This window comes from Microcaecilia unicolor, chromosome 13 (genome assembly GCF_901765095.1).
Source record: "Microcaecilia unicolor chromosome 13, aMicUni1.1, whole genome shotgun sequence".
NCBI classification, from domain to species: domain Eukaryota; kingdom Metazoa; phylum Chordata; class Amphibia; order Gymnophiona; family Siphonopidae; genus Microcaecilia; species Microcaecilia unicolor.
In genome coordinates, this window is record NC_044043.1 from 45439983 (window position 1) to 45584161 (window position 144179).

Below are 144179 nucleotides of genomic sequence, written 5' to 3' on the forward strand. Positions count from 1 at the left end.
GACCCCAGCTGCCTGGAGTCTAGAATTTGGTGAAAATCCTCCAGAGTGACATGAAAAGACATTCTTGTAGTTTATCAAACCATAACATAAGGGCACAAGACAATCGCCTTCTGTGATGTTATCAAATCACGAGACATTGCTGATATCAAAATCATGTGAATAGGCGTCTGCTATGGCAAGAGATAACCTACCTCTCTACCTATCAGCCTATCTACTATTATTGACCTACTTCTTCACCTCATCGGATCATCACCAGAACACTTCCAAACTACAGATCTCCAGCAACAGCCAAAGGTCAAATTTGAGCACTGCCTGTGACAACATGGTTTTATTATTCCAGAGTGCTAAACAGTTATTTTATAAATGTCTTTATCCTACCACACCTAATGGTGATTACTGGTACAACTCTCATACGTCTGCCTCATAAACTACTGCAGCACTTACAGTGGTCCATGAATCATTGCCTGCACCTACCCACATTGCTGACTGCTTCCCTGACTGACTCATGCCTCTGCGACTGTGGGTCCCAACTGATTCCAGCAGCAAATATTGAACATCCTTCTGCAATACTCTCTAGCCCTAGGTGCCCATTACAAAGATGCTCAGGATTTTTCTAAACTGGATCCTTGCAGTCCACATACAGCTCATTTATCCATATCTGCAGTTCGCTAGTTTACCAATACAAGTTAATGTTATTTAACTATTTACAGTGAGAGATACACTGGTGGCAGGTCAGCAGTCTGGCATGACCTGTCAGAAAGTATTGGCTCAGTACTCGAATAGCAGAATATAAAGTTGATATACCTGCCACTTTAAAACATATGTTGGCATACGTCTTCAAAAGCAATCTCTTCTAGTTCTTCATAGAACTCCGTGTCCTCTGTAATCTTCCATTTCACCATTTCTGTAATTGATCCAGTCCCTATCTCTTAAATGATAAGCTTTTGGGGCTATGGCTCTTCCTTACATGTATGACTAGTAGTAGACATTCACTGTATCCCTTATCAACACACCCAAATGTCCTGTAATTGCTAAATACTTATTAGTTGTAAACATGTCAGTCAGCTGCAGAACTGCCAATTCTTTGTTCCTTTCTATATCAAGTTTTTCTTGAGAGTTATTTTATTTTTGGAAGGGGGTTGTATTCACAGTTAGTCTTTGAGATACATATAAATGTTTTCTTCAAAGTCATGTTTCCATTAAAAGAGTCCATGTTAGCCATAGATTTTTTTTAATAACCAAAATCTCCCTTATAATAGCAAGGGTTTTATTCCAGCACAGGACATTTGCTAAAATCTCTGAAAGAGATTCCCTGTATTCTTTGACTGGGGCTAAGGCAAGGGGTATTGGCTTGCAAACGGAGACATTGCAAAGAGACCATAACTTAGCACATTTTATTTCACCTTTCACTACAGCTATCTTTTTTTTTCCAGAACAAGTCTAATGCTTGATTTACTAGGACTCTGATAAAGGGAGATTTTATATTAAAACTAAGCAAAAGTTCACCTTTATCCTGTTTCATTCCTCTAGGTTGATTAATATGATGACTAGACATTTTAATGGTGTATGTATTAGGTCCAACAATTGATTTTATTAATGGCACTAAAAATTTAGCAGGATAATACGTAGGAGAATCCAATTAAATGAAGCGGAACAGAAAGCAGTCACTAAGGGCCTCTTTTACCAAACTGTGTTAGCGATTCCCATGTGGCAGTGCTACTTGAATGGGCTTTGTCGGCATTGCCGCACTGGGACTGCTAGTGTGGTTTGGTAAAAGAGGTCCTAAGAAAAGACCAAAACCTGAGTGCTTAGGCACATTTCAAAAGGCTTGGTGTTTACCCAACTAGTCTTAAATGTTCTCATATATCATGTGCTCTGCTCACTTTCAGAAAGTTCCTTTCTCTCTGACTTCCAGATCCATTCTTTGTGAAGAAGATGGAAAAAATTAATGCACAGTCTAGAGGAGTGAAACTATAATGGGGTTAGTTTTCAAAGGTTTCAGGCTCCTTTGGGGCTCTTTTACTTTGATGCACTAACAAATGGGAGTTGCACATTTTAATGCAGGATTTTCCCGCACACTTAGGAGCCCTTTTACTAAGTGGCAGTAAGTCCATCACAGGCTTACCACATGCCAATCTGGAGCTACCGCTGGCCCAGTGTGGGTGCTGGTGGCAGTTCCACCCCCAGTGCATGGCATTTCTGGCACAAGTGGAAATATTTTTAAAATATTTCTACAGAGGGTTACTCGTTGGTAATCGTGCAGCATCATATGCTACCTGGTTACCGCCAGGTTAGTGTGGGATCCCTTGTTGCCACCTCAGTAGGTGTAAGTAAGTGCTCCCCACATGGCCATGTGATAAGAGCAATCTCACCGCATGGCCATGTCTTTTTTCAGCCTTTTTACCCACTGCGATAAAAAGGGCCTCAGTGCGCATCAAAAACAGCTCCTGCTGCTAGTTCAGGGCCCTTTTTACTGCAGCTTAGTAAAAGGACCCTAAGTCCTTTCTAGCATGTCCCTGAAATAGGGCTTTTTTTTTCCAGGTCCTGCACTAATTTGGGAGCATTTACCGCCTCCTATAGAGGAGGCACTAAATCTACCATGTCAAGTCAATGTTATCCAGTTAGCACATGCTAATGTGAATGTGCTAGCTATATAATGTTTCCACACCCATTCCCTGCTCATGACACACCCTCTCCCAAAAAATATTTTTAAAAATAGTGTGCAATTAGCACGCACTGACAGGCAAATTATTGCAAAATGCTTTAATGCATTTTTCACTAAGCCTGTTTTCCCATATTAAGCACGTATTAGTACTTAATGTGGTTTAGCAAAAGGGCCTCTTTGAGAGTAAGGATCCTAGATTGGCCTATTTGAAAATGTACTAGGGCTGAGTACTTAATTTTATGTTCAAAATCTCAATAAACTCCTAAATTTAAGAGCCTAAAAAGTGAATGACAACAGGGTCAGGTTTAGGGAGGGGGAGAAAGTTACAAACTTAGCACTGATTTTCAGTACTAGGTAACTAGAGGGTCCTTTTACTAAGCTGCCTTAGGTGCTAATCCTGCTTATAATCGAAAGAGAAAAATACCTATGTTGCGACCCAAATCGGGAGATAGGCGTCTTTCTTTCGTGGGCGCCCAAATCGGTATAATCGAAAGCCGATTTTGGGCGTTTCCAACTGCAATCCGTCGTGGAAACGGGTAAAGTTAACGGGGCGTGTCGGAGGCGTGGTGAAGGTGGAACTGGGGCGTGGTTATCGGCCATGGAGAGATGGGCGTCTTTAGCTGATAATTGAAAAAAGAGGCGTTTTTACCGCGATTTGGGGTCACTTTTTGTGGACCCTTTTTTTCACGAACAAGTCCCAAAAAAGTGCCCCAACTGACCAGATGACCACTGGAGGGAATCGGGGATGACCTCCCCGGACTCCCCCAGTGGTCACTAACCCCCTCCCACCAAAAAAACCCCACTTTACAAACTTTTTTCCAGCCTCTATGCCAACCTCAAATGCCGTACCCACCTCCATAACAGCAGAATGTGTTCTGTGACAGCCTTTCCCTGGTTCTGATGTGGCTCTCGGGTGAGTGTGACACCTTTTCTGTTATGCGCACTGCAGAGTCACATCAGCAATGCATTGTGGTGGGTGTAGGGTATTGGGCTTCGTGATTCCAGTAGCTTTTGGCAAATGCACACGATGTTGGTAGTTGGTAGGCTCTACTCCCACGGTGCTTTTCCCCCTGCTTACTGGGTCAGAGTGTGCCCTGTTTTGTTTCCGGTAGTCCATGAGGTAGTGGCCATTTTTGTAAGCCAGTTTTAGATCCCTTTCATGTGTTAGCCACGTTACAGAACTTAGTTCTTACCTTGAATGTGGCTGTAAGAGGGCATTGTACAGCATTCTGCCAGCTCTGACCTACTGCTCATCTCAGTACCAAGGAGACTCTTTGCCAGTGGGGCACAACCTCTGATCTGCAGTTAACTGTGAGTAAGCTTGCTTATTCCAATAAAGGACGTTTTCGGAGAGATTAGTCTTCAGGTGTCAACTGGTGTGCCAATGTTATATAGCAGCAACAAGTCCTAGAGGCCTGCGTATATGCAGGTCCCTGGAGCACTTTTAGTGGGTACCGCAGTGCACTTCAGCCAGGCAGGGCCGGTCTTAGCAAGTGCGGGGCCCTATGCAGACCAATTTGATGGGGCCCCACCCTAGCCCTGCCCCCACCCTAACTCCGCCCCCACCCTAACTCCGCCCCCACCCTAGCTCCAGGGCCCGCCACCCCTCCCTCCGAGCTCCAAGGCCCCCAGCTCCAGGGCTTGTCGATCCTGCAGTCAGTGCCAACTGAAAGCCATGTCTTTTTCACAAACACAGATACACCCCTAATCCACTATAGAATAAGTAATCATAAACTTTCTATTTAGACAAAAAAATAAAATGAAACCCCAAGATGCCAGACTCTGCATACAATGCAACACCACAGAAACAGAAAATGTCCCCTAGTACTGTGCGAGAAAATCCGCCAAAAAAGCGGAGAACTCAAACACCCCACGATAAAAAACAGAGTCACAGAAAAAGTGGGAGAGCGACCAAGGAAGCCAGAGACTGGAGGATGTGGGAACAATGAATAATTTTATTAAGAAATTTGGAGACTCGACACAACGTTGTGTTTCGGCCGTCAGGCCTGCATCAGGAGTCTATAAAAACATACATTTATATGAAAAAAAGGAAAACAATAAATAATAATGCATAAAATATATATATATATAACTGAAATGAATAATAAAATACAAGCATAAAAACATACTGTATATAAAATAGTAATATAATGGATTGCAGAAACCATGCTTAGAGATGCAAAAAATAGAGCAAATAATAACAAGTAAATATTAAACAAACATATGTATATGTTAAAAAACAGATAAATTAAAAGGTTTAGACATATTAACATAAAAAACATAAAAAACTTTGATGCCATTATATATGACACATAATACATGACTTACATATTTAGAACTATTCAATATAGAATATATAATGTAATGTCACTTAAGTGGACTGGAAAAAATGGCAAATTTAGATATCAGAGGTTGTAGGATGAATGAAATGCAAATAAAACGAAATTATCATTTAAAACAAATTTGCTTATACTGAACTACGTGGCAAAAAACTTTATGAAATCCCTAGTACTGTGCAAAATATAAAGACAGCAGATGTAAATTTGAAAAAAAACTAACAAATACCAATCACCACTTTACAAATTAACAAATAGAAATAAAACAAATATAGAAAATAAAATACCATTTTATTGAACTAATATATTTAACTTTCAGAGGCCAAAACATCCTTCCTCAGGTCAATACAGTATAGTACTGTTACAGTATCCTATCCTGACCTGAGGAAGGGGGTTTTGTTCTCCGAAAGTTAGCCAAAATGTATTAAAATTAGTCCAATAAAAAGATTACCTTGTTTGCATGTTCTATTATAAACATTTATTAACATATCTACAATACTACTTTATCCTAAAGCAAAAAAATTTAAATATATATTTTATTTACAGTTTGTTGCCTCTGGTTTCTGCTTTCCTCATCTTCTTTTCACTGTCTTCCTTCCATCCAGCATCTGTCTTCGGTCTCTCTCTGCCATCCAGTGTCTGCCCTCTCTGCTGTCCCCTCCATCCAATGTCTGCCCTCTCTTCCTGCTCCTTTCATCCACATCTGCCCTCTATCTCTGCCCCTTCCATCCACCATGTGCCCCTGTCTGCCCTCTCTCTCTCTCCCCCATCCATTCACTGTCTGCCCTTTCTATCCCTTCCATCCACTGTCTGCCCTTTCTCTCTGCTCCTTCAATCCACCATTTTCCCTCCCTCCCCATCCATCCAGGGTTTGCCCTCCCTCTTGCTCCCCCATCCAGGATCTGCCCCTCTCTCCGCCCCTTTTTTTCAGCCCCCAGTTCCAGCCCCACTATCCCACCAGTCCCCCATTTCAGCCCCAGCCCTTTTCTCCCACCAGTCCCGAGCTTCAGCCCCCCAGCCACTTCTCCCTGTCCCCTTTTCAGCCCCCAGTCCCCAGTTTCAGCCCCTGCCCCTTTTCAGTCTCCAGCCTCTTATCCCACCTAACCTCCTTTTCAGCCCCCAGTTCCAGCCCCCTTCATCCACATGCCTTGTATTAGGGCCCCCCTTTTCAGAACCATTCTCCCACCTGACCCACGCATACCCCATTTTCCCACCACCCCAGGCATGGCCCCCATTTTTCCATATTGCCCCTTCTCAGACCCAGTCCCCTTCTCCCATCCAAGAACCCCAGTCTCCTCCCCACCCGTCCCCTTCAACCATCCAAGAACCCCCTCTCCACCTCAGTCCCCTTCTCCCATCCAAGAACCCCAGTCTCCTCCCCACCTGTCCCCTTCTCCCATCTGAGAACCCCCTCCCGTCTCTCCCATCCAAAAACCCCAGTCCCCTCCCCACCCGTCCCCTTCAAGCATCCAAGAACCCCCTCCCCTTCTCCCATCCTCGAACCCCAGTCCGCTCCCCACCCGTCCCCTTCTCCCATTCGAGAACCCCCTCCCCAGTCTCTCCCATCCAAGAACCCCAGTCCCCTCCCCACCCGTCCCCTTCAAGCATCCAAGAACCCCCTCTCCACCTCAGTCCCCTTCTCCCATCCAAGAACCCCAGTCTCCTCCCCACCCGTCCCCTTCTCCCATCTGAGAACCCCCTCCCCTGTCTCTCCCATCCAAAAACCCCAGTCCCCTCCCCACCCGTCCCCTTCAAGCATCCAAGAACCCCTCCCCACCCCCTTCTGCTTCTCCCATCCATGAACCCCCTCCCCACCTCAGTCTCCTTCCCATTTGAGAACCCCCTCCCCCCCACCTGAGAGCCCCACACCCTTCTCCCATCTGAGTCCCTCCCCACCTACCAGCTCCATTCTCCTGCCGCCCAGGCCCACCACCCTCACTGCCTTAAAAAAAAAACAATTTGAAGCGCTGGAGTAACAGGCTGCAGCGCCTCGCGTCTGCCCTGCTACTAAAAATCTCTTCGACGACGTCATTGGGCCTTCCCACATTGAGTCCCGCCCGCCCTCGCAGTAATTGGAAGTTACCTCAGAGGAGGGCGGGACTCAATGTGGGAAGGCCCAATGACGTCGTCGAAGAGATTTTTAGTAGAAGGGCAGACGCCAGGCGCTGCTGCCTGTTACTCCAGCGCTTCAAATTGGGTTTTTAAAGACAGGACGAGCAGCGCCAGGAGCGGACTCGGAGCACCCCCCTCCCCGCTGACATCTGGGGCGGACCGCCCCCACCACGTCGCCGTCGCGCGTTGTTCAACTTCAAAGTTCGGAGGGAGGGAGAGCGGTGGTCGGGGCGGGGCGACCTGAGGCGCGCTGCGCGGGGCCCCCCTGAGCGCGAGGCCCTATGCGGCCGCCTCGGTCGCCTCGCCTTAAGACCGGCCCTGCAGCCAGGTGGACCCAGGCCCATTCCCCCCTACCTGTAACACTTGTGCTGGTAAATGGGAGGTCTCCAAAACCCACTGTACCCACATGTAGGTGCCCCCTTCAACCCTAAGAGCTATGGTAGTGTTGTACATTTGTGGGTAGTGGGTTTTGGGGGAGGGGGGTTCAGTGCTCAGCACCCGTGGTAAGGGAGCTATGCATGTGGGAGCATTGTCTGAAGTCCACCACACTGACCTCTAGGGTGCCCAGTTGGTGTCCTGGCATGTCAAGGGGGCGAGTGTACTACGAATCCTGGCCCCTCCCAGGACCAAATGGCTCGGATTAGGATGTTTTTGAGCTGGGCGATTTTAGTTTCCATTATCGCAAAAAACAAACAAACTCCCAGCTGAAAAACGTCCATTTTTTTGAAAATACGGTCTGTCCTGCCTCTTCACGTACCCGTTTTCGGACATAGACACCCATGGAGATAGGCGTTCGCGTTCGATTATGCCCCTCTATGTGTACCTAATGCAGCAAAAAAATGTCCACAAGAGACTAAGTGCGTGCTATTTACTTTTTATATCTTTGGGAGGGGGTATGTCAAAGACAGAGAATGGGTGTGGATGCATTAACCAGCTAGCACACTGACATTACCGCCGTGCTAACTGGTTAGCATATCCATAACACAGGAGCCCTTAGTGCCTCCTAAATAAGAGATGGTAAGTGTTTCCGTGGTAATTTTTTGAAATGGCTGTGAGTTAATGCTAATGTTAGTGCACAGACAGAAATAAAACACATAATAAGCATTTTTTGATGGCCATGCTAGAAATGGGCTTAGGATGTGGGAAAGTCCTACGTAAGGATGCGCTAAGTTCATTTCTTAGCACAGGTTAGTAAAAGGGCACCTAAATCTAGGCAAATAAATAGCATTTCTAAATGTATAATAACTTTTAGGTGAATTTTCTCTTGAAAGCTTCTCCTTCTGACTGAAAGCAGGGGACAAATTTGGTTAGGTTCCTAAATTTAGGGACTCAGCATTTTTTTTTTTATATTAGCCTCTGTGTCTCCTGAAAGAGCCTCACTAAATTAAAATCTGAGGCCATTCAAATTTATAAACAAGTATTCTTGCAACTCTTGAAGATCAGATTTCAGATCAGACTGTGTTCCAATGTTCCCAAGTAAAAATGAGTCTCTGTGATCCCAGGTGGATGGAAATAGTGTGAATGTCTCTATACTAGCAGTAAGGTTAACATGTTGTGGTATATATTTACTATGGATTGTATCAACTTCTGGCAAAGATGATTAGTATAAATTTGTATTTTTTTCTGCTTTTCCTTGAAGGTGTTCAGATGTCTTCTCTCTGCACTAGCTCATGCAGCTGATATTCTTTTGTCTGAAAAATTATCATCAACATTATTACTGAGGTGGAAGGATGGGGGGAGGAGGAAGTTATGCCATAAAACATATCCTATAATTTCTTGCTTGTTTTTCTCACTGAGGGCCTCTTTTACTAAGCCGTGCTGCTAACGTTTTTAGCGCATGTTAATTTTTAGTGCGTGCTAAAAATGCTGGAGCACCTTAGTAAAAAAAGGGCCCCAATCCAACTCATCTAATATAATAATTCGCACCGTAGCAGCGTGGCAGTGAAGCCGTGTAGTGTTCGTAATCGCCCCACCCATGAAACATGCGGCGCCAGCTCCCATTTCCAGCCACTGCTGCTTCTCCTGTTGAGCCTACTGTCAAAAAACCTTTGGCTCTCCCCTACTCCTTCCTGGATGCTTAAATAACACATAAATATAATAGTAGAGAGTGTATTGGGAGTCACTCTACGATCTTATGTGAGGTAGAGTCTCATATATCTGAACACGGCTCCTTGTCACTTCACTCTCACAGTGAATCTGCGCTCGTGCACATTAATTTAATCATTGACTCATTACCTCCTCCTTCCTATGCTGCAATCTCTTAAAATCTTCTTTATTTAAACTTCACAATGTATAGGTATAATGTCATAATCCATAGACACTTATCTTATCAAACTGGTGTGCTCATCTTATCTAACTGGTGTGCCCATATACCCCAACAGGTGCCTGTTTTGCAAAGCTTCGTCAAGGGGGAACTTCCACACCGTTTGATTGTTTGTATGTCTCTTCACTGCCTCATGAGTCAATGATTAAATTAATGTGCACGAGCGCAGATTCACCATGAGAGTGAAGTGACAAGGAGCCGTGTTCAGATATATGAGACTGTACCTCACATAAGATCGTAGAGTGACTCCCAATACACTCTCTCCTGTTGAGCAGCAGCGGCCGCTACAGAAACAAAAAGAGCTAATTTAAACAACCAAAAATGTTTTTAAAAAGCAAGCGCGAAAACGAAGGAAAGCAGAATCTAGAGACTGGGAGCAACACAATGAGAAAAAGTAAATGGCCATACAACAAAGGTAAAGAAAATAATTTTATTTTTAATTTAGGGTCAAGTAATATGGTACCTGTGTTAATAACGTTTCAGAGACCAATACTTCCTTAGGTCAGGAGAGGATACCATAACAGCATTATACTGACCTGAGGCAGGAGGTTTTGGCCTCTGAAAGCTTATTGAAAAGGGTAGGCTATTAAATAAATTATTTTCTGAAACCTGATGCACTGAAAAGCTGCACTTTATCCCTGTGTGACAAATGCATCTGATTAGTGTGACTAAATTTTGCTGGGGGAGGGGGGTAGAGAGAAAATTTTGTGCCCACCCACTTTGGGTTCAGGCCTACCCAAAATTGGCAGTCTGGCTACGCCACTGCCTGGAACTCAAAGGGGAGGGGGGAGGGGGGCCTGGAACTGGGAGGGCACACAGAGAGAGAGGTAGGGAGGGTGGCCTGGAACTGAGAGGGGAGAGAGATGGAGGGAAGGGGGCCCTGGATATGGGTGGATGGAGGAGAGGCCAGGGGAGAATGCTGAGTTGATGCACATGTAGGGGAGGAGGACAAGGGACAAAGGAGAGTTACTGCACCAGGATGGATGGAGGGGGCAGGGGAGAGATGCTGCACATGGATGGATGAAGGGGGCAGGGCACAGATGACGTTTGCTGCATATGGATGAATGCAGGGGAGAGAGCATAATTGGTGCACACAGGACACACACTACACTCGCTCACTCACACAGACAGACAGACACACACATTCTGTCTCTCTCTTAATCACACACTCTCTCTCTGACACACACTCTTTCTCTCTCACACATACTCACTCTCTGACACATACTCATTCACTCTCTCACACATACTCACTCACTTTCTCTCACACATACTCTCTCCTAAACAGTTCCCTTAAAAACATAATTGCCATTAGAGGACAACCTTGCTTGCGCCCTTTTCATTTCTTTCAGAAACGGGCTTTTTTCACTAGTACAAAATAAGATAGCAATCCCCTAAGTCTGCTATAGAATGCTAGACTTAGTGCCTTTGCAGACTTTCGTTTCGTTAGTGGCTGCTTTATCTTCCACCTGATTCACTTGCTTCTAGTCTGGATTCTCTGACATATTTTCCTGGTAAATTTGTAGTGTCATTAATGAAACCAGTTTTTGGGCTTAATTCATGCCTTTGGATGCCAAATAAAGGGTTATGTTCTGAAGTATCCTATCATCATCATATAAGACATCAAGGGCTCTCTTTTGCCCTACTCTACAAATCCCATGTTTGGTCAGCACTCTGGACAAGTGCAGAAGAAACAGAAACAAGAGCATGGTGGCACTCATTTCTATTGAGGTTTTTTTGGAGGAGGAGAACTAATGGAAAAGATTATGCCATTCATATAAGGAAGAACAGCATACTATGCTAACTGCATTGGCAAAGTTTATCCACAAACAGATTATCCAGGATTACCTTAGTGATCCTTCCAAGATCAATCTTCTTCTCCTATTTGTATACTCGTTCCCAGCTCACATAGTCCAGTCATCACAATGAAAGTCCTCAGCCAGTGACCATACACTAAAACTCCTTCAAGAACACTTCTATTATGAGCCTTAATTCCTGCCTTGGGTGTTGCTGTTGTTCACTGTCTAGGGCTTCTCCATCCACACCATCTGGCATATTCTTGATTGTCAATCCTATAAATGCTAGTCTTGTATGTTAAAGTTGTAAAATGTTTTTAACAAAATTGACCCTCAATTCACATATATAGTCACAAAACTACCAACCCTGTGGATGATATAGGTGATGCCAAACAGCTCTCTCAAACAATTTACATGAAAAAAAGGGGTAAGCCTCAGAGGTCCATGGTAATACAGCACCCTAGCGGACCGGTCTGTGGAACACTCCTTTGGTGCTCAATAAAAGCTCTCTCAGGGCCATCCACACTAGACCTCAATCTATCATTGGCAAAAAACCTTTCACCAACCTTTACCAATCATTAATCATTTATTCAATCAAAAAAATTTTATGTTTCTTTTTTCTCCGAGGACAAGGAGGCTGGACATCATCACGCATGGGTCGTCGTCCGCGACGGCCCAGGAGCTCCGGAATTTAAAGAAAAGAGTTTAAAAGTTTTAGAAGCAGCGCGACAGGCGCGGGGACAACACACCGTGCATGCGCGAGTGACTTCCCGCCCACGACGCCCTTGCGCTTCCCTCAGTCTCTTTTTTTCCGCTTCGTGAAGAGGGTTTCTTTTTTGAGTGCTCCTCGTGTTTGTGGCCCAGAAGACGTTTTTTCGTCGCGTTTACGCACTCCGTTGTCCCTTTTTTGTCTTCTCATTGTTTTACTAAAAAAAAAAAAAGTAGGAAAATCCTTATTTTCGTAGGTTTTTTTTGAGTTTTCTAAGTTTCCTTTCTCTTCCGATCGCGACCGCTTTTAGGCCACCCAGTCGCGTTGACATTTCCTGTTTTGTGCCTTTTCGGTGGCACCATCGAGTCGTTTGATTTTTCGACCGCTATTTTTCCTCCCATGTCATCGAGGACTCCCAGCGGCTTCAAATGCTGTTCCCGCTGCAACCGGACCATCTCGTCGACCAACCCTCATGCTTGGTGTCTCCAGTGCCTTGGGCCCGACCATTTACCAGCTTCTTGTAAGCTTTGTAAGCAGATGAATAAAAGGACCCAGGTGGCTCGAGAGGCTCAGCGCGAGAAGCTTTTTCCAGATCGGTCCGGTCCTTCGACATCGGCATCGACATCGGTACCAAGGTCGACGGCATCGACATTGGCGTCTAGGGAAGCGGCATCGAGAGGTCAGGTAATGGCTGCCGAGAGACCTGTTGTTATCTGTCCACTGTACTCCAACCCCGCTCGTGAGCCCTTGAGCCCAGACCCCCCTCCCCTCCCCCAACAGTAAGGAAGTCAAGGGGAGCCCAGGGTAGACTGAACCACAGTAGCAATAGCCCGCCTTCAGTGTACTCACCAAGGACACCAGCTTCGAGGAGAGGAACAGGCTTCCTCACAGGTAGAGGACACAGGAACCAGCCAGCGGCAACCGGTACTCCCCACGGAACAGCAGGCACAGAAAAACTGGGGCAGCTAACCGTCTTCACCTGCACTTAGCTAACGTTCAGTAAGAGTTGAGCCCTTACCTGCAGTTAGCCGGCAGGGCTTAGGGACTCCTGAACCAGCAGCAGCACTAGGAGAAGCTGAACCCCACTGAGAATCAGATCTGGGCAGGCAGTACCCAGAACTAAACCAAGAAATACAAGCCAGAGGCAAGCCACTGGCTACAGCACACAAACACACTCAGAACCAGAGACCAAAGGGTTAACACACACCAGCTACAGGAAAGGGGAGGGGCCACAGCAGGGAAGGGAAGAGAAAATACCCAGGAAGACAAATGCTCCTCTGAAACCCACAACTACACTCAGCTGCACTCAGCTGCTCCTTCGGGGGAGGGGGGGGGGGGAACAACCAGAGAAGGGAAATGAAGAGGAACTAAACCCAGCGCAGACACACAGCAAGGGAACACAGAACAAAGAGAGAAAGGGCAACACAGAATACCCCTCCTCCACAGCACAAGCTCTCAAACACAGATATCTAACAGGCTAAAGACAAGCACATAGCACAAATGCCAAAGCACCGTACCCTGGGCTAGCAGGTAACAAATAGACCCTGGATACTGACGTCAGCACTGCAAACATCAGCTACACCTCGAGCTGACCAATGTCAGGTAAGTCCCTCCCAGCTATTCTAGCAGAGACATTCCCACTCCTCCCCAGCCTGCTAGCAGAAACATAACACCTGTTACAGCTGGGAGCAGCAAAGCATCGAGTGGGTCTCCACCCGTCTTGAGGCTACTGCTATGCAGGCCCCCCCAGGACCGCCCTGAGTCAGACCCGGCCCCGAGGAGGCGTGAGGATTCCACATCCTCCTCATCGGTACCAAGGAGTGTCGATGACAGGCGTCGGGTGAAGGCTAAGAAGCATTTCCATCGATCTCCTTCCCGTCACGGTACTGAGAGCTCTGGGGAGCCGAGGGATGCGGCACCCGAGAAGCGTCGGTGCCGAGAGGACCACTCACCCTCCATTCAGGAGGTGCCGATGCGTCGGTCGTCTGGCAGCCAGGTACCGGCTCTTGAACCTCATCTGATTCTGCCATCGACTCCCGTACCGGCCCCACAGCTTGTTCCGATGGCAGCCCTCGATGATTGCCTCCGGGCCATGCTTCCAGGCCTTCTGGAAGGGATGATGTGTCCTTCTGCCTCGGTACCGCAGGTGCTTGCGCCTATGGTACCTACTGCTGAGACAGCGTCTGGCCCATCTCCTGCGCGGAGGTCCCCGCCCTCGGTACCACTTGCGGTGCCTGAGCCGGTTGCCACCCGGGTGGACTCTCCCTCGACGTCGGTGGAGCAAGCTTCACCGGAATCCAGGCAAGGGTCCACTTCTCAACGCCCTTCAAGAGGACATTGATCCTCGAGGTCGAGGCAGAAATGGGTTCAGGCTGCTCTTCAAGAGCTATTGTCCGATACCGAACAGGAGCACTCATGGGGTGAGGAGGAGGACCCCAGATATTTTTCGGAGGAAGATTCTCAGGGGCTTCCATCTGATCCCACTCCGCCTATTGAGGTTAGACAATCTCCACCTGAGTGTCTCTCCTTTTCATCTTTTGTGCGGGAAATGTCTAGGGACATTCCTTTTGCTATGGAGGCTGTGGATGAGCCCAGGGCTGAGATGTTCGAGGTCCTGGTTATCCTTCTCCGCCAAAAGAGGTTGCAACAGCCCCCTTGCACAATACACTCCAGGAAGTGATGTTGCGAAATTGGTCTTGCCCTCTATCTAATTCAGTTGTCAACAAGAAGTCCGAATCCCAGTACAGAGTCCACGGTGAGCCTGTGTTGGTGAAGGCCCAACTTCCTCACGATTCCATGGTGGTGGACTCTGCTCTCAGAAGATCCAAGAGTACTAGGGACTATGCCTCGGCACCCCCGGGCAGAGAGTCTAGGACCTTGGATTCTTTTGGGAGGCGTACGTATCAGGCCGGAATGCTCACAACCAAGATTCAAACATACCAGCTGTACACCAGCATCCACTTACGGAACTCGATAAAGCAACTGTCCAGTTTGGTTGAAACTCTCCCTCCTGAGCTTGCCGAACCTTTTCACTAGGTGGTCAGGCAGCATAAGGCGTGTCGCAAATTCCTGGCCAGGGGAGCTTTTGATTCTTTTGATGCTGCATCCCGGGTGGCTGCTCAAGGTACCGTGATGCGCAGACTCTCCTGGCTGTGTGTCTCGGACCTGGATCAGAAGACCCAGCACTGAATGGCGCATGTTCCTTGCTGGGGGGACAATCTTTTTGGAGAGAAGGTTGAGGATATGGTTGATTCCCTCAAGAAGCACCATGATGCTATGGACTCTCTCGCCCGCCGGCCACCTTCTGCTACTACCTCCTCTTCTAGGAGGTTTTTTGGAGGGAGGAGGAGTGCTCCCTATTCCTCTAATAGGCGTAGGTACACTCCTGCTTCCAGACAGCCTGTTCAGGCTCACCCCCAGCAGACCCGCTCTCGTCAGCGGCGTGCGCCTCATGCCCCTGCGGCTCCCAAGCAAAAGCAAAGGACAAGCTTTTGACTGGCTCCAGAGCAGCATAGCCGACATCAAAGTGTCTGTACCGGACGATCTTCCTGTAGGAGGGAGGCTTATATTTTTTCACCAAAGGTGGCATCTAATAACCTCCGACAGGTGGGTTCTTCAAATAGTCCGATCCGGATACGCTCTCAATCTGGAATCAAAGCCTCCAAATTGTCCTCCGGAAGCTCAATCTTTCAATTCCCGGCACAAGCAGGTACTTGCAGAGGAACTCTCCACCCTTCTCAGCGCCAATGCGGTCGAGCCTGTTCCACCCGGGCAAGAAGGGCTGGGATTCTGTTCCAGGTACTTCCTTGTGGAAAAGAAAACAGAGGGGATGTGTCCCATCCTAGACCTAAGGGCCCTGAACAAATATCTGGTCCGAGAAAAGTTCAGGATGCTTTCCCTGGGCACCCTTCTTCCCATGATTCAGGAAAATGATTGGCTATGCTCTCTGGACTTAAAGGACGCCTACACTCACATTTCGGTGCTTCCAGATCACAGGCAGTACCTTCGATTTCATCTGGGAACTGTCACATCTGTGGCCGTGACCCCTCTCAGACTCACCTTATTTCCTGTGGTCAGCTTCTGAGCTGGCTTCTGTCTGTTCTTTGTGAGTTAGTTCTGTCTCTGTCTCTGTGTGCTGGCTGTATTAGATTGTCGGTGTGCTGTCACCCGTTCCAGATTTCAGCTCAGTCCAGTCCGGATCTTCCAGGCTGCCCGACCCTTAGTTGCCTGGTGATTGTTGTACCTGAGTCTCAGCTGCCTGCTGGGCTTATTAGCCATTTGGAACCTCTCTGCCTTTGCCTTTGCATTGCATCTAAGGCCCTGGTATGTTGGTGCTTGCTGCACTTCTGCTAGTCCGGTCGTTGCCCGAGATTCTTGCCTGTTTCTAGTTAGTCTGTGTTTAGTTTAGGTTTGCATGCTTTCCTTGCCTGGTTTCTTGTTTGTAAGTCTGTGTGTAGTTTCTGTTTGTTTGTGTTCTGGCTTTGGGCTGCTTGCAGCTCTTAGTTCTGTGTCTTGTTAGTCAGTGTTTGTTCCCTGTTTAGTGGCTGTTCTGCAGCTTTCTGTTCTGCCCTTTAGCTTTCCCTTCCTTGCCCAGTCTCCTGCCTTGCTGCCCATGTTCTTCCCTTTCCCCTCTGACCCTCAGTCCCTGTGCTGCCTTGCTGTTATCCAGTCCTGCCCTGTCCAGCAAGTCCTGCCGGCCACCTGAAGCCCAGAGCTCAACTCTGGGTGAAAAGTGGCCAAGTGCAGGTGAAGCCTGACTGCTTGCCTGAGATTTGCCCTGTCTCTAGCGTGGGGTGGTTTTGCCTGCCACTGCTGCTCCTCGGCAGTGGCCCAAGGGCTCACAAACCAGTTTCCAGCTTTGAGAACATGACAGAATGCAAAGGCCATGAGCTCGGCAGGATCACCCTATCTGCTTGGCCTCCGGCCTAGAACTTCTGCCCTTGTTTCCCTGGTGAAGTTTGGTTCTGGCTCTATTATTGTTCCTGATCATTTCATGACTCTGGAGGAATATCATGGGAAACTTTTGGCTGATCCACTCATGAAGAAACTGCCTGAAGCTTCAGCAGAGAGGAAGCGTATCAGGCAGCTTGGGCTTGAGGAAAATCCTGTTTCGGCCATTGATCCTAGGACCCCGCTTTGGAAATATCACCACCTGCTTCTCTTCGACCCCGCTCTGCGGGAGACTCGGGAAGCTGCCATTGAAAGAAAGTGTCTTGCAAATCCCGAGGTCCACGCGTACAATCAGTCCATCCTGAGGGACGCTCTCAGCCGAATTGCTCCAGAGTTCAAGCCAAGTTCCAGCCCTGGCCAAGCCGCGGAGCCCAGGCTAAGTTCCAATTCCAGCCAAGTTCTGATTCCTGTCCGAGAAGCGCTTCTAACCGGCCCTCCAATCCCAGGTCAAGTGGTGCTCCCACTTAAGCCTCTGATTCCAGTCCAAGCAAAGCTTTTGACCGAGCCTTCAATTCCAGTCCAAGTAGCGCTACCACACAAGCCTCTGATTCTAGCCCGAGCAAAGCTTCTGACTGCGTCTCCAGTTCCAGTCCAGGAAGCACTTCCACTTGAGCCCCTGAGTCCAGTCCAAGTGACGCTTCTGACCGAGCCTCCGAGGCCAGTTTGAGTGGCCCTGCTAACCAGGCCGCTGCTGAGTTCTAGTGCCAGCTAAGATGATGCTGAGTCCACTCCGAGTTTGAAGTCCAGCCAAGATGATGCTGAGTCCACTCCGAGTTTGAGTTCCAGCCAAGATGATGCTGAGTCCACTCCGAGTTTGAGTCCCAGCCAAGAGGAAGCTGAGTCCACTCTGAGTTTGAGTTCCAGCCAAGATGATGCTGAGTCCATGCTGAGTTCCAGTTCCAGCCAAGCTGCTGCGTCCACGCTGAGGTCCAGTTCCAGCCAAGCTGCTGAGTCCAAGTCAAGTTTTAGTTCCAGCCAAGTTTCTCAGTCCCAGCCAAGGTCAAGTTCCAGTCCAGCTAACCATGGTCCTGTGTTGAAGCTCCTCCGTAGGTTTCACCATTGTTACCCATGGAAACCTAAAAGCTCCCGTGGGGACACGGGAGCCTTGAGGGGGAGGTACTGTCACGTCTGTGGCCGTGACCCCTCTCAGACTCACCTTATTTCCTGTGGTCAGCTTCTGAGCTGGCTTCTGTCTGTTCTTTGTGAGTTAGTTCTGTCTCTGTCTCTGTGTGCTGGCTGTATTAGATTGTCGGTGTGCTGTCACCCGTTCCAGATTTCAGCTCAGTCCAGTCCAGATCTTCCAGGCTGCCCGACCCTTAGTTGCCTGGTGATTGTTGCACCTGAGTCTCAGCTGCCTGCTGGGCTTATTAGCCATTTGGAACCTCTCTGCCTTTGCCTTTGCATTGCGTCTAAGGCCCCGGTATGTTGGTACTTGCTGCACATCTGCTAATCCGGTCATTGCCTGAGATTCTTGCCTGTTTCTAGTTAGTCTGTGTTTAGTTTAGGTTTGCTTGCTTTCCTTGCCTGGTTTCTTGTTTGTAAGTCTGTGTGTAGTTTCTGTTTGTTTGTGTTCTGGCTTTGGGGCTGCTTGCAGCTCTTAGTTCTGTGTCTTGTTAGTCAGTGTTTGTTCCCTGTTTAGTGGCTGTTCTGCAGCTTTCTGTTCTGCCCTTTAGCTTTCCCTTCCTTGCCCAGTCTCCTGCCTTGCTGCCCATGTTCCTCCCTTTCCCCTCTGAACCTCAGTCCCTGTGCTGCCTTGCTGTTATCCAGTCCTGCCCTGTCCAGCAATTCCTGCCAGCCACCTGAAGCCCAGAGCTCAACTCTGGGTGAAAAGTGGCCAAGTGCAGGTGAAGCCTGACTGCTTGCCTGAGATTTGCCCTGTCTCTAGCGTGGGGTGGTTTTGCCTGCCACTGCCACTCCTCGGCAGTGGCCCAAGGGCTCACAACCCAGTTCCTGCTGTGAAAACGTGACAGGAACTCAGCATTTTCAGTACTGCGTGCTGCCCTTTGGTCTCGCCTCTGCACCCAGAGTCTTCACAAAGTGCTTGGCAGTGGTCACAGCATCACTACGTAGACTGGGAGTACATGTGTTCCCTTATCTCGACAATTGGGTGGAGAAGAGCACCTCGGAGGCAGGGGCTCTACGATCAATGCAGATTACTATTCAATTGCTCGAACTACTGGGGTTTGTCATCAACTATCCCAAGTCCCACCTGATTCCCCTGCAGAAATTGGTATTCATAGGAGCTCTGTTGAACACACAGACGTCTCGAGCTTATCTTCCCCAGGCACGGGCGGACAACCTTCTGGCCCTCGTGTCCTCAGCTCGAGCATCCCAACAGATCACAGCTCGGCAGATGTTGAGACTTCTGTGCCACATGGCCTCCACAGTTCATGTGACTCCCATGGCACGTCTACAAATGAGATCAGCTCAGTGGACCCTAGCTTCCCAGTGGTGTCAAGCTACGGGGGATCTAGAGGATGTCATCCATCTTTCCACCGAATTTTGCAATTCCCTTCACTGGTGGACCTTTCGCTCCAATCTGACCTTGGGACACCAATTCCAAATTCCTCAGCCCCAAAAAGTGCTGACGACGGATGCATCCCTTCTGGGGTGGGGAGCTCATGTAGATGGACTCCACGCTCAAAGAGTTTGGTCCTTCCAGGAAACGCATCTTCAGATCAACCTCTTGGAATTGCGAGCGATCTAGAATGCTCTAAAGACTTTCAGAGATCGGCTGTCCAACCAAATTATCCTAATTCAAACAGACAATCAGGTTGCTATGTGTTACACCAACAAGCAGGGGGGCACCAGATCTCGCCCTCTGTGTCAGGAAGCCGTCAGGATGTGGCTTTGGGCAACTCAGCATGGTATGCTTCTCCAGGCCACATATCTGGCAGGCGTAAACAACGGCCTGGCCGACAGGTTGAGCAGGATCATGCAACCTCACAAGTGGTCTCTGAACATGGACGTTGTCCGCAAGATTTTCAGAGCATGGGGCACCCCCTCAGTTGATCTTTTTGCCACTCAGTACAATCACAAAGTTCCTCAATTCTGTTCCAGGCCCACGGCAGGCTAGCGTCAGATGCCTTTCTCCTTCATTGGGGGACGGGTCTCCTGTATGCGTATCCTCCCATTCCTTTAGTGGGGAAGACTCTGCTGAAACTCAGGCAAGACCGCGGAACCATGATTCTGATAGCGCCTTTTGGCCTTGTCAGATTTGGTTCCCTCTTCTTCTGGACTTGTCCTCCGAAGAACCGTGAAGATTGGACTGTTTTCCGACCCTCATCACTCAGAACGAGGGGTCGCTTCTACATCCCAACCTCCAGTCTCTGGCTCTCACGGCCTGGATGTTGAGAGCTTAGAAGTTGCCTCTTTAGGCCTTTCAGAGGGTGTCTCCCAAGTCTTGCTTGCTTCCAGGAAAGATTCCACGAAAAGGAGTTATGGTTTTAAATGGAGGAGGTTTGCCGTCTGGTGTGACAGCAAGGCCCTAGACCCTTTCTCTTGTCCTACACGGACCCTGCTTGACTACCTTCTACACTTGTCGGAGTCTGGTCTTAAGACTAACTCAGTAAGAGTTCACCTTAGTTCAATCAGTGCTTATCATCACCGTGTAGAAGGTCAGCCTATCTCTGGACAGCCTTTAGTTGTTCGCTTCATGAGAGGTTTGCTTTTGTCAAAGCCCCCTGTCAAACCTCCACCAGTGTCATGGGATCTCAACGTCGTTCTCGCCCAGCTGATGAAACCTCCTTTTGAACCACTGAATTCCTGCCATCTGAAGTACTTGACCTGGAAGGTCATTTTCTTGGTGGCTGTTACTTCAGCTCATAGATTCAGTGAGCTCCAAGCCCTGGTAATTCATGCTCCCTACATTAAATTTTATCATAACAGGGTAGTTCTCCGCACTCATCCTAAGTTCCTGCCGAAGGTGGTGTCGGAGTTCCATCTGAACTAGTCAATTGTCTTGCCAACATTTTTTCCCCGTCCGCATACCCGCCCTGGTGTCTCTTTGTAACATACTTCGTATTGTATCTGTGATACTTTGTACCATACTCTGTAAGCCGCACTGAACCTGCTATCGAGCGGGAAAGAGCGGGGTATAAATGCTACAAATAAATAAATAAAAATAAATAAAAGGACCCCTGCGTTTCCTAGAGAATGCTTTAGTTTACCTTATTATTACCCGCATTAAACCTCTTAGGTATATGCGATTTATATGACCCGTAATATAATGTGTTCCAGTATTCAAGGTGAGAAAAAACAAAATAGTAAAATGCAAATTAATAGCATTCCACAAATCAATCCAGAGACTTGTGGGTTGTGTCTCTCTACCACCAGGTGGAGATAGAGAGGTTTGCTATAAGTGGACCTGTGCAGCCAAGTATACCTCAGTATTCTCTCTACCTAGCAGGTGGAGGGACATCTCTGTGCAGCTCTGGTTTGATCTGGCTACTGGTGTCCTTTGGGCCTAGTTTAGCACTGTCAGGGGTTGAGTTGCTGTGTGTAGCTTCTGGTGTACACAGTAGTGTGCTGGAGCAGGCTCGCACCGGCTCGCAAGAGCCGTTTGTTAACTTTTCTTCCGACTTGCGAGCCGGTTGTTAAAACCCGCGACTGGCTCTCCTCCCTCCCCCCTCCCTCCCTCCGGATCCATCCCTCACCGACCTGTCCTTCGAATTCTTCGGGGCAGGCAGTCTTGCCTGCCCGCTGCCAGCGCTAACTCTCCCCCGCTGCCGGTTCGTGCTTTAAAAATGGCCGCCAAGATTTCCAGAGGCGGCCTCGCGAGACTTCTGCTGAAGTCTTGGAGGCCACCCTTGTAAGTCTCGGCGGCCATTTTGAAGCGCGAACCGACAGGGGAGAGTCAGCGCTGGCAGCGGACAGGCAAGACTGCCTGCCCCGAAGAATTCGAAGGACAGGTCGGTGAGGGACGGATCCGGAGGGAGGGAGGAGAAGTCGCCGCTGAACAACTTGGGAGGTGTGGCAGGGGAGAGAAAGGAGTCACTGGGCATGGGTGGATGGAGGGGAGAGAAGGGTCGCTGGGTATGGGTGCATGCAGGGCAGGGGAAAGGAGGGTCACTGCTGGACATGGGGGGATGGAGGGCAGGGGAAAGGAGGGTCACTGGGTATGGGTGCATGCAGGGCAGGGGAGATGAGGGTCGCTGAGTATGGATGGATGGATGGAGGGCAGGGGGAGAGAAGGGTTGCTGGACATGGGTGGATGGAGGGCAGGGGAGAGGAGGGGACAGAGAAGAAATGCTGGACATGGATGGAGGGGAAGGAAGAGTGAGGAAGGAGATGAGATGAGGGAAAAGGAAGAGAGGAGGAAAAACTGCATGGATGAAGAAAATAGGCAGAAGCTGAGGACCAGAAATGAAGAAGGAAGGAGGAAAGGAAAGAAATAAATGGAAAGGAAGCCCTGGAAACGGAGTTAAGAGGACAGATAGCAGCAGAATCGGATACTGGGCCAGCATGATCAGAAAAACAGTCACCAGACAACAAAGGTAGAAAAAAATCATTTTATTTTCATTATAGTGTTTGGAATATGTTCACTTTGAGAATCAGGTGCTCAACATTAAAAGTTTATATTTATTTACTTATTTATGGCATTTTATCGCACATTAAACATGAATTAGATTGGAACCTGGGATCATTTAATTTTTTTTTCCTGGAGTAATACATTTCCACCCCCCCCCCCCCCAGGCTCTCTCCCTGGCTATAGCCAGCTCTGCAATTTGTGGGGGGTGCAGAGGGGGACCAGGGGGGGGGGGGCGCAGAGGGGGACCTGGGAGAGAGCCTGTTGTTAAACATTTACCAGCACACCATTGTGAAGGGGTAATGTTATAAAAAATTCCTTTCATGTGAAGGGCAAAATGCACCTATTTGCGGCCTATTTTATAAAGACACATGAGAGCATAAGCGTTGCCATACTGGGACAGACCGTAGGTCCATCAAGCCCAGTATCCTATTTCCAACAGTGGCCAATCCAGGTTACAAGTACCTGGCAAGATGCCAGAACAATAAAACATAGGCACCTATGTGTCTTCATAATATGCAAACATAAACTCTGCAGCAATCTTATTTACTTTGAAGCCACAGACATTATGCCTCTTTGGGAGCAGTCATAAATGTTACAGAGTAACATTTAAACATGGCAGTCAGTGTTGATGTCAAATGCTGACTGTCACATTTACATTTATACTTAGATATTCAGCTGATATTGGTATTCAAATATCTGTTCTAACATGTCTGAATAGTTATCAAGATACTAGCACTGAGTATCAGTGACACCTGAATAACTTCTGGTTCCACCTTGGCTCTACCTTTGGACTGCTCTGTTATTATCTGGATAGTACGCAGATGTTTGATGAAATATTTTCTGCAGCATTAGCCAGATAATACGACTGAGAATCACAGGCTGGCCCCAGTCAAGGGGTAATTCTGTACAGGTCACCTAAAGTTAGGTACCTGAAATGTGTGCGCTAGGCACATATTCTATAACAGTAATTAAGTGCTCAGTTGCCATCACAGAATACTAGCCTAAGTCTGCAGCTATGGGTATAACATTAGTACTTATGCTAACTCCATGGCAGGCATAAATGTGCTCACCTAAATTAGTGTGTAATTCACAGCATTTTAAAAGCTTTTTGTGTTAAGTGCTTGGCATGCCCCTGCCCTGCCCATGCTCCTCCCACATCCACACCCCTCTCACAGTTACACACTATAGAACTTAGGCACTAATGTGAGAGAATAGTGCCTAAGTGTAGTCATGTAGGGCTAATTAGTGCCAGTTAGCTCCAATAATCACAATTATTTAGGGGGTTTGGGAGTCTTTTCTGGAGGGGGTGAACTCTATAACCAGGAGGAATGTTGAGGTGGGATGTATTTTGGGTATGATTCATAAAAAAAAACCCAGTTCCTTTAAGACGGTTCGCAGGAGTATCAAGCCTTGTGTTAGTGTCTCAGTACTCCCTGGGAGGCAAAATAAAGCCAATTCAAAGCTGGCATAATTTTTCCATGAATAACATAGTCAGTGATAGTCAACACTAGCTGCATTATTTGCTTTGCATATTAATGAAACACTTTCAATGCACGTATTGTGGTTTCTCCGAGGACAAGCAGGCTGCTTGTTCTCACATGTGCGTCGACGTCCGCGTTGGCCCGGGAATCGGACGGCTATTTTGCAAGCAAAATATTAAAAAAACCTTTTCAGTGTCTTCTGGTGTGCAAGCAGCACGCACTGTGCATGCATGGCCGTCTTCCCGCTCCTTGCAGGCCTGGGAAAGAGTTTTCTGACTACTTTTTTGTCTTTTTGTTCTTTTCTTATTTGTAGTAGAATTTATAGTTAGAAAAAAAAAAATAACTCCCGTAGTTTTCTTTACTTTTTTGCCCCTTTTTAAGTTTCCTTTGTTTTTCGACATGGTCGGGTTGCTCCCTTTTTCCCGTGCCCTTTTTTCTTTTAACAGGCACGATTGCGTCTTTTGATTTCGTCAAAGCCGTTTTTTCTTCCATGTCATCGAAGACACCCAGCGGCTTCAAACGTTGTACTCAGTGCAATTGGACTATCTCAGGTACCAATACCCTTGCTTGGTGTATCCCAGTGCCTTGGGCCCGACAACAGCCCAGCCATTTGTAGTCTGTGTCTTTGCATGAAGAAATGGACCCAAGCATCTTGAGAAGCCCAACTTGAGACGCTTTTTGGGGCTCAGTCCAGTCCTTCGACATCGGTACCGAGGTCGGCGGCATCGATATCGAGGGACGCATCGACATTGGGAGCTAAGGTAATGGCTGCGGAACGACCAACTCGTGCTGGGAGCAGTGAGGCATCGAGTGGGTCTCCACCTGTCTCGAGGCCTCTTATTATGCCCCACGACTTCCTCATCGGTACCGAGGAGTCTCGATGACAGGCGTTGAGCGAAGGCGAAGAAGCACCGTCATCGTTCTCCTTTGACACATGGTGCCAGGAGCTCCAGGGCGTCGAGGGATTCGGCACCCGAGAAGCATCAGCGCCGAGAGGATCACTTGACCAGCTCAAAAAGCATAATGATGCTATGGATTCTCTCTCCCGCCGGGCATCTGCTACTACCTCCTCATCTAGGAGGTTTTTTGGAGGGGAGTGCTCCCTATTACTATGCTAGGTGTAGGTACACTCCTGCTTCTCGGCAGCCTGTCCAGGCTCAGTCCCAGCGCACTCGTTCTCATCAACAGCTTGCGCCTAAGGCCTTTGCAGCTCCCCAGCAAAAGCAAGGGACGGGCTTTTGATTGGCTCCAGTTCAGCGTAGCCTCAGAAAAAGTGTCCATGCCGGACGACTTGCCGGTCGGGGGGAGGTTGATATTTTTTCACCAAAGATGGTCTCTCATAACCTCCGATTGGTGGGTTCTTCAAATAGTCCGGTCAGGATACACCCTCAGTCTGGAATCCAAACCTCCAAATTGTCCACCGGGAGCTCATTCTTACAGTTCCTAGCACAAACAGGTACTTGCAGAGGAACTCTCCACCCTTCTACAGGCCCAAGCGGTCGAACCCGTTCCACCAGGGGAAGAAGGGCTGGGATTCTATTCCAGATAATTCCTTGTGCAAAAGAAAACAGGGGGGGATACGTCTCATCGTAGAACTAAGGGCCCTGAACAAATTTCTAGTCTGAGAAAAGTTCAGGATGGTTTCCCTGGGCACCCTTCTTCCCATGATTCAGGAAAACGATTGGCTATGCTCTCTGAACTTAAAGGATGCTTACACCCACATCTCGATACTCCCAGCTCACAGGAAGTATCTTCGATTTCAGCTAGGAACACAACACTGTCAGTACCGTGTACTGCCTGTTGGCCTGGCGTCTGCGCCCAGATTGTTTACCAAATGCCTAGCTGTAGTCGCAGCGTCGCTATGTAGACTAGGAGTGCATGTGTTTCCTTATCTCGACGATTGGCTGGTGAAGAGCACCTCGGAAGAGTGTGCTCTGGAGTCCATGCGAATGACTATTCGGGTGCTAGAGCTACTGGAGTTTGTCATAAATTATCCCAAGTCCCATCTCACCCCAGTCCAAAAATTGGAATTCATTGGAGCCCTGTTGAACACTCAGACAGCTCGAGCTTACCTTCCCGAGGCAAGGGCGGACAACCTTCTGTCCCTGGTGTCCATGGTTCAAGCGTCCCAGCAGGTCATGGCTCGGCAGAGGTTGAGACTTCTGGGGCACATGGCCTCTACAGTTCATGTAACTCCCATGGCACGTCTACATATGAGATCAGCTCAATGGACCCTAGCTTCCCAGTGGTTTCAAGCTGCGGGAGATCTAGAAGATGTAGTTCACCAGCTTTCGGAACACACTGGACCTAGGCTTCACCTACGCTTAGCCACCGTTCCCCAAGGGTTGAGCCCTCAGGTTCGGGCAGCCGGCAGGGCTTACAGGAAAAGCGAAACTGGAACTAGCAAGCAGGAACAACAGGAATCAGGATACAGAATTGCCCCCAGGCACCAAGGCGAAAGCAAGGCAGACAGGCAGGGAATGTCCGGGTTCCGGCAATAGTCAGGTCTGGCCACAGGCAGAGAATATCCGGGTTCAGGCAGTAGTTGGGTCAGGCAGCAAGTATCGGGGTTCAGACAGTAGTCGGGTCAGGCAGCAGGCAGCAAGTATCGGGGTCCAGGCAGTAGTCGGGTCAGGCAGCAGGCAGCAAGTATCAGGTTTCAGGCAGTAGTCGGGTCAGGCAGCAGGCAGCAAGTATCGGGGTTCAGGCAGTAGTCGGGTCAGGCAGCAGGCAGCAAGACTATGGCTGGAGCTCCAGTAGCAAGGAGTACTGGCAGCGGACAGGACTAGGGTTGAAGTTCCAGAAGCAAAGGAAAACACACACGGGAAAACCAGAAAGCTAAAAACAAGAAAACTAGTAAAGCTGTACACAAGCTAACAAGAAAGCTATGCCCAAGCTAACTAGTCACAAGCTAGAAACACACACTGAACTGGACAAGGTAGCAGTGCACAGAGCACTCTAACTTACCAGGGACCTTAGACGATGCAAAGGCAAAGGCTGCAGTCTCTTAAGTGATTAATAAAGCCCTTCAACACCTGAGGAGCAGCTGCAGCTATCAGTAAGCAACTACGGAGGCTGTCCAGACACAAACAAGAGAGACAAGTCCGGCAGCCTGGAAGAACCAGACCGGACTGGGCTAAAGTCTGGAACGGGTAGGAACAGCAAGACAAACTATGGCAGCCACTGGCTCTGGCCACCAGCGGGTGAGAGGAGCACAAACCAAGGAGCAGGCAGAGCGCACACAGAACATAGAGAGACTTAGAATACCTAGGTGCAGCACAGAGGAGCCAACAGAGCCAGGCTGGAGACAGAGGTAGAGCTAACTCAGGCAGCATCCCCAGTTGCAGTAGAGTGGAGTAATTAGAGCCATGCTGGAAGTAGCCAGCACACAGAAGGAAAACTACTCCAGAAAGGATAGGCAGAAACCAGCTTAGAAGCTGACCCCCAGAAATAAGGTAAGTCTGGGGGTGGTCACAGCCACAGACGTGACAGGTGGGGAGCTCATGTAGATGGGCTCTACACTAAGGGACCCTGGTCCTTTCAGGAAAAAGGTCTGCAGATCAACCTCCTGGAATTGCAAGCGATCTGGAACACTCTAAAGGCTTTCAGAGATCGGCTGTCCAACCGAGTAATCTTAATTCAGACAGACAATCAGGTTGCCATGTACTACATCAACAAGCAGGGGGGCACCGGATCTCGCCCTCTGTGTCAGGAAGCCGTTCAGATGTGGCTTTGGGCACGCCGTCACGGCATGTTTCTCCAAGCCACTTATCTGGCAGGTGTAAACAACAGTCTGGCCAACAGACTGAGCAGGATAATGCAACCTCACGAGTGGTCTCTAAACATGGGCGTAGTCCGCAAGATCTTCCGAGTGTGGGGCACCCCCTCGGTGGATCTTTTTGCCACTCAGATCAATCACAAGGTCCCTCAATTCTGTTCCAGGCTTCAGGCCCATGACAGACTAGCATCAGATGCCTTTCTCCTGCATTGGGGGACAGGCCTTCTGTATGCGTATCCTCCCTTACCTCTAGTAGGGAAGACTTTGCTGAAACTCAAGCAAGACTGCGGAACCATGATCCTGATAGCACCTTTCTGACCGCGTCAGATTTGGTTTCCTCTTCTTCTGGAGTTGTCCTCCGAAGAACCGTGGAGATTGGATTATTTTCCAGCCCTCATCACGCAGAACGAGGGGTTGCTTCTTCATCCCAACCTCCAGTTTTTAGCTCTCACGGCCTGGATGTTGAGAGCTTAGAATTCGCCTCCTTGGGTCTTTCAGAGGGTGTCTCCCGAGTCTTGCTTGCTTCCAGGAAAGATTCCACAAAGAGGTGTTACTCTTTTAAATGGAAGAGGTTTGCCATCTGGTGTGACAGCAAGGCCCTAGATCCTCTTTCTTGTCTTACACAGACCCTGCTTTAATACGTTCTACACTTGTCAGAGAGTCAAGACCAACTCCATAAGAGTTCACCATAGTGCGATTAGTGCTTATCATCGCCATGTAGAAGGTAAGCCTATCTCTGGACAGCCTTTAGTTCACTTCATAAGAGGTTTGCTTTTGTTAAAGCCCCCTATCAAACCTCCACCAGTGTTACGGGATCTCAACGTCGTTCTCACCCAGCTGATGAAAGCTCCTTTTGAGCCACTGAATTCCTGCCATCTGAAGTACTTGAACTGGAAGGTCGTTTTTTTGGTGGCAGTTACTTCAGCTCATAGAGTCAGTGAGCTTCAGGCCTTGGTACTGCATGCACCTTATATTAAGTTTCATCACAACAGAGAAGTCCTCCCCACGCACCCTAATGTCTTGCCAACATTTTCCCCCGTCCTCATACCCGCCCTGGCGAAAGCAGTTTGCACACGTTGGATTGCAAGAGAGCATTGGCCTTTTATGTGAAGCGGCAAAGCCCTTTAGACAGTCCGCCCAGTTGTTTGTTTTTTTTTTATCCCAACAGGAGGGGAAGCACCATCGGACAACGCACAATCTCCAATTGTCTAGCAGATTGCATATCCTTCACTTACGCCCAAGCTGGGCTGACTCTGGAGGGCCATGTCATGGCTCACAATGTTAGAGCTATGGCTGCGTCAATGGCTCACTTAAAGTCAGCCTCCATTGAGGAGATTTGCAAGGCTGCAACGTGGTCATCAGTCCACACATTCACATCTCACTACTGCCTTCAGGAGGATACCTAACGCGACAGTCGGTTTGGGCAGTCAGTACTGCAGAATCTGTTTGGGGTTTAGAATCCAACTCCACCCCCCTAGACCCATTTTTGTTCTGTTCCAGGCTGCATTCTCAGTTAGTTGTTTATGGTTTCAGGTTAATCTCTGTTATGTCCTCACCGTTGTGAGGCCCAATTTACCAATGTTCATTGTTTTGAGTGAGCCTGGTTGTTAGAGATACCCCACAAGTGAGAACAAGCAGCCTGCTTGTCCTCGAAGAAAGCGAAGATACATACCTGTAGCAGGTATTCTCCAAGGACAGCACGCTGATTGTTCTCACAAACCCGCCCTCCTCCCCTTTGGAGTTGTTGTTTATTTGCTTTTTGATTAAACTGAGCGGGAACGCTCACACGATGGACGGGAAGATGGCCACGCATACGCAGTGCATGCTGCTCGCACGCCAGAAGACTCTGGAAAGGTTTTTTAATATTTTGCTTGCAAAATAGCCGTCTGATTCCCGGAGAACAATCAGCCTGCTGTCCTCGGAGAATACCTGCTACAGGTATGTATCTTCGCTAAACTGACATGTATTAAGGGCAAATACAGGATTTTGCATTTTAACACAGGTTATATGTAAAAAAATTCCATGTTAAACCTGTAAGGCACTATAGTAACTATCCTACAAAGCATGCTATTGTCAGCAATAAAAACAAGATCTGTAAATAAATGATACACACTAAAACCACAATTTCTTCATGGTTGCCACCTATTATCCAATCATAACAAACATGGTGGTGATGCCTATCTATAACATTCAGTCAGCTTTTCCAATCAGACACCAGAGTTTGAAATCACATAGCTACGTCATAACCCATTAGAAAAATTCCCCCCAAAATACTTCATCCAATCACTGTGTAGTCACATGACATGTTCTTATCCAATTAGAAAAATTCTTTTAAAAAATATTTCATCCATTCATTTCCAGTTGTAAACTAAACCCTATACTGTTTAGTCCATTTTTTTATTTAAAAAAAATCCAGCTCTTATAATCAAAACTTTCCATATTTCATCCATCTATTAGTCCAATTCTCTTCACACCAGTTTATATAATTTTATGACAGACCACTCTTCCAATCATATATATAACAGATCCACTCCTGCTGCAGCCAAAATCATCTCATTATTTCCACACATCCTCAGAGCTCATTTACTTTCATCTCAACTTACTTTACCTGTATGTAATATGTAAATTGATTTGGTTGTACTACAGAAAGGTTATATATCAAGGATTTCATAAATATAAACCTACAAACTTCTTATCCACTCAGAAAAAATGTGTCCATTCAATTGCTGCATTTAAACCTACAGGTTCCAAACTGTTAAGATGAAATACCCACCATTATTTCAACTATAAGAGTTTTTTTATTCAATCTCTCCCTCTCACCAATGCAGGAATATGATTGATTACTCTACAGCACACACTATTGAAATCATGTTTTTGCTTCATACACTACACAACTAAAGGTGCTACAGTCTGTTGATGTTTTAAAGTACTGCAGTGTTCAGGCATCCTTAACCACTACATCATGTTTGTTTGTTCAATGTAATACAATATTAACTTTGAAGCACAGCTGGTAAAAAGATGTTAAATCATATTAAGTTCATCAAATGGATTTTCAAATTCTGCAGTCTGCAGAGTAATACCACATGTTGAATATTGTCCACATTTATGTTGACCTGTTAATAATTTACCAGTCAATACACCCTACCAAGGAGGAGAGGAAAACAGTGACGATGATAGAAAATATAACCCAGTGAATTTCTTTATGGTTTCTGTAGGTTTTTAAAAAATATTTTCCTCTTTCTGTGAAGCCTAACTGATGAACAAATAGGAGAAAATATTTTTTTCACTCAGCACATAGTTAATATTTTGAATTCATTGTTGTAAGATGTGGTAAGAGCAGTTAGCATAACTGAGTTTAAAATAGGTTTGGATAAATTCCTGAAAGAAAAGTCAATACACTGTTAAAAAGGTAGACCTGGAGAAAGTCACTGCCTATCCCTGCTTGTTAGTAGCATGGAATTTTGAGGATCTTGCTAGCAGAGGCATAGCCAGACATCCAATTTTGGGTGGGCCTGGGACCAAGTTGGTGGACAGAAGAACCCTGCCCCACAGGTGATACAGTCTCTCCCTCTTCTGCCCTCCCGCAGGCGATCTGGTCTCACACACACCCCCTCCCCCATACCTTTTAAACAGCAGATCTTTGTCAGCAGAAAGCAGAAATTGATACACTTCTCTTGCCAGCCCTATAGCCTTCCCTCTGACATACTCCACCTATGCAGAAACAAGAAGTTGCATCAGACGAAGGTTGTGGGGCTGGCGCAGGCAGTGTGTATCAATTGCTGCTCGCTGGCAGTGAAGATCTGCTGTTTAAAAGGTACACGGGAGGGAGAGGTGTTGAGAGATTTCAGCTGGTGGGGTTTGAGGATCCCAACCAACCACATCATAGGTGTGCTGCTAAGGCGTAGGTCTCAGCCCAAGGTGGGTGGGCTTCGGCCCACCCATGGCTATACCTCTGCTTGATGACCTGGATTGGCCACTGTTGGAAGCAGGATACTAGACTTAGTCTCCCCAATATTGAAAACTATTTAACCTGCCAGGAACAACACCTGGCCAGTTAAATGGTACATAGATGGCTATCCAGCGATATTCAGCAGAGGATATTTATTTATTTATTAGGATTTATTTACCACCTTTTTGAAGGAGTTCACTCAAGGCGGTGTACAGTAAGAATAGATCAAACATGAGCAATAGGCAATTACAGCAGTAAAAATATTTGAAAACAATACAAAGTATGGCATGGTATACTAGCAATGTCAACACAATACGTAATAGAACATTATAATTGGTAGTGAAGGGTAAGGCAAAGTTGTAACATATAGATGAGTAAGAAAGTAGGAAGAACTGGAAAGTAAGGTGACTGATTTGAAGAAAGTTGCACATGGAGGAGTGGATAAACATGTCCTGCTGCAGTATGTGCAGCCTGAGTCACTCCTTGTGTGTGTGAATGAGACTAACAAGTTAGTTACTTCTTCCATTAAAGGCTTGGTTAAAAAGCCAAGCTTTCACCTGCTTCTTGAAGTAGAGATGGTCTTGTGAAGTGGAGCCTTTCAGGCAATGCATTCCAGAGTGTGGGGGCTACTCCAGAGAAGGCTCGCTTGCGGGTATCACATTGTGTAATGTCTTTTGGAGAGGGTGTAGTTAGTGAAAGTCCTTGGGAGGGCCTTAGTGTCCTTGGCAGTGTGTGGAGGATCATCCTATTCTTTAGATACTCAGGGCCATTTCCTTTCAAGGCCTTGAAGATCAGACATAGAGTTTTAAATTTAGCCCTGTATTGTACTGGTAGCCAATGAAGTTCTTGCAAAAATGGTGTGATGTGGTCACATCGCTTGCAACCTTCTATGAGTCTTGCTTCTGCATTCTGAATCAACTGGAGCTGGTGCAAGATAACCAGCTATCTCCCGCTGAATATTGCCAGTTGCAGCTAGCTGGTTATATCACCTGATAAAACCGGCTATCTGACGATTTTTAAAGGGGAAAGGGAAATGGGACTTGATATACTGCCTTTCTGAGGTTTTTGCAACTACATTCAAAGCAGTTTACATATATTCAGGTACTTATTTTGTACCAGCGGCAATGGAGGGTTAAGTGACTTGCCCAGAGTCACAAGGAGCTGCAGTGGGACTTGAACTCAGTTCCCCAGGATCAAAGTTTAACAGCCATATTTGGCCACATGAAAACAGATATCTTCGGCCAGTTTAAAGATAACCATCTAGCGCTGATTATCAACATAGCCAGTTATCTTTAAACTGGCCAAAAATAAAATGGATACTCAATGCTGGTCACCAGAAATGGCCCTGCATTAAATATCCAGGCTTAGCGCTGACTGTGGGAGTTAGCTGGTCCTAGTATTGGCCCTGATGAACTTTGGTCTGACCCAGTATGGGAAATCTTATATTCTTATATGTATTAATGTATTAATGCATGCTAATGCAGATAAACATGTGTTAACATATTAATGCATTTTAGTAGCAGGCTCCATTGATAACAAGGTGCTTGCATTAAATAAGGTGTGTTAAATTACATTAACAGTCATCAATACACATTAGTAAATCACACCTTTAGATAGTAAGCCATCTCGAGCAGGGACCTATCAATGTACCTGAATTTTTCACTTGCCTAGAGCTCAGGTTGTATTATAAGTTAGGGTTAACATTTAAAAAGGACAGAAAGGGAGCATGAGGCTCCACCTCAGGAAATCAATTTAAAGAGTAAGGTGTAGCAAGTTAGAAAACATGGAGCTGGGAATTGGTGGTGTGAGGGGTGGGGCAGGAATAAGCAAGGTGGAGTAGGGTTGGGGCAGGGAGTGTGCACTTAAAATCTCCATCTTAAAAGTTGCTCCTCTTTGGCAGCTCTGGTAACCTGGATCTATATGCTAACCGTACTAATGTCTACAAAAACCAGGGTATAATAAGGAGAGATCTTAGTTCATTGTAACCGTACTAATGTGACACCCAACAAAGAGGGGCATTTCAACCTGGCTAAATATCAAGTACCTTTAACTGATTATAAAGTAGGTAGGGATTTAGGAAAAAATAACGTGAACAGCATATGTTACATCAATCACAGTTCTGGAGAGCTGCAGTTCCCTTAAAACCAAGCACTTAAAACTTTTTTTTTCTGACACAGCAACCCAAGATTATCAAAGTGTTGAAGGCACCTTCTTCTAAATACCAAGGCTCCAAAAGCAGTTCTAAACTCTTAACTTGACCACAGAGAAAACAGAAAGGGCTGGAAATGGTCACTCATCTTGTAACTGGCTGTGAAGTTCTGATAGCAGAAAATCTGTACAGAAGGGCACAACAAGGTGGCATGTCTCATCCATTGGAAACTTTTGTAAACATTACAACATCGCTGTGCCAGGAAAATATTTTGGTTTATGACCCTAACAGAATCATGGAGAATCAGCAGCATAGCCAGGAATTTTTAACAGGGGATGTGTCTCCCTCCTCCCTCCCCTGCTCCCCCCATACCTTAAAATCACTCCCAGTCTTCACCCGGGCAGCACCAGTGACAGAGGCACCAATAGGCTGCCTATGGCCTGCACCAGGGCCTTCTTTCTGAACCGTACTACCCTTCAGAAAACAGGAAGTTGCGCCAGAAGGGGCGGGGTGGGGCGGTTCAGAGAGAAAGCCCCGGTGCAGGCCGCAGGCAGCCTATGAGTGCTACTGCCCAGGCAAAGATTGGAGATGATTTTAAGGCATGGGGTAGCAGGGGAAGGGATGGAATTGTGAGACCTTTGTGGGGCTGGGAAGGGAAGGGAGAGGTGCCAGATTGTGCAAGGAGGGCAGGAGGGAAATGCAGAGCACCATTAATAGTAATCGACTGACACTCTGACTGGGGGTGTGTGTATGCAACATATGCACCTTGAATGGCTATATTATTATGGAGAATGAAGAGGTTATGATCATCTGGGACATCCCCATTCCAATAGATAAAAAGTTAAATGCCAGGAAAATGGTGAAAGAAAGAACCATCAGAACAGCATTTGATTATAGAGGTGTCAGTTCCAAGTGACTACTCGATGAATCAGGTAGAGCAGACACATCAAGCGCTCCTGCCCTACCCAGTGCATCACAGCCAGCAAGAGAAGCCAATGGACAGGGCACAATTTAGGTGCCACACCTCCCTTGCACCCTGTGAGGCTGCAGTGCTGCACATACCTCGCTATGGCTATGTCTTGTGGTAGTAACACTAGGGATCACCCTTCCATTCGAGGAGTGCCCCACGATCTAGCTATCATAACCTCTGCTGTACTTCTGTCATGCCCATTACCCGCCCTTACCAGTGTTATGCAACCAACACAGGTTTTTTACGATGCTGGCTGGTTTTAAGATGTGGTAGCCATTTTCAAGAGTCCACTCTACATTAACATTCACCATGTAGGAAAATCTGAGCAAGCTGCTTAAGACAGCTTAGTCAAAGGGCCCCAATGAAAGGAGTCTGAACAAACATAATAAAAAGATATAAATGCAGAAACCTTTACAGAAATACATCATTATCTATTTCTTTTGCAGTTCACAGGATTTGTTTTGTTTTAGGGTTTTTTTTTTAACAACATTCTTTTCTTTACCTCTAAAATCTAACACTAAAAACATTTCAGGCAACATGCAGTGAACAAGGATGTTAGAAAAGAAAAAAGATACACAAGGGCAACAGGAATAAACATGTTATTATTTAAAAAAATAATTCATATATTTTTAAAGGCAAAGAAAATTAACCCATGTAAATAATATTTCTGCATGAATATCCTCCAGATTAAGCCAAAGTTCTGCATATACTAAAATAATTAGTGGAGTCATCTTATAATAATGAATCTATTTCAAAAAAGGCCTGTAACATCTATTGTGTTTTTTTAATATCTCAGAAATAATTACTAATCAAAGCTTCCTGTGGTGGGGCCAGTTGGAAATGGATGTATGTCCTCAACACCAAGATTTTCCTGTAAGCTGAAGGAGTGGGAAGATGCAGGGACACCTAATTTCCACCTTGTGATCCACTCCATCTGGCGAAAAAGATTGCCCAGCAGTCAAAAATCAAAGTCGCGCTGTCCTGGGGAGAGCCGGAACGGTGACAGGCTCCAGCATGCCAGGAGAGCAGGCATGAAGGCAAGTGAAAATTTGGTCTCTACTAGGTGTGGAAAGTCAGTGTTATTTTTTCTAAGTTCTTTTAGCAAATGTGCAGCAGGTTTTTTTCTTTGGTTCTCTTTTATCTTTATCACTGATTTTGGTACCCGGGTAGGGGGTTCTCCTAGCTTATTAACCTTAAAAAAATCCCTTTTCCTCTTTCTTATTATTCCTTGCTAGTTTTAACCTGAGTAATTGTTCTATCCTATACCTGGCCTCCAAGACAGGATTCAAATTTGCACAAGTCTTGTTTTTAACACACTTAAAGGATTATTCTGAAAGTGTTTGTGCAAGAATGAGAAAAATTATTTGAATGCTGTGTTCAGCTAGTGCATTCAGAACACTCCCTCAGAATATATGTTTGGACATGAATACATCTGACAAAAAGATTGTCACTTGTGTTAAAGCTATAGCTCCTAGTAGCTGAATATGTGTTCTGGCGGAACATTAGTGATGTGCATTTTCATTTTGTTATAGCTTTCATGATTTCTTTTAGGCTGCATTAAATACTACACACCAATATAAAATAGTACAGCCAGGGATGGAGGAGTAGCCTAACAGTTAGAGCAGCAGGCTGAGAGCCAGGGAAGCCCGGTTCAAGGTTCACTGCAGTTCCTTGTGCTCTTGAGCAAGTTACTTGTAGATTTGCCACACACCGAGTCCCCCTTTTACTGCAGTGGGTAAAAGGCTTAAAAAAAAAAAAAAAGGACATTACCATGCTATAAATTAAACACTTGCCATGCGGACATTTCCTGGGGGAGGAGCCCTTACCACCACCTATTTAGGAGGCAGCCCAAGTACCACCAGGTAAGCCCCTGTCATTAAAAATAGGAAAATATTTTTTAAGCGCTGGAAATGGAGCAGGAGAGGGCAGGAACTACTGCCGGGCTCCTGCACATGGCAAGCCCATGGTAAGCTTGCCGTGCCTTTGTAAAAGGGCCCCTTAACTTCCCATTGCCTCATGTACAAAATGAGGGTCCCTTTTACTAAGCTGCGTAGGCACCTATGTGCACCCAACGTGCACCAATTTGGAACTACCACCCAGCTACCGCGTGGCCTGGGTGGTAATTTCATTTTTTACGCACACCAGAAAATTTCCAGCGTGCGGCGCTAACCACACACTGACGATTACCACCCGGTTAATGCATGAGACCTTACCGCTAAGTCAACGGATGGCAGTAAGGTCTCAGGCCCAAACTGGACGTGCGCCAATTTTCAATTAGCCACACATCCACTTTCAGATTTTAAAAAAGGCCTTTTTTGCAGGTGTGCTGAAAAATGAACCTGCGCGCATCCAATACATGCATCGACACCAGCACAGGACACTTTTCGGCTCACTTTAGTAAAAGGACCCCTTAGAGGCCCTTTTACTAATATGCATTAAAATCTGTGCTTAATAGGTTTTAATGTGGGACTTTCTCGCATGCTAAGCCCAGAATTAACACAGCATTTTAAAATATTTTATTATAGGTCATGCGCTAATGTTGTTAGTGTGCAACACCTGCACTTGCTATCTCCATTTTAGGAGGTGCTAGGTGCTACCACATAAACTCTGCATTACCAATTAGTACGCGCTAACATAACACAGGAACACCCAGGGCCGCCGAGAACTGAGCCGGGCCCGGGGCAGGGCCACCACTTCGGGGCAGAATTGTCATCGCTGCTGCCACCCCCCCCCCCCCAAATCGTCATCGCCACCGCCGCTCGCCCGAAGTACCTTGGCTGGTCCCGCTAGCTGCAGGCAGTGCGGCTCCTTCCTCTGCCCAGCATTGCCTGCCCCTGCAGCTGCTTTCCTTAGGTCACACATGCTCAGTCTCAAAACTGAACATGCGCGGCCTGAGGGCCCAGCAGCTGCTAGGCAGGCAATGCAAGGGGAGCCCGGCTTTGGAGTTTTCTCACTCCTGCTCAAGTTGGGATGTGATCACCCGGATCCCGTCAGGAGCAGGAGAGAGAGAGAGAGAGAGACCCCTGCGCCAGGCCCCCTCTGGAGATCGTGGCCTGAGGAATTTGCCCCCCTGCCTCCCCTTGGCGGTTATGGGAATACCCACTCTCTGCCCATGACACACTCCTTCCAAAAATATTTTTAAAAATCAATGAGCTGGTTAGCGTGCACAGACAGGCAAAATATCTAAAAATATTTTAACACGTTTCTGCAGTAGCCTGTTCTCATGTGCTAACTGTCCATTAAGGGCTTAATGCCCTTTAATAAAAGCACCCCTTAGATAGTGAGCCCTCCAGGGACATTAAAATGGCTCTGTATCTGAGTGTATCCCACTTTGATAGCTTTTGGGATTGCAGGTGGTATATCTGAAATAAAATAATAATACATGATATTTGATTTGATTTATTCATTTGATATACCACGTTACACCATAAGCACCAAGGTGGTTTACAATACTACAAATTACATCAAACATAGGTTAAACCTAACTAATTACAAAAAAGTTAACAGTACAGAATTTTTCCAATTTATCATAGCACTTAGAGCCCTGTTTACTAAGCTGTGCTATAGGTGCGCTAGCATTTCTAGCGCACGCTAAAAATTAGCACACACTAACGCTAGAGACATCCATAGGAATATATGGGTGTCTCTAGCATTTAGCGTGCACTAATTTTAGCTTGTGCTAAAAACACCAGTACATCTTATTAAACAAGAACCTTAGTTTAATGTTCCCTCTTTTATGTTAGTGTACACTATTTCATGCATGCTACACAAAATACTGTGCACTTTTAAAATTACAAAATGAAAATAGAACAACAACTGAGTTGTATAAGAAAGGCAAGCTATCTTTCTCTGGCTTGTATCTGCTACATATAGAGGGTGCATACCCTATTTTTAGGGACTGCTATCTCAGGAGTTCCTCTCCAGTTAGGAGCTAAATATCAGCACTTATCCAATTAAATGCTGACTCTGCCCCAACTGTGCTCTGGACCACCCACACCCAGGGGATATTCTAGGTAAATACCACTGAATATTCCCTTGAGGCCCGGTCAGTATGAGTTAACCAGATAAGAGCATCTTTTAACCAGTTATCTCACTTTGAATATTGACCTCATGATTTTTAAAATTCATTTTAAGGAGCCTAGCACATCCTGCAACTACGCAGTGCTGCTATGAAACAAAGCTGAAAAGTAAGAACATTTGGCACTGGAGTTTGATAAAATGACCACACAGTCAGTCTCATGAAGCACATCTTCTGTTTAGGCCATTGGTTCTCAACCCAGTCCTCAGGACACACCTAGCCATAATGAATATATATGAGATAGGTTGCATAGAATGAAGGTAATGCATTCAGATTGTGTAAATCCTGAAAACCTTACTAGCTAGTTGTGTCCCAAGGGCTGAGTTGAGAACTCCTCAGTTTAGGCAGTAATCACATCTGCAGTGGAAACAGTATCATAGCCATGTAAAGGATTGCAACTACTTCATCTAAACTCTCCCCACTGCCTCTGCATGGATCATTTCTTGGTTTCATTATGGCTAAAGTGCTGTATATTTCCACACAGAGCATTTGACTTTCATCCTTGGTCAGATCATCCCTTCCCCAGGCCAGCCACAGCTAAAACTTCTGCAGAGGTATATCAAATTCCTAGAGCAGTGGTTCTCAACCCAGTCCTTGAGACACACCCAGCTAGTCAAGTTTTCAGGGTATCCAAAATAAATATGCATGAGATACATTTGCATACAATGGTAGCAGTGCATGCAAATTTATGCTATGCATATTCATTGTGGATATCCTGACAACCTAACTGGCTGGGTGTGTCCCAAAGACTGATTGAGAACCTCTGCTCTAGAGTGAGGGGAAAGGAACATGAATCTGAGTAGTTCCTGTGTGGTGACAGTCTACTGCAGGAATCCCCAAACTCAGTTCTCAAGGACTGCAATCTCATTGAGTTTTCAGGATTTCCACAATGAATACCAATGAGATCTATCTGCATGTTCTGCCTCCACTGTAAGCATATATATCTCATGTGTATTTATGGTGTAAATCCTGACAACACAACTAGGTGGGTGTGCCTTCAGAACAGAGCTAGGAAACTGGTCTATACAGAAAACAGTTCTATAGAAAGCAGCATCCCATGTTCTCAGTCACCAGAAACCAGTGCAGGGCTTGGCCATGAACTGTGGGAGAACCTGGAGAATACTGGAAGCTAGGTCACGTGTAATGACTCACCCTGACGAAAAGTCAGAATCAATAGTATTCCACCTACAGGAGAGATTTTGGAAACAAACGGTGCAGAAGGAGCACCTACCCCTATGGTATTCCGTTCAGTGAAGCCTCAGTGAGCCTGGATTATAAAATCAGCAGACTGACAATCTAATGAATCCACAGAGACCCTTCTTAATTCTTATGCCCTTAGCAGGGACATAGTATTCCAGTGGATATGGCAAGCTTTTGTGAGTGTATTCCTGTTTCTGCCTTGTATACTTGCCCTTCTGCTGCCTGTAGAATATCTTTTCTCTTGTCTAGATTTGCATTTTATTTTAATCTGTCACTGGACTGAGAATTAGTTTGTTTAAAATAAGATTGCCTATACCTAGTAAATTGGACAGACCAATGTAGTAGAATAACTGGCTCCATCCTTGTAACTCAAAATGATTTCTCTGCATGCAAATTGACTCTTTCAGCATTTGGGGTGGAAATGTTGAGTCGGTATAGTAGTGTCAAATAAGGTCACAATATAAATGCATTTGTAAATTCCCCTGAAATAAATGAGGAAGAAAACATATCTATATTAGATAAAATGTATCCTACTGGAAGAATTATCTGCAAGAATCAAGGGGAAAGACGATAAAGTCATCCATCACTAACAGGGAACACACTTTGCAGAAAGGAAACTAGAGCACATTTCATAAGGAAAAAAAATGTTAAATAAGAAGAATTTCTAAATAAGCTAGCTATTGGGATTGATAGAACAAAAATTCTCTCATACTTCTAGGTTTCAAGAAATAATTTTTTAAATGGAAGATTTTAAGAAAGATTTTATTTAGTATCAAAATAAATGCATTTTTCAAGTCTACTTGCTTGTGTGCAGAGCCAGCTAGAGAATCAATAACATGAACAACCAGCAAAATTGAACTTTTGCATTTGTAACAGAAATAGCAATAGCAGAATGTTAATTCCTTTCGTTTTAACAGCACTCAGAGGGGTAGGGCCCTTTCTCTTCAGTAGGAAAAAATTTCACACAGATATCAGCATACATTGAAATTTAGGGTCCCAAGCAGCGATTTTGGAGAGCCCCACCACTGCACACAGGTTATTCAACAGCCAGTAATGGAATATTTCAACAGGTTCTGTTCACATAAGTATGTGTCTCTGTTTCTGGGCTTAACTAACATGAAAAAAACCGATTCTCCACTATTAAATAAAGAGGGCTGGTCCATGCAGCAGACTTTAAGCATGTTGTATGGAAGTACAGATAAAGTTATATTCTGTCTTTTAAAAATAAATGCTAAAACTTGGTTTAGAATAGCAGAATAAAAATGGATGTAAATAAATTGTGAGTTTACCAAACAAACAGTTAAATGATCAAACTCCTCAAAAGCTTTATGCAGAGCAGGAAGGTGCCTGGAAAGGCTACCTCAACCTCTGTTCTCTCTGGGGGAAAACAAATAGTTGTGTGAGGAAGGTTTTTGGGAAATTCCTGCTGAGGACATCTGTGTCAGCAAACTCTAATCAAGTCCAGCACGCAGAGCTGGACCAATTTGTGCTCAAGGATTCAGACAGAAATATGAAATACCCATTGGGATAACTAGCTACCCATAGAGGGAAGGATGAGTTGCCTGGCAAGATCACAAATCTGAGTGACAGTTTCATCCAGTTTTCACCAAGAGGCCTTTTTAAAAGGCTGTGATACTGAGAGATCTCCTGGAACTCATAGGTCTACTCAAGTAATAAATGTTTTTTTTTTTTCAGCTACTTCATGAGAACTTTTTTAAAAAATTTCATGTTGTTGGAAATGATGAGGTTGTCAAGGCTGCAGACAACTGGTCAAAATTAATTTCACAAAGAGGTCTTTCTAGCTTACCATCAATTATTTGAATCAGAGTCTGTCTTGAGAGCTACTTCTATCTTTCTTTCTCCCATCCTCCACAACCTATGATTTAATCCAAAGATTAAGGGGGAAGTTATCAACATGGGCTACCGATAAGATGGGTTAGTTTACTACAAGTCGTGCTATTTTAGCACAGGTCCCATTTTATGCAATGAGACCCTATGCTAAAATAGCACAACTTGTGATAAAATAACCCATCTGAACCATAGCCCATGTTGATAACTAGGAGTAGCAGTGGACTTTGATCCTGGGGAACTGAGTTCGATTCCCACTGCAGCTCCTTGTGACTCTGGGCAAGTCACTTAACCCTCCATTGCCCCTGGTACAAAATAAGTACCTGAATATATGTAAACCACTTTGAATGTAGTTGCAAAAACCTCAGAAAGGCGGTATATCAAGTCCCATTTCCAACCCTCCCTCCCCCTCAAATTGGTAGAGTATCATTTGATGATGAACAGAAAACTGCCAAAGACCAGACCATCAAAGACCACCCCAAACTCTCTATGCAAGCTCTTCAGGGGTAACTTCAGTGCCTGTGAGTACACTTATTACTATGCTTCTGCTGACTCTGCCTTCCCTTGAGAGGGAGTGATGTTCCATCCCATCTTGAGAGGGAGTGATGTTCCATCCCAGACAACCACATAAATAGGAGCAAGGCTCCAAATCAGACACCATCAGTTCTCCTGATGACACGATCAGCTTGCGAAACACAGCTTGTGTTGAGAAGAATGAGAACAGGACAAGAATTAAGTGAATGGAGGATTGAATGAAAGTTTTTACTCACGCTATCACGAGCACGATTGCACGTTTACCAGTTACTCCAGAGGCATAACTGTATCTTCATTTCCACTAGCACAAAGCAAGACCAGCCCTAAGATAAGTGCATGATCGAATGAGTTGTTATTTAGGAGGAGTGATTTTGACACTCAGTTACAATATTGAAAATAAGGAAGACACATAATCGTGAAAGCATAAGGAGGTAGGCAGGGCTAGTGTGCAGTGATGTTGATTACAACATATTGCTAAGAGCATTTTATGCCGTAGTAATATGGTATTATTGAGCACTATTACATTATGAATATATTAATAATAGATTAGAATACATAGTAGAGAGAAGTTCACCTTAAGAGCATAATAAAAAAAGACATAAAAAGAAAATACAAAGTAGACGGTTTCTTCTAGTTTCGATACGTAAGTAAAAGAGAAACCAGAACGATTGGCTACCCCAGAGACAGAAAACAGTTACAATTTAATGCCAAGAAGTGTAGAGTGAAGCACTTGAGATGCAGAAACAGAAAAGAGAGATACCGGATAGGAGGGGAAAGATTAGTAAGCTCGACTCAGGAGAGAGACCTTGGGGTCTTGGTGTCTGAGGATCTAAAAGTGAAGAAACAATGCGACAAGGTGACGGCCGTGGCCAGAAGGATGCTAGGCTGTGTAGAGAGGGGTATAACCAGCAGGAGAAAGTAGGTGTTGATGCCCCTCTACAAGTCATTGGTGAGGCCCCACTTGTAGTATTGTGTTCAGTTTTGGAGGCCATATCTTGCTAAAGATATAAAAAGACTGGAAGCAGGTCAAAGAAAAGCTACAAAAATGGTATGGGATTTGCGTTGCAAACCGCACGAGGAGAGACTTGCTGACCTGAACATGTATACCTTGGAGGAAAGGAGAAACAGGGGTAACATGATACAGACATTCAGATATTTGAAAGGTGTTAATCCGCAAACAAACCTTTTCCAGAGAAGGGAAGGCAGTAGAACTAGAGGACATGAATGGAGGTCGAAGGGGGGCAGGCTCAGAAGTAATGTCAGGAAGTATTTTTTCACAGAGAGGATGGTGGACATAGGCGCCCGGTATAAGAGGCTTGGACAGGCTAAGCCTCCCCTGCTGTGCTCTGAGGTGTTTAAATTGTTGATTTACCTCCATCCTCACAGCAGGAGCTGCAGTGAAAGCCCTCTAGCCTTGTCCAGTTGTAGAAATTGGTTTATGGTTTGTTTACCTTACTGCTGGGAGAGCGGGGGAGGGGGGTGTTGGCTGGAGGTGTCCTGGGTTGCCAGGGAGATATTTAACGAGGATGACTTCCTGACCAGCACTGAGGACAGATAGCAGCAGAATCATACTGGGCCAGCATGATCAGAAAAACTCACCAGACAACAAAGATAGAAAAGATCATTTTATTTTCATTATTGTGTTTGGAATATGTCCACTTTGAGAATCAGGTGTTCAACATTAAAAGTTTATATTTATTTACTTATTTATGGCATTTTATCCCACATTAAACATGAATTAGGGTGTTTTGTGGCTCTACATGAGAATTGTGATGATATGATCCCTTGTTTCATATTGTTGACGGTCTGCATTTTCCGTATGGGTGGTATATTGGTGTATTAGGTTCTGCCCAGTGTAATATTTATGGTACAGTAAGGTTCTGAGTGTGTTTTTGCACAAAGTTGTGCATAGTGTTTTGCAGTTGAGCGATTGTGCTTAGAATATGCTTTGAGCAACCACTTTATTCTTTGACATATGATACATATCTAATATCTAAATTTAATAAAAGGTATTAATTGTGATTATTTTATTTTTATTTATTTATTTTTTCTGTGTATTAGACAATTATGTATATAAGCTCTGCCCCTGGCTCCACCCCTAACCCCGCCCCCTTTAGCCTCTCCAAACAGTTGGGCCACCGACCGCCTATGGTGGTGGAGATGAAAATGGTAATAGAATTCCAACATGCGTGGGATAAACACAAAGGAATCCTGTTTAGAAGGAATGGAGCCACGGAATCTTAGCAGAGATTAGATGACAATGCCGGTAATTGGGAAGCAAAACCAGTGCTGGGCAGACTTCTACGCCCTGATTGTGACTGAATAGATATGGATGGGCTGGAGTGTAAATTTTAAGGGGCTTCAATGTTAGCTTCAGAACTTAGTGCAAGAACAGTGCTGGGCAGACTTCTATGGTCTGTGCCCTGAGAATGGCAAGGAGAAATCAAACTCGGGTATAAAGTATCACATACCATGTAAAATGGGTTTATCTTGTTGGGCAGACTGGATGGACTGTACAGGTCTTTATCAGCCGTCATTTACTATGTTATGTTATTATCAGGCTTATTTTCGAAACTGATCGCCGGCCATTTCCCGACATAAATCAGGAGATGGCCGGCGATCTCTCAAAAGCGGTGAAATCTGTATAATCGAAAGCGGCTTTTTTGACAGCATCGCCGCTTTCCCGTCGCCTCGCCGGTGAAAGTTCAAGGAGGCGTGTCGGCGGTGTAGCGAAGGCGGGACATGGGCGGGCATGGGAGTGGCTACCAGATGGCTGGCTTTCGCGGATAATGGGGAAAAAAAGCATCGTTAAGCAGTATTTCGCCGGGTTTACTTGGTCCTTTTATTTTCACGACCAAGCCTCAAAAAGGTGCCCCAACTGACCAGATAACCACCGGAGGGAATGGGGGATGACCTCCCCGTACTCCCCCAGTGGTCATCAACCCCCTCCCACACTAAAAAAATGCAAATCAAAACCTTTTTTTTACCAGCCTGTATGCCAGCCTCAAATGTCATACCCAGCTCCCTGACAGCAGTATGCAGGTCCCTGGAGCAGTTTTTAATGGGTGCAGTGCACTTCAGGCAGGCAGACCCAGGTCCATCCTCCCCCCTACCTGTTACACTTGTGGTGGTAAATGTTAAGCTCTCCAAACCCCCCCCCCCCCAATACCCACTCTACCCACATGTAGTTGCCCCCTTCACCCATAAGGGCTATGGTAATGGTGTAGAGTTGTGGGGAGTGGGTTTGGGGGGGGGATTTGGGGGGCTTAGCACCCAAGGTAAGGGAGCTATGCACCTGGGAGCTTTTTTGGTATTTAAAAATTTTTTTTAGAAATGCCCCCTAGGGTGCCCGGTTGGTGTCCTGGCATGTGAGGGGGACCAGTGCACTACAAATGCTGGCTCCTCCCATGACCAAATGCCTTGGATTTCGCCGGGTTTGAGATGGCCGGCATTTTTTCCATTATCGCTGAAAAACAAAATCGGCGATCTCAAACCCGGCAAACTCTGGCATTTGGCTGGGCTAAACCGTATTATCGAAAAAAAGATGGCCGGCCATCTTTTTCGATACTACGGTTCCGGCCAGCTGTTGCGCCGCCGCCAAAATACATCACCGGTGATCTATTTCGCCGGCAACGTTCGATTATGCCCCTCTATGTATCAGAGCAAAGTGGATCTTAGAAGTGCCACAGAAGGTTTGTGGAATTGTACGATTTCATGCACTGTATTACATTCAAGAATCAAACACCACAATATGTTTGTTAACATAATATAGCACTGAAGTTTATTTATCCTCAAAAGTGCCCAAGGCATAGTTCAAGTATCAAATTAAAATGCAGAATCATAATGAATACGTTCCCCTAATTGTGTTTTGCATTCAGAATAGCTTCTTTAAGCTCAGACTGAGAAAATGTGTCTTAACAGATGAAGATGCTTGACTAGAAGCAATAAGCCAAATATAAGTTTTCATTCAGAGTAATGCAATTTGTGAAAAGGAATGACTTTCCAGGTCATTTGGATGGAAATGAAACAATAGGAACTTCTGCCGCCCAGCTGGTGCCATGGTATGATCCTATAGATGTCCAGATAAATACTGCATCATAGCTACAAAACTGGAAAACAGAATGATGAGGCACAAATCAAAGAGTGTAAATTTTAACTCAATTAGTCTTATACAATAGGGGAAGGGATAGTGAAAGGTGGTTCTAACCAAAGTACAATGATCCATGGAATGTCTTTTGCTGCTTCTTAAAGATATTTCCTTAAGGTTACTCTTTGATTGCCAGGGTTTCTCCCCCAGATATGATGGCTTGCCCCTGACTGCTCACCTTCTGGAATTAAATTGTTTCCATATCTTTCAGTACAAAAACAGCATACAGGGAAGGGGCGTGTCAAGATGGCGGATCAGGCTTGATGGCTGCCAGAGCATATCTGCATCCTTTTGCTTATTCCTTGAAGATTTTGCTGTTTTCTTTTGATTATGCCACACACAAAAAGAAAGGGCGTTGTAAAAAGCTTACTGCCGACAGCTTTAGGAACAACGCAATTGCAGACAACACTGGACCGGTATGCCACGAGTACACCGCAGTTAATGGGCTTGAGCTTACCCGTAGTGGGAGAAGGTGAAGGAGCATCAAACCCACAGGGAACGAAAACAACTTTGTCCTCGCCGGACGAGAATCCACCACCATGTCCCGCTGTCGCTTGGGAGTGTTCGGAGGTCCAGGAGCTCTCGGAATCCGTTGCTCCAGACTCTATGTTCGGCGGCGACACCTCCAGGACCGCGGGAAGTAACAACAAAGGGGAAAAAGTTTCCCCCATGGCGCCTACACTGGAATCTATTTGGGCCGCAATTCAAACTCTGACCTCTACAGTCACTCAGGCTGCTCAGGAGACGTCGCTAATCGTGAGTAAATTGGATTTATTAACAACGGCTTTAGGCACGCTGAGACAAGAAACTGTGCAAAATAAAATGCAGGTTCAACAAGAAATAACTGCTTTGACTACCAAAACGGACCTATTAATTAAGGATAAAATGATAACTCACCGAAAAATAGAACAGTTCGAGAACTACAATAGGCGTTTCAACCTTCGGATTCTCAATTTCCCTCACTCATCAGAAATAAATGCTATAGATTTGTTCAAAAAATATCTGACTGAAAACCTATCTGTCTCACCTACTCTAATACCTCCTATAAACAAAATATTTTATTTACCAATTTCTAAAAAGAGAGAAGATGGGAATGCAGGTTTACAAGATTTATCAGTGTTTCTGGAACACTCTAATGATGGGATATTTGAAAGGCGAACTCTTCTTGTTTCATTAGTGTTTGAACAAGACTTAAATATGCTTAAAAAATTATATTTCAAAAATCTTGCTAAACCATTTTATGGTGAAATACTTTGGATATTTCCAGATGTCGTGAAGGTTACTCAGGAGAGATGACAAGCCTTCTTGGCACTGAGAGACAAAGTTAAAGCTCTAGGTGGAAAATTTCTATTGGCATATCCTTGTAAATGCCAAATACGATATCTTGATAATAAGTATGTTTTTCTTCAACCAGAACATTTGCGATCTTTTATAGATTAAAAAAAATTGAACAAATAGATCCAGTGTGAAGTTTAGACCATGTAATTCACAGTAGCAAACCAGACATTTCAGAGAAGGAGCTTGTCCAGCGTACCACAGAGGTAGGAAGTTCATCTTTCCACAGCTAAGTCTGGTTTGCTACCAGTTCATTTTTTCAGAAGATTGTTACGTCTTCCAGAAATTATTTAAGCAACAACATACAGGGACTCCTGAGGCAGGCCTGAGCGGCTGAAACGAGTCCACATTTTAAGAATTAAACTTATGCTGTGAACTTTGTAGAGTCCAGTAGAAGCTTTTTGCCATCATCTTTTCTGTCTCCTTTGCTGTGACTTTTTCCTGTGGCTGGCGGGGCAGCCACCCTTATAAGCAAAAGCCCTAAGCAGGCACTGTATATGAACTTAGCAATTATATGATGTGAACCAGGAGAAGAAGGACCCCGCGACAATAGAGTTTTGCGTTTGTTAACTATTATGATTTCAATTAATTAAAAACAAAGTTATATTTATTTGTTACATTTGTATCCCACATTTTGCCACCTATTTGCAGTCTCAATGTGGCTTACATAGTACCGAAAAGGCATTCGCCAAGTTTGGTAGAGAAACAAATACAAGGTGATATTGTGGTCGGATAAAGGTACTTGTGTTTCTGGTACAATGGGGGTTGAGGAGGGGTAAGGTTAAATAGAGGGGCATAATCGAACCGCGCCGGCCATCTATATGGTCGGCGCCGCAAAGAGCAGTCCCAAACCGTATTATCAAAAAAGATGTCTGGTGCTCAACATTAAAAGTTTATATTTATTTACTTATTTATGGCATTTTATCCCACATTAAACATGAATTAGGGTGTTTTGTGGCTCTACATGAGAATTGTGATATTATGATCTGACGTCGGTGCCGGGCAAGATGGTGGAGGCTATTATTAAGAATAAAATTGCAGATCATATACAAAAACATGGACTGATGAGACAAAGTCAGCACGGATTTAGTGAAGGGAAGTCTTGCCTCACCAATCTAATGCATTTTTTTGAGGGGGTAAGCAAACATGTGGACAATGGGGAGCCGGTTGATATTGTATATCTGGATTTTCAGAAGGCGTTTGACAAAGTGCCGCACGAAAGACTCCTGAAGAAATTGCAGAGTCATGGAATCGGAGGTAGGGTATTATTATGGATTAAGAACTGGTTGAAAGATAGGAAGCAGAGAGTAGGATTGCGTGGCCAGTATTCTCAGTGGAGGAGGGTAGTTAGTGGGGTCCCGCAGGGGTCTGTGCTGGGTCCGTTGCTTTTTAATGTATTTATAAATGACCTAGAGATGGGAATAACTAGTGAGGTAATTAAATTCGCCGATGACACAAAATTATTCAGGGTCGTCAAGTCGCAGGAGGAATGTGAACGATTACAGGAGGACCTTGCGAGACTGGGAGAATGGGCGTGCAAGTGGCAGATGAAGTTCAATGTTGACAAGTGCAAAGTGATGCATGTGGGTAAGAGGAACCCGAATTATAGCTACGTCTTGCAAGGTTCCGCGTTAGGAGTTACGGATCAAGAAAGGGATCTGGGTGTCGTCGTCGATGATACGCTGAAACCTTCTGCTCAGTGTGCTGCTGCGGCTAGGAAAGCAAATAGAATGTTGGGTGTTATTAGGAAGGGTATGGAGTCCAGGTGTGCGGATGTTATAATGCCGTTGTATCGCTCCATGGTGCGACCGCACCTGGAGTATTGTGTTCAGTACTGGTCTCCGTATCTCAAAAAAGATATAGTAGAATTGGAAAAGGTACAGCGAAGGGCGACGAAAATGATAGTGGGGATGGGACGACTTTCCTATGAAGAGAGGCTGAGAAGGCTAGGGCTTTTCAGCTTGGAGAAGAGACGGCTGAGGGGAGATATGATAGAAGTGTATAAAATAATGAGTGGAATGGATCGGGTGGATGTGAAGCGACTGTTCACGCTATCCAAAAATACTAGGACTAGAGGGCATGAGTTGAAGCTACAGTGTGGTAAATTTAAAACGAATCGGAGAAAATTTTTCTTCACCCAACGTGTAATTAGACTCTGGAATTCGTTGCCGGAGAACGTGGTACGGGCGGTTAGCTTGACGGAGTTTAAAAAGGGGTTAGATAGATTCCTAAAGGACAAGTCCATAGACCGCTATTAAATGGACTTGGAAAAATTCCGCATTTTTAGGTATAACTTGTCTGGAATGTTTTTACGTTTGGGGAGCGTGCCAGGTGCCCTTGACTTGGATTGGCCACTGTCGGTGACAGGATGCTGGGCTAGATGGACCTTTGGTCTTTCCCAGTATGGCACTACTTATGTACTTATGTACTTATGTACTTATGATCCCTTGTTTCATATTGTTGACGGTCTGCATTTTCCGTATTAGGTTCTGCCTAGTGTAATATTTATGGTACAGTAAGGTTCTGAGTGTGTTTTTGCACAAAGTTGTGCATAGTGTTTTGCAGTTGAGCGATTGTGGTTAGTATATGCTTTGAGCAACCACTTTATTCTTTGACATATGATACATAGCTAATATTTAAATTTAATAAAAGGTATTAATTGTGCCTTTTATTTTTATTTATTTATTTTTTCTGTTTGTTATCAGACAATTATGGATTTAAGCTCCACCCCTGGCCCCACCCCTAACCCCGCCCCTTTAGCCTCCCCAAACAGTTGGGCCGCCGACCGCCTATGCAAGCCATCAATCAGCTTGAAATTCCTGTACTAATATAAAGCTTTGGAATTCTAGACTAGCCACTTCAAGAATTTGAAACGCATGCTGTATGAACAAGAAAACTCCTCCATGCCCACACGCTTATTTATAAGAATTGGTAGTATTACAAAACTGTTCATTCCCAGAGCCAAAGGAGGAATGGGCCTCACAAATTATACCTATAGAGCTACTATCATAGGCCTCCAGGCTTACTTAACAGCATCAGAGTGAAGACTATTTCCTGCTGTGCACTGCCAGCACGGTCCAGGCAGCCAATCCCTCTAAGCCTGTCAGCTGTGCGATCCTCAGTCATGGTAAGACCATGACATTAAGGGGGTCTTTTAATAAAGATTAGCTCAAGTTATCTGCAGCAGCCCCATAACCTTGTTTTTTTTGTTTAGAAAGAAGAGAGCCTCAAACAGAACAAGTCCTGTTCAAACTATGCAAATTAACTTGTATGTAAATGAGTTCCCATGTGTCCTCCAATGGTTTCTCTTTAATTTCTTTTAACCCAAAGAAATCATGTCCAACTTATTCCCCAAAGTCTTGCATCTTCCCAGTTCAAAAGTCAGAATGGACCATATAGAGGGGCATTTTCGAACGGCGCCGGCCATCTCCATGGCCGGCCATCTCCAGGGCCAGCACCGCAAGTGGGCGGGGCCAGCCGTATTTTCAGAATGAGATGGGCGTCCATCTTTCGTTTTGAAAATACGGTTGGGGGCGCCCAAATCTCAACATTTAGTTCAATGCTGAGATTGCCGGCTGAAGAGATGGGCGCCCGTGGTTTTCAGCCATAATGGAAACCGAGGGCATCCATCTAAAAAACAAACAACTCCAAGGCATTTGGTCGTGGGAGGGGCCAGGATTCATAGTGCACTGGTCCCCCCCACATGCCAGGACACCAACCGGGCACCCTAGGGGGCACTTCTACAAATTAACAAAAAAAATAAAAATTGTTCCCAGGTGCATAGCTCCCTTATCTTGTGTGCTGAGCCCCCCAAAACCCCACTCCCCACAGCTATATACCACTACCATAGCCCTAAGGGCTGAAGGGGGGCACCTACATGTGGGTACAGTGGGTTTCTGGTGGGTTTTGAAGGGCTCCCATTTTCCACCACAAGTGTAACAGGTAGGGGGGGATGGGCCTGGATCTGCCTGCCTGAGGTGTACTGCACCCACTAAAACTGCTCCAGGGACCTGCATACTGCTACGATGGACTGGAGAATGACATTTGAGGGTGACATAGAGGCTGGCAAAAAAAGTTCTTAAAGTTGTTTTTTTTAGGGTGGGAGGGGGTTAGTGACCACTGGGGGAGTCAGGGAAGGTCATCCCTGATTCCCTCTGGTGGTCATCTGGGCAGTTTGGGCACTTTTTTGTGACTTGGGCCTAAAAAAAAAGGGACCAAAAAAAGCAGACCAAATTCTCGCCAGGGACGCCCATTTTTTTCCATTATCCGCCAAAGCCGGCTAGCTCTTAACCACGCCCCGGCACGCCCCTGTCCCGCCATCGCTACCGTTATGACACGCCCCCGGGAACTGCGGCCGTTCCGGCGACGGAAAGCAGTTGGGAACGTCCAAAATCGGCTTTCGATTATGCCGATTCTGGTGCCCCTGAGAGAAGGGTGCCCATCTCCCGATTTGTGTCGAAAGATGGGCGCCGTTCTCTTTCGAAAATGAGCTGGATAGCGTAACAGTCTTTGAATATACATATCCCAATTTCTTTTCCTCTTCCAGATATTGACTGACTAGCTTTAAACCAGCATTTCCACAGCTGGCTAGCTCAGTTTGTCACAGCCCCTCCCATGGTAATGGTAATGGTACTTATATTCTGCCAACTCCCATATACAGGTTCAAAGCAGATAACATAAGATCCAAATACAATCTTGAGTCCAACTCCTTATGAAGTGGTCTGCCAGTACTCCAGGACCTCCATTTCTTCCCCTCATCACAATCTCCAGGTGTTTCCAGTTCCAAGGATTCAGGTTCAGCGACCAGATTATCCTTAGGGTCTGGCGATAGAACAGCCCCACCCCACCTTGTTGTGGGAAGCAGTTTTATATGGCTCCAATGAAACTGAGGCTCTTCCTCCTTCTCCCTTAGGGCGCTTGGTTCCCTTTTAAATGCAGGGAGTGGTCTAGGTAATTCAGGTACCTGTTGCCTAGGTAATACTTTGGAACCTTACCCTCCCTAATTCTGAATGTTCTTTCATTTTATGCTGGGGTTTTTTTAAATCTGTTGGGGTGTTTTCCTTATTTCTACTCTTGCTTCCCCATTACAGCTGACATCATGAACATAAAATGTATGTTATATGAATGTGCTTTCCATGCTACCTATTATGATATATCATTTCTCATATTTCTAATAAAATTGTTCTTATTTCTGATTAGCGAGTGTATTTTGCACATTTCTTTAAAAGTGTACTTACAAGTTCTTCATTTACAATTGTAAATGAATTGAGAACATAAGAACATAAGCGTTGCCATACTGGGGCAGACCGAAGGTCCATCAAGTCCAGAATCCTGTTTCCAACAGTGGCCAATCCAGGTCACAAGTACCTAGCAAGATCCTAGAATAGTAAAACAGATTTTATGCTGTTATCCTACAAATAAGCAGTGGGTTTTCTCAAGTCCATCTTAATAATGGTTCTCCGAGGACAAGCAGGCTGGAGATCACCACGCATGGGTCGTCGTCCGCGACGGCCCAGGAGCTCCGGAAATTAACAAAAAAGTTCTAGAAACAGTGCGACGGGCGACGGGACAACGCACCGCACATGCACGAGTGATTTCCCGCCCACGATGCCCACGCGCTTCCCTCAGTTTCCTCTTTTCCACTTCGCAAAGAGGGGTTGTTTTTCTGCCGCTTCTCGCGTTGTTCTGGCCCGGGAGACGTTTTAGCGTCGCGTTTATGTGCTCCGGTTCTTCTTTTCGCCCTTTTGTTTCTTATTTTCTACTTAGTCTAATAAAAAAAAAAATCCTTATTTTCATAGTTTTTTCGATTTTGGTAAGTTTCCTTTCTCCTATCGGTTGCGGTCGCCTTTAGGCCGCCCGGTTGCGTACCTTCCTTTGTTTGTGCCTTTTCATCGGCACCATCGAGCCGTTTGATTTTTTGTCCGCTATTTTCCCCCCCATGTCATCGAGGACTGCCAGCGGCTTCAAACGCTGTTCCCGCTCCAACCGGACCATCTCGTCGACCAATCCTCACACTTGGTGTCTCCAGTGCCTCGGGCCCGACCATTTACCTGCTTCGTGTAAACTTTGTAAATTAATGAAAAAGTGGACCCAGGTGTCTCGAGAGGCTCAGCGTGAGAAACTTTTTCCAGATCGGTCTGGACCTTCGACGTCGGCATCGACATCGGTACCGAGGTCGTCGGCATTGACATCGGTACCGAGGTCGATGGCATCGACATCGGCGTCGAGGGAAGCGGCATCGAGAGTCCAGGTAATGGCTGCTGAGAGACTTGTTACCGCTGGGAGCAGCGAGGCATCGAGTGGGTCTCCACCCATCTCGAGGCCTACTGCTATGCAGGCCCCCCAGGACAGCTCTGAGTCGGACCCGGCCCCGAAGAGGCGTGAGGGTTCCACGTCCTCTTCATCGGTACCGAGGAGTGTCGATGACGGGCGTCGGGCGAAGGCTAGGAAGTGTCGCCATCGATCTCCTTCCCATCACGGTACCGAGAGCTCCGGGGAGCCGAGGGAGTCGGCACCCGGAAAGCGTCAGCAGCGGGAGGACCGCTCACCCTCCATTCAGGAGGTGCCGACGTGTCGGTCGTCTGGCAGCCAGGTACCGGTTCTCGAACCTCATCTGATTCTGGCACCGACTCCTGCACCGGCCCCACAGCTTGTTCCAATGGCAGCCCTTGATGAGTGTCTCCGAGCCATGCTTCCAGGTCTTTTAGAAGGGATAATCCATCCTTCTGCCTTGGTACCGCAGGTATTTGCGTCTGTGGTACCTACTGCTGAGACAGCGTCTGGCCCATCTCCTGTGTAGAGGTCTCCGCCCTCGGTACTGCTTGCGGTGCCTGAGCCGGCTGCCACCCGGGTGGACTCTCCCTCGACATCGGTGGAGGAAGCTTCGCCGGAGTCCAGGCAGGGGTCCACTTCTCGATGCCCTTCACGAGGACATCGCTTCTCCAGGTCGAGGCAGGATCGGGTTCGGGCTGTTCTTCGAGAGCTATTGTCCGATACCGAGCAGGAGCACTCATGGAGTGAGGAGGAAGACCCCAGATATTTTTCGGAGGAAGATTCTCAGGGGCTTCCGTCTGATCCCACTCCACCTATTGAGGTTAGGCAATCTCCACCTGAGTGTCTCTCCTTTTCATCTTTTGTGCGGGAAATGTCTATGGACATTCCTTTTCCCATGGAGGCTGTGGATGAGCCCTGGGCCGAGATGTTCGAGGTCCTGGATTATCCTTCTCCACCAAAAGAGGTTGCAATGGCCCCCCTGCACAATACACTCAGGGAAGTGATGTTGCGGAATTGGTCTGGCCCTCTTTCTAATTCAGTTGTCAACAAAAAGTCCGAGTCCCAGTACAGAGTCCATGGTGAGCCTGTGATGGTGAAGGCCCAACTTCCTCACGATTCCATGGTGGTTGACTCTGCTCTCAGAAGATCCAAGAGTACTAGGGACTATGCTTCAGCGCCCCCGGGCAGAGAGTCTAGGACCTTGGATTCTTTTGGGAGGCCTACGTATCAGTCCGGAATGCTCACAGCCAAGATTCAAACATACCAGCTGTACACCAGCATCCACTTACGGAACTCAATAAAGCAACTGTCCAGTTTGGTTGAAGCTCTTCCTCCTGAGCTTGCCGAGCCTTTTCACCAGGTGGTCAGGCAGCAGAAGGCGTGTCGCAAATTCCTGGCCAGGGGAGCTTTTGATTCTTTTGACGCTGCATCCCGGGCGGCTGCTCAAGGTATAGTGATGCGCAGACTCTCCTGGCTGCGTGTCTCGGACCTGGATCAGAAGACCCAGCACCGTATGGCGGACGTTCCTTGCCGGGGGGACAATCTTTTTGGAGAGAAAGTTGAGGATATGGTTGATTCCCTCAAAAAGCATCATGATGCTATGGACTCTCTCACCCGCCAGACGCCTTCTGCTACTACCTCCTCCTTTAGGAGGCTTTTTGGAGGGAGGAGGAGTGCTCCCTATTCCTCTGGCAGGCGTAGGGACACTCCTGCTTCCAGACAGCCTGTTCAGGCTCGCCCCCAGCAACCCTGCTCTCATCAGCGGCGTGTGCCTCAGGCCCCTGCGGCTCCCCAGCAAAAGCAAGGGACGGGCTTTTGACTGGCTCCAGAGAAGCATAGCCGACATCAAAGTATCGGTACTGGACGATCTTCCTGTCGGAGGGAGGCTTATATTTTTTCACCAAAGGTGGCCTCTGATAACCTCCAACAGGTGGGTTCTTCAAATAGTCCAGTCCGGATACGCTCTCAATCTGGAATCAATACCTCCAAATTGTCCACCGGGAGCTCAATCCTTCAGTTCCCACCACAAGCAGGTACTTCCAGAGGAACTCTCCATCCTTCTCAGGGCTGGGATTCTGTTCCAGGTACTTCCTTGTGGAAAAGAAAACAGGGGGGATGCGTCCCATCCTAGACCTAAGGGGCCTGAACAAATTCCTGGTCCGAGAAAAGTTCAGGATGCTTTCTCTAGGCACCCTTCTCCCCATGATTCAGGAAAACGACTGGCTATGCTCTCTGGACTTGAAGGACGCCTACACTCACATCTCGGTGCTTCCAGCTCACAAGCAGTACCTCAGATTTCACTTGGGGACTCAGCATTTTCAGTACTGCGTACTGCCCTTTGGTCTCGCATCTGTGCCCAGGGTATTCACAAAATGCTTGGCAGTTGTCGCAGCATCGCTACGCAGACTGGGAGTGCATGTGTTCCCTTACCTTGTCGATTGGCTGGTAAAGAACACCTCGGAGGCAGGAGCTCTGCAATCCATACGGTTCACTATCCAACTGCTGGAACTTCTGGGGTTTGTCATCAATTATCCCAAGTCCCATCTGGTTCCCGTTCAGAAATTGGAGTTTATAGGAGCTCTGTTGAACACACAGACGTCTCAAGCCTATCTACCCCAGGCGAGGGCAGACAACCTTCTGTCCCTAGTGTCCTTGACTCGAGCGTCGCAACAGATCACAGCTCTGCAGATGTTGAGACTTCTCGGCCATATGGCCTCCACAGTTCATGTGACTCCCATGGCACGACTACACATGAGATCAGCTCAGTGGACCCTAGCTTCCCAGTGGTGTCAGGCTACGGGGAATCTAGAGGATGTCATCCATCTTTCCACCGAATTTTGCAATTCCCTTCACTGGTGGACCATTCACTCCAATCTGGTCTTGGGACACCAATTCCAAATTCCTCAGCCACAAAAGGTGCTGACAACGGATTCATCCCTTCTAGGGTGGGGGGATCATGTCGATGGGCTCCACACTCAAGGAGTTTGGTCCTTCCAGGCATCTTCAGATCAACCTCTTGGAATTACGAGCGATCTGGAATGCACTGAAGACTTTCAAAGATCGGCTGTCCAATCAAATTATCCTAATTCAGACAGACAATCAGGTTGCCATGTATTACACGAACAAGTAGGGGGGCACCGGATCTCGCCCTCAGTGTCAGGAAGCCGTCAGGATGTGGCTTTGGGCTCGCCAGCACGGCATGCTTCTCCAGGCTACATATCTGGCAGGCGTAAACAACAGTCTGGCTGACAGGTTGAGCAGGATAATGCAACCTCACGAGTGGTCTTTGAAAATGGACGTTGTCCTCAAGATCTTCCGAGAGTGGGGCACCCCCTCGGTGGATCTTTTTGCCACTCAGTACAATCACAAGGTTCCTCAATTCTGTTCCAGGCTTCAGGCCCACGACGGGCTGGCGTCAGATGCCTTTCTCCTTCACTGGGGGAGGGATCTCATGTACGCGTATCCTCCCATTCCTTTAGTAGGGAAATATCTGCTGAAACTCAAACAAGACCGCGGAACCATGATTCTGATAGCACCTTTCTGGCCCCGTCAGATATGGTTCCCTCTTCTTCTGGACTTGTCGTCAGAAGAACCGTGGAGATTGGACTGTTTTCCGACCCTCATCACTCAGAACCAGGGGTCGCTTCTACATCCCAACCTCCAGTCTCTGGCTCTCACGGCCTAGATGTTGAGAGCTTAGAAGTTGCCTCTTTAGGCCTCTCAGAGGGTGTCTCCCGAGTCTTGCTTGCTTCCAGGAAAGATTCCACGAAAAGGAGTTATGGTTTTAAATGGAGGAGGTTTCCCGTCTGGTGTGACAACAAGGCCCTAGATCCTTTCTCTTGTCCTACACGGACCCTGCTTGAATACCTTCTACACTTATCAAAGTCTGGTCTTAAGACTAACTCAGTAAGAGTTCACCTGAGTGCAATCAGTGCTTATCATTTATTTATTTATTTATTTATTTATTGCATTTGTATCCCACATTTTCCCAGCTCTTTGCAGGCTCAATGTGGCTTACAATACATCATGAATAGTGGAAATAAGAAGAGAATAGACGTTTAGTATTACAGAAGGATTTGGGGTTACATGATAATGAAAAACATGATAGTAATATAACAAGAGAACATTTTAAGACAGTTTTGGATACATGTGGGGGAGTTCACATGTGTTAATCTTTGTGGTATGTCCTGTTAAAGAGATGGGTCTTCAGTAGTTTGCGAAAGTTGGTTAGATCATAGATCGTTTTTAGGTTGCGCGGCAGCGCATTCCAGATTTGTGTGCTCATATATGAAAAGGTTGATGCGTGCATTAGTTTGTATTTTAGACCTTTACAGTTGGGGAAATGAAGATTAAGGAATGTGCGAGATGATTTTTTAGCATTCCTGGGTGGTAAGTCTATCAAGTCTGACATGTAGGCTTGGGCTTCGACGTGAATGATTTTGTGAACTAGGGTACATATTTTGAACATGATGCGTTCTTTGATGCGTTCTTTGAGTGGGAGCCAGTGTAACTTTTCTCGTAGGGGTTTAGCACCATGTAGAAGGTCAGCCTATCTCTGGAGAGCCTTTAGTTGTTCGTTTTATGAGAGGTTTGCTTTTGTCAAAGCCCCCTGTCAAACCTCCACCAGTGTCTTGGGATCTCAATGTTGTTCTCACCCAGCTGATGAAACCTCCTTTTGAGCCACTGAAATCCTGCCATCTGAAGTACTTGACCTGGAAGGTCATTTTCTTGGTGGCTGTTACTTCAGCTCGTAGAGTCAGTGAGCGCCAAGCCCTAGTAATTCATGCTTCCTACATTAAATTTCATCATAACAGGGTAGTTCTCTGCACTCATCCTACGTTCCTGCTGAAGGTGGTGTCGGAGTTCCATCTGAACCAGTCAATTGTCTTGCCAACATTTTTTCCCTGACCTCATACCCGCCCTGGTGAGGACAAGTTGCATACCTTGGAATGTAAGAGAGCATTGGCCTTTTACATGGAGTGGACGAAGCCCTACAGACAGTCCGCCCAGTTGTTTGTTTCATTTGATCCCAACAGGATGGGGGTTGCCATCGGAAAACGCACAATATAAGTACATAAGTACATAAGTAATGCCATACTGGGAAAAGACCAAGGGTCCATCGAGCCCAGCATCCTGTCCACGACAGCGGCCAATCCAGGCCAAGGGCACCTGGCAAGCTTCCCAACGTACAAACATTCTATACATGTTATTCCCGGAATTGTGGATTTTTCCTAAGTCCATTTAGTAGCGGTTTATGGACTTGTCCTTTAGGAAACCGTCCAACCGCTTTTTAAACTCTGCTAAGCTAACCGCCTTCACAACTTTCTCCGGCAACGAATTCCAGAGTTTAATTATACGTTGGGTGAAGAAAAATTTTCTCCGATTTGTTTTAAATTTACTACACTGTAGTTTCATCGCATGCCCCCTAGTCCTAGTATTTTTGGAAAGCGTGACCAGACGCTTCACATCCACCTGTTCCACTCCACTCATTATTTTATATACCTCTATCATGTCTCCCCTCAGCTGTCTCTTCTCCAAGCTGAATAGCCCTATCCTCCTTAATCTTTCTTCATAGGGAAGTCGTCCCATCCCCGCTATCATTTTAGTCGCCCTTCGCTGCACCTTTTCCAATTCTACTATATCTTTCTTGAGATGCGGCGACCAGAATTGAACACAATACTCAAGGTGCGGTCGCACCATGGAGCGATACAACGGCATTATAACATCCTCAAACCTGTTTTCCATACCTTTTCTAATAATATCCAACATTCTATTCGCTTTCCTAGCCGCAGCAGCACACTGAGCAGAAGGTTTCAGTGTATTATCGACGACGACACCCAGATCCCTTTCTTGGTCCGTAACTCCTAACGTGGAACCTTGCATGACGTAGCTATAATTCGGGTTCTTTTTTCCCACATGCATCACCTTGCATTTGCTCACATTAAACGTCATCTGCCATTTAGCCGCCCAGTCTCCCAGTCTCGTAAGGTCCTCTTGTAATTTTTCACAATCCTGTCGCGATTTAACAACTTTGAATAACTTTGTGTCCAATTGTCTAGCAGATTGCATTTCCTTCAATTATGCCCAAGCTGGGCTGACCTTGGAGGGCCATGTCACGGCTCATAATGTTAGAGCCATGGCTGTGTCAGTGGCTCACTTAAAGTCAGCTTCCACTGAAGAGATTTGCAAGGCTGTGACATGGTCATCAGTCCACACATTCACATCTCATTACTGCCTTCAGCAAAATACCCGACGCGACAGTCGGTTTGGGCAGTCAGTGTTACAGAATCTGTTTGGGGTTTAGAATCCAACTCCACCCTCCTAGGCCCATTTCTGTTCTGTTCCAGGCTGCACTCTCACTTAGTTGTGTTTGTTTTCAGGTCAATCTCAGTTATGTCCTCGCCGTTGCGAGGCCCAATTGACCACTGTTCATTGTTTTGAGTGAGCCTGGGTGCTAGGGATACCCCATGCGTGGTGATCTACAGCCTGCTTGTCCTCGGAGAAAATGAAGATACTTACCTGTAGCAGGTATTCTCCGAGGACAGCAGGCTGGATATCACCACAACCCGCCCTCCTCCCCTTAGGAGTTGTTCTGTTCTAGTTTGCTTGTTATATAACTGAGGGAAGCGCGCAGGCGTCGCGGGCGGGAAGTCACTCGCACATGCGCGGTGTGTTGTCCCCGCCCCCGTCGCGCTGTTTCTAGAACTTTTTTGTTAATTTCCGGAGCTCCTGGGCTGTTGCGGACGACGACCCATGCGTGGTGATGTCCAGCCTGCTGTCCTCGGAGAATACCTGCTACAGGTAAGTATCTTCATTTTTATAGACTTTTCTTTTAGGAACCTATCCAAACCTTTTTAAACCCTGCTAAACTAACTGCTTTTACAACAATCTCTGGCAATGAATTCCAGAGTTTAATTACACATTGAATAAAGAAATATTTTCTCGGGAGGAAGTGATGTCACAGACCCACATAGCAGCTTGAAAACGGAGCTCCCAAGCCACTGCCAAGAATTAGCTTAATTAACAGCTTTCCTCAACGCTATATCACGCGGGACACATTCTCACCGCAAGGGAGTCATAGACCTGGACTTGCAAGTTACTAATTACACTCAAGAGGCATCACAGTGTGACAATTTATAGAATTTGGTCCATAGTGTGCACAGATGGCAAAACTAGCACAATATCCCATATTAGGTCATTTTTGCTATGTTAGGTGTGCGTTAGTGCTTAGCACAATTTAGTAAAAAGGCTCCTATGAGATCTATTTACTAAGCTGCATTATGTCAATAGCATATGTTAAACAATTAATATATGACAGAACTCTCCTACATACATTAATTATGCTGAAGATGCATAACACAGCTTGCATTAAACTTTGCAAGCTGCATTATTCATTAAAAGGTAACAACACCTCCAGGATACCTGAAAAACTGCCGGGCTAGGTGTGTTCCAAGGACTGGGTTAGTGAATAGGCCTCTACGGAGATAGTGCAAGGCTGTTAGACACCAGAGCCAATCCTTCAGTCTTGCACCCTCCCCCTCCCCCCGAACTAATAATCAAGCTCCTTCCTGAGATTTTGATAATTAAACTTAATAATGATTATCCCAATCACATTTTTATGAATAAATGTATGTATTATTAGTACAAAGTAGTCAACATATTGTCTTAATAAAACATTGACTTCATTTTTGTTTTCTATAAAGGTTTTCTGTGCAGTCATCTGAAAGACTTAGTTTTATTTAATTATTGTTATTATTACCTCCTCCTCCTATTTTTAAATTGATTCTGTAAATAGAACTAAATGCTAAGCAATGCCTGTATCCTCCCAAGTCTCTGTTTCTCTGTGATTTATTGGCAAGACAGGGAAAATAATAAATAAAACAGATTGAAGGGCTATGCTGAGAGTCCATCATAATTATGCTAAGCAGCAACAGTCGCTCTCATCAGCCAATCTGCCGCTGACCACAGCATGCCCCCACACTCATCTGCCCACATAATGGCATCAACGGCGATTACTCCTGCAACTTAGCATATAATTGCCTACATGAAAGCATGAATCTATGTGTTCAAATGCCTAGCAAGTATTTATAGCATGATGGGGGAACCTGATCTGCTCATCAATGTAGAGCATCTTCCTTCCTCCCAGCTTGCCTTTTGGTTCTGTGCGCCCCTTCTTTCCATCTTACGACTGAGCTTTGATTTTCTTTTTTTATGTCTTTTTATCTAAAAATAGTTTAATTCCCATGTTTTTATGCATATGTGAAATAAAAACTGAAAAGGAAATGTAAGGCAATTGTTAAAGCAAATGGAGAGAGTAGTGAGGTAGGGAGGATTAAAACAAGTAATGTCTAAGGAAGAGTGAGTTACTGCAAATGGGGAAATGAGAATAATCAAACAGTCAAACAACAGCAATTTTCACCTCAACAATACATATATCAAAATGTGAGCAATAAATAGTTAATAAATGGAGGGAAAAGACCGCAGAGAAGCATCTGTAGTGCTATTAACAATTATTAATGTGACTGTTATTTTATATCAATAGTCAATAAACCTTTAATATGCTTCATGTCTATATTGAATAACTAATTAAGGGGGTCTTTTACTAAGCCACGGTAGCGTTTTTAGCTCACGGTAGAAATCAGCTGGCGGTAAACGCTGAGATGCCCCTTATATTCCGTGGCTTAGTAAAAGACCTCCTTAATGGAAAAATTCTTAAAGTGAAAATCTTCTCTCTTTATGCAAAATCCATGATGAACATCAGAATTCAAATACTGCAAAAATCCTTGTCACAACAGAATGCAGAGGCTGTTATAAAAAGAAGCTGGAAACTACAGGCCGGTAAGCCTCACTTCGGTTATTGGAAAAGTAATGAAAGCAATGCTGAAGGAAAGGGTAGTGAATTTCCTGGAAGCCAATAAGTTGCAAGATCCGAGACAACATGGTTTTATCAAAGGTAAATTGTGCCAAACGAATCTCATTGAATTCTTTGACTGGGTGACCAGAGAATTGAATCAAGAATGTGCTATAGACGTAATCTACTTAGATTTCAGCAAAGCTTTTGACACGGTTCCCCACAGGAGGCTCTTGAATAAACTTGATGGGTGAAGATAGGACCCGAAGTGGTGAACTGGTTGACGGACAGACGCCAGAGGGTGGTGGTGAATGGAATTCGTTCGGATGAGGGAAAGGTGAGTAGTGGAGTGCCTCAGGGATCGGTGCTGGGGCCGATTCTGTTCAATATATTTGTGAGTGACATTGCCGAAGCAGTGGCGTAGCCACAGGTGGGCCTGGGTGGGCCGGGGCCCACCCACTTAAGGCTCAGGCCCACCCAACAGTAGCACATGTTTAGTAGTAGCTGTGGGGATCCCAAGCTCTGCCAGCTGAAGACTTCCCCCTGATGGTAATGAAAATGCTGCTCTCCACGATACTGGCACCTGCGCATGCTCAGTTTTTAGCGCATGCCTGCTGCAGACTACCAAGGTGGAGAGAAGCATTTTCCCACCAGCTGAGATATTTTTTGGGTGGTGGTTGGGGGGGGGGGGGAGAACAATTGGTGCCCACCCATTTCTTCCCTAGGCCCACCCAAAATCTGTTGTCTGGCTATGCCCCTGTAAGGGTTAGAAGGTAAAGTTTGCCTTTTTGCAGATGATACTAAGATTTGTAACAGAGTGGACATCTGGGAGGGAGTGGAAAACATGAAAAAGGATCTGCAGAAGCTAGAAGAATGGTCTAAGGTTTGGCAATTAAAATTCAATGCGAAGAAATGCAAAGTGATGCACTTAGGGAATAGAAATCCACGGGAGACGTATGTGTTAGGTGGTGAGAGTCTGATAGGTACGGACGGGGAGAGGGATCTTGGGGTGATAGTATCTGAGGATCTGAAGGCGACGAAACAGTGTGACAAGGCGGTGGCTGTAGCTAGAAGGTTGCTAGGCTGTATAGAGAAAGGTGTGACCAGCAGAAGAAAAGAGGTTTTAATGCCCCTGTATAAGTCGTTGGTGAGGCCCCACCTGGAGTATTGTGTTCAGTTTTGGAGGCCGTATCTTGCTAAGGATGTAAAAAGAATTGAAGCGGTGCAAAGAAAAGCTACTTGAATGGTATGGGATTTGCGTTACAAGACGTATGAGGAGAGACTTGCTGGCCTGAACATGTATACCCTGGAGGAAAGGAGATACGGGGTGATATGATACAGACGTTCAAATATTTGAAAGGTATTAATCCGCAAACGAACCTTTTCCGGAGATGGGAAGGCGGTAGAACTAGAGGACATGAAATGAGATTGAAGGGGGACAGACTCAAGAAAAATGTCAGTAAGTATTTTTTCACAGAGAGAGTGGTGAATACTTGGAATGCCCTCTTGTGAGAGGTGGTGGAGATGAAAACGGTAACGGAATTCAAACATGCATGGGATAAACATAAAGGAATCCTGCTCAGAAGGAATGGATCCTCAGAAGCTTAGCCGAGATTGGGTGGCAGAGCCGGTGGTGGGAGGCGGGGCTGGTGGTTGGGAGGCAGGGCTAGTGCTGGGCAGACTTCTACTGTCTGTGCCCTGAAAATGGCAGTTACAAATCAAGGTAAGGTATACACAAAAAGTAGTACATATGAGTTTATCTTGTTGGGCAGACTGGATGAACCGTGCAGGTCTTTTTCTGCCATCATGTACTATGTTACTCATGTTACTATGTACAAGCAAGTGCAATGGAGCAGCCATTTTGCAAATTTAAGTATGCACATGCCACATTGTGAGCGAGTGGATGGTATAGGGAAGAATACTCCCTCACTATTGATACACTTCAGCCACCTTGCAGTAGGTGGCGCTAGTCTGCCAAGGCAGAGACTGAGCCTGTCAGAGGGGCTCAAGCCAGGAGGGCGTTAAATTCCCTGAGCCAAAACAGTTCAGGGGGCTCCCATATAGCAGTTTCCACCAGGTAGGTGAGAAGCTGCCCTGGAGTGAGAGTCTCCACAGTTACAGAGTTCTGACAAGCTGGAAGCTTGATTGACATGTAGTGTGTACCTGATTAGAGGAAGCATAATGTGTGGAACAGAACAGTACACTGAGTGAGAGAAAATATGTGGCAAACTAGAAGGCTTCCTTAATTAAGCACAGTGATTATAGTTGAGTATAGCTGTCAGAGAGCTGGTCAGCAGCAGAGAGCACCCTTCCCTTCAAAAGTGAAAGAAAGATTATTGCTGTTGCTGGAGCAGTCAGGGAAAGCTGGTCCAGACTCTAGGAGCAGTCACAAGAAGTGGCTGGCAGAGAGCCTACTGGGGTAGCCGAAAAATCCACAGGAGGAAAGAAGATAACAGAGTCTCCAAAAGGGAGCAATTTAAGTGACCTGCCAGCAGTGGCGTAGCTAGGGTAGTTGACACTCGGGGCCGGTCATTTTTTAACACCCCCCTCCAAAATCCAGTACTAGGCATACAGAGAATACAAATACTCAGGATCTCTACAGCAATTCTACCATACCATAAGCAGTAATTTCTACGAGTCACATAAGGAAAAGGAAAGCATCTTAAACACTACAGTGAGCACTAGAACATGTATTAATACAGCTACAATACTACTTTATCCTAAAGCAAAAAAATAAAAAATATATATTTTATTTACAGTTTGTTGTCTCTGGTTTCTGTTTTCCTCATCTTCTTTTCACTGTCTTCTTTCCATCCAGCATCTGTCTTCACTCTCTACCTGCCATCCAGTGTCTGCCTTCTCCCTGCCATCTAATGTCTGCCCTCTCTCCCTTCCCCTTCCATCCACTGTCTGCCCTCTCTCTCTCCCTTCCATCCAGCATCCAGGGTCTGCCCTCCCCCCTCTCTCTGCCCCCTCTTTTCAGCCCCCAGTTCCATCCCCAATATCCCACCTGCCCCCAGTTCCAGCCCACTTCTCCCACCTGCCCCCCTTTTCAGCCCCCCAGTTCCAGCCACACTATCCCACCAGTCCCCAGTTTCAGCTCCAGCCCTTTTCTCCCACTAGTGCAGAGCTTCAGCCCCAGCCACTTTCTCCCTGTCCCCTTTTCAGCCCCTAGTCCCCATAGTTTCAGCCCTTGCCCCCTTTCAACCCCCAGTTCCAGTACTAGCCCCCTTATCCCACCTACCCTCTTTTTCAGCCCCCAGTTTGTTCCCTTCATCCACCTGCCTTGCATTAGCCCCTCTTTTCAGCCCCAGCCCATTCTCTCATTTGCCCCCCCCTTTTCAGCCCCAGACCCACCTGCCCCTGGCATGGCCCCATTCTCCCTCCTACCCCCTTCTCAGACCCTAGTTCCAGCTCCAGCCCCTTTCTTCCATCTGAGCACCCCCCCCCCCCCAGGCATGGCCCCATTCTCCCTCCTGCCCCCTTCTCAGACCCTAGTTCCAGCTCCAGCCCCTTTCTTCCATCTGACCCCCCCCCCCCCAGGCATGGCCCCATTCTCCCTCCTGCCCCCTTCTCAGACCCTAGTTCCAGCTCCAGCCCCTTTCTTCCATCTGAGCCCCCCCCCCAGGCATGGCCCCATTCTCCCTCCTGCCCCCTTCTCAGACCCTAGTTCCAGCTCCAGCCCCCTTCTGAGCCCCCCCCCCCCAGTCCCCACCTGCCTACTGTAAGCTCCCTCCTCTCTTCCACTCAGTCCCCCGCATTGTAAAAACCTCGAAATCGGCAGTGCAGTGCGTGCCTCGCGTCTGCCTGCCTGTGATTGCGAAAGAAGCAGAGAGATCGCCTCATCGACATCGTCAGGCCTTCCTTCACTGTGTCCCGCCCTCTGATGTAACTTTCTATTTCCGCGAGGGCAGGGCACAGTGAGGGAAGGCTCGACATCGACGAGGCACTCTGCTTCTTTCGCAATCTCAGGCAGGCAGACGCGAGGCACGCACTGCACTGCCGATTTCGAGGTTTTTACAATGCTGGGGCAAGTGGCAGAGAGGAGAGAGCTTACTGTAGGCGGAACTGGTGGCAGCGGTCTTTGGGTAGGGAGCAGTGGGAGGGATGGAGCACCCCAACTCCTGCTGACACCCGGGGCGGACCGCCCCCACCGCCCCGCCCTTGCTAAGCCACTGCCTGCCAGAAGTCAAAGTGCTTCAGAAGGCTAAGTGCCCTGACAAAGGCAGGAAGCCAGGAGCCAGACAAGTGGCTGGGCAGCAAGTGAAAATGATGCCTGAGCAAGGGAGTAAATTATAATCCAATCCTAGAAGCCCCAAGAAGGGAAAGGAGGCCTGTGACGCACAACAGGTAGAGGTTAAGTGCCTGTCTCATGTGTAGCCGAAGAGATGGAAGAAAGTTAACCACTGTAGTCTAGAGGTGACTGAAGACCTGGATTAGTTGTCTGCCATGGTGTCTCAACCAAGGGAAGAGACAGAACCCTTAGAAGACCACCCTGTAAAGATTCAGGACCCACCTAAAGATTTAGTTGGTGAGTTGGAAGAGGCCAACCACTATATTAACATGCTGGCAGATGAGTTGCAGCAAGCTGCTGAGTATGTGTGTCAAGTATGGAAGGAAAAGATGTCCCTGGTTAAAAACCAGTTACAAGGCCAAAGAGAAAAAGGAATGAAGATCAGACCGGGCTGCAGGACCTGGCAAAAGAGAAAGAGGAGCTGATGGGAGCTCTCATACAGCAAATTGAAAAGTATGGGGAGGAAATGTGGAGTATCCGCACTGCTGTAGAAATGGCACAGAAAGATTTACAGAAAACCATTGAACAGCAGGCAGAGCAGATAAGGCAACTGAGTGCCCAGTCCCTAGGAAAGGACCCTGCAGAGACAGGAATACAAGCAAGGCTGGAAGAGCTCCAGGCCTTGGAAATCTCCTTAAGCTACAGAGAGGATCAGTTGGAGAGAGAGTGGTCACAGAACCAGAATGCATGGTTGAGAGCCTAGTTGAAGTCTAAGACCCAGGAAGTCCTGTCTCTATACTGTGACAGAGAACAAGAGGTCACAGAGTTGAGAAACTGTCTGAAGCAGGTTACCCAGCTACAAGAACAGGTAGCTGGGTAACTAAGATGCTGAAGAAGCAGGCACAGAGGCTGCTTCTTGAAGTGGGAAAGGCAAAGAATCTCACCCGGGTTGCAGAGGAGCAACAGGAGAATGCCTTGGCTGAACTTAGCTAGTCACATGAGCGGTGCCAGTGGCTGCAACTTCAGATGTTAGAGCTACACTGTAAAGAAGCCCAGCTCAAACGAGAATGTCATATGCTGACAGAGGAGAAAGCCAGTTGTGCAAGAGTAAAGGAGGAAGTAAGCTGCAGGTTGCAGGAACTTCACAGACAGCTGGAGATGAGTGTCCCAGCTGACCAGTTTACAGAAATGGGGAAGGCACTGACTAATGTGGTATCCGAGAAAGATAAGCTACTGGAAGCCAAGGATGGAGAGCTGATACAGTAGCAAAAAGCAGTCCAGGAGTTGAAGGGCCAAATTCACCTGTTAACAGTCCAGACCGAGGACTATCAGGCCAAATCAGAGGCTGCAGAAGTTGAATTAGAGCAACTGCAGCATGAGTTGGCAGTACTCTCAGCTGCAGGGACAGCTGGCTAATCTTCAGCAGAGGAGCCGGGAGAAGCAAGAGATACGAGTGCTGGAAGACAGGATCTTTGACCTCCAGGGTTAAGTACAGGAGATGTGCCCCCAGGAAGAGGAGTACTGTAAGAGAAAGATAGCAGCCCAAGATGTAGGTATGTGGCTGTGGGAAGAGAATGTACTGTTGTTCCAGGAGTTGACAGGGTTACAGTGCTACGTCATCACTGAGTGTGTCAAAGGAACACCAAGAAAAGGTGTCGGTGTTGAATGAAAGAGTGCAAACATTGCAAGGGCAGCTGGCCTGGAGACAAACCCAGCTAGCCCAGATGAAAGTCTCCAAGAGGGAGATCAAGGAAGCTGGTTAGACAAGGGTTCATTTGGAGAACCAACTCAAGGAAGTCAAATGGAGAATGACCAAGAGGCAGATGATGCAAAGTGTACATGTCCTGGCTCAACATAGAGAGATATCTTTCCAAGTGGAAGCGTTAAAGAGACAGTTGACCGAAGAATCAGATATTATGAAGGGCATGGCAGATGCCCTGCAGATGGCCAGCCAAGAGCTTGAGAAGGCTCATGCGTAAAGTGTGCCGGAAACATGAAGAGAATACCAGGGGGCCCTCCAAACGGTCACTGAAGTGGTTCAGTGGCAAACCAAGAGTACACTGAGTGGTCAGCAGAAATCAGAAGGGACACATGTGAAAGAGAGTTGACTGATCCGCAGTGAGAAGAAGGGCCAGTCCAGTATCCCTGAGTTCTGGAAAACAGTTACCAAAAGGTCAGGTGTCCTAAGTGAGCTGCTGCAGGCCTATGATGAACCCACTGGGAAGCAGCTGAGGGACATTACGGTGCAGTTCTCAGAGAGTGGGAATCCCATGAGTTTCAGATTGGAGTTTCACCCAGAACCAGTACAAGAGGTGGAGAGTTTGAGGGCCCAACTCAAAAACGAGTTTCGAGTAAAGGCTGTGTTACTGGAGTATAAGCAGATACTTGAGGAGCGGCTGAGAGAGGCCAGAAGGAAAGACAACTCGAAGGAGTACAGATTGTTAGCCCAGAGTTTGCGCTGCATCAAGAGCACTGGGGGAACCCCGAGAGCCAAAGATGATGTGTAGACTTGGAGTATCAGGTCAGAAAGGGTGTAACCTGACTGATACTGAAGAAGACAGTCAGCCTGATACCCCAGAGGTGGGGGCAACAGTTTAGGCTGCTGATTTGTGGAGTAAGGTACATCAGGGAGATGACAGCAGTGCTGGAGAGAGAAGGACAGGCATCACTGTGGGAAGTAACTGACTCCTGAGCCAACTGCCTGAGGACAGGGCTCCAGAGTGAATGATGGATGGCCAAGTCCTGATACCTCAAGACCATTGGTGTGATGGGGCCTAATGGCTGCTGTGCTTACTCTGCCCTGTCCACATGGTGGGGACAGATAGGGTGCCTGTCTAGGCTGGGTGTCAGGGATTGGCCCAGGGTGTTGGTAGGAGCCCCAGACACTGACGATCCTAGGTCGGCTGCCACTCGCCGATGCGCACCCCCCCTCCCGGGTGCAGCACGACCCCCCCTGGCGAAATGACACCCCCCCGGCGCATCAACCCCCCCCCCCCCCCCCCCCACCGGGTGCATCTTTACCTGCGGGGAGCAACTGCACGGCTCTCGGCTCTGCTGGCTCCCCGCTCAATTCCAAAGTGGTACACGAGATCTTCCAAGCGTGGGGCACCCCCTTGGTGGATCTCTTTGCTACCCGAGCCAACCACAAGGTCCCTCAGTTCTGTTCCAGACTTCAGGCCCACGGCAGACTAGCGTCGGATGCCTTTCTCCTGGATTGGGGGGAAGGCCTCCTGTATGCTTATCCTCCCATACCTTTGGTGGGGAAGACTTTGCTGAAACTCAGGCAAGATCGAGGCACGATGATTCTGATCGCTCCTTTCTGGCCGCGTCAGATCTGGTTCCCTCTTCTTCTGGAGTTGTCCTCCGAAGAACCGTGGAGATTGGAGTGTTTTCCGACCCTCATTACTCAGAACGAGGGGTCACTTCTGCATCCCAACCTCCGGTCTCTGGCTCTCACGGCCTGGATGTTGAGAGCGTAGATTTTGCCTCCTTGGGTCTCTCCGAGGGTGTCTCCCGGGTCTTGCTTGTTTACAGGAAAGATTCCACTAAAAAGAGTTACTTCTTTCTATGGCAGAGGTTTGCCGTCTGGTGTGACAGCAAGGCCCTAGATCCTCGCTCTTGTCCTACACAGACCCTGCTTGAATACCTTCTGCACTTGTCTGAGTCTGGTCTTAAGACCAACTCTGTAAGAGTTCATCTTAGTGCGATTAGTGCATACCATTACCGTGTGGAAGGTAAGCCGATCTCGGGACAGCCTTTAGTTCGTTTCATGAGAGGTTTGCTTTTGTCAAAGCCCCCCATCAAACCTCCTACAGTGTCATGGGATCTTAATGTGGTTCTCACCCAGCTGATGAAACCTCCTTTCGAGCCACTGAATTCATGCCATCTGAAGTACTTGACCTGGAAGGTCATTTTCTTGGTGGCAGTTACTTCAGCTCGCACCACTGCATCATGATTTGATCCTGCTCCCGCTCCGCTTCTGCCTCCGGTCCGGTGCCCTGCCCACCCACCGCTGAGCCTGCTGTCAGCTTCCGCCTCTCCCCGGACCCGACAGACAATTGCAGGCTTGCAGTGACGCCCCGAACCCCGACAGTCAGAGTTGCAGGCAGCGATGGCTCACCCACCCAGCTTTTCCCTTCCCGCCCAATGTCCCGCCTTCCTTCTGATGACGTATTTCCTGAGCGGGAAGGGAAAAGAGGTGAGCCTGATGCGAGTGAGTCGACTTCAAATAAAGTGAAGTGGAATGGAGTTGATCAGCTGGAGCAAGTTTTTGCGCCTCCTGCACTGCCATTCAAAGGCAAGCCAGCCAGGTATTTATGATTATTAGCTTTTCTTCCAGCTCTGGAGCACAGCAGTCTCTTCCCTCTCCCCCCTCCAGGACAATTAAACTGTAGATCACGATCACCGTGTGGCAGAAGAACATCGTCCACTGAAAAATGCCTGTTGAAGAATTAAAAACAAAACGACCCCCCCCCCCCCCAGCATATTTACATCGACATAACTATACATTTATTTATTTATTTATTTATTCACCTTTTCAGTTAAGGCATCATTGCTGTTAGGGAATATGTTAATCCTTCTTCTTTGTCAGGTGGATTTGTGACCGCAAGCAATTAAAGTAAAAGGTGGGACTGAAAGTGTCCGGGGAGGGGGGGGGACTGACAGGAGCTCATTAAACAAAAGAGATTCTTGGCGGCAGAGGTGTTTTTGATCCAGGACTACCTGATTTTCACTGACTTTGCATGCACAAAGCTGGCAGGATGGCCTGCCTAAACTGTTTGATCTTTAACTCCAAGCAGCCTTTCTGAAAGACTAATTTAATAGAACCTCCTAACAATGAACTACAGATAATAGAGAAAGGGGAAGCCTTGATGACCCCCTAGTGTGGTCAGTGCAGTGCACACAGAGCTACACAGGACAGGCACTTGAAATTATGAGCACTTAGCAGAAGTCCTTCACACTGTTCTTTTTAGCTGCACTTGGTTCACTGAAACAAAACTGGCTAGTGCTGTGTAACTACCACTAATCCTATGCCCACCAGTCATACCATAGTTATAATTTGCTGTTAGCCTATTGACTTTTCTGTTTCTTCAAATGTTTTGATTTGCAATTTTTTGGTGTTGCTTTCTTTTTTCCTTTTTTTTATTGGTGGACTCTTGAAAGTTAAAAAAAATTAGACTTTCAAACTGGTGGAATATACACTTTTAGAAATCTAGAATAAATGAGATGCTTAAATTTGGCTTTTTTTTTTTTAACCTACAGTGTGACAAACTGCCTTGTTACTGGGCATTTTTTTTTCAGGAAGGTGCATAGGCTTGAGAAGGTATAGTTATGTTTGCACCTTTTGCTCCTAGATGCCCTTATGAGATTGGGAGACTGGGCATCCAAATGGCAGATGACATTTAATGTGAGCAAGTGCAAAGTGATGCATGTGGGAAAGAGGAACCCAAACCATAGTTATGTGATGCAAGGTTCCACACTAGGAGTCACCGCCCAGGAAAAGCATCTACTACTACTACTTACCATTTCTATAGCACTATTATATGTAAGCAGCGCTGTACACTGGACATGAAGAGATAGTCCCTGCTCGACAAAGCTTACAATGTAATTAGGACAGACAAATAAGGGAATTACTAAGGTGGGAATGATAAAACATGGGTTCTGAACAAGTGAATAAGGGTTAGGAGTTAAAAGCAGCAGCATCAAAAACGTGGGCTTTTAGCCTAGATTTGAAGATGGCCAGAGATGGAGCTTGACGTACCGGCTTAGGAAGTCTATTCCAAGCATATGGCACAGCAAAATAAAAGGAACGGAGTCTGGAGTTAGCAGTGGAGGAGAAGGGTGCAGATAAGAGAGATTTACCCAGTGAACAGAATTCCAGGTAGGAGTGTAGGGAGAGGTAGGAGTGGAAAGATACTGAGGAGCTGCAGATTGAATGCACTTGTAAGTCAATAAGAAGAGTTTTAACTGTATGCAGAAATGGATAGGGAGCCAATATGAGCCTTGAGAAGAGGGCTAATATGAGCATAGCAAGCAACACTGGAGGAATATAAGTCGTGCAGCAGAATTTTGAACAGATTGAAGGGGAGAGAGATGGCTTAGTGGAAGACTTGTGAGAAGCAAGTTGCAATAGTCTACATGAGAGGTGATAAGTACATAAGTACATAAGTAGTGCCATACTGGGAAAGACCAAAGGTCCATCTAGCCCAGCATCCTGTCACCGACAGTGGCCAATCCAGGTCAAGGGCACCTGGCACGCTCCCCAAACGTAAAAACATTCCAGACAAGTTATACCTAAAAATGAGGAATTTTTCCAGTCCATTTAATAGCGGTCTATGGACTTGTCCTTTAGGAATCTATCTAACCCCTTTTTAAACTCCGTCAAGCTAACCGCCCGTACCACGTTCTCCGGCAATGAATTCCAGAGTCTAATTACACGTTGGGTGAAGAAAAATTTTCTCCGATTCGTTTTAAATTTACCACACTGTAGCTTCAACTCATGCCCTCTAGTCCTAGTATTTTTGGATAGCGTGAACAGTCGCTTCACATCCACCCGATCCATTCCACTCATTATTTTATACACTTCTATCATATCTCCCCTCAGCCGTCTCTTCTCCAAGCTGAAAAGCCCTAGCCTTCTCAGCCTCTCTTCATAGGAAAGTCGTCCCATCCCCACTATCATTTTCGTCGCCCTTCGCTGTACCTTTTCCAATTCTACTATATCTTTTTTGAGATACGGAGACCAGTACTGAACACAATACTCCAGGTGCGGTCGCACCATGGAGCGATACAACGGCATTATAACATCCGCACACCTGGACTCCATACCCTTCCTAATAACACCCAACATTCTATTCGCTTTCCTAGCCGCAGCAGCACACTGAGCAGAAGGTTTCAGCGTATCATCGACGACGACACCCAGATCCCTTTCTTGATCCGTAACTCCTAACGCGGAACCTTGCAAGACGTAGCTATAATTCGGGTTCCTCTTACCCACATGCATCACTTTGCACTTGTCAACATTGAACTTCATCTGCCACTTGCACGCCCATTCTCCCAGTCTCGCAAGGTCCTCCTGTAATCGTTCACATTCCTCCTGCGACTTGACGACCCTGAATAATTTTGTGTCATCGGCGAATTTAATTACCTCACTAGTTATTCCCATCTCTAGGTCATTTATAAATACATTAAAAAGCAACGGACCCAGCACAGACCCCTGCGGGACCCCACTAACTACCCTCCTCCACTGAGAATACTGGCCACGCAATCCTACTCTCTGCTTCCTATCTTTCAACCAGTTCTTAATCCATAATAATACCCTACCTCCGATTCCATGACTCTGCAATTTCTTCAGGAGTCTTTCGTGCGGCACTTTGTCAAACGCCTTCTGAAAATCCAGATATACAATATCAACCGGCTCCCCATTGTCCACATGTTTGCTTACCCCCTCAAAAAAATGCATTAGATTGGTGAGGCAAGACTTCCCTTCACTAAATCCGTGCTGACTTTGTCTCATCAGTCCATGTTTTTGTATATGCTCTGCAATTTTATTCTTAATAATAGCCTCCACCATCTTGCCCGGCACCGACGTCAGACTCACCGGTCTATAATTTCCCGGATCTCCTCTGGAACCTTTCTTAAAAATCGGAGTAACATTGGCTACCCTCCAGTCTTCCGGTATTACACTCGATTTTAGGGACAGATTGCATATTTCTAACAGTAGCTCCGCAAGTTCATTTTTTAGTTCTATTAATACTCTGGGATGAATACCATCAGGTCCCGGTGATTTACTACTCTTCAGCTTGCTGAACTGACCCATTACATCCTCCAAGGTTACAGAGAATTTGTTTAGTTTCTCCGACTCCCCCGCTTCAAATATTCTTTCCGGCACCGGTGTCCCCCCCAAATCCTCCTCGGTGAAGACCGAAGCAAAGAATTCATTTAATTTCTCCGCTACGGCTTTGTCCTCCTTGATCGCCCCTTTAACACCATTTTCGTCCAGCGGCCCAACCGACTCTTTGGCCGGTTTCCTGCTTTTAATGTATCTAAAAAAGTTTTTACTATGTATTTTTGCTTCCAACGCTAATTTCTTCTCAAAGTCCTTTTTTGCCCTCCTTATCTCCGCTTTGCATTTGGCTTGGCATTCCTTATGATCTATCCTGTTACTTTCAGTTGGTTCTCTTCTCCACTTTCTGAAGGATTGTTTTTTGGCTCTAATGATTTCCTTTATCTTACTGTTTAGCCACGCCGGCTGACGTTTAGTCTTTTTTCCCTTTTTTCTAATACGTGGAATATATTTGTCCTGAACCTCCAGGATGGTGTTTTTAAACAGCATCCACGCCTGATGCAAGTTTTTTACTCTGCGAGCTGCTCCTTTCAGTCTTTTTTTCACCATTTTTCTCATTTTGTCGTAATCACCTTTTCTATAGTTAAACGCTAGCGTACTTGATTTCCTAGTTTCACTTCCTTCAATGCCAATATCAAAACCGATCATATTATGATCACTGTTATCAAGCGGCCCTCGTATCGTTACCCCCTGCACTAGATCATGAGCACCACTAAGGACTAAGTCTAGTATTTTTCCTTCTCTTGTCGGCTCCTGAACTAGCTGTTCCATGAAGCTGTCCTTGATTTCATCAAGAAATCTTATGCCCCTTGCGTGTACAGATGTTACATTAACCCAGTCTATATGCGGGTAATTGAAATCCCCCATTATTATTGTGTTGCCCAGTTTGTTTGCGTCCCTGATTTCCTTTAACATTTCCGCATCCGTCTGTTCGTCCTGGCCAGGCGGACGGTAGTACACTCCTATCACTATCCTTTTCCCCTTTGCACATGGAATTTCAATCCACAGTGATTCCAAGGAGTGTTTTGCTTCCTGCAGAATTTTCAATCTATTTGATTCAAGGCTCTCGTTAATATACAATGCTACCCCTCCACCAATCCGATTCACCCTATCACTACGATATAATTTGTACCCCGGTATGACAGTGTCCCACTGGTTATCCTCCTTCCACCAGGTCTCAGAGATGCCTATTATATCTAATTTTTCATTTAGTGCAATATATTCTAACTCCCCCATCTTATTTCTTAGGCTAAGGGTTCTTGTAGTGTGCTCAGAAAGGAAAGTATGAATTTTGTTGATATTATAGAGAAAGAAACAACAGATTTTATTAGTCTGCTGAATATGTGAAGAGAAGGAGATTGTGTGTCCGCACCTCTGACCTCCCCGGGGTTATGAGAATTGGAACTACTAATTGTAGTGGACTTGAACTGAATAATTTCTGGGGAGGGGGGGGGGGTTTCATGATAGCATTGTGCTTATTATTTCAATCAGTTTTTCTGTACAAGTTTAGCTTCATTTGTCTTAATTTGAAATTTCATAAATAAAAAATTTTCTAAAAATTGAATAATCTTATCAATGTGGTGGGGCTAGGGCAGGGGCGGGGCTAGGATGGGGCCCCACCAAATTGGTCTGCACAGGGCCCCGCACTTGCTAAGACCGGCCCTGTACCTTCTACAGGTATGTAGCATTCGCTTTTAAGTAAACACAAAATTCTTTTAGCTAGGTGGAACTTACATAGTAGATGACGGCAGAAAAAGACCTGCGCGGTCCATCCAGTCTGCTGAGGTGGAAGGAGGTGTTTCAGAGAGCTCTGCAGACTTCCAGTGGGAGGAGAGTGAGGCCTAACTCCCTCCCCAAGGATGTGGAGGGCCTCTGGGGAGCGTTCCCCAGGACAGGCCCAGGCCATGGGGCCTCTTGGGCTCAGGGACCAGAGGGTCAGGAAAAGCGGTCTCCTCCCTTGCAGTGCCGCAGGGAGGAGGGAAAGGAGCCCTGTGGATAGAAGAGGGCCAGACTCCAAGGGAGGAAGCCGGACTGGTACCCCCCTCACGGCCGCACGACGTCCAGCAGGTGAGGGGGGGAGAGAGCTGGCGGAGACCCTAGAGAAGAGCTGGTCTGAGAAGGAAAGAGTGGTAATGGAGATCTGTCAAGAGGCCCTGCCGGAGGTGGAGGAGGAAGGCAGTGAGGATAGTGACGATCTAGAGGAGGAAGAGCTTGTGGACTACTGCCAGGATCCAGAGGACCCGGCCAGTGGCATAATTAAAATGGTGAAGAGAATTAAAAGTACGGAGAAGGAGGTGGTGGACCTGGGGAAGCGAGTCAAAATGGCAAAAGCCCTGAGCAGGCTGGCCCCAGCAGAGCATCGCAAGACCTATATGAAAGAGGAAACCAGGCTGCTTAGGCTTCTCCAGAGAAAAGAACAGCTGCTGAGGGCCCTGAGGAAAGGCCCTGGAAATCCTCTGAGAGAACTCTATATCAACAGAGACAGGATGGCCTCGGGGGGACAGGCCCCGTCAGCCTCGGTACAGTGGAAGCAACAAACAGAGCAGGAAGGAATCAGCCCAGTCTTTGGACCCCAGAACATTGAAGCATCAGGGGAGCTGCCAGGAACTAGCACCCAAAATACATTGAAATTCATGCAATGCCTTGCTAGTCAGTCTGGGCCAATGCAGGCAGCTTCTGGAGTAAGCAGGACTGAAGGTGGGGCTGTGGAAGCCTCATTGAGAGCACCTGAGTGTGGGAGAACAGAACAGGAAAAAAACTTTAACACTAAGACTTTTCACATTGTTGAAACTGAGGCTGCAATTTCAGGAGAGAAACCTTTTTCCACAGAAGTGGTGGTGGAAGTTGAAACAGAGAACTTACCTGGAGAAGAGGAGGTTGTCCTGTTCCCATTGCCTGTAGTAGGAGCAGACGGCAAGGAAAAAATGCCTGGGAGGCCTCACCCACAAAGCTCTGAGGAGCAGGATGTTCCAGCCAATCAGCCTGCAGCAGGGCTAAGGACTGAAAGTGGAGATGTTCCAGCAGGGAGCTGCCTCTTAAAGGAGAATGCAGGAAGAAAGGCAGGTGAAGACAAGGAGTGGTTTTCCATAGAGAAAGCACAGGAGGCCACACAGTGTTCCCCACATAAAGGTTCAGAATGGCAAGGAACTGCACTGCCGGGTGGCGGGATGCCATGCCCGCCCAGCACATTGGAGCAGGAGGCGCCAGCCAATCGGGCTGGAGGAGCAGGGATGGCCGCAGAGGAGAATGCTACAGCGCAGGAGGATTCCCCATGTTTGGGAGAGCGAGTGGTGCTGGAGTGCGGGAAGCCACTCTTACTTTGCAAAACGGCAGAGCAGGAAGTCCCAACGAAGCAGGACGCCAGAGGGGAGACCAGTTCCCAGGAAAACAGCGGGCCCGCACAGGGAAAGCTGGAGCAGCACGTTGCAAGGAGGGACCCAGCACAGAGAGCAGGTTCCGGGGGGGGAGGAGGGGGGGAGGAGCGGGAGGTGTTTGCCTTGCAGTGTGCGCCAGAAGGAAACTTGACTGGTACCTTTGACTTTGCAGTTGGCCAGGCTGCAGGGGTGCGAGCCAGGGGGGAGTGTTCGGGCCGGGAGGGGAGGGTTGGCTCGGTGGGCAGGGGAGGGGGTCAGGGGCATTGGGAGGGGAACAAGTATTTAGGGGAACCTGCTCTCACTGTCTCTAGCGAACGTGTTGAAGGGGACAATGGCAGGTTTTTTGCTGTAGGGGAAATGGTACAGAAGGACACTGTGAAGGCAGGGGATGTGCAAAGTCTGCTGATAGAAGGGAGAGAAGGGAGGGAGGCTGAGAGGGGAGGCAAGAGAGAGAGGGGGGGTACGGCGCAGCAGGAGCAGGGGGGTCTCAGTGCAGGAGATGGAGGAGGGGGACGGTGGGGGGGTGCTCCATCCTTTGCGGCGGTAGTAGGTGGGAGGGGCGGGCGCAGGGGGAATGGGGGGGCAGGAAGCATTGGGGAAGGATGGGGGGGAGGGTGGGGGGGCCAGGTTCCCAAAAGGAGGAATGTGATTCAGTTAAGGTGGGTGGGGGAGGGGGGGATGCCAAGTAGGGATGAGGCCCTGAAGTTGGTCCTGGGTTTAGGATTTCTCCCAGAGGACCTCTATGCCTGTATCCACCCGGTGAATATCCCAGAGTATGATGTTAGTTTTCTGACCCAGCGAGGCATGGAGGTCTTCTGGGAGAAATACGAGGGGGTAAGGGGGAAAGGGGATTGGAGAAACTTTAGGGCCGTACCGATCAGCAGACCTGACCTGGTGCAGGTAACCCTGCTGGTCCGAAATGAATCCATTTCAGGGGCGGACCTGGCCTTCTGGCTACAGCGGTACGCAGAATTGCGTACCCCCTTGTCCAAACTCCCTGACCCCAGTAGGGTGTGGGCGGGAGGATGGTGTGCGCAGGTTAGGCTGAAGCAGGCAGGACACGTGACCCAGCACATTCCCTCCGCGGCGTTCATTGGCAGGGATCGGATCCTCTGCTTTTACAAGGGGCAGCCGCGGCAATGTCACAAGTGCGGGTCATTCAGACATTTTAGTATGTCGTGCCCAGTACGGCAGTGTGGGAAGTGCGGGTCTAAGGAGCATCCTACGGAGTCTTGTGCATCTATCCGGTGTAATTTGTGTGGGGGTCTGGGGCATGCATTCAGAGCTTGCCCTTGGGCCTCCCATAACGGGGGAGAGGAGGACATGGGAGGGGGCGGTCCAGTTCAGAGGGAGAGGGGGGGGAGTGAATGTAGGGCGAGATCAGGTTCCCGGGGTGGGGGGGAAAGGAGCTGCGGAGGGACAGGGAGTGGGAGGTGGGGAAGGGTTGGGGGAAGGGCGGAAGCGGCAGGACGGGGCAGATGAGGGTTGGACGCGGGTGTCAAAAAAACAACGGAAGGTGACGGGGGTACGGGAGGAAGGGGGAGGGGAGGCAGGAATGGGGATAGAAGTAGAGAACAGATTTAGGGGATTGGAAGATGAGGGAGGGGGTGACAAACTGGCAGGAGAGGAAGGAGAGGATGGGATGAGCCGGCAGGATGGGTTGGACAGCATGGCAGACGCTGGAAAGGGAACAGCGGGTAAAAGGAAGAAGAAGAAGAGGGAGAAGGTTTTGAGGGACGAAGAGGAGGAAATGGTAGTGGAGGAGGTCGGGGAGGTGGGGGGCAGATTGGGGGGGGCTGAAGGGAGGGTGGGGGAGAAAAGGAGGGTAGGACAGGAGGCAGGGATGAAGGCAAGAGAGGAGAGGGAGGATGGGCTGGAGGCAGGATTGATGGAGGGGGTCGAAAAAGGGGCAGAAGGGGCGGGAGAGGAGGCAGGGGGGGGAGAGTCAGTGGACGACTCCCAAGGAGGGAGGGAGGTGGGCGAAGAAAAGAGGAAGAAGGGGAGGAAGAAAGTAAGGAATGGGGGGGGGCTTTTTGAGCTAGGGGTCCGGGACTGGGCGGACGAGGAAGGGGAGGGTGAAGGGGAAGGGATCCCTGGAGGTAGTATGGAGCAGAGGGAAGGTAGCCAGGAGGGCGGGGGGTATGGAATGGCACAATGATGGCTGGACTGCTGTTAACATTCGCCACACTTAATGTGGCTAGTGTCGCCTCCCAGAGGGCGAGATGCTTGGCGTTCGATGGCCTCTCTGCCGTGGCGGCGGACTGTTTTCTTCTGCAGGAGACCAGGCTGCGAACGCTGGAGGAGGTTCGGCGGGCAAAGCAGGCCTGGAGATGGGGGCCCTCTATTTGGGGTCTGGCAGGGGAACGGTATGGGGGGATAGGCATCCTCTTCAAAACATTTAAAGTAGAGATCCAGAGGGTTGTGGAGCTGGGAATTGGGAGGTGTCTGGTGTTAGATATGAGATTGCGGGGGGTGGCTTTGCGGGTGATTAACATCTACGGGCCGCAAAGCAAACGGGGAAGGGCAGCACTGTTTGGGAAAATTCGGCCGTACCTTTACACCTCACGGCAGCTAGTTTGGGGGGGGGATTTTAACACAGTCCTGAGGAAGGAGGATAGGGGGGGGAGGGCGGCGCAAGTAGGTTACGATGGGGTACGGCTAGCAGGGATCATGAAGGGAGCGGGATTGGTGGACGCGCACATAGAGTTTGGTGGTGGGACGCAGGGTTTCACTTTTGCCCGGGGCACTTGTAGAAGTAGAATCGACCGGTTTTTAGTTCGGGGAGGGGCGTGTGGGAAGGCACCAAGGGTGGTAGAGGTTGATTTCTCAGACCACAAGATGGTGCTGGTCGAGCTGGGGGGAGGGGGGATTCACGGATTGGGGAAAGGATTGTGGCGTTTAAATCAGAAATGGTTGAGGGAGGGGGTGTTGTACCAGGAGTATCTGGAGTTTCTGGAAGACCAGGTATCCATTCAGGGTGTCTTCCCTTCCCTAGGAGACTGGTGGGAAGTTTTGAAACACCGCACCAGGGGGTTCTTTCTCCGTCAGGCGAGGAGGCAGGGGAGGGAGGTCACCCGGCTAGGAACTGCTCTGAGGAAGCGAAGGGACAATTTGATTTCCAGGGGAGGGAAGAGGGAGGACATTGAGGCCTTGCAGCAGGAGGTGGAACGGGTACAATACAATCGGTACTCTTCCCTCGTCTATGAGCGGGACTTCGGGAAGCTGCTCAGCCCGAACCCTTATGACTGCTGTAAGGAAAGAAGGGAGAGGAGGGTGGTAGAGGGGTTAAGGGATGAGGGGGGGACGCTCCAGCAGTCTAGGGAAGGTATCTTGCAGGTGGTGGGGACCCACTTTGGGCGGGTCTTTTTCGACCAACAGTTGGGGGAGGAGGCCATGGCGAGGTACATTGAGGAAACCCCAGGGGTGGGTAAGGGGGGGCCTCATCTTCGGGCCTTGCTGCGGCCATGGACGCTGCGGGAGGTACAGGAGGCCATTGGGGCCTTGCGGCGCAGGACGGCGCCGGGGCCAGACGGACTCCCGGCAGAGTTCTACCAGCGGTTTAGGGATCAGTTGGCGCCAGTCTTGTTGGCAATCTGGGAGGCGGCACGAACAGGGGGATCCTTGCCTGAGTCGATGGGGGCATCAGCTTTGGTCCTCCTTAGCAAAGGCAAGGACCCCCAGGATGTGGCAAATTGGCGGCCGATTGCACTTCTGAACACTGACCGGAAGATCTTCGCTCACATGCTCCTTGCCCGCATGAGGAAGATCTCCGGGGAAGTGCTGGCAGCCCCGCAGGGGTGTGGGGTCCCGGGAAGGGGGGTGCTAGAGGCAGTGGCCTGGGTGAGGGAGGGTCTGGAACGTAGTCGGGTGGGAGAGGGCAGGCTGGTCGTGGCCTTGGACCAGGACAAGGCTTTCGACCGAGTGCAGTGGGGTTTTTTATGGAAGGTCCTAGACCACTATGGATTCCCGGGGGAATGGATCGCGCAACTTCAGTTATTGTATGCGGGGGCGCGATTCTTTCCCCTGGTGAATGGATGGAGGGGGGTGGAGGTGGGGATCTCGGCGGGGGTGCGGCAGGGGTGCCCGTTGAGCCCCCTGCTGTACGCTTTCGCCATTGATCCCCTGGTGAGGAGGCTGGAAGGGGGGGGGGAGGACGGGCTCAGAGGAGTGGAGGTAGGCAAAGGGAATGTGTTGCGAGTCATCGCCTATGCGGACGATATCACCGTCTGGGTGGCGGATCGCAGGGAGGGGAGGAGGCTGCAGGAGATCCTTGCAGCATACTCCCAGGCTTCGGGGTCTCGGGTAAACCTGGGCAAGAGCACCAGCTTGTGGGTGGGGCCAGAGGGACGGCGGTTTAATTTAGGTGGAGGGTTCCCGGATGGGATAGAGAAAATGAGGGTTTTGGGAGTGTATTTTGGGGGAGGGGATTACGGGCGGGAAAATTGGGAACAAAGGATAGCGGAGGCGAGGGAGAAGGTGGACCGCTGGAAGGGGTGGCGGATGCCCATGGAGGACCGGGTCCGGTTGCTGAAGAGCCAGGTGGTCCCCATGTTCCTGTTCCTGAGCTACATCTGTCTCCTGCCGGAACGCTGTTTCACGGCAATTTACAGCATGTTCTTTCAACTCCTGTGGGGGAACAGGATGAACCCAGTTCGACGTAATTTCACTTACCGGTCACGGGAGGAAGGGGGGGTGGGAATGGTAAACCCAGTCTTGCTATTCTCCTCCCTCTTCATCCAGTTTAACCTGGGGCGGGCGGGGGGTCTGAATGCCCCAGGATGGGTACACAGTGTTGTCCAGTGGTGGGAGGGATTCTGGGGTCCTTGGTTGGGGGGAGGTAGGGTGGGACGGTTGCGGAAAGGGTTCCCGGAGGGGGTAGGCTACTATAAATCTTTGGTAAAGCTGGTTCGGCTGTGGGACATTACATGGGAGGAAGTTAGGGCAGGGCAGAGGGAGATCTGGGTGGAGCGGGTTCGCTCCCAACGCTTCTCCTCTCCCCTGGCTCTTAGGGATGCTCCAGAGCCCGTGCTGAGGCAGGGCCTGCGTTTTATTTCATCCAAACGCATCCCACACAAGTACAGGGACATTGCTTGGCTGTCCCTACATGGCAGGTTGTATGTTAGGGCAAACCTTCGGTGTAGGAACCAGCAGGACCGAGACTGCCCGAGGGGGGAGTGTGCTGGCCGGCTGGAGACCATGGACCACTTCCTGAAGGAGTGTCCATTCTCCGTAGCGGTTTGCCGGAGAGTGGCTGCCTTGCTGGCCATCCCCAGCTTCACATCCTACACCTATGCGGACTGGGTGTATGGGAGGCAGGGGGAGACGGGGCGGCTAGAGCCAGGTACCGCCTTTCTAATCTCAGTTATCATCAGATACTGCCTATGGATGGCTCGCTGCGGGGTGTCCCTGGGCCAGGAGTGCAGGTCTGCTGAGCAGGTCTCCTGGGACGTTGTCCGAGCTGTCCAGGAAGTGGCCCGATGGGAACGGGTGGAGGTGGGGGTAAAGACCTTTGGGGTTTGGTGGAAGCATGTACGCTTGAAGTTGAGTTGAAGGTTTGGGGGGGGGTTGGGGGGGGACGTTTTTTTGTGTAAAATTTGCATTTTTGTATAAAAGTATAGAGGGGCTGGCTTTATAACTGCACAGTGTAATGTATTGAAATTTGATTTTCCGCTTTCATTTAATAAAGGAATTCTCCAGTCTGCCCAACAAGATAAACTCACATGTGCTACTTTTTGTGTATACCTTACCTTGATTTGTACCTGTCCTTTTCCGGGCACAGACCGTATAAGTCTGCCCAGCACTATCCCCGCCTCCCAACCACCAGCCCCGCCTCCCACCACCGGTTCTGGCACAGACCGTATAAGTCTGCCCAGCACTATCCCCGCCTCCAAACCACCAGTCCCGCCTCCCACCATCGGCTCTGGCACAGACCGTATAAGTCTGCCCAGCACCATCTCCGTCTCCCGCCACCGACTTTGCCACCCAATCTCGTCTAAGTTCCTTAGGATCCATTCCTTCTGAGCAGGATTCCTTTATGTTTATCCCACACATGTTTGAATTCCATTACCGTTTTCGTTTCCACCACCTCCCGCGGGAGGGCATTCCAAGCATCCACTACTCTCTCCGTGAAAAAATACTTCCTGACATTTTTCTTGAGTCTGCCCCCCTTCAATCTCATTTCATGTCCTCTCGTTCTACCGCCTTCGCATCTCCGGAAAAGGTTCGTTTGCAGATTAATACCTTTCAAATATTTGAACGTCTGTATCATATCACCCCTGTTTCTCCTTTCCTCCAGAGTATACATGTTCAGGTCCGCAAGTCTCTCCTCATACGTCTTGTAATGCAAATCCCATACCATTCTCGTAGCTTTTCTTTGCACCGCTTCAATTCTTTTTACATCCTTAACAAGATACGGCCTCCAGAACTGAACACAATACTCCAGGTGGGGCCACACCAATGACTTATACAGGGGCATCAACACCCCCTTTCTTCTGCTAGTCACACCTCTCTCTATACAGCCTAACAACCTTCTAGCTAGGGCCACCGCCTTGTCACACTGTTTCGTCGCCTTCAAATCCTCAGATACTATCACCCCAAGATCCCTCTCCCCATCCGTACCTATCAGACTCTCCCCGCCTAACACATACGTCTCCCGTGGATTTCTATTCCCTAAGTGCATCACTTTGCATTTCTTCGCAGTAAATTTTAATTGCCAGACCTTAGACCATTCTTCTAGCTTCCGTAGGTCCTTTTTCATGTTTTCCACTCCCTCCGGGGTGTCCACTCTGTTACAGATCTTAGTATCATCCGCAAATAGGCAAACTTTACCTTCTAACTCTTCGGCAATGTCACTCACAAATATATTGAATAGAATCGGCCCCAGCACCGATCCTTGAGGCACTCCATTACTCACCTTTCGCTCCTCCGAGCGAATTCCATTCACCACCACCCTCTGGCGTCTGTCCGTCAACCAGTTCCTAATCCAGTTCACCACTTCGGGTCCTATCTTCAGCCCACCCAGTTTATTTAAGAATCTCCTGTGGGGAACCGTGTCAAAAGCTTTGCTGAAATCTAAGTAGATTATGTCCATAGCTCGTCCCTGATTCAATTCTCCTGTCACCCAATCAAAGAATTCAATGAGATTCGTTTGGCACGATTTCCCTTTGGTAAAACCATGTTGTCTCGGATATTGCAACTTATTGGCTTCCAGGAAATTCACTATCCTTTCCTTCAGCATTGCTTCCATTACTTTTCCAATAACCGAAGTGAGGCTTACCGGCCTGTAGTTTCCAGCTTCTTCCCTATCACCACTTTTGTGAAGAGGGACCACATCCACCGTTCTCCAATCCCTCGGAACCTCTCCCGTCTCCAAGGATTTATTAAACAAATCTTTAAGAGGACCCGCCAGAACCTCTCTGAGCTCCCTCAATATCCTAGGGTGGATCCCATCCAGTCCCATGGCTTTGTCCACCTTTAGCTTTTCAAGTTGTTCATACACACTCTCTTCCGTGAATGGTGCTCTATCCACTTCAATCTCATTTGTACTTTTTGCAGTCCATCGCGGTCCTTCTCCAGGATTTTCTTCTGTGAAAACAGAACAGAAGTATCTATTTAGCAAATTTGCTTTTTCTTCATCATTATCCACATAGCGGTTCGCAGTAACTTTTAGTCTCACAATTCCCTTTTTAGTCATTCTCCTTTCACTAATATACCTGAAGAAAATTTTGCCACCCCTCCTTACATTTCTAGCCATTTGTTCTTCCGTTTGCGCTTTTGCCAGTCGTATCTCTCTCTTGGCTTCTTTCAGTTTCATCCGGTATTCCTCCTTGTGTCCCTTTTCTTGAGTTTTTTTGTATTTCTGGAACGCCAACTCTTTAGCCTTTATTTTCTCAGCCACTTGCTTGGAGAACCATATCGGTTTCCTTTTTCTCTTGCTTTTATTTACTTTCCTTACATAAAGGTCTGTGGCCCTATTTATAGCTTCTTTCAGCCTGGACCACTGTCCTTCCTCTTCTTGTATTTCCTCCCATCCCATCAGCTCCTTCCTCAGGTATTCCCCCATTTTACTAAAGTCAGCATGTTTGAAATCCAGGACTTTGAGTTTTGAGTGGCCACCCTCCTCTTCAGCTGTCATATCAAACCAAACCGTTTGATGGTCACTGCCGCCCAGGTGGGCACCCACGCAGACATTTGACACATTATCCCCATTTGTGAGTACCAGATCTAGCGTCGCTCCCTCCCTCGTGGGTTCTGACACCATTTGTCTGAGCAAAGCACTTTGAAAAGCATCCACGATCTCTCTACTTCTTTCCGATTCCGCAGACGGAACCTTCCAATCTACATCCGGCAGATTGAAATCTCCCAACAACAGCACCTCTCTTTTCTTCCCTAACTTTTGAATATCAGCGATCAGATCTTTATCTAGGTCCTGCAATTGTGTCGGGGGTCTGTAGACAACACCCACATGGACAGAGGTTCTATCCTCTCTTTTTAAGGTGATCCATATCGCTTCTTCCTTTCCCCAGTTCCCTGTCATTTCAGTCGCTGTGATATCATTTCTCACATACAGAGCTACTCCTCCACATTTACGCCCCTCTCTATCCTTCCTAAAAAGATTATAGCCTGGTATGTTTGCATCCCATTCATGGGAACCATTGAGCCATGTCTCTGTGATTGCAACTACTGTATGTCCTAGTCTGCCTCCAAGATTAGGGCATGAAGGTCATGAACTTTATTGGTTAGACTGCAAGCATTTGTCGTCATCGCTTTCCATCTACATTTCCTAGTATGTGTTTCGGTTTTAGTGATTTGGGGGTGTCTTTTCTCTTTGGGTACCTTCATATCTTTTTGTTCCACCTTCTTTGCTTTTTCTTTTTTTTCCGCCTCAGTTTTATTTTCAGGAGCATCACAGTGCTGTAGTGGAGCAAAAGAATTCTGTAGGGGCAAAACTTGTGAGGGCGGATGCTTCTGTGTCACATAACGAAGCCTGCCTGAGCCTACTGTGAATTACCTATTCTTAGGTGGTATTATCCTTTGAGGCAGTGGTGAGAATTTGGTATAATTCTGTGCAGTATGATTTTGTGCAGTCCTAGAAGTTGCTTTAAGTGCATTCAATTCCTGCTTTACTTTGCTGAGCTCCTGTTTTAAACTAGCAAGCTGAAGACAGATAGGACAAGCTTTAAGTCTTCAGAAGCTTGGTCTTGAAACTAAAGCACCACAATTATTACAGAGAATAAAAGTCATCTTGATTTGTTGAAATGGGTATGAACAGGTGTATTATGATGGGGTTGTAGTTAGGGTGGGGTTAATTTATGCTACGTAGTATATTTGGTAAAGCTATATAGGAAGTGTCAGTCTTGGAGTGGGTGGGCTTAAGCTTAAGACCTATGGAATGTGTTTGCTGTAACCTATCTCTAGAACAGCATTGAAATGCCCAGAGCCACAAGTGTAAGGTAGGGGGAATCAGAAAATAGTCTTATCTGAAAGCACCCAAATCCGTCCAGCTTCTGTGCAGAGACAAAAAGCACGTGGAGAGAGAAGCTCCACCTGTGCTATGCAATTACCTTACAACAAAAGCAGATGGGGGAGGGGAGGAGCTCCACACAGTATGGAAGCAGAAGGGAAAAAAAAAACACAAGAGAAACTACTACCGATTTTAAAGCACTTGTTATTCACTTTAAAGTAGGCTTGCTTTTCTGAAGTATGCTGTGAAAACTGTATGGCTGTTTATAGCTATTCTGTATTCAGGCTCATGACAGACTAGCATCAGATGCCTTCCTCCTCAATTGGGGGACAGGTCTTCTGTATGTATATCCTCTCATACCTCTAGTGGGGATGATTTTGTTGAAACTCAAACAAGACCACGGAACCATGGTTCTGATTGCGCCATACTGGCTGCGGCAGATAGGTTCTCTACTTCTGGAGTTATCTTCCGAAGAACCATGGAGATTGGAGTGTTTTCCGACCCTCATCAAGCAGCATGAAGGATTCCTTCTTGATCCCAACCTCCAGTCTCTGGCTCTCACAACTTGGATGTTGAAAGCCTACAATTTGCTTCCTTGGGTCTTTCAGAGAGTGTCTCCTAGGTCTTCCTGGCTTCCAAGAAAGATTGCACTAAGAGGTGCAATTCTTTCAAATGGAGGAGGTTTGCCATCTGGTGTGAGAGCAAGGCCCTAGATCCCCTTGCTTGCCCATCACAGACCTTGCTTGAATGCCTTCTACACCTATCAGACTCTGGTCTCAAGACCAACTCCATAAAGGTTCACCTTAGTGCAATTAGTGCTTATCATCAATGTGTAGAAGTTAAGCCTATCTCTTGACAGCCTCTAGTTGTTTGCTTCATGAGAGGTTTGCTTTTGTCTAAGCCCCCTGTCAAAACTCCACCAGTGTCATATATCTAAACATTGTTCTCACCCAGCTGATGAAAGCTCCTTTTGAGCCACTGAACTCCTGTCATCTGATGTATTTGACCTGGAAGGTCATTTTCTTGGTGGTTGTTACTTCAGCTCATAGGGTCAGTGAGCTTCAGGCCTTAGTAGTGGATGCACCTTTAAACTAAGTTTCATCACAACAGAGTAGTCCTCCACATGCACTACCGAAAGTGGTGTCGAAGTTCTATCTGAACCAGTTGATTGTCTTGCCAACATTCATTCCCAGACCTCATTCCCATCCTGGTGAAAACACCTTGCACACCTTGGATTGCAAGAGAGCATTAGCCTACTATATGGAGTGGACAAGGCCCTACAGATAGTCCACCTAGCTTTTTCTTTCTTTTGATCCCAAAAGGATGGGGGTCACTATTGAGAAATGCACCGATTGGCTAGAAGATTGCATTTCCTTCACTTATGCCCAGGCTGGGCTGGCCCTAGAGGGTCATGTCACAGCTCATAATGTCAGCCATGGCTGCATCAGTTGCCCATTTGTGGTCAGCCTCCATTAAAGAAATTTGCAAGGCTGCAATGTGGTCTTCAGTCCACAGATTTACATCACACTACTGCCTTGAACAGGATACCCAATGCGACAGTCGGTTCGGGCAGACAGTGTTGCAGAATCTGTGTGGGGTCTAGAATCCAACTCCACCCTCCTTGGCCCATCTTTATTCTGTTCCAGGCTGTACTCTCATTCAGATAGTATTTAGTTTCAGGTTAATATGTGTTATGTCCTCGCCATTACGAGTCCCAATTGACCAATATTTGTTGTTTTTGGTAAGCCTGGATGCTAGAGTTTTCCCACTCGTGAGAATTATAAGTCTGCTTGTCCTCAAAGAAAGCACAGGTACTTACCTGTAACAGGTGTTCTCCGAGGACAACAGGCTTTATATTCTCACAATCCCTTCCACCTCCCCTTGGAGTTGTCTCCTACGTAGTTTTTTACTTTAGTATTAAAATGAGGAGACCACACTCTAGCGGTGGGCAGAAAAGCACTTGCACATGCGCAGTGGAGGTGTCTCACACTCCACAAAGCTCTCGTTAGACTTTGGTACATTCCGGACCAGATGACGCTGGTCGGTGTCACCCACATGTGAGAATTGTAGGGCAGTAACTCAGAGGTACTTATCAGATAACATTACTAGATAGCAATGACATGAACTCGTAGGGGGTACCTCTTATAGCCCTAACGACATGCTAGCTTAGCTGTGCAAATAAACCAAAACCATACCACAGATGGAATATATTAGGTTTATTATGTAAAGAAAAATATATGTATAAATAGTTCTGAAGCAAAGTGCCAAGCCAAATACAAAAATAACTTGCTATAAAAATAGATTATCACCAAAATAGATTACCATCTGATTATCCTAATAGTTCTTATAGGAACTTATTACACATCATGCAACATACAGTGATCAGCTAAATACACCAACCAGAAGTCCTGACGTAAATCTGTCTCAGACGACAGTAAGGACTAATTATCCCCGGCTATAGGAATATATCCGGTTATCTCACCTTGCTGTCTGTAAGACCCTCAATGGCAGAGAAACGGAATTTCCCTCTTACTCGAGCTGAAGGTTTCAGCGAGTCTCCGTCCAGGAATCAGTCCAAGAGTTTCTCTGAATGTAGATTACACAGTCTTAGACGAGGTCTGATCTGTAGCTGAGCAGGCCTAGTCCGTCAGATACTAGGCACACCTTTCACTGGTGTTAGGAAAATCAGTCTCTTGCTCTCTCGAGCGTTCTGTTCACCTGCAAATCTTACGGTGTCTCTCTTTCTGGTCTTCCTCTTTCTCTTTCGCTCCGACCAACTCCCAGAACTTTCTTCAGTCCAAATCTTTGGTATCCAATCATCAAATGATACCTATGGACCAATCACATATTATGACATCATTTCCAGCCACCTGCATGTTCCAGAAGCAAACCTTTATTATAGATGTCATGCCAACTCCTTGTTAGCTCAGATACTCCAGGATGATTGCATATTCCTGTAGCCGAGAGCTTCTCTCCCCCAACGTTCCCAAGAGATAATGGGGCTAGTTGGCAATATAGAGAATATGTCCTTGGATGAAGTAATCAGGCACTGCTAAGCAGTAATTTTCCTTTCTGTAACCAAGCTGGTTTCTGATAGTTACAAACATACTTAGGTCACAGGGTGTAGAATCCATCTTGTTATAAGAATGGTTAAGGCTTGTATAGGCCCAGACTAGCAAAAGTGAGATCTCAGGTAAATACCCCTACAGAATATGAAGCCTACTGTCCTCGGAGAACAACGGCTATAGGTAAAGTACCTGCGCTTGACACTTATTAGATTTACTTGACTTTTATGTGCGTAAATTTAGGTGTGAGATCCATGCCTAAATTTTATGCATGAGTTGAACAGGTGCAAAGATGGAAGGGTCATGAGCAGATCGGGGGCATTCCTAACATTTAGGCATGTTTTTATAGAATGAGGGGGATATATTTGCACCACATTTCAGTTGATGCAAATGGTCATGCCTAAAGTTAGACGCATTTCCCAGGCATGAGTGCTATTCTATAAACCGCACCTAACTTAAGCGTGGTATATAGAATATTGTTTTTTTTCTGTGCTGATTTTTCAGCACCATATACAGAATCCACCCCTATGCATGGCTATTTGTGTTGCCTAATCTATGTTACCAATTTATAGAATTGCCACTTTTGTTTTTTTGTGCATAAACTTCTTTATAACACAATACAATAACAATTCTATAGTCTAAATGCCTGCATTTACACACACTTGCACATGTAAATGAGCTTATTAGCTAGCACAACTCACTGTTATCTGAATATGTTAAGCATGTCCAGGAAACACAACGGAGTCAGAAATGAATGCAAGGAAGCAATCAGCAAATGTGGATCTTTTCAGTAGCAGTCCTTGAAGGTGGGAGATTTTGAGCAAGCCTATGGTGAAGTACATAACCATTGCATGGACTTGACATGGTCTGTGTTTCGGCTAGAGTGCCTGCATCAGAAGTCCACAGTACATAAACATGAACAATTATAGGCAAAATTATCAAGTTCTATTAAATCAGCATAGAAACATAGAACAATGTAGGCATATAGCCTATCCAATTTGCCCATCCATGCCATCTATTCTTCCTGTCACTTCCTTAGAGATCCTTTTACTTTACTTTACACTGGTCTTATATCCTGCTAATACCATAAATGGTTCTAAACGGGTCACAAGAGACAAGAATGAACCAAATGTTCAGAAGATACATCGGTCATATTAGCAGATACAGACATAAAATCAATAAAAATCTTAAACATTAAAATGCTTCTGAAATTTGAAAAAAAGTCTTAAGTGACTTCCTAAAAAGTAAATAATTGCTATGCGTTTGTCCCAAGCTCTCTTGAATTCAGATATTGTTTTCATCTCCACCACTTCCACCGGGAGGCCATTCCACGAATTCATTACTCTTTCCACAAGGAAGTATTTCCTCAGGTTACTTCTGAGTCTATCCCCTCTCACCGTCATAGATTCTACAGGAACACTGATCAAAATTATGAGGATACTTATCAGATTTGAGCCCTGGAAAAAAAATGCTAACAGTCTAGAAAAAATTATGGAATAAGCCTGTAAAGCAAAGTAACCCCACTGTTTACAAAAACATGCTATCAGCTATTGGTGCACTAATGCTGACACAGCCCATTCACTTTGAATGGGCTGAGTTGGCATTGCCACTTGGGAGCCACTAGCATGGCTTTGTAAACATGGGGGTAAGAAAGTAAGGACTAATTATCCAGGCTATAGCCTGGAAAGAAAAAAATAACCAAAAATCTGAGGGGTCCTTTTACTAAGCTGTGGTAAAAGGGGGCCTGTGCTAGTGTCAGTGCATGCTTTTAACATGTGCTGAGACCCCCTTTTACTGCAGCGATTAAAAGGCTGTCTTTTTCTGAAGAAAAGAAATAGCTGTAGTTTCGGCGCTTCATATGTAGGACATATTTTTGTAGTGCTAGAAATGGCGCATGCTAGGGATGTTAACCACTTCTGAGCTCCTGCGGTAGTTCCAGATTGGCATGCAGTAAGCTCGCAGTGGGCTTACCGCCGCTTAGTAAAAGGGCCCCTGAATGAACTAAAGATAGACAGCATAACCATAACAACTGAAATGATTAAAAATCATGTGAAATGAATGAAAAATTGGTCTCAACCTGGAAAAGATGAAATACATGGCTACTGGCTCAAATGTTTGACCAGTCTAAATGATAAAATAGCCTGTCAATTAAATGCCTTATAGAACGGAGCATCTATGGAGGGTTGGGTGACAAAAGAAAGGATTTTCTTAAACCTTAAAGATAAGGAAAAAGAGCCACCCCAGAAATGTATTGATCTATAACATATTTACCCACATTCATACTATTTACTGGAAGTTTAGCCAAATCAGTATATGATCACCTAAAAACAAATTCTCTCTTCAGAGTGGAGCAAAAGAAAAGTTGAAGGAATTCAAGTTGACCAAAGTATCAATTACTTATTGACAAGCTGATCCTGAAAAACTTGAAAAGAACAAAAACAAACTTGTGTATGGTATGGATTGATTACAGAAAAGCTTTCAATTCTTTACCATATAATTAGATCATGCACTGAATTGTTTGGCATTAGTGAAAATATACAGAAATTACTATTTACTGGAAGTTTAGCCAAATCAGTATATGATCACCTAAAAACAAATTCTCTCTTCAGAGTGGAGCAAAAGAAAAGTTGAAGGAATTCAAGTTGACCAAAGTATCAATTACTTATTGACAAGCTGATCCTGAAAAACTTGAAAAGAACAAAAACAAACTTGTGTATGGTATGGATTGATTACAGAAAAGCTTTCAATTCTTTACCATATAATTAGATCATGCACTGAATTGTTTGGCATTAGTGAAAATATACAGAAATTACTAAAAACAACAATGAAATTTTGTAAAACAAATCTAATACCTAATAATAATGAACTGGATGAAGCGTACATCCAAGGAGGCATTTTTCAAAGAGATTCATTATCACTGTTGCTCTTCAGTCGTCATTTATTCTCTAACAATATATTAAAACCAATCATGATTATCAAATGTAATAGCAAAGTTTGAAAATCTCACATCTGTTATACATGGTTGATTTGAAATTACATGGAAAGTGTAAGACTGAACTTGAGTCACTACTCACCACTGTTCACATTTTCAGTGAGGATATTTGATTGGAGTTTGGACTTGACAAATGTATGATTTCTGCACTGGAAATCTAGAAAGCTAATGATTACCCATCATGATCTTAATTCACAAGTGTTATAGATAGGCTTTGTCTTCACTGGCACTTATATAAAAAATATAGATAGATAGATAGATAGATAGATAGATAGATAGATAGATAGATACATTCTATGTGACTAAAAATGATTTTAGCACTTCTTTGTAATGACGCCAGTGAGACACGCTTCTGTGGCATGGTTTTGTTTAAGTTACAGCTGGACTATATGGTTCTCTAACTTGGATAGCCATTCCTATCAGACCCCTGGTTACTGACTTTTGGAATTGGACTAGAACTTTTTCTGTGCAGATACTGTTGCCTGCATTCTTTTACTTTTGACAGTGGACCTCATTTTTCTTTTAAACGCTAGTATTGCAGTACATGTTTTGATTCTGTGGATGTATTGTGGAAACCCACGTGACCCCTGATGATGGTTTTCTGAAACTTGGCCAGGTTGGAACCTGTTTCCATTAAAGTTGGCATTTGGATAAACCTTTGCTGTTTACCGACACTGACCCAGACTTCATCTCCCACCTTACCCCCCTCTCTATCGCCTATCTCTACCTACCCATCCATATTATTACTATGTTATACTTAATTTCTTACCTTATCTAAAACCTCTGTATTATCCACTACTGTGTAAGCCACATTGAACCTGCTTTTAGTGGGAAAGTGTGGGATACAAGTGTAATAAATAAATAAATAAATTTGTCCTTCCTTGGATCGCTGTTGCTGTTTGGTTGTCTAAAAATTATTGGTAACATAAAATTAAGGATAAAGTCACAGAAAATAAAAATGCAAAAATATTGTGGGATTCCAGAAACCAGGCTGATAGTTAGATTATAATGCACCAGATAGAATCAAAATACATATGGTTTGTTAAAATGTCAATATCATGTGATAGTTGGATTGGAGAAAAAAATTAGAAAAGATCACAAAGTACTGCCATTTACAAACTGAAACTGAAAAAATCTGGAAAAAGAAATCAATGGTGGTACCAATAATAATTGGGGCTTTGCGAGCCATACAATGGAGTCTTAAAAGAACTTAGAATTGCTTAACCTGGAAGGAATACCACTTTATCGGGTGCAAAACTTAGCAGTATTGAGAACTGCATATACTCTACAACAAAATGTCTACAATTTGTTGTTAGGTCCTTGAATTTGTGAAGGACACAATGAGTCAAAAGACTATGGGGCCCTTTTACTAAAGGGCAGTAAGGCTATCTCCAGCTTGGTGCATGGTGAATGGCCCTACCGCCGGCCTTACTCAGGAGCTCAGCAGTAGTTCCAGGTCTCCTGCATGCCATTTCTGGGACTGGAAAATTACCTTTTGATTTTCTAGCTCCAGAGGACGTGCCCTGTGCTGCCCAATTACAGCCAGGTTACTGATGGATCCAGCAGTAAATGACCACACGGCAATATTTTAATTACCACACAGCCATTTACTGGCCCTTTAGATAGTGATTACTGAAGAGGGAGGAAATGTCCATGTCTAAAAAGAAGGATGTCCTTATTTAGACCTGTTTCAGGAACATCCAGGTTACAAAACAGTGCTCTAATTTTTTTTTTTTGTTACATTTGTACCCTGTGCTTTCCCACTCATGGCAGGCTCAATGTGGTGGGCAATGGAGGGTTAAGTGACTTGCCCAGAGTCACAAGGAGCTGCCTGTGCTGGGAGTTGAACTCAGTTCCTCAGGACCGAAGTCCACCACCCTAACCACTAGGCCACTCCTCCACTCCACTGGAGGGATTAAGGTATGATACCTCCTTAATCCCCCAGTGATTTTTGTCCCGCTTCCTCTCCTTTGAATGTGAAACCAGCAGGGGATAGCAGGATCTATGACCACTTCAGGTATTATGGGCATTCTTTACCAAGCAGGAACCAGGTCTCATGGGTAGCCTAGTGGTTAATGCAGTGGAATGTAAACCAAGGGACCCTGGTTTAAACTCCACTTCAACTCTTTATTGTGAGTCCTTGAAAAACAGAAAAGTAGCACTATACCTAAGTATATAAGGTACTTGCAAGCCTGGAATCTATTGAAGTGGTGTACAATTACAAAAACAGAGAGTTAAAGTAGAATTTGAACCTGGGTCCCTTGGTTTGTAGTTCACTGCACTAACCACTAGGCTGACTCTGCTTTGCATGGAAATCTGTATGTCCATTTTCTAAAATTGCTGCTATATAGACATCCATGTCCCTTGCTTTCCCCTGTTCAAATTTTGGACATTTCAGTTTGCAAACTGGATGTTCGTGTTAGATGTTTCCAAGTATTTTTTGAATAGGCTGTATCCTGTTCAAAATACACGTGAGATGGACGTCCATTTGGGACGTTGTGCCTTGGATGTCCCTATTTTGATTTGGATGCCTTTCTGAAAATGACCCTTCATGGCATTTAAGCACTATGTTATAGAACTTAGTCCACATAGACAGCTGTCAATTAATGGCAACTTTGATACGTGTAAGTGCCGCATACCTCTCAGTGCCAATTTATAGAATTGCTCCGAATGCCCTGATATTCATATATTCTATGTATACATATGTATATACTTATTTGTATAATATCTATGTGCATATTCAGCAGTGCTAGCTATATATATACCCTCTGATTTTGTAAAAATCACCAAATATTGTGTGTGCAAATTTAGGCATGTTCCTGATTTGCATGTGCAATTTTAATAGAATAATGAGCCAATTAGTGCCAATATTTTATTTAGATTTTGCTCACACCTTTTTCAGTAGTAGCTCAAGGTGAGTTACATTCAGGTACACTGGGTGTTTCTCTGTCCCTGAAGGGCTCATGATCTAATTTTGTACCTGAAGCAATGGAGGGTTAGGTGACTTGCCCAAGGTAACAAGGAGCAACAGTGGGATTTGAACTGGCTACTTCTTGATGTCAAGACTGGTGCGCTAACCATTAGGCCACTTCTGCACTCCACAATAATTGGCTTTTTAACAAGCAATTAGTGGCACAAATTAGATTTAATTAGGATGTACACACATACATAGCTGCCAAGGGGAGGGGGCAGGAGGGACAAAATTCCCCAGGCTCGGGCCTGCAAGGGGGGCCCGGCGCTGCAGTCCCACCCACACTCCATCGTCGACCGTCTTCCACCGGGCCGGGCCCCCTGCATTGAAATCACAGCGCCTCCCACCTCCGTGTGAAAGCGCTGCAGGCAGCAGGGCAGCAGATCGCCTCCCTTCGGGCCTCCTTCCCTCCCTGTGTCCCGCCCTCGTCTGACATAACTTTCGCGAGGGTGGGACACAAGGAGGAAAGGAGGGCCGAAGGGAGGCAATCTGCTGCCTGCAGCGCTTTCACACGGAGGTGGGAGGCGCTGTGATTTCAATGCAGGGGGCCCGGCCCAGTGGCAGATGGAGGGGGGAGGGGGAGCGGCGGCGACCTCAGGGGGGTGGAGGGGGGAGCGGCGGCGACCTCAGGGGGGTAGAGGGGAGAGCGGCGGCCCTGCACACATAAAGTGAGAGGCAAGATCTGTATCTAAAATTTACATGTGGCCCAAAAAAAGGGGCATGGAAATGGGAGGGTCATAGGTGTTTTGGGGCGGATCAGGGACATGATTTTGAGTTACATGCGTAATAGTAGAATAACAGTGTTCCACATGTAAATTTAGGTGCAGGCATTTGCACCACGTTTTCATTGGTGCAAATGGTGTTGTCTAAATTTACACACAACGTCTCCCCATAAACCATGCCAAACTTTAGGCGCAGCTTATAGAATACTACTTAAGTGGAGGGTTCCGGTGCTGATATTTTTAGGCGCCATATAGAGAATCCAGCCCATAATGCTGCCCAATACAGGAACAATTCGAAATGTCTAGATTAGATATTGCACAAAAAAATTAATTTGAAGGAGAAAGAGATGTTAGGTTGCACCTACCAATAAAAATAGCTATGCTTCAGTAATGAGGAGACAGGAACTTGCTATCAAGAATTAATGAGACCACAATGGAAATGTAGAGTGAAAGAAACAGCATGGGAAGCAAAGACTTAAAATGTCCCTGCTGAACACCAGGAATAATAGAGTGAGAAAAAATGGAGTAGATCCCTGTGGTAAAATCTATTAGAGGTGGTGAATTATAAAACTATTAACCAGAATGTAACTCCCAATTAAAAGATGATTTAACACTGGAATCTGATGGATGAATTTTGATTAAATTGGAGAACTATTAGGAGCCCTGGGAAATGGACTTCCACTGTCAGTTTCTAAAAGTTAAAAAGCAGTTTGGTATAGAAATTAAGGTTAATTACTTTAAATAACATGGTTGGAAGCAATAAAAATGCCTAATGTTCTGTGGAGCTGGGAGTAAAATAATACGGATATCTATGCATCTCAGTTGAAACTGAAAGTAGGAATCTCCAGTGTGAAAATAGAAATGCAGGCGCTTGAGAAGGAGGGTTTGAAAAAAAAGTTAGGTCATGGCAACCATGGTAGCCCTCTAACCCTCTGTGAGGGGGTTTATAGAACACTGCCCCTCACTCTTAAGGATAGTCCTTCAGCTAGTCTGAGCCACCTTTAAACCACTAATCCCACCCAGGGAGGAAATAAGATGGGAGGGGTGGAGCTCAAAGGACAAGGACCATAAAGTATAAAAAGCAGGGCCAGAGTGGGGTTAAAGAAGGAAAAACTGAAGCACCAGCATATGCTTTTATGACATATGTCTAGCTACAGTGACCTGGCTGAGGTAAGCCAACTTTTGATTTGAAGACTTGTAAACTTGGTTCTGAGGTCTAACTGGGGCCAGAGAGAGAGAGTGAGAGAGAGCAGAAACTTACAGACTGTGTTGGGCGTGGCAATCACAAACTGTGTTTTGGACCCTGTCAACCATGGCTTTAGTTAAGACTTTGTTCTCTGAAGTAAAGAGACTTCGTCTTTGTTCCTGGGCATGTGAAGTAACAGGCCTCAGATCAAAGTTTAATAAAAGCGCTTATTTTATGTTTATAACCTTGTCCCGCCCTCAACCCTCGCTTACAGTATCACATCCTGCCTTCCTGGAATTAGGGCACATCAACTCTTTGGCACAGTTGAAGTGATAAGTAAGGTTGCCAGATTCATGCGGCAGGGATGAGCCAGCTGTGGGTTTACCCCACTGCATCTGCATACATAGACTTTCAGTTTTGCTTATCATAGGGTATGCAATGGGGAAATCAGAACCACAAGTTCTTGCATGCAATGGGCTATACCCCAGGACTGGATCTATCCTAATAGATGAATCTGGAGCTAGTTGACAGGGCTCCTTTCAACCCAATCCTTTGATTTTGCCATTCATTTTTTCGCTTTTTTTTATTGTCCATTTCCCTTCTTCCTCCCTCCATAGAATTGATTTAAGTTTCCATTTTTCTCCATCAAAGTGTCCCCATGCCCCTTCCTTACCCTGTCATTTTATAAGAGGGGTAGGTTTATGTAGTAAATAAACAGCTGTTCCTTTAAGGCTGGGTACTCAAGTGATTTCTCTCAGCCATCACGTTTTCTATATCAAACATGTCACAGTGAAGAATCTCCAACCTTGACTTCTAGCGCTGTCCTAATTATAGGACATATTTTTGGTGCTGTGTCTTTATTCCGCTACACATTGGCACTCTGACCCCCAGAGCTTCCTCTATCTCGGCTATATTAACAAGGCTGTCCGTTGGCCAGTTCTCTGCTCTGATTTGTAACTGAGAATTACCATAGTTGGTTTTCATTCCCTGACAACCGTCACTTTAAATAGGCCTCTTAAAGTTAATACAGTGTCCATTCCAAAGTGCTGGATTACTTTTCAGTGATGTTAAATGAGCAATTTAAGTGGCCATCGCCTTTTTTCTTTTAAGAAAAATTTAATTTTATCTTTCACTTAAATTTATGGAAAGGTTTCAGCCTATACAAATCTGTCACAGAGGCAAGTAAAACTCTGAAATAAAAAGAGAAAGAAAATACTTCTTTATAACAGAACAGGAAATGCTGAAGAGCCTATTTTGTGCACCTACTGCAGTGCAGGCGTCTTGTGGTTGGTTCTGGGATACTTTACAGATTGTGATATGTCTAATGGGAGCATCATAAATATTTCTTTTAACAATGTTGCATGTGAGCCTTCCTTACCACAGAGGTCAAGAAATGTATTTATTTGTTTATTTTCTGTTTCTATTTTACTTCTTCAGGAGGGTGGGGGTGATTGCTTAGAGATTTTTGGTTTTGTCTTACTGATGCGCAGAAGAGATAACTGTACATTAGTATGTTGGGGGTTGATATTCAAAACAATTTCAACGGCCAGGAGAGCCCCATTTAAATCACTTGTTCAGGGCTTTCCAGGGGTATTCAGCAGCACGTTACCAGATAATGCTGCCCAATAGCCCCTCTAATCATCCACTCCAAAACCAGCTAGTTTGTAGGTGATCTAGGGGCAGAGTTAGGATAAAGCAGAAACTTAGCTGGTTAGCAGTGATTTTCAGTCCGCTAATTGGCTAAGTAACCATATAAAACTTAGGACAGCAAAACAGCTGCCTGGTTAACCCCTAGGTTGTGGCAGAGGAATTCAGGCTGCACCCCCTTCCAGTCCTCCCTCACACAGCCTAAAATTGCAGCACCGCTTCAGATCCCCCCTCCTACCTCCCATAACTGTAGCACCTCACCTTCCCATTCCAATCCCCCTCCCCCTCCCTGAAGAAAGATCATGGCAGGTCCAAGCACCACCCCCACCCCTATAGGCCCCCTGGGCCTACCATGATGGTCCTTGCTGATCTAGCAGGACAAACGGGCAGGAACGATTCCAACTTGCTCCTGCTCTGCATGGCAGTCTGTTCAAAATTACATGCTGTGACCTCTAACAGCAACTTCACAGTACTTGGGTAATACTGTAAGGCTGCCACCAGAGGTTGCGGTAGTCATTTTGTACCCTCTCCACATTCAGCCTAAGTGAACATTGACATGTAAAGATAGATGTGTTAGTGGCATGCCATCCACCTTTTGAAAAGTTGCTTATACATACACTCCTCTACTCCCAGAAATCACTGCCTTTTCGGAGGGACAGTGGGTCTGAGAGCAGAGAATGCACATATATCTAGGCATAAACACTTACACCAGCCCTAGAGCTGGTGTAAATGGCTGTGCCTGTATGAATACATGAATCTATGTAAATTATAGTTTCTATAATTTATATATGTCCATGTGGGCTCCGCGTGTGCCATCAGCAAAGTACATGCCATCAAAGCATGGTGCATACTTTAACTCTAGTCAGTATTCTCTAAGATGTTGTTTTACATGAATAAGTTGCCACTTGTACATGTAGATGCATGGAGCAGTGCTTCTCAACCCAGCCCTTGAGGCACATCTAGTCCCATCAAGTTTTTAGGATTTCCACAATGAATATGTATGAGATAAATTTGCATACAGTGCCTCCTTGGTATGTAAATTTATCTCATGCATATTCATTGTGAATATCCTGAAAATCTGATGGGACTTGGTGTGCATCAAGGACTGGGTTGAGAAGCACTGGCATAGAATACCATACAGGCCTTTATACATCTTCTTGCCACATAGAACTAGATGGCAGGGCCGCCAAGAGGGGGGGCAAAGTAAGCGAGATTCCTGAAGTCTGGCCTTCAATGAGATCCCGGCACTAGTGCTGTCCAATTCACGATTTGAATCATCGATTCGTTTTTGGTGAATCGATTTGAATAAATTCATTTTTGTAAAAATCAATGCCCAACTTGTACCTTTTCAACTACTACTACTACTTATCATTTCTATAGCGCTACTAGACATATGCAGCGCTGTACACTTGAACATGAAGAGACAGTCCCTGCTCAACAGAGCTTACAATCTTACAGAGCAGTTCTTCGCTGACAGCAAGCACGAGCAGCCAAATACTGAAAAACACTGCTGGCGCTGGCCACACAGCCTTCCCTATGATGCTGTAGGTGGGAACATGCCAGAGGGAAGGCTGTGGGGCTGGTGGAAGTAATGTGTATCAGTTACTGGCTGCTTGTGCTCACTGCTGGTGAAAAACTGTTTTAAAAGGTACGTGGGGGGCCTCAACTTTTACAAAAATGAGGGGGCGGCGGCAGTGGGAGGAGGCAGCAGCCACAGGCCCCTTAACATTGTTTGCTCCAGGCCCAGCTTTGTCTTTCAGCGGCTTTGCTAGGTGGCTCATTATAGAAGTAGTCCCATAATGTCTTCTTTATTTCTCTAAGAGAAATATTGGGATGTGTTGGAAATATATCCGAACTTTCAGATTAAACCTAAATATGCCTATAAGAGAGTTAGGAATTTGAGGGAACTTCTATCATTCTATCATCATCACAATGATTAACAGACAGGGGGACATCAACCTTGTACTTGATAGAAATATGTGATGAATGTTACTTTTGTAACAAATCCTCAAACATGGCAAATATTCCCATTGAGATCCAACACAGATTGTACTCCATCACAAGTGGTGTACGGCATACAGTGCCCATGTCAACTTTGGTATAGTGGTCAAATAAAGCGCATGATCAAATCATGCATAGCGGAACATCTGAGTAGCATTCGGTTACATTGATCAGAAGCTCCATTGGTAGAGCATTGGCAACAATGTAATCATGCATTCCTTGTCATCAACAGCAGATGAATCCATTAACTGATGGGTTGTATCCGCCTACCAGCAGGTGGAGATAGAGAACACTGAAAGCACATGGTGTTCCTGGACACCCAGTCCCCTCTGCCTTCAGTATATCTCTATCTCACAGCAGGTGTGGACGTCGCTTTCTCAGCTCCTGGATTTCTGCCTGGGGTGGCTCCTGTGCTTTGCCAGTAGAGCGGGGGTGTTGTGGCTGGTGGTGCCCACTTTAAAGGCATACTTGGTTTTCCCTGTCCCTGCCTTACCCCATTCCCCCTCCTCCCGGAATTTCTCTGTGGCTGCCTGCCTCTAACTTTCCTCACAGTAAAAAAAAAAAAGAGAGAGGCTTTCTCCAGAGCTCCTGGTTCGATGCAGCTTGACTGAAGCTCGTTTGACTCGGTCTCCTGAGGTGAGAGTGGTGCCCAGCTCCTCCGGGGAGGTTCCCGCTGACAGCGCTCTGTGCGGGGTAAGTTTTGGTGTGAAGGCACCATTTTGTTTTCTGTATTTGATGGCTGCTGAAGGGGTTAAGCGCTGCTTCCACTGTGGGAAACGCAGATCAGCAGCAGGGCTTTGTAGCACATGCTGCCTAGATGCTAATGCTGGCACGAGCATGGCGGGCGGTGATTCTTCCCGCCTGCTGGAGTTGGCAGGGGCCACCATCTTGGAGGCGCCACGTGACTCGACCCTTGTGGTTGCGGAGGGGTCTGAGTGCAGGGGGACGCCTCGTTTTGAGGTTTCTAGAGGAGCTATTGCCTCCGCTTCCCTCAATGTGGGGGCGGATGCACAGGGTGAGTTTTTCTCCCCTGAATTTGTGCTGCTGATGCATAAGGCTTTTATGTTAAAAATAGCACTGCCTGAGGCTCCTGACAATTCCTTTCGGACTGGGTTGCCTCCAGTTCTTGTTAGCCCAGCGTCTGCTGGAGACTTTATTTCTTCCCCCGAGCTTTTAACTGACGCTAAGCGTAGACGAGTGAATACCCTGTCTGAGGGGGACTCTTCACCCTGGTACCCCCGTGGTCTAGTTTCGGGGAGTCTTAGGGGTCTGGCAGGCCCTCACGGACTGATGATCCAGATGAGGGTGGCTGCTTGCCACAGGAGTTGGATGACCCTAAAGCGGTTCGGTTTTTCCACCGCGATGAGCTGCCAGCTCTCATTTCTGATGCCTTACAGGCCCTTTGTATTGAAGATCCTGACGAGGGCGCTGCCTCTTCTATTAATCCTCAGATGGATAGTACTAAGAAGCCTTCTCGGGCTTTTCCTGTGCATGCTTCCATCCAAGAGCTTATTTCAGCTCAATGGTCTGACCCTGATGGTCCCTTGAAGGTGGCCAGGGCTATGTGTCACCTTTATCCTCTGAGTGAAAGTCAGTTGGCCCTCTTTGGGATGCCTAAAGTGGATGCGTTAGTCACGGCTGTGACTAAAAAGACTACTCTCCTGGTGGAGGGAGGGGTCGCTTTGAAAGATATGCAGGACTGGTGGCTGGAATCCGCGCTGAAGCAGTCCTTTGAAATCTCGGGCCTGTCCTTACGGGCGGCTATTTGCAGTTCCTTTGCAGCCCGGGCCTGCCTTTCATGGTTGCAGCAGGCGGTTGAGCAGCCCGCCAATGGAGCGGGTTCCCTCGCTGAGGTCAGCCCGCGTATGGAGTCTGCCCTGTCTTTTTTGGCTGATGCTGTTTATGATCTGGTCAGAGCTTCGGCTCAGCATGTGTCGGTGGCAGTTGCTGCCCGCCGCCTTCTTTGGCTCCGGCATTGGGCAGCTGACATGGCCTCTAAACAAAAGCTGGTGAGGTTACCCTTTCGGGTCCTTCTTTTATTTGGGGAGGATTTGGAGAAGATTGTTAAGGACCTAGGGGACTCTAAGTCCCAACGGTTGCCTGAGGATAGGCCAAGGCCTTCTTCCAAAAGTCCTTCTTTTCCCTCCTCTTTCAGGCCACGTTTTCACGAAGCTCGCAAGTATCGCCTGGGGTGCTCTGCAGGGTTTGGTCAACCCACCCGTTTCCAGCAGAGGAACTCCTTTCGTTCGGACAAATGCGCTGCAGCGTCGGGGCAATGTCCAGGAGTTCAGGGGCATCCTCCACAATGATGGGGCGCCAGTCCACTCATCGGTTCCCACAGTAGGGGGTCGTCTCTCCCTCTTTCTTGAGTAGTGGACCAAGATTACTTCTGATCAGTGGGTTCTGGAGCTGATCAGAAAAGGTTACCGACTAGAATTCGCTGCTCCGGTGGGAGACGCATTTTTTGGAGTCCCGATGCGGCACTGCCGTCAAGCGGGCGGCGGTAAATGAGATCTTGCAGGTGTTGCTGAAGCTCAGAGCAGTGGTTCCGGTTCCTCCCGCCGAACGCGGCTGCGGTCGCTAGTCCATCTATTTTGTGGTGCCTCGAAAAGGCTGGTCGCTCAGACCTCTCCTTGACTTACGCAGAGTCAACGAGGCCTTAGGAGTGCGACACTGCGCTCCGTCATTGCGGCGGTACAGCCAGGAGAGTTTCTCATGTCTCTGGACCTCAAGGAAGCGTATTTGCATATTCCCATCTGGCCACCGCATCAGGTGATGGTAGTGGTGGCTGCCTTTCTCAGGTGAGAGGATATCAGAGTTCACCCTTATCTCGACGACTGGCTCATCAGAGCTGATTCGGCAGACGAAAGCCGACTTGCCACAGCCAGAGTTGTTTCAGTTCTTCAGACTCTGGGCTGGGTAGTCAATATGCCCAAAAGTCACCTGACCCCCTCTCAGTCTCTCGAGTATTTGGGGTTCTCCGAGGACAAGCAGGCTGCTTGTTCTCACGACTGGGTGACGTCCGCAGCAGCCCCCACCAACCGGAAGAAGCTTCGCGGGCGGTCCGCACGCAGGGCACGCCCACCGCGCATGCGCGGCCGTCTTCCCGCCCTTGCGTGACCGTTCCCGCCAGTCTTTTCTTTTCCGCGCCTGGAGAGAGTCGTGTTTACCCGCTCTCTCTTAGTCAGCCCCGGAAAACCATCGCGTGTTCGCGAACCTTCGTTATTTTTTCAGTTCCTTCGTTGCGTGTTCCCCAAAACTTTTTCTTTCTTAAAAAGAAAAAAAAAAAAAAAAAAAGGAACGCGCTGTGTTTTTTCCCTCGTTTCTAGTGGGGGCGTCGCGTTGCGGCCTTGTGGCCGCGCGGTCGAGTTATTTTTCGAGGTGTGATTTTACCGCCACCATCGATGACTTTGATTTCGCCGACGCGATTTTTCCGTCGATGTCCTCGAAGGTCCCGAGTGGATTTAAGAAGTGTGGTCGGTGCGGTCGGCCTATCTCGCAGACCGACACCCACGCTTGGTGCCTCCATGTCCGCGAAATCGGCACCGATGGCATCGACCCCAGGAGTACAGGTCCCGTCGGCCCGCCGGTCCTCCGGTGACGGTAGGGGTGAGAGGCCGCGTGGGCAATCGGCCCCGGTCACTCCCTCTGCTCATGGCCCTCGGGACCGAACCCTGTCTGACCCGGCCCCTCGAGACCGAGGGGGATCGACCTCCTCCTCCTCCATTCCACCTGGCGCCGATGACGGGCACCGCAAAAAATCAAAGAAGCACCGTCATCGGTCGCCATCGATGCATCCGGCCCCCGGCGCCAGAGAGGAGTCGACGCCGAGTAAGCGTCAGCGCCAAGAGGAAAGGTCCCCCTCGGTAGTGGAGGTACCGACGCCTCAGTGTCCCAGCACTTCGGTGCAGTCTCCTGGACCCGAGCAGCTTCCGGCACCGACGCCTCTACCGGCCCCCCCCCGTCTTTCCCGGCAGCGGGCCTGGACGAGTGCCTCCGAGCCATCCTTCCGGGGATCCTGGAAGGGCTGATGCGCCAGGCTGTGCCGGCGCCGGGGGTGCTTGCGCCCTTGGCGCCGTTGACTGTGGCGCCGGCGAGCTCTAGCCCGGTGCCGAGGCCTTCGATGCCGACGCCGCTTGCGGTGCTGGTCTCGACCGCCACGCAGGTGGAGTCCCCGTCGACGTCGATGGAGGGAGCTTCGTCCCCGCCGGCGCGGGAGTCCACCACTCGACGACACCGAGGCCTCGGTGCCTCGACGTCGAGCCGGGTCCGGTTAAGGACTCAGCTGCATGAGCTTATGTCCGATACCGAGGAAGAGGCCTCGTGGGGGGAGGAGGAGGACCCCAGATATTTCTCCTCAGAGGAGTCTGTGGGCCTTCCCTCCGACCCCACGCCTTCACCAGAGAGGAAGCTCTCGCCTCCTGAGAGCCTCTCCTTTGCCTCCTTTGTCAGGGATATGTCGATTTGCATTCCCTTTCCCATGGTCTCTGTGGATGAGCCGAGGGCTGAGATGCTCGAGGTCCTCGACTATCCATCACCACCTAGAGAGTCCTCCACGGTGCCGTTGCACAATGTCCTCAAAGAGACACTGCTTCGGAACTGGATGCGACCATTATCTAATCCCACCATCCCCAAGAAAGCAGAGTCCCAGTACAGAATCCACTCGGACCCAGAGTTAATACGGCCCCAATTGCCTCATGACTCGGCGGTCGTGGATTCTGCTCTCAAGAGGGCACGGAGTTCGAGGGATACTGCCTCGGCGCCCCCGGGGCTGGAGTCTCGCACTCTGGACTCGTTTGGGAGGAAGGCCTACCAATCTTCCATGCTCGTGACCCGCATCCAGTCTTACCAGCTCTACACGAGCATCCACATGCGGAACAATGTGAAGCAACTGGCGGACCTGGTTGACAAGCTCCCGCCGGAGCAGTCCAGGCCTTTTCAGGAGGTGGTCAGGCAGCTGAAGGCGTGCAGAAAGTTCCTGTCCAGGGGTATCTATGACACCTGTGACGTGGCATCTCGTGCTGCGGCCCAAGGTATAGTGATGCGCAGGCTCTCATGGCTGCGTGCCTCTGACCTGGACAACCGCACCCAGCAGAGACTGGCCGACGTCCCTTGCCGGGGGGATAATATTTTTGGTGAGAAGGTCGAGCAGCTGGTGGACCAACTGCATCAGCGGGAAACCGCCCTCGACAAGCTCTCCCACCGGGCGCCTTCAGCATCCACCTCAGCAGGTGGACGTTTTTCCCGGGCCCGGCAGGCTGCACCCTATGCTTTTACCAAGCGTAGGTACACCCAGCCGGCCCGAAGGCCTCGTCAGGCACAGGGACAGCCCCAGCGCGCTCGTTCTCGTCAACAGCGTGCGCCTAAGCAGCCCCCTGCGCCTCCACAGCAAAAGACGGGGACGGGCTTTTGACTGGATCCATGGGAACATAGCCGCCCTCAAAGTGTCCGTACCGGACGATCTGCCGGTCGGAGGGAGGTTAAAAGTTTTTCACCAAAGGTGGCCTCTTATAACCTCCGACCAGTGGGTTCTCCAAATAGTGCGGTGCGGATACGCCCTGAATTTGGCCTCCCTGCCACCAAATTGTCCTCCGGGAGCTCAATCCTTCAGCTCCCACCACAAGCAGGTACTTGCAGAGGAACTCTCCGCCCTTCTCAGCGCCAATGCGGTCGAGCCCGTACCACCTGGGCAGGAAGGGCAGGGATTCTATTCCAGGTACTTCCTTGTGGAAAAGAAAACTGGGGGATGCATCCCATCCTAGACCTGAGAGGCCTGAACAAATTCCTGGTCAAAGAAAAGTTCAGGATGCTTTCCTTGGGCACCCTTCTGCCAATGATTCAGAAAAACGATTGGCTATGTTCCCTGGATTTAAAGGACGCATACACTCACATCCCGATACTGCCAGCTCACAGACAGTATCTCAGATTCCGCCTGGGCACACGGCACTTTCAGTATTGTGTGCTGCCCTTTGGGCTCGCCTCTGCCCCACGGGTGTTTACAAAGTGCCTCGTGGTGGTTGCGGCGTATCTACGCAAGCTGGGAGTGCACGTGTTCCCATATCTCGACGATTGGCTGGTCAAGAACACCTCGGAGGCAGGAGCTCTCCGGTCCATGCAGTGCACTATTCACCTCCTGGAGCTGCTGGGGTTTGTGATAAATTACCCAAAGTCCCATCTCCAGCCAGCCCAGTCTCTGGAATTCATAGGAGCTCTGCTGAATACCCAGACGGCTCAGGCCTTCCTTCCCGAAGCGAGGGCCAACAACCTCCTGTCCCTGGCTTCCCAGACCAGAGCGTCTCAGCAGATCACAGCTCGGCAGATGTTGAGACTTCTGGGTCATATGGCCTCCACAGTTCATGTGACTCCCATGGCTCGTCTTCACATGAGATCTGCTCAATGGACCCTAGCTTCCCAGTGGTTTCAAGCCACCGGGAATCTAGAAGATGTCATCCGCCTCTCCACCAGTTGCCGCACTTCACTGCACTGGTGGACCATTCGGACCAATTTGACCCTGGGACGTCCATTCCAAATTCCATAGCCCACGAAAGTGCTGACAACGGATGCATCTCGCCTGGGGTGGGGAGCTCATGTCGATGGGCTTTACACCCAGGGACTGTGGTCCCTCCAGGAAAAGGATCTTCAGATCAACCTCCTGGAGCTCCGAGCGATCTGGAACGCACTGAAGGCTTTCAGAGATCGGCTGTCCTGTCAAATTATCCAAATTCGGACAGACAATCAGGTTGCAATGTATTACGTCAACAAGCAGGGGGGCACCGGATATCGCCCCCTGTGTCAGGAAGCCGTCGGGATGTGGCGTTGGGCTTGCCAGTTCGGCATGCTCCTCAAAGCCACGTACCTGGCAGGCGTAAACAACAGTCTGGCTGACAGACTGAGCAGAGTCATGCAACCGCACGAGTGGTCGCTCCATTCCAGAGTGGTACGCCAGATCTTCCGAGAGTGGGGCACCCCCTTGGTGGATCTTTTCGCCTCTCAGACCAACCACAAGCTGCCTCTGTTCTGTTCCAGACTTCAGACACACGGCAGGCTAGCGTCGGATGCCTTTCTCCTTCATTGGGGGACCGGCCTCCTGTATGCTTATCCTCCCATACCTTTGGTGGGGAAGATTTTACTGAAGCTCAAGCAAGACCATGGCACCATGATTCTGTTCGCGCCCTTTTGGCCCCGTCAGATCTGGTTCCCTCTTCTTCTGGAGTTGTCCTCAGAAGAACCGTGGAGATTGGAGTGTTTTCCGACTCTCATTTCGCAGAACGACGGAGCATTGCTGCACCCCAACCTTCAGTCTCTGGCTCTCACGGCCTGGATGTGAGGGCGTAGACTTCGCTGCATTGGGTCTGTCTGAGGGTGTCTCCCGTGTCTTGCTTGCCTCTAGGAAGGATTCCACTAAAAAGAGTTACTTTTTCAAGTGGAGGAGGTTTGTCGTTTGGTGTGAGAGCAAGGCCCTAGAACCTCGTTCTTGCCCTGCACAGAACCTGCTTGAATACCTTCTGCACTTATCAGAGTCTGGCCTCAAGACCAACTCAGTAAGGAATCACCTTAGTGCGATTAGTGCTTACCATTATCGTGTGCAAGGTAAAGCCATCTCTGGAGAGCATTTAGTCGTTCGATTCATGAGAGGCTTGCTTTTGTCAAAGCCCCCTATCAAGCCTCCTGCAGTGTCATGGGATCTCAACGTCATCCTCACCCAGCTGATGAAACCTCCTTTTGAGCCACTGAATACCTGCCATCTGAAGTACTTGACCTGGAAGGTCATTTTCTTGGTGGCAGTTACTTCAGCTCGTAGGGTCAGTGAGCTTCAAGCCCTGGTAGCTCATGCTCCATATACCAAATTTCATCACAACAGAGTAGTACTCCGCACCCACCCAAAGTTCCTGCCGAAGGTGGTGTCGGAGTTCCATCTTAACCAGTCAATTGTCTTGCCAACATTCTTCCCCAGGCCGCATACCCACCCTGCTGAACGTCAGTTGCACACATGGGACTGCAAGAGAGCATTGGCCTTCTACTTGGAGCGGACACAGCCCCACAGACAGTCCGCCCAATTGTTTGTTTCTTTCGACCCTAACAGGCTAGGTGTCGCTGTCGGGAAACGTACCATCTCCAATTGGCTAGCAGATTGCATTTCCTTCACTTACGCCCAGGCTGGGCTGGCTCTTGAGGGTCATGTCACGGCTCATAGTGTTAGAGCCATGGCAGTGTCAGTGGCCCACTTGAAGTCAGCCACTATTGAAGAGATCTGCAAAGCTGCGACGTGGTCATCTGTCCACACATTCACATCACATTACTGCCTCCAGCAGGATACCTGACGCGACAGTCGGTTCGGGCAGTCGGTGCTGCAGAATCTGTTTGGGGTGTAAATCCAACTCCACCCTCCAGGACCCGCATTTATTCTGGTCAGGCTGCACTCTCAGTTAGTTGTTCTTCGTAGGTCAATTTTCTGTTGTATCCTCGCTGTTGCGAGGTTCAATTGACCTGGGTTCTTGTTTTGAGTGAGCCTGAGAGCTAGGGATACCCCAGTCGTGAGAACAAACAGCCTGCTTGTCCTTGGAGAAAGTGAATGATACATACCTGTAGCAGGTGTTCTCCAAGGACAGCAGGCTGATTGTTCTCACCTACCCTCCCTCCTCCCCTTTGGAGTTGCGTTTTCATCATTTTTGCTTGTCATTCAACTGGCGGGAACGGTCACGCATGGGCGGGAAGACGGCCGTGCATGCGCTGTGGGCGTGCCCTGCGTGCGGACCGCCCGCGAAGCTTCTTCCGGTTGGTGGGGGCTGCCGCGGACGTCACCCAGTCGTGAGAACAATCAGCCTGCTGTCCTCGGAGAATACCTGCTACAGGTATGTATCATTCACTGTCCGGTTCGACACAGCTTCGGGGTTCGTTTTTCTTCCCGACAGCAGGCGTCTCAAGCTTCAGAATCAGGTCCGCCTGCTCCTGCGGATGCCTCGCCCTCGAGCTTGGGACTTTGTTCAGCTCCTGGGATCGATGACGGCCACCATAGAGGTGGTTCCCTGGGCAAGAGCTCACATGAGGCCGCTGCAGCTTGCTCTGCTTCAGCAATGGTCTCTGATTTCCCAGGTATACCAATGCAGACTAAGGTGGCTTCCTGCGGCCCAGCGCAGTATGAATTGGTGGCTTTCCGACAGCATGCTGCGGCTGGGGATGCCACTGGCTCTTCCTTTTTGGTGTCTGATGATAACGGATGCCAGCCTTTTGGGCTGGGGAGCTCATTGCTGGGGATGCTATGCTCAGGGTCTGTGGTCCACTGTGGAAGCGGGCTGGTCCATCAATTGCTTGGAACTGAGAGCGATATTCCAGGCTCTTCTGGCCTTCCACAGGATGCTAAAGGGTCTTCCTGTACGAGTTCTGTCGGACAACACGACAGCAGTGGCCTACATCAGTCGTCAGGGTGGCACTCAGTGCAGGGCCCTGGCTGCAGAAGCATCTCAGATCTGCGACTGGGCCGAGCGCCACCTAGAGCTGCTGTCTGCGGCTCACATAGCCGGTCAGAGCAACGTACAAGCCGATTTCCTCAGCAGACATCAGATCGACTCGGCAGAATGGGAACTGGCAGAAGAAGTTTTTCTTCAGATTTGTGCCAAATGGGGGATTCCCATGAGGCTTGGACCTCATGGCGTCAAGCGTAAACGCCAAAGTCCCTAGCTTTTTCAGCAGAAGGAGAGATCCTCGCTCGGTGGGGTTGGATGCCCTGGCTCAACCTTGGATGCCCTGTACGTGTTCCTTCCTTGGTCCTTGATAGGGCGAGTACTACTTCGGATTCGCCTGCACTGAGGATTGGTAATTCTTATCGCCCCGGATTGGCCAAGGCGTCCGTGGTACGCGGATCTCCGGCGGATGCTGGTGGGCGCGCCTCTTCCTTTGCCTCGGCTTCCGAACTTGTTAGTTCAGGGTCCAGTGACTATGGAAGATCCTTGCCACTTTGGTCTTACGGCCTGGCTCTTGAGAGGGTGCAATTGAGGGACAAGGGCTATTCTAATAGGTTATTGCCACGCTCTTGCAGGATCACCCGTGGTGTACCTCTACGACGTATGCTCGCATCTGGCGCACTTTTCAGGCGTGGTGTACTCCAAAATCTATCTCACCGATTCTGGTGACAGTCTCGCTTTTGCTGGACTTTTTGCAGGACGGGCTACAAAAGGGCCTGGCCTACAATTCCCTTCGAGGTCAAGTGGCAGTGTTGGCCTGCTTCCGGGGGAAAGTCTCCGGCTTGTCCCTTGCTGCTCATCTGGATATTGTCCAGTTTCTCAGAGGGGCGCTTCGTCTCCATCCTCCTTTGCGGTCGCCCTGTCCAGCTTGGAACCTGGGGCTCGTGTTGTAGGCGCTCCAGCGATCTCCGTTTGAGCCTCTTAAACAGGCTTCTGAGAAGGATGTGTCTCTCAAGACAGTTTTTTTAGTGGCAATGACGTCGGCAAGAAGAGTGTCTGAGCTTCAGGCTCTTTCCTGTCGGGATCCTTTTCTACAGTTCTCAGAATCTGGGGTAACTGTTTGTACGGTGCCTTCCTTTCTGCCTAAGGTGGTTTCAGCTTTTTACCTGAACCAGCCCATTTTTCTTCCTTCCTTTTGTAAGGAGGAGTTTCCGAACTCCTTTGGGCAATTGCGCCTTTTGGATGTCCGCAGGTCTCTGTGGCAGTATTTGCAGATGTCAAATGAGTTTAGGAATTCTGATCATTTATTTGTTCTGTTGGTAGGTCCTCGACAGGGGTTTCCGGTGTCTTAGGCCTCTATAGCCTGCTGGCTTAAGGAACTCATTTTTTCTGCTTATCTGCTTTCAGGGTGGTTGCCGCCTGAAGCGTTTAAAGCGCACTCTACGAGGGCAATGTCCTCTTCGTGGGCTGAAATGGGTGTCTTTTCTCTTCAAGGGATCTGTCGTGCGGCGACCTGGGCTTCTCAGCTCTCCTTTGTGCGGCATTACAGGCTGGATGTGGCAGCGCGGCAGGATGTACAATTTGGGGCACAAGTGCTTGCTCACGGAGTTGCCTGTTCCCACCCTACTTAGGGAGTGCTTTGGTACATCCCATCAGTTAATAGATTCATCTGCTGTTGATGACAAGGAAGGGAAAATTAGGTTCTTACCTTGATAATTTTCTTTCCTTTAGTCACAGCAGATGAATCTATGATCCCTCCCTGTCTGACTTTAGTTTTTGTACAGATGTTGCATACAGAAATTGTACCTTATCAGGAGTACTTGAAGACAAGCTATCAGAGTTACTACATGCTGTTTTTATTGCAGGAGGTTGATAACGTCCCTCCTTTGTTTGGTTATTGCTCCGGTTCAGGGGCGTTAGTTCTCTGTGAGGAAAGTTTATGTTATTTTGCCTTTCTTATTCACTCTGCTTTGGAAATTTCATATACTGAAGGCAGAGGGGGCTGGGCGTCCAGGAACACCATGTGCTTTCAGCGTTCTCTATCTCCATCTACTGGTAGGCGGATACAACCCATCAGTTAATGAATTCATCTGCTGTGACTAAAGGAAAGAAAATTATCAAGTTAAGAACCTAATTTTCCCTTTCACGATCTTAAATATGGGAGGGGCGGGGGAAGAGAGGGTGGTAGGATTGAGTAATGGATTTCTGATTGAGTTAGTATGATCTGGGGGGTTGTAAGAACCCAGACCTCCCATCTTAAAGGAAGGGGAGTTGGGGAAGAGAGAGAGAGAGAGAAGTGAATTAAAAAATTAAAAGCTTGTTTTGGATTATCTGGAATGACAAGTTGCTATGTGAACTGTTCTGTAATTTGTTATGTTTGTATTCACCAATAAGAGAGATTAAACATAAAATGTTATATTTGTTTTCAAGACTTTCAAGTTTTTTTCAGTTATTTTATAAGGGTTTGATCCTATTTGTGCATGTAATGGAACTTTCATGACGGCTATTAAATGCATAAAACTATTAACCTCATTAAAATGCCATATACTAATCAGCAAACTATAATCAGGACCCTAGGATTCTGTAGCACTTTGGAGCTAATTTCTGAAGCAATGTGAATCTGATTCTACAGTAAATATTACCTGGCAGGTCCCACAGCAGGAGACACAACAAAACATTACTTAAAGTGCTTTTAAATCTGGTGGATTGTATTTAATAACTGAAAACCATAGTAACACAAGCAAAACATGGAAGAAACTATGCAACCCTTAAAGGAAGCTGCCAAGACCCTTTGCAAATATTTACTTCTCTTCTCCTTTGCTCCCTGGCTATACCATGTCCAACAAATCTCTCATCAAATCATAGTGTAACCTGTGAACAAAGGACCACGTTTCAGCAAGTTTTTTGGTACAGCAACATCAAATACACTATATCAGACTGTCAGTACTTGACTTTAATATGAAACATAGATGCATTCTATAATTTATATGCATGCATTAAGTTTTATAGGCTATAATAGAGGGTATGATTCTTGCTTGACTGTAAGATACAAATTCATTTTTTAGAAATATTCCTTCACCTACTTTGCCGCGTGTTGTTAGGTAGAGGAAATATTGTATTATTTTATTACTATGTTACTATGTTACTCAGACACCCCAATCTACATGCTAAACCTCGTAGACTTACCTCCAAGAAACGCCACAAGATCGTCCCGCAAATTTCTCGACCTGCACTTCCCCAGATGCATGCGATCATATTCTCGTATTTAGGCACGCAAATGTGGAACGCACTGCCTACAGACTTAAGAACTATCGACGAAACAACTATTTTTCGCAAATCTCTTAAGACATATCTCTTCAGCAAGGCATACAATGAGAACTAATAGCCACAATAATTCACCCGACAATCCAATCAATTAAGATAACTCATCGACTTTAGCTACCTTAAGTACCCCTCTCCTTCTTCTTTCTATCCTCATCAAACCTCTGCACAATAATAAATGTATATGTCACCTTGCAATGACAATGTTATCAAAACTATGTAAGCCACATTGAGCCTGCAAATAGGTGGGATAATGTGGGATACAAATGCAATAAATAATAATAATAATAATGTCTGTAACTGTTGTAACCTACATCAAGGTGCAAGGGAAAGGCAGGGTAGTTAATTAAAATAAATGCATAATAATGTCACAAAAAGGTTAGGTTATAAAAGCATAGCAACAGGGTAAATGATGGCAGAAAAATTCCAGTTGGCCCCGCCGGTCTGCACAGTTTTGCCTTTCCATACTGCCCAGATTATGTTCCAGCTTGCAGCAACAGCACATAGGATATCACTCTTTAACCAAGACAGTTTTTGCCATCTACTTTCATGACCTCCACTGTCCTGGGTAACTGAGCATGCAAGGTCTCTTTAATAGTGTAAGTTGTATCCTAGGATTGTCACTAATGCTAGGAGCCTTACTCAATAGCAAGAGTCAGTCCATGCCTGTCTCCCGCTCTGTCTCTGTGTAGATCCTCCGGTTGGGAGTAAAGTTTAACCTACAGGGCCTGGGCCTAGAGTGTATTCATATTTTGTACTGTACCTGGCACATGCTTTACAGGTTGACTTTTGGAATTATATGACATTTCGGATCACATCCATTTGTACAACACAAATTCATCCAATGCTTGTGTCTGTGATCTCCTGATTTTGTTCCCCATATCCCCTCATCGCTCTTTGATACTTGCAGCTATCCCTGGGTTCTTTGATTGGGTTCCTCCTAATCCTTTTGGAGTTCCCCTTCCATACCTAGAAACTACTGTTTGATCTAGCATTTCCATTCCTATTCTCTCCTCTCCAGGGTCCATGCAAAGATATTAATTAATTTATTTTATTTATTTGTTACATTTGTATCCAGTGGTGTGCTGGTAAATGTTTAACAACAGGCTCTCTCCCCGGTCCACCTCTGCGCCCCCCCCCCCCCCCCCCGTCCACCTCTGCAGCCCCCCCCCAATTGCAGAGCTGGCTATAGCCGGGGAGTGAGCCTGGGGGGGCAATGCATTACTCCAGGAAAAAAAAAATTAAATGATCCCAGGTTCCAATCTAATTCATGTTTAAAGTGGGATAAAATGCCATAAATAAGTAAATAAATATAAACTTTTAATGTTGAGCACCTGATTCTCAAAGTGGACATATTCCAAACACTATAATGAAAATAAAATGATTTTTTTTCTACCTTTGTTGTCTGGTGACTTTGTTTTTCTGATCATGCTGGCCCAGTATCTGATCCTGCTTCTATCTGTCCTCTTAACTCCGTTTCCAGGACTTCCTTTCCATTTATTTCTTTACTTTCCACCTTTCTTCTTCATTTCTTGCCCTACATCCGTAAGTAAAAGCTGGGTCCTCCGCAGACTTGACTGTCCAGTGGATCCAGCTTTTGCCTATTTTCTTCATCCATGTGCAGTTTTTCTCCTCTCTTCCTTTTCCCTCATCTCATCTCCTTCCTCACTCTTCCCTCCCCTCCATCCATGTCCAGCATTTCTTCTCTCTCCCTTCCCTTTCCATCCATGTCCAACAACCCTCCTCTCCCCCTGCCCTCCCCTCCATCCACCCACCCATGTCCAGCAACCTTCCTCTCCCCTCTCCTCCATCCACCCATATCCAGAAACCCTCCTCTCCCCCTGCCCTCCCCTCCATCCATCCATGTCCAGCAACTCTCCTCTCCCCTGCCCTCCCCTCCATCTACCCATGTCCAGCAACCCTCCTCTCCCCCCTGCCATCCCCTCCATCCACCCATGTCCAGCAACCCTCTCCCCCCTGCCCTCCCCTCCATCCACCCATGTTAACCATCTCCTTCCAGCCTCCCCCTGCCAGCAGCCCATGATAACCATCTCCCTTCTAGCCCCTCCCCTACTCAATGCCAGACATTTCCTGCCTTCTTCCAACCCCCCCCCCCCCTGATTCCAGCTCCCCAGGTCATCCATCATCTCCTGTCTGCCCTCAGCTCCCCGATAGCCCTCGTTTCCTTCCTGTCGCTGCCCTGCCTTTAAATATTGTATTTTTCCTCAAGTCGCAGGACCAGCATTGAAAGTAGCAGGCTCGGCTCCAGCCTTCCCTCGAATGGTTCCGCCCTCTTCTGATGTGTTTCCTGTTTCCGCGAGGGCGGAAACCATGCGAGGGAAGGCTGGAGCCGAGCCTGCTGCCTTCAATGCCAGTGCCGCGACTCGAGGAAAAATACAATATTTAAAGGCAGGGCGGCGGCAGGAAGGAAACGAGGGCTATCGGGGAGCTGAGGGCAGACAGGAGATGACGGATGACCTGGGGAGTGGGGGAGCCTGCAGCTCGCGGGGTGGGGGGAGGAGAGGCAAGCTGGCTTGCACTTGGTAAACAACCGGCTCGCAAGATGCCAATAAATTTAACAACCGGCTTTTGCGAGCCGGTGCGAGCCGGCTCCAGCACACCACTGTTTGTATCCTATTTGCAGGCTCAATGTGGCTTACATAGTACCATAGGCATTCACCAAGAAAGGTAGGGGAACCAATACAAGGTGGTATTGTGGTCGTATAAAGGGTCCATTTCTTTCAGGCATAAGGGGGATTAGAGAGAGAAAGGTTAAATAGTGTCTGATACGATCGCTGGATATGTTGCGTTGCAGGGTGTTGACATCTGTGCTAAGATATGCTAGACAAACGTCCAGCCTTGCACTTACCCACAACCTCCAATTAACTTTCAGAATCTTAGGCCCTCCCACTAAGATTTTGATAATTAAGGGGGGGGGGGGGGTTACTAAGGTGCCATAAAAGTTGGCATTGTATCATACCTTAGTTTACTGTGGAAGTCACTAACCTGCAATAAAAGAGTACCACAAGTTAGTGACTCCCATAGTACAGGAATAATACAGCTTGTGATAAACCTCACAAGCTACATTATTCCGTTCCCAGAAGCATTTCTTAAAGGGGCCAACATGGGAAAAATAAAAGTGGCTCTCCCCCCCCCCCCCCCCCCCCCCAATATGGCACAACTGTTTCCTTCAGATAGATGAATTGTTTACTTAACATTGTGCCCAATATTCAGCGGGCCTATCCATTTAGGTAGTGCTACAGAATGTCAGTCCTAAATTTAAACATATAACTTATCCATTTAAAGATGAGGCTACTTTTGTGTGGTTCCCCCCTAGATGGATAAATTTATCCAGATATCCCTGGATTCTATAAATTGCACCCAAATTTGGATGCCCAAAATTGCACTTGAGATCCTGAGTTCTATGCGCAAATAAATTAATGAGCGATTAACAATCAATAATTGGCTGTTAATCAATTACTGATGCTAATTGGCTCTAATTTGGATTTGCATACGAATCTGGCTATGCGTGATGCTATAAAGATCCGTGCCCAAATCCTCTCATATGCAACCCAAAAGGGGCGTGATTATGGGAGGCGCATGGATGGCTCAGAGATGTTCCAAAGTTATATGCAATGTTACAGAATTTAGGGGTTGGTACACAATTTGCACATGAATTTTTCCCAGTGCCTAATCTTTGTGCCTTTATACTGAATCTGGCCCACAGTGGCTAAACATTGCTGGTATAGGATAAATCTTAGCCCTGCGTTTGGTCCCTCCTTTTGCTAAATGAATATATTTTGGTTGTGCATCAACTTGTCCATCCAAAATTTATCTGTTAGCTGGCACTGAATTTTTTTTAAAGAAAGCACTTATGCAGTTAGCATCGTGAGAACCATACAAGTGCTTTTGAATATTGCCCTGCAGATTTTTAAAAATTAAAGCTTTGAGCAAACTCCTTGACTTTGTCCAGGGATGGTGTGATTTCCATTGGGCTTAGCACCCCCAATCATTTTAAAAAGTTGGCTCCTATGAGATAGATAAATAGATATGATAAAGATGTGAAGAGGAATTCTGTAACATGACACTTACAGTTTGTACAGAAAACCAGCACATGTGTATAAATGGCAGCCAGTTGACTAAGTGCTATTCTGTAAAGGTGCATATAAGTGCCATGGCGCATAGAAGTAAGGAGTTCATTCACCTGGATGGACCATGGGAGGGTCATGGGTTGGGCAGTCACTTATGCAAGCAACTTGCATTACACATGTTCCTGCTGCATTTACGTGGCCACAGTTATGTCAGGTCTATGGCTGGTGTATATGCAGGCACCTAAATGTAACAACCTCAGATCCATACTACAGAGAATCGCATGCCATTTGTTTAGAACATTGTTACTAAATAACTTAGGAGCGCTTTGTATTCTTAATCTGCAACGAATCATTCGTGCCTTAACATATTGGACCAGCAAGTTACCATGAAGTTCAGCCGGGGTAAGTTGCTTCACCTGGTTTTCTAACTCTATCCAAGATGTGTGACCGGGGTTATCAGGAGTTTCTTCCATCCAATTTGGTTGTTGTAGCAATGCATTTCTCTGCTCATTTTCTACTGAAGAGTGTGATAAACAACATGCTGAGTTACTTGTGCCTAAATGTAAAGACATGCCGATGCCAGGTTACACTACTATTCTATAACAAAATCTGGACACCGAGATGCTGTTATTCTATAGAATAAGGTTTCACCACCCAGCTTTAGGGCACCTAAAAGAGGCGCCCACTTACAGAATTACCCCCATAATGCTGAAGATTTCCAAAAAACAACAAAAGCAATGGAGATGACCAGTAATCAATAATGTACAACCTACTTTATTAACGTCAAAGATGACTCACAACTCAACCCAGTCTGTGCTTCAGCTAAAGGGCCTGCAACAGGAATCTTCCATCATCCAAAATTGCAGCATATGTAGCAACCGTTATACACTGGTAAGTTTAAAAATACTGGACATGGTGTAAAAATCTGATAGTTCCAAGGCTGATGGTATCATAGTAACATAGTAAATGACGGCAGATAAAGACCTGTATGGTCCATCCAGTCTGCCCAACAAGATAAGCTCATTTTACATGGTATGTGATACTTTATATGTATACCTGACTTTGATTTGTCCTTGCCATTCTCAGGGCACAGACCATAGAAGTCTGCCCAGTACTGTTATTGTACTAAGTTCTGAAGCTAACGTTGAAGCCCCTTAAAATTTACACTCCAGTCCATCCCTATCCAGTCACGATCAGGGCATAGACCGTAGAAGTCTGCCCAGCTCCCATTTTGTTTCCCAATTGCCGGTGTCGCCACCCAATCTCCACTAAGATTCCGCGGAACCATTCTAAACAGGATTCCTTTGTGTTTATCCCACACACGTTTGAATTCCGTTACCGTTTTCATCTCCACCACCTCCTCCGGGAGGGCATTCCACATATCCACTACCCTCTCTGTGAAAAAATACTTCCTGACAGTCCTGAGTCTGCCCCCCTTCAACCTCAATTCATGTCTTCTAGTTCTACCGCCTTCCCATCTCCGGAAAAGGTTCATTTGCGGATTAATACCTTTCAAATATTTGAATGTCTGTATCATGTCACCCCTGTTTCTCCTTTCCTCCAAGGTATACATGTTCAGGTCAGCAGGTCTCTCCTCATATGGTTTGCAACGCAAATCCCATACCATTTTTGTAGCTTTTCTTTGCACCGCTTCCAGTCTTTTTACATTTTTAGCAAGATACAGCCTCCAAAACTGAACACAGTATTCCAAGTGGGGCCTCACCAATGACTTGTAGAGGGGCATCAACACCTCCTTTCTTCTGAAAGGATAAACTACCAGTATTGGCTATTGGTGTTTTATGCAGATGTAGAAGGTAGTTCATCCTTGATACCGTCAGCCTTAGAACTATCAGATTTTTACACCTTAATTTGCCTGTATCTTGTGATATATTTATTTATTTATTTATTTTCTGAATTTATATCCCACATTTTCCCACCTCTTTGCAGGCTCAATGTGGCTTACAAATACCGTAGTGGCGATCGCCATTTCCGGAATAAAAAATACAGAAGAATGTTCCAATCAGAGTATATAGAGTACACAGTAAATTAGAATAAAATCGATAATCAATACATTTCAGGTGCTGAAATCAAGGGTAGTGAAAATCATTCAATAATGACAATGTGATAAAGTAACCAAAATAAGAATAATTCAATGTTAACTAATTCTGGTACAGTTCTGATGTCCTGTTTTTAAGAAGGGTCCTTTTGATAAGTCTCTCTGAACAGGTTAGTCTTTAATAGTTTCTGGAAGGCTGCCAAATCGTGTGTTGTTTTTATGGCATTCGCCAGTGCATTCCAACGTTGCGTACAAATGTAGTAGAAACTAGATGCATATATTGATTTAAATTTAAGTCCTCTGCAATTGAGTGCTAAGATGGCGCCGTGAGCGGACGTGCTGGAAGTGAGCTCCGACCTTCTCCTGCTAAACTAAAAATTCCTTGTTTCAAATGCCGCATACTAAGCGTAAAGGGACGCTCCGAGGGATTCCCTTACCTTTGGGAGCGTCCACTCCGGTAGGACAGGGTCTCGAGTGCTTCTTCCCCGCTCTTTCTCGAGAAGGCGGAGCGGATTCCTTGATGGGGGGGGGGCAGGTGAAGCAGTCCCCCCGCTGGAAGTAGAGACATCGCTTTCCCCGCCATGCTCAATGCCTCCTCCGTGCCCTGCAACAAACGCCAGCCGCGTGGGGTCTACTCTGGAGTCCGGAAGGGGCGAATCGGAGAGGCCCACAAGGGAACTCGGCAGTGCTGGGACAGCTAAGATTGCAGGACGAGAAGCGGAGGTAGACCTGGACAGGATTTGGCTGAAGCTGTTAGATATAGAGAAGACCCTGGGACGTTCCTCTGAAGAGGTAAAATCTTTGAATTTACATGTAAAAGAAGTGAAGGACTCTCTGGATATGGTTAAACAAGACTTTACTACAAGAATTGAGGCCTTGCAAAAAGAGACTAAGCAGACAGAAGATTTCAAAGTGGCTATGATTAAAGATAATGTGGATATTAGAAGGAAGATAGAACAAATGGAGAACTTCAATAGGAGACTGAATTTACGTGTATTGAATTTTCCTAGATTGATGGGTGTATCCCCTAATGACATGTTTGTTAGATTTTTGAAAGAAAATTTGAATTTTCCACAGGAAGTTGTTCCGCCATTAAATAAGATTTATTATATACCTAGCACAATGAAAAAAGTAGAAGGAAAGAAATCAAACGATTTACAAAATATCACAGCTATTTTGGAGCAATCTATGGACGATGTAATTGAAAGAGGGACGCTGATGGTATCATTCATTTTTCAACAGGACTTGAATGCAATAATGAGACTATACTTTAAATCATCTAACCGCATTTTTGCAGGTCAAAAAATATGGCTTTATCCCGATGTGACAAAATCAACTCAAGAAAAAAGAAAAATGTTTCTCTCTATGAGGTCAAAAGTAGTAGATATAGGGGGAACCTTCCTTCTAGCTTACCTGTGTAAATGTCTCATAAGGTTAAATCAGACAAAATATGTCTTTTATGTTCCTAATCAGCTCAAATCCTTTCTAGAAGCAGAACAACGTCAGAGCTAAAAGAATGTTGAGAAATACGACACCATAATTTTTGTAGAATTAATTAGTATTTTGAATTTTGTAAAACTTCACTAATTCCTGCCCCTCCTGTTTTGAGGTCTAAGGAAGCCAAATTGAATTGAAATTTATGTTTGAAATAATTATAACTATGTGAATTTTATGGCTGTGTTAAACTTGGCAGAAGGTTATATCTGTTAAAGTATATATAAATAACAATAAAAATTATTAACAATAAGTCCTCTGCAATTGGGATAATGGAGATTCAAGAAAGTACGTGACGAACTTTTTGTATTCCTTGCTGATAAATTGACGAGGTCAAACATATATGTCAGGGCCTCACCATGAATAATTTTGTGGACCAGGGTACAAATTTTGAATGTAATTCGATCTTTTAATGGTAGCCAGTGTAATTTTTCTCTGAGGGGTTTGGCACTTTCATATTTCGCCTTTCCAAATATGAATCTGGCTGCAGTGTTTTGGGCTGTCTGAAGTCTCTTAATGATTTGTGCTTTACATCCGGCATAAATGGAATTGCAATAGTCCAAATGGCTTAACACCATTGACTGCACCAGGTTGCGAAAAACCTCCCTTGGGAAGAAAGGTTTAACTCTTTTAAGTTTCCACATTGCATGGAACATTTTCTTTGTTACATTTTTTGCATGGCTTTCTAGGGTAAGATTTCGATCAATTGTGACTCCGAGACAGGAAGAACTTGGTTTGGAGTGTTAATATTAGCATAATTGACCTTGTTATATTGCGGTGAAAGGATAAGGCATTGAGTCTTATGAGCATTAAGCTTTAGTTGGAATGCATCAGCCCATGAATTCATTATTTGGAAGCTGTGATTGATTGTGATTTCTGTTAAATCATTTCTGAACGGGATATATATCGTGACATCATCAGCATAGATGTAAGGATTGAGTCCTTGATTGGATAATGATTTTGCCAGTGGTGTCATCATTAAGTTGAAGAGAGTCTGTGAAAGCGGCGATCCCTGAGGCACTCCACATTCAGGTTTCCATGGAGAAGATGTAATAGAATTTGAAAGCACTTGGTAATTTCTAGCGGTTAGGAAGGCTTTAAACCAGTTCAATACATTTCCTCCAATTCCAAAATATTCTAGGATGTTCAATAGAATATTATGGCTAACCATATCGAACGCGCTAGACGTGTCAAATTGTAAGAGGAGAACATTGTTGCCAGCTGCAATAACTTGTTTATATATAACTTTGGAGCTCATTTTCAAAAGAGAAAAACATCTAAAAAGTGGCATAAAGTAGCAAATCAATATTTTCAAAACCAATTTTAGACGTTTTTCTATTAAGGCCATCAGAAGTGCGTTCAAAACACAAGGTGGCGTGCCAGGGGTGTGTTAAGGATGTGATTTGGGCATTCCTAAGACTTGGACGTTTTACAGCAATAATGGAAGAAAACAAAACCGCCCAGGACTAAAACTAAGACGTTTTGAGCTAGTCCTGTTTTTATAACGAATAAGACACAAAAGGGTGCCCAAAATGACCAGATGACCACTAGAGGGAATCAGGGGTGATCCACCCCCCCCCCCCCCAAAGAAATGTGACTAAAAATATGACTTTCCAGCCTCTGACAGCCTCAGATGTTAGAGCCAGGTGTATTAGAGCAGCATGTAGGTCCCTGGAGTAGTGTAGTGGTCAGTACAGTGCACCATGGCTTGGGGGACTCAGGTCCCTATCTCCCTCTACCTGTCACATTTGTGGTGGAAACTGTGAGCCCTCCAAAACTCACCATAAACCCACATATAGGTGTCCCCTTCACCCATAAGGTCTACTGTAGTGGTGTACAGTTGAAGGTAGTGGGTTTTGGGAGGGGGTTGGGGGGGCTCAGCAGACAAAATAAAGGAGCAATGGTGAAAAGTATATCTGGGAGCATGTTTTTGAAGTCCACTGCAGTGCCCCCTAGGGTGCCCTATTTATCTCCTGGGATGTCTGGAAGACCAGTCTACTAAAAATGCTGGCTCCTCCTACATCCCAATGGCTTGATTTTGTGCGTTTTACGCTTCGACTTTTTTTTTTTTACGGACCAAAAAACAAAATGTCCAAATCACAAAACTTTATTCAAAACAGTATTTTTTTAAAAAAAACATTGTTCTTTTTTGAAAATGACCTTCCTTTCTATTCAGATTTTGGACGTCGGATTTAGATGTCATATCAAAAATGCCCCTCCACGTGCCTTCGCTTGTTCACTGTTTTATTTTTCATATATTTTTCTATTGCTAGGCCTCTTTTTTATTTTTCTTTCTTTAGTTTGGTCCTTTTTGTGACAGAGTTTGAAGTGGCCTGATATTCTGAGAGGGTGTTTGTATGCTTTGGCTTCCAGTTTCTAGTTTCCTGTTGGCATGTTCATTTTTCTCTTTTCAATGTACTGTTGGAGAATGTAAATGGAAAATATATGAACAAAAAGTATAAAGAGGGTGAGAGACAGAACTGCCAGCTCTTACTGCATTGATGGTTATTTGAGTTTGTGTGGCTCTCAGGACCAATTGTATAGTTTTGACTACAGCTATATTTTTCTGCCCTCTTAGAATCTGCCACCCTAGGTGACCATCTAACATGCCTTGTGGTTAGGCCAGCCCTGCTCATGTCCGTGACTGTATCTTATACACATTTCCTTCACTTTTCTCCAATGGTGAGGAGCCAGATTTCAGTTGCGGGTTCCCGTATGCAGTGAGAAGAAGGGAGTGGTTTCCCTCCTAAAATCACTGGCGTGGTCTCCCTCCCCCAATAGCCCCTGCCTCTATTGTTAAGCCCTCTCCCCACACACTCCTCTGTTGCTGTGATCAAGGCAGGCCCACCATAGCAATTCTTAGAAAGTAACTTCAGCACAGGACCTTTCATGTGTTTCCCTAGTGATAGAAAGTCCATGCCAGAGGCCTGTCAGCATGCAAGTCTTGGAAGGCCTCACACCAAAGTTACATATTAAAAAGGAGTTCCTGCTGTAGAAGGACCTTTGACACAGCCCTATTAGGCACCAGAGGCAGTTGCCTACATTGTCAGTATTTAAATTTGAGTCTAAGTGAGCACCTATTTTGTGGTTCTTCTCCTTTTCACTTCCCACACAGGATAATGCCTGGTTATCCAGCATCCCTTGTCATCTGGAGCTTTATAGACAACTGGGTTTCTCAGATTGGGAGACACTAGGATAACAGGAACAGGAAGTTGGGGGAGGGAGACAGAAAACTTCATTCCAGCAAACTAAAATTACTGTAATTAAAAAATTCTATAGCCACTTGTATGACCACTATATAAATGTCTACTTCATTGTAGAAGTCTATCTTGAAATGAAATTAACTGGATCCAGAGAAGGCAGATCTAGTCATACCAAAACCTACTTGAAAGTCCACAAAGCCACTAGAGGTCATCACTTACAATATGGAACCATAAATAACTCATTGAAGCAGCCTCCCACAGGAGGGTGCTCTGGCATAAGAACATAAGAATAGCTGTACTGGGTCAATCCAATGGTCTATCTAGCCCAGTATCCTGCTTCCAACAGTGGCCAATCTAGGTCCATTGCTCTGGCCTATGCTACATGGTATAAACCTTCTAGAGGGACACACCAGTTAGTAGGGATCTCAGGGGAGAAGTTATCAACGTAGGTTACTATTAAGACGTGTTATTTTACCACTAACGTGCTATTTAGCATAGGTCCCATTTTATGCAATGAGACCTAGTTACTAATAACTTGGGTTCCACAATAATTCAAGAGGCACAAACAGCAACATCTGGTATCCTAGATCCCTGTGGCTTTTCTAGATGGCTCACTGCCATCACCATACGGTCAACATGAGGGGTGCTTAAGCTGCCAGACAGATGCCAGTATCTAAGCACCATGTGTCTGCTGGATCTCCTCTTTTTTTTTTATTTACTCTATTTGCAGCAGTCAGTCAGACAGCTATGTGAGCAGCTGCATTTCCGTTAGGATTTCTATTTCTGGTTATTATGGTACTTGCAGCCTGACAGACCTACCTTTTAATTAATATTTCCATTATCTCTTTACTTTTTGCAACTAAGGACCCTCTGTACTTATCCAATGTGCTCTTGAGCAGTTTTATCATTTTCTGATGTTGTCTCTGAGTCTTTCTCCTAGGATCCTAACATCATGACCCTTAGTTCTGTGTAGTAAAGTCAGTTTTCTTTCTAAAACTAAATCATGTCTGCAGTGCCATTTAACAAAAAGGTTACTTAGAGGGGCATAATTGAAAGGGGCGACCAAGTTTTCCTGAGGACGTCCTCGCAGGACGTCCCAGCGAAGGGGCGGGGAAACCCGTATTCTCCGAGGACAAGCAGGCTGCTTGTTCTCATGACTGGGTCAACGCCCAAGGTGGCCCAAAAACGGCAATTTTTCCAAGCAAAAATAGGCAAAGCTTTGCCAGAGCCTTCCAGAGCCTACCAGAGCGCGAGGCACGCGCACGACGCATGCGCGGCCATGTTCCCGCCTGTTGCATGAGAGTCCTGCTTCAGTTTTTTCTTTTCCGTGGTTGGAGAGTGGCTGCTTGTCTGCTTCTCTCCGTTCGGCCCAAAGAAAGAGCCTTCGTTTTTGAGCTTGCTCCATTTTTTCTTAGTCCCCTTTTGTTTCTATTTTATTGTTTCCTTCAAATTAAAAAAAAAATTCCCTTATTTCTAGTTTTTGTCCTCTTAAGTTTTCTTTCGCTTCCGTCGACGCTCGTACTTGGTTTCTCATTTTTGTGCCCTTTACTTTTGGCACCATTGAGAATTTTGACTTCACCGCCACTATTTTTCCATCCATGTCATCAAGGACTCCCAGCGGCTTCAAGAAGTGTACTCGGTGCAACCAGACGATCTCAGGTACCGACCCCCATGCGTGGTGTCTTCAGTGCCGTGGGCCCGACCATCGCCCAGACGCATGTAAGTTCTGTCTTAGCTTGAAAAAGCAGACACAGGCGTCGAGACAAGCTCTTCGGGACCGACTTTTCGGAGCTTCGTCCAGATCCTCGGCGACGACATCAACAGCAGTACCGAGGTCAGCAGCGTCGATGTCGGCACCGGGAATCGCATCGACATCAGGAGCGCAGGTAATGGCTCTCCAGAGACCATCACACGCTGGGAGCAGTGAGCCGTCGAGTGGGTCTCCACCTGTCTCGGACTCCTGCTGTGCAGGCCCACCGGGACCGACCACTCTCGGACCCGACCCCGAGGAGGCGTGTGGATTCCACGTCCTCCTCGTCGGTACTGAGGAATATAGATGAAGTGCGTCGAGCGAAGGCTAAGAAGCATCATCATCAATCTCCTTCCAGGCACAGTACCGGGAGCTCCGGGGCGTCGAAGAATTCAGCACCCATGAAGCGCCAATGCTGGGAGGATCGCTTGCCCTCCATACAATAGGTGTCGGTGCGTTGGTCTCCTGACAGCCCGGTACCATCTCCTCAACCTCCACGGGTTCTGATGCCAGTTCCTGCACTGACCCCACAGTCTTGCTCGACAGTGACTCTAGACGAGCGCATCCAAGCCATTCTTCCAGGACTTCTGGAGAGGTTGCTGCGTCAGTCTGCTCCAGTACCGGGGGTGCTTGCGCCCTCGGCTCCGTCGATGGAAGCGGCAGCTGGCTGTATGCTTGTGGTGAGGTCTCTGACGCCGGTACCACCTGTGGCATCGGCGTCGGCTGCCACCCAGGTCGACTCCCCGTCGACATCGCTGGAGGGAGCTTCATCGCCGCCGGCATGGGAGTCGACTTCTTGGCATCGCCATCGAGGACATGGTTCCTTGGCGTCGAGACAGGCCCGGTTTCGGACTGCAGTTAAGGAACTCTTGTCCGATACCAATGAGGATGCCTCGTGGGATGAAGGGCAAGATCCCAGGTATTTCTCTTCTGAGGAGTCTTGTGGTCTTCCCTCTGATCCTACTCCTTCTCCAGAAAGGAAGCTTTCTCCCCTGGAGAGTCTTTCTTTCCCTTCATTTGTCCGGGAAATGTCTGTGGCTATTCCCTTCCTTGTGGTATCTGAAGATGAGCCCAGGACTGAGATGCTCGAGGTCCTTGACTATCCTTAAGGAGACACTTCTAAGGAACTGGATGAAGCCTCTAAGTAATCCCACCATCCATAAAAAAGCTGAGTCCCAATATCGGATTCACAGAGAAACTTAGTTGATGAAGTCGCAGTTACCTCACGACTCTATGGTTGTGGATTCCGCTCTCAAGAGAGCCAGGAGTTCTAGAGATTTTGCCTCGGTGTCCCCGGGACGAGAATCTAGAACCCTGGATTCTTTTGGGAGAAAGGCCTACCAGTCCTCTATGCTCGAGGCCAAGATTCAATCTTACCAGCTCTATACGAGCATTCACTTGCGGAACACGGTGAAGCAACTGGTGGACTTGGTTGATAAGCTCCCTCCAGAGCAGGCCAAGCCTTTTCAGGAGGTGGTCAGGCAGCAGAAGGCATGTTGTAAATTCCTGTCCAGGGGTGCTTACGATTCTTTTGATGTTGTATCCAGAACCGCTGCCCATGGTATAGTGATGCGCAGACTCTCATGACTGTGTACCTCTGACCTGGACAATCAAGTCGAGCAGCGGATTGCGGATGTCCCTTGCTGGGGGGATAACATTTTTGGCAAGAAAGTCGAGCAGGTTGTTGATCAGATCATGCAGCAGGGAACCGCTTTGGACAATCTCTCCCGCCGGGCGCCTTCTGCCTCTACCTCAACTGGTAGATGACTTTTCCGGGGAAGGAAGAATGCTCCCTATGCCTATAATAGGCGTAGGTACAATCCTCCTTCTCGACAGCCTTCTCAGGCTCATCCCCAGCGCCCTCGCTCACGTCAACAGCATATGCCAAGGCAGGCCCCTGTGGCTGCCCAGCAAAAGCAAGGGACGGGCTTTTGACTGGCTCCAACTGAGCATAGCCGCCATAAAAGTGTCCATGCCGGACGATATGCCAGTCGGAGGGAGGTTAAAATTTTTTCACCAATGGTGGCCTCGCATAACCTCCGACAGGTGGGTTCTTCAAATAGTTCAGTTAGGATACTCCCTCAATTTGATCTCCACACCTCCAAATTGCCCACCGGGAGCTCAGTCCTTCAGCTTCCAGCACAGGCAGGTACTTGCAGAGGAACTCTCCGCCCTTCTCAGCGCCAATGCGGTCGAGCCCGTTCCACCAGAGCAAGAAGGGCTGGGATTTTATTCCAGGTACTTCCTTGTGCAAAAGAAAACAGGGGAGATGCGTCCCATCCTAGACCTAAGTGCTCTGAACAAATTCCTAGTCCCACAAAAGTTCAGGATGGTTTCCCTGGGCACCCTTTTCCCCATGATTCAGAAAAACGATTGGCTATGCTCTCTGGACTTAAAGGATGCTTATACACACATCCCGATACTTCCAGCTCACAGGAGGTATCTTCGATTCCGTCTGGGAGCGCAGCACTTCCAGTATTGTGTGCTGCCCTTTGGTCTGGCGTCTGCGCCCAGGGTCTTTACAAAATGCCTGGCAGTAGTTGCAGCGTCGCTACGCAGACTGGTAGTGCATGTGTTCCCTTACCTCGACGATTGGCTGGTGAAGAACACCTCAGAGGCAGGAGCTCTACAGACCATGCAGATGACTATTCAACTCCTACAGCTACTCGGGTTTGTTATAAATTACCCAAAGTCCCATCTTCTTCCAGTTCAAAAACTAGAATTTATAGGAGCTCTGCTGATCTCACAGACGGCTCACGCCTATCTCCCCGAGGCAAGAGCAGACAATCTTCTGTCTCTAGTTTCCATGACCAGAGCAGCTCGGCAGATGTTGAGACTTCTAGGCCATATGGCCTCCACAGTTCATGTGACACCCATGGCCCGTCTTTACATGAGATCAGCTTAATGGACCCTAGCTTCCCAGTGGTATCAAGCTGCAGGGGATCTAGAGGATGCAATCTAGCTGTCCACTGATTTTCACAGTTCCCTTCAGTGGTGGACGTCCATTTCAAATTCCTCAGCCACAAAAAGTGCTGACAACGGATGCATCCCTCCTGTGGTGGGGAGCTCATGTCGGTGGGCTTCATACTCAGGGAGTTTGGTCCCTCCAGGAAAAGGGTCTTTAGATCAATCTCCTGGAGTTACGAGCGGTCTGGAATGCTCTAAAGGCTTTCAGAGATCTGCTGTCCAATTAAATCATCCAAATTCAGACAGACAATCAGGTTGCGATGTACTATATCAACAAGCAGGGGGGCACCGGATCTAGCCCCCTGTGTCGGGAAGCCGTCCGGATCTGGCTTTGGGCTCACCGTCATGGCATGGTTCTTCAAGCCAAGTATCTGGCAGGCGTAAACAACAGTCTGGCCAACAGACTGAGCAGGATAATGCAACCTCACGAGTAGTCGCTCAATTCGAGTGTCGTACGCAAGATTTTCCGAGAGTGGGGCACCCGCTCGTTGGATCTTTTTGCCACTCAGATCAATCACAAGGATCCTCAGTTCTGTTCTAGACTTCAGGCCCACAACAGACTAGCGTCGGATGCCTTTCTCCTGCTTTGGGGGACAGGTCTTCTGTATGCATATCCTCCCATACCTCTAGTAGGGAAAACTCTGTTGAAACTCAAGCAAGACAGTGGAACCATGATTCTGATTGCACATTTTTGGCCCAGTCAGATCTGGTTCCCTCCTCTTCTGGAATTGTCCTCCGAAGAACCGTGGAGATTGGAGTGTTTTCCGACCCTCATCACTCAGAACGAGGGGTCGCTTCTACATCCCAACCTCCAGTCTTTGGCTCTCACAGCCTGGATGTTGAGAACTTAGTGGTTGCCTCTTTAGGTCTTTCGGAGGGTGTTTCCCGAGTCTTGCTTTCTTCCAGGAAAGATTCCACGAAAAAGAGTTACTCTTTCAAATGGAGGAGGTTTGCCGTCTGGTGTGACAGCAAGGCCCTAGTTCCTTTTTCATGTCCTACACGGACCCTGTTTGAATACCTTCTACACTTGTCAGAGTCTGGTCTCAAGACCAACTCCGTAAGAGTTCATCTTAGTGCAATCAGTACTTACCATCAACGTGTAGAAGGTCAGCCTATCTCTGGACAGCCTTTAGTTGTTCGTTTCATGAGAGGTTTGCTTTTGTCTAAGCCCCCAGTCAAACCTCCACCAGTGTCATGGGATCTCAACGTCGTTCTCACCCAGCTGATGAAACCTCCTTTTGAGCCACTGAATTCCTGCCATCTGAAGTACTTGACCTGGAAGGTCATTTTCTTGGTGGCTGTTACTTCAGCTCGTAGAGTCACTGAGCTCCAAGCCCTGGTAGTGCATGCACCTTATATCAAGCTTCATCATAACAGAGTAGTCCTCCACACTCACCCTAAGTTCTTGCCAAAGGTGGTGTCAGAGTTCCATCTGAACCAGTCATTTGTCTTGCCAGCATTTTTTCCCCGTCCACATACCCGCCCTGGTGAGGACAAGTTGCACACTTTGGACTGTAAGAGGGCCTTTTACGTGGAGCGGACAAAGCCCTATAGACAGTCCACCCAGTTGTTTGTTTCTTTTGATCCCAACAGGAGAGGAGTCGCCATCGGAAAATGTACCATCTCTAATTGGCTAGCAGATTGCATTTCCTTCACTTACGCCCAAGCTGGGCTGACTCTGGAGGGCCATGTCGCGGCTCATAATGTTAGAGCCATGGCTGCGTCAGTGGCTCACTTGAAGTCAGCCTCCATTGAAGAGATTTGCAAGGCTGCAACGTGGTCATCTGTCCCCACATTCACATCTCACTACTGCCTTCAGCAGAATACCCAACGCGACAGTCGGTTTTGGTAGTCGGTGCTGCAGAATCTGTTCGGGGTTTAGAATCCAACTCCACCCTCCTAGGCCCATTTTTGTTTTGTTCCAGGCTGCACTCTCACCTAGTTGAATTTGTTTTCAGGTCAATCTCTGTTACGTCCTTGCAGTTGCGAGGCCCAATTGACCAATTTTCTTTGTTTTGAGTGAGGTGGGGGCTAGGGATACCCCATCAGTCAGAATATTGAGCCTGCTTGTCCTTGGAGAAAATGAAGATACATACCTGTAGCAGGTATTCTCCAAGGACAGCAGGCACAATATTCTGACAACCCTCCCTCCTCCCCTTTGGAGTTGTTCCTCTTATATTGTTTTGCTTTTTATTAAACTAGGTACTGCACATTTGCGTCGTGGGCGGGAAGCCGCTCGCGCATGTGCGATGAATCGGCACGCGCGACGGAACGTTCGAGAGGATTCTTGAACTTTGAAGTTTCTTCCGGTCTCTTGGACCGTCGCGGACGACGACCCATCAGTCAGTCAGAATATTGAGCCTGCTGTCCTCGGAGAATACCTGCTACAGGTATGTATCTTCATTTTCTTTGTCACTTGCAGCAGATGAATCCATACGGTCGCCTGCAGCTTCCTCCGTGGTGGCTCTCTTGGAGCAGACGGGGGTAGAGGACGTGGAGGACGGTGTCCTCACTGACCAACCGGAGGACTCTTCCGCCGTGAGGATTTTCCACCAGGAGGAGTTGTCCTCCTTTATCACTCAGGCGCTGGAAGCCCTGAATATAGAGGACCCTGAGGTTGCGACTTCTCAGGCAGTCAACCCCAAGATGGCTAGTACCAGATGACCTTCTAAGGCCTTTCCGGTACATGAAGCTATTGAAGAGTTGATTTCGGCCCAGTGGGCGGATCCGGATGGGGGGCTGAAAGTAGCCAGGGCTATGGCCAGGCTGTATCCGGTTTCAGCGGACCATTTAGAGCAGTTCGCTCTACCTAGGGTGGATGCCCTGGTGACGGTGGTCACTAAGAAGACTACTCTTCCAGTGGAAGGTGGTGTGGCACTTAAGGATATGCAAGACAGAGGGCTAGAGGCCTCTTTAAAACGTGCCTTTGAGGTGGCAGCTTTGACACTTCAAGCTTCTGTTTGTAGATCTTATGTGGCTAGAGCTTGTCTCAGTTGGCTACATTCTGTCATGGATTCGATTTCGGAGTCTGATATACCGGGAACTCCTCAGGTGTCGCTGATGGATATTGGGTTGGCGTACTTGGCGGATGCCTTGTATGATTTGGTCCGTGCTTCGGCCAAACTCATGGCCTTGACCGTTTTCTCTCGGCGTCTTTTGTGGCTCCGTCATTGGGCCACAAATATGGCCTCTAAGCAACGGCTCATTAAATTGCCTTTCCGAGGGAAATTGCTTTTTGGGGAAGACCTAGAAAGGAGCCTCGAGGTCACGTTTCAGAGAGACGTGCTGGTATCACCTGGGGCGGTCCAACGCAGCCTTTCAGCGTCCTCGTGTTGGGCATCGTTCTTCCTTTTGCATCGAGAAGCGTCCGGCTGGACCCCCCCTCTCATCAGGGGGCTCCTTCTCTGGCCTCCCAGTGATGGGGCGCAGGTCCACTTGGGAGGAGAGCAGATCGGTGGTCAGCTTTCTCTGTTTCTTCCAGAGTAGGCCAGAATTACTTCGGATCAGTGGGTCCTCGATGTGGTGCGAGAAGGTTACAAGCTAGAATTCTTCTCTTCCGTCACAGACTTTTTTCTGGAGTCCCGCTGTGTATCGCAGGCCAAGAGGACAGCGGTTCTGCAATGTTTGTGAAACCTGCTAAGAATAGGGGCTATCGTGCCTGTTCCTCCTTTTGAAAGGTGCACAGGTCGGTACTCCATCTTCTTTGTGGTTCCAAAGAAGGGAGGGGCTTTTCGGCCTATTCTCGATCTCAGAAAAGTAAACCAGTTTTTGCGGGTTCATCACTTCCGCATGGAGACATTAAGGGCAGTTATTGCTGCTGTTCAACCAGGTGAGTTTTTGACGGCTCTCGATTTGAGGGAAGCTTACCTGCACATTCCCATTTGGCAGCCCCATCAGAGATTTTTCAGATTTGCGATGCTGGGTCAGCACTTCCAGTTTCGGGCCCTTCCTTTCGGAATGGCCACTGCCCCATGCACTTTTTCCAAGGCCATGGTGGTAGTGGCAGCATTCCTGCGGAAGGAGGGTATTTGTGCATCCATATCTCGACGACTGGCTGATTCGGGCGACGACAGCAGAGGAGAGTCGAGTGGTCACTGACCGAGTGATTGAGGTGTTGCAATCTTTAGGTTGGGTGGTCAATATGGACAAGAGTCATCTGGTTCCTACTCAGAGTCTGGAGTATCTTGGAGTGCAATTTGATACGAAGCAGGGGAAGGTGTTTCTCCCCGAGGGGCGAAGGATCAAATTGCTTTCTCAGGTACGGACCTTATTGAGTCGTCACGCTTCCCGAGTGTGGGACTGTGTTCAACTCCTCGGTTCCATGACGGCAACCTTGGAGGTCATTCCATGGGCAAGGGCTCACATGTGGCCTCTTCAGAATTTCCTTTTGAGCAGATGATCGCCGACGTTGCTGGATTATCAACAACGCCTTCCTTGGTCGAGCCGGGCCAGGGACTGTCTCGTGTGGTGGCTCTGGTCAGCCAATTTGCAGAAGGGTGTTTCTCTGGCATCTCCCAATTGGGTGATAGTCATGACAGATGCCAGCCTTGCGAGCTGGGGAGCCCATTGTCTTCATCGAGTAGCCCAGGGATCGTGGACCCCTTTCGAAGCAAATTGGCCGATAAATCGTCTGGAGTTGCGAGCAGTCATGAATGCGCTGCAGTGTTTTCAGGACCTTCTGCAGGGGCAGGCAGTTCGTGTATTCTTGGACAACACCATGACGGTGGCCTACATCAATCGGCAGGGGGACACTCGCAGTCTTCCCTTGGCATTGGAAGCGTCTCATCTTCTAGTATGGGCGGAAGTGCATGTTCAGAGTCTGTCAGCAGCGCACATTGCGGGTCAAGTCAATGTTCAAGCGGAATTTCTCAGCCGGACTCTTTTGGATGCAGCGGAATGGATGCTGTCGGACTCGGCTTTTCGGCTGATCTGTCAATGTTGGGGAAGACAATGCTTGCAATGCCAAAGTTCCCCAGTTCTTCAGCCGCAAACAGCAGCCAGGATCCGCAGGATTGGACGCTCTTCTCCAGCCATGGCCGGAACAACATCTACTGTATGTTTTTCCTCCGTGGCCTCTAATAGGGAGAGTTCTTTGCCACATAGGGCGGCATGGGGGGCTGGTCGTTCTAGTGGCCCCAGACTGGCCCCAACAGCCACCGTGGTATGCGGATCTCGTTCGAGCACTCTCAGAGCCACTATTGCGACTTCCGGTGACTCCTGATCTGCTGCATCAAGGGCCAGTTCAGATTGAAAATCCCTCCTGCTTTGGTCTTACGGCCTGGCTATAGAGAGGTGGCAGCTGAGGAAGAAGGGATTTTCAGGACCAGTCATTGCCACTCTTTTGGGGGCACGGAAGCAGTCTTCAAAAGGGATTGGCATATAATTCCCTTTAAGTGCAGGTGGCTGCACTAGCTTGTTTTAGGGGCAAACTGGACGGCAGTGGCGTAGCCAGAAGGCAATTTTTGGGTGGGCCAACAGGTTGGATGGGTGGGCACTAGAGTTGCCAACTTTTTTGAAAGAGAGAAAACAGCAACCTGATGCACCCATGCTCTGTCCCTACCCCACTCCCCATAACTTCAATGAAGGTTGCAGTGCAGGCTTCAGTGGCTGCAAGCAACTTTGGCAAGATGTACATTCCAAATCCAACATATTATATTCACAACATTGAAAATAAAATAATTTTTTATACTTTTTTGTTGTCTGGTCATTTTTTCTCAAATCATATTGGTCCCAGTCTCTGGTTTCTGCTTCCCTCTGTCTTCTCTTAACTCACTTGCCAGGGTCTCCTATTTGACATTTCTTCTTTCTCCATGTCCATCATCCATCTCCCATCTCTGTTTTCCTATATTTCCTTGTCCAGTATCTCCCCTCTGTTCATATCCCCTCAACCATCATCATTCTTCTGTGCACCTATGCACCCCATGCCCAGCATATCCCTTCTGTGTTCCTATTCCCCCCCTTGTCTGGTATCTCTCCCCACCCCTGTGTCCATATACCCTCCTCTCCAGCATTTTATCTCTATTCCATATCCCCATCCCCCCCCCCCCCTTGTCAGGCATTACCCCTCTGTGCCCATGTGCCATCCCCATACAGCATCTCACATTTGTGTCCCTGTCCCCATGCTCCCACCTAATGCCCATCATCTCCCTTCTGTATCTGTATACTTCCCTATGTCCCCTTTCTCCCTTCTCCACACCAATGTGTCCCTCTCCTCTCTGATCCCACCCCCCAGCCAGCTTCTCTTCCTCTTTCCTTCCCCTTATGCATCTGGCTCTTTCTCCTGCAACCTCTCCCCTTCCTTCCTTCCTTCCTTCCAACCTACCCTCTGCAAATCCCAAACCTCTCCCTTTCCTTCCAACCTCCCCTCTGCAAATCCAAAACCTCTCCCCTTCCCTCCAACCTCCCCTCTGCAAATCCAAAACCTCTCCCCTTCCTTCCAACCTCCCCTCTGCAAATCCCAAACCTCTCCCCTTCCCTCCAACCTCCCCTCTGCAAATCCAAAACCTCTCCCCTTCCTTCCAACCTCCCCTCTGCAAATCCCAAACCTCTCCTTCCTTACAACCTCCCCTCTGCAAATCCAGAACCTCTCCCCTTCCCTCCAACCTCCCCTCTGCAAATCCCAAACCTCTCCCCTTCCTTCCAACCTCCCCTCTGCAAATCCAAAACCTCTCTCCCTTCCCTAACCCTCCCCCCCTGGCAAGTCCAGCACCCTTCTGTTCCCTTCAGGCCCCTCCCCTCCCAGCCTCCCCTTACTGGGCCAGCACCCCACTGACTTCCTCCTCACCCTCTCCCACCCCTGCCGCAGATTTCATTTAATGCTGTCGGCGCTGCTGTTGCACAGTCTCCCACCGCCGCGGCTGCACTTATACTTCGCTATGGCGCTGACAGCAACGCTACAGATGCGGCACTGACGTCCAACGTCCTGCTCCGGGGCCTTCCGCGTCCTGCCTCCGTAAACAGGAAGTTACATCAGCACGGCAAAGGGAAGGTCCTGGAGCACATCGGACGTCGGTGCCGCATCTGTAGCGTTGCTGTCAGCGCCATAGCGAAGTATAAGTGCCGCCGCGGGGGTGGGAGACTGTGCAACAGCAGCACTGACAGCATTAAATGAAACGCTGCGGCGGCAGGGGTGTGAGTGGGTAAGGATCTGCTTCTGGGTGGGCGGGCGGGCCTGAGGCTAAACTGGGTGGGCCTGGGCCCATCCAGGCCCACCTGTAGCTATGTCCCTGCTGGACAGTTCCTCTTTAGCAGCTTACTCTGCTGTGGTCCGTTTCCTACACGGGGCTCTTTGGCTTCGGCCTCCTCTGCGGCAGCCATGCCCAGCGTGGCATTTGAATGTGGTACTGCGAGCCCTCCAGGCCTCACTGTTTGAGCCATTGAATAAGGTTTCTGAGAAGGATCTAACACTTAAGACAGTGTTTTTGGTGGCCATTGCTTCGGCTAGGAGGATTTCTGAAATTCAGGCTTTGTCTTCCAGAGATCCTTTTTTGCAGTTTTCTGAAGCAGGGGTGTCGATTCGGACAGTGCCGTCGTTTCTACCTAAAGTGGTTTCGGCTTTCCATGTCAATCAGGCGGTTTATCTTCCATCTTTTCAAGGAGAGGATTATCCGGGGGAGTTTGCCTCGCTATGTTTCCTGGACGTGCGGAGAGCCTTGTTTTGGTACTTGCAGATCTCTAATGAGTTTCAACACTCGGATCATCTCTTTGTGCTCTTGTTGGTATTGAAAAGAGGTGAGGCGGCTTCTAAGGCTTCCATTGCTCGCTGGATTAGGGAAGCCATTGGAGCGGCGTATCTGCTACAAGAGCGGGCGTTTCCAGTGTCCCTGAAGGCGCATTCTACTCAGGCACAGGCTGCTTCTTGGGCGGAGGCGTCGGCCTTATCTCTGGAAGAGATTTGTCGGGCGGCTACTTGGTCGTCCCGTCATACTTTTGCGAAGCATTACAGGCTAGATGTGTCTGCTCGGGAGGATGCGAGTTTTGGGGCGGGAGTGTTGGCACAGGGAGCATCAGCTTCCCACCCTACTTAAGGAATGCCTTGGTACATCCCCCTGGATTCATCTGCTGCAAGTGACAAGGAAGGTAAAATTATGTCTTAGCTGATAATTTTCTTTCCTTTAACGCAGCAGATGAATCCAGGATCCCTCCCTAGTTTAGCCAACATTTTTTTTCATTTTCCGCGCAGTGTAGCTATTTTTTCCTTCTGGGTTCTCTTTTGCAGAGTTCAGACAGATATGGGAACATGGAAAGGATTCCGATTTCTGGATCAAGTTGCAGTTATTTCGAAGTTCTTATTTGGTTCTCTGTTTTTCATAGTGAGGATGGTTTCTGGTTGTTATTGGTTTCATATTTTTGGCCTTGGCAAATGCTTACGAATGACATACTAACTGAGGAAGTAGCTGGCCGTCTGACATCACTGCCTTTAGTTTGTTTATCTCTATCTCCACCTGCTGGTAGGCGGACTTAACCTACTAGTTCCTGGATTCATCTGCTGCATTAAAGGAAAGAAAATTATCAGGTAAGACATAATTTTACCTTAAAATGTGTTTTCAAACATAGCGATTTGGATGTTTTTGCAAGAAAACGCCCATCTGCCGCTTTGGACATTTTTCTGTTAAGGAAGTTACAGACCATCCAAAACACATCAGCTCACCTGACCTTTTCTGCTCACAAAAACTGCAGAATTACCCCTTTATTAATTGTTGTATTGGCTGCCATTTGAGGCATGAGTTCAGTTTAAATTATGCACAATAATCTTCAATATTTTACATGGAAATGCTCCTCAATACATGTCAGACTTGATAAGTTTGCCCAATGGAATTCTTTAATATTGCATTTTCCAGCTCCTACGGGTCTTGGTTCAAAAATGATATTTGCAGCTGGAGTTTCTTATTTAGCATCCACCACTTCAAAATGCCTGTGTGCAGCTTGCCTCTAAGTACATGCAATATTGTAAGCATATGCATTTATAGGCATGTATACAACATCATGATTTTAGAAAAGCTCCTTTCGCGCATGTAATAAAGACTTTACATCTTGAAAGCCTTTACAAACCAACCCCCATACTCGTCCTATCTATATAATTCATATAATTACTTTCAATTTTAGCTTTATGCAATGCATGTGCATTTTTTACAGTGCACTTAGTCCCCTGGATTCTATATATGGCGCTTTGAATTGCATGTGTAAATTTGGGTGCATGCCCAATTTGTGCATGCAACTTAATTGAATAATGATCCAATCTGCACTGTCATCCTAACAAGCAATTATTAGCACTAATTCGATTTAATTAGCAGTTATGTGCATAAATTTAGGCACCAGATACAAAAAGAGTCCAAAAAGGGGTGTGGAAATGGGAGGGTTGTGAGTAGATCAGGAGAGTTCTTAGAATTTATGCACATAGTTATAGAATAAGGGGGATAAGTGCCTAATTTTGGCATGAGGATTTGCACCACACTTCAGTTGGTGCAAATGACTGCACCTAGCATGATTCCTGAGCATAAACACTTTTTTGTAACCTGTGTCTAACTTTAAGCATAGTTTACAGAGTAGCATTGAACATTATTTTTTCAGTGCTGATCTTTTAGATACCATATATAGAATCTAGTCCAGTATGTGCACCAAAAAGTATCACTTATGCACATTAGCACTGTCAATGCTATTCTATGAGGGCACACATACATTCTATGTTGCACAGATGTGAGGGGAAGTACACATGGGTGGAACATGGGAAGAGCCTGAGTAGGGCTCCCTTGCTGCATTTGGGCACCCAGAGTTATACCAGGTCTATGGCTGGTATAATTGTGGGCACCTAAATGTAAGGTGCACCAATGCTGAGTTACACTATCATAAGGAAATTTGGATGTCCAGATGCAGTTACAGAATAGGTGCTCTCTGCATCGCTCCATGGTGTGATGTCATCTTGACTATGTCATTCAATTCTGGTCACTGTATCTCAAAATGATAAAGGGGATGAAATACCTCTCATATCAGAGAAGGTAAAGTGGTTAGGGCTCTTTAGCTTGGAAAAGAGATGGCTGAGGGGAGGATATGATTGAGGTCTATAAAATCCTGAGTGGTGTAGAAGTGAATCGATTTTTTACTCTTTCAAAAAGTACAAACACTAGGGGACACTCGATGAAATCAAATGGAAATACTTTAAAAACAAATAGGAGGAAATATTTTTTCACTCAAAGAATAGTTAAGCTCTGGAACTTGTTGCTGGAGGATGTGCTAACGGCGGTTAGTGTATCTGGGTTTAAAAAGAGTTTGGATTCTGCACAAGTTGGACTACATCCATCTGATGTCTGAATTAACAGCCTTGTGCACAGTTCACATATTGACATACCATCATATTTGGGACCCATATGTGCAGTGCTCCTCACACCCTGATTCTTCATTGCTTAGTTCCTAAGTGGAGGAGGTGGAAGGTTTTTTTTTGGGGGGGGAAGAGATGGAAGAGGGGGATAACTTAGAGGAGGATGTACTTGGGACTTACGTTCGCTTTGATGTTGTTTACCTATTTGGAGATTGTTCTATCAATGCTATTGTTATTGTATATGGTTTTCTTTTGTCTTTTTCTATAAAATTAACAAATAAATAAATAAAAATAGTTTGGGCAAGTTCCTGGAGAGAAAGTCTATAGTCTGATATTGAGGTAGACATGGGGGAAGCCACTCCTTGCACTGGGATTGGTAGCATGGAATGTTGCTACTAACTGGGATTCTGCCAGGTACTTGTGACCTGGATTGGCCACTATTGGAAGCAAGATACTGGGCTAGATGGACCTCTGGTCAGACCCAGTATGGCTATTCTTATGCATGGCATCAGGGTGCCTAAAAGGAGGTGCTCACTTATAGAACTGCCTCTCTAGCTACTACTAAAACGTTTTAGTGTGTGCCAAAACCACAGAAATGACAAATGAGAAATCACACAAATGATATAACAAATATTGTTGATATTTTCATGTTATTTTTAAAATGACAGCATGTACTTAATTTTGAGTGCATCCTAATTCTCCTTAGTGCATAGCATGCTATTCTAAGCTAAGCTTTAGTCTTTCATTATATGTGCAAATAGCAAAAAACATTTTTAAAAACCTTAAAATACCTACTTTTCATCTCACATTCATGGAGTTTGAAGCAGATCTATAATTCCGTCTCGATAATGTAGATGACATTTTTAAGATGTTTTAGAAACCGTAATGTGTATTTGCAATAAAAAAAGCCTTCCTAAAAAAAACCTCTCATGAATATATATAATGAAGAATTATAGCACAGTGCTCATGTTCCTGCTTTGTACTGATCATCAATCTAACCTTTATAAAGGATGTGTGTGTGTGTGTGTGTGTGTGTGTGTGTGTGTGTGTGTGTGTGTGTGTGTGTGTGTGTGTGTGTGTGTGTGTGTGTGGATGTGTATGGAACAAAGAATTCTGTAATAATAGAAGCCATATCAGCAATTACTCCTTATCAGAGGGTTTTGGACAGATGTTGGGGTTTTGGTGTCATGAATGTTGACATTAAGTAATTCCAGACAGATCACCTTATAAAGGCACCATACAAAGAAAAGACCCATTCATAAATCTTGATTTTCAGAGAGCTTAACTGCTTGCCAAAAGTTGATTGTGGTCAAAATGCTAAATTAAGAGTGATTTACTACCTAAACTACTTGCACATTTCTCACATTTTTAATTTAAAACTTCCATAAGTTATCCACAGGCTGCCTCAATGACCTTCACCTTTTCACCTTCCTTTGCACTATAATATTCCATTACAAAGTCAGCAATGGGGAAGCTTTAGAGCCTCATTTACTGAAACCTGTGAGTTCAGTTCATTATTGGGATTTCAGAGAGGCTTAACTTTTCACAAATGTTCAGGGGCCTGTTCCAAGGGTGTCACCATTCACCGATTGTATTTGATAGTACCTAAGTCCCACTAACGCAGAAACCCTTGCTCCTTTAATGAGGCAGGTCTGATAGGATACTGCTGCACAGCCTGAGCACCATATCAGAGAGAGGGATGGCTTGGAGGAGCAGGATGCGGCTTTTCATCAAGATAAGATTTTGGTAAGCAGAGAACATTCCTGCTCCCACATCTTTGGAATGCCTCCTTCCTCACTTCCAGGGTTCAGATCTAGCCTGTCCCAAATATTCTCAAGGGGTCAACATATAATTAATGGAAATAAGGAGGACTAATTTAATAGGTTTTCAGCTAGTTTTTGAGAGCTGTGCCACCTTCATCATGTATAATTTAAGACTTTCTCATCAACAAAAGAAAGAAGTGGAGTGCAAAGTTAACTTTAACAATTCAAAAGGAACCTCCCACTTATCAAACCAACAGCGTTATAACCTGATATGCTTAAGGAGGAAAAAGCCTCAGTAGACCCAGACCTGCTTAAAAAGCTATGGTCTATTAAGGTACTGTTTTTCTATCATTGGCATAAAAAAACTCCTTAAGCTCAATTTACAAATTGTCTTTATGCTATTAAGAAAAGCTCCTCTATAATCTCAAAAATAGAAGTATTTAGCTTAAAAATTAATAGCCGCCACTGCTTGTCAGACAGTGGCCAGCATTTCGAAATCTGTGTCAGGGACTAGTGTTATATAGCAAAGGATCCAGCAATCTACAAAAGAAATCAAAAAGATATGATAACATATCAAAAAATATTGTCATACTTGCATTCATAGAGGTTTTTCTAACTTCAAAACTTAAAGGAGCTCAGTAATGCTGCTGCTTTCACAAATCAGGTTATAATTACATTGATGGCGTCCATTCATTAAATAGCGAATGTCATCTGCCTAAGAACCAATCACCATCAGTCAGATGTCTTAACAAGATTTCATATCAAAAAATATATATTCAAATGGGTATTTTTCTGTCCTTTGAGATCTCGCAATTGAACCCCCTGTTTACTAAGCTGCACTAGTAGTTGCCGTGCGCTAATGCCGACACAGTCCATTCACGTTGAATGAGTTGTGTCGACATTGCCGCATAGCAGCCACTAATGCGGCTTAGTAAACAGGAGGTAAGTTTGTACCCAAGGAAATGGAGGGTTAAGTGATCTGCCCAAGATTGCAAGGAGCTGCAGTGGGATTTGAACTGGACTCCCCTGGTTCTTAGCCTAATGCTCTAAACATTGGGTTACTCCTTCATTCCACTACTTTACATACATATGGGCAAATTTTATAAAATAGTTATAAAAAATTACAACTCCACCTGTGCTCTACCCAAAAATGAAACACACTTCAGAGTTTCTGTGCACACCTTCTGTAAAAGTACATTCTGATTTGCACCATGCATAGTTTTATTCATGATTTAATTTTGTCAGAGCCCATTTTTGCACCTAAAACAATATTGTAGAGGCAAAAATGATTTATAAAATTACCCTA